Below are 118,713 nucleotides of genomic sequence, written 5' to 3'. Positions count from 1 at the left end.
GCATGAATACTGTATACCTACTGCAAGAATGACCGTGACCTGCAGCCTCACAGGTCAGGCCGACAAAATGATCAATGTTTATTACTGAGTGGCTGAACATAAATAATGTTGAAGTACATTTCTGCTTTGCATCAGATTTAACCTCGGCCCTGCTGGAGAAAACCCATCGATCTTCACATTCGTCTTCCAGACATTTAGTGACCATCCAGTATTTTTTTTATTTTTTTTTGCTCCCGGCTCCATCGCTACACACCAGTCAGCCTCGTAATGTCGTCATCATCTCCTCTGTCCCTAACCTATTTTGCTGAGTCTGTGTAGCTGGGTTTCTAATGGGGCCTTATTAGCAGGCCCGCTGCTCAGGGGACGACATTTGATCCTCAGTGGAAACTTCCGATGCTTCGACAAGAGCCAAGAATGACACTGAATACGCCACATGGTCACACGGATACATCTGCTTAAAAACTTGATCTGCAATATGGACAGCATGTCAATAACAAGCTGACATACATTAAGACTGAAACCTAGATATTTTTGTATATTCCTTTACTGTAGAGGTCATTATGTTTGGACCACCATATAACAAAAACCAGTTGGCGTCTCTTCCGTGTTATTTTCATTTAAGTTTTAACTCCATTTGAAAGGTTGCAAAATAAGTAAGCCCCTGATATTGTAAAAGCTTCCTCACAGAGCTGCAAGCATGTCTGTACTTAATGCTTGTGAAATGATGAATTTCACATTTGAATGTTTTTAAAATGAGCAGAAAATGCCGTCTTGTATCAAACTGTGTGAGATCAGACTTGATACTCAGTGTATATCAAGTGGAATATACGGAAAATCAGATCCTGATGCTTAATTCAATTTCTTGGCATTTTTAATTCTAGAACCTGAAAAAAATAAGGCCAAGCAACAACATCAGAGGCACAAATATAAGTTAAAAATGAGTGAGTGGGTGTGATCGTGCTGTTAGTTCAAACGGGTTTCTTCTGGTATAAGAAAATTGCAGGTAGCTTCCTGCAAATTATGTAAAATTTATGATTTAAGGGTAGAGGCATAAAAGTCATATTCATGATTGATTTAAGAATATACAATGAATTCAAATATATAAACTGGTACATAAATGATATAACAAGATTGTTCATCTGATACAGGGGTTCCAAACTACCCTGTGTCGGGTCATTCATTCAGTACCAGGCTGCGAAAACCCACGGACCCTCAGAAATAAGGGGGCTGATATAATGACATTTATGTGCTGCATTGCTGGAAATTTCAAGTAACAGTCTAATGTTAAAAAAAAAACAAGTATTTATTAAAAAGTGGCCAGAAGAATTATAAGTCATGGCTGACGGTGCTGCCGAAAATGATGGAAACACCTGATCTAATATTTCCAACTGACAGAGCGAGAATGAGAACATTTCCATTTATTGCATAAAACTACTCCTTTATGTTCCGTGAGAATCATTATATCCAGGGACCACATGAGCAGTGAAGTCTCCTCTTCCTCTTGTGTCGTAGAATGTGTGTGTGCTTCTTCATCTATTTTCTGCAGGAGCCCTGACAGTAAACGAGGGCTGTCAAGACGCAGCTTGTCAGGGAGGAGTGGGAGACAGACACAGGACCACTTTGTCCTTCCTGATCTCGGGGCAATATGCCTTCCATCTCATCTCCTTGGGGCGACAGGCTACACGTCTCTCGCCTGAGCACGCACGCTCCTTAAATGGCTGAGTTATGTCATCACCAATCAATGCCAAACTTCACCACACCCTTTCCGGCCCTTAATCTGAAAATGATAGGCCTTTGTGGAGCTCGTCTTGCATTCTGAATGAGACCTCTGAATATAGCATTTTAGATTTATATTTTAGTGTGATGAATCTTTCTCGCTTGAGGAGAGAGTCAGACAAAAATGACAAACAGCTCCACAAAGAAAATTTGTCCTTGTCCAAACAGAAAACATCAACATTTCTGGTTTCTTACACATAAAAGAAAATATTCTCACACATACCGAACCACTGCCTCCACCTGCTGGGGCGACGGTGCCTTGCAATCGCACACTGACAGACAAATCAAGACCCTCAGAACAGTAGAGATTTTTAATAAACTTTTCAATTCACAAGTCATATTGCAGCTGACATGATTAGTTTTTATATTATCAAAATCAATGCAAAATGCAGTATCATAAATATATGGCAATCTCATATATACTTTTTTTTTGTACATATCCATTTCAAAAGGTCCCTTAATTGTAAAAAATAAGTGTATACCAACCTAAAACTCAGATGGAAATCTGCAAAATTCGGCACAGTATTTTCTTAAGAGAGAGATTTTAAATACAAGCTCTTAGTCTATATTTATTTAAAAGGACTGTGGCTATAAAGTGAAAAAGATTGCTTTGATCTTTATTGCTAAACAGACGTCCTGATTATCTTATGAGATATCATGTAACCACGGGGTCCACGCGATGGAAAGGTGTAATATTTTGACGTATATTCAATTAAATAAAGGATATAAAAAGGCAACATTGGCAAAAAAGCTGAAGCGTACAGAATAAGTGCATTTACAAAAAAATAAACTTCCTCTGAATATTTAAAAGATACAAATGTGTGAAACTGGAGTGTGACCGCCTGGCTTGTGATAACAGAGCCAGACTCCGTCAGGTGAAGGAGTGTGAGGGTAAACAGGAGGACCTACATTTTTTCTTTTTTATAACATCCCTCCGTCGATCACACTCATTGATTTGATTTGATTTGATTGATTTTTGTCTCTCAGTGCCAGTCTTCATCGTCATCATCCTCCACCTCAGATGAGTCTTCCTGGCTGCTGCCCTCTGCCTGCTCTGTCACTCCATTCCCGTTTCCTCTCTGATGGACCGCTGCTGCTGCCGCCACCGCCGCCGCCGCCGCCTTCCTGGCCCGGGCCTCGGCTGCTGCCTTCTCCTCCTCCTCTTTCTGGCGCAGCGCTGCAGCCTTCTTCTCCTGCTCTGCGTGACTCTTCATGTGAGCACTCCGACTCTTGACTTTATAAAACACCCTACGGTATGAGAAGAAGATTATGCGGCTTTACACACAACAGTACATTTGGAACAACTCTGGGACAAGGACTGAATTTTAAAGCAACACTCAACATCAACAACAGCTTCAGAATCATGCTGATGGTTCAGTGTCTTGTAACGGGGTCACTGGTGTCTCTGTATCAGCCACTCTTGTTTCTGCACCATGTAACTTCAGTGAGAGGGTCGGATCAGTGTTACATCCATTCTTTCAACACATCACATTGTTATGACGTATTGAGTTTGGTTTGTTGTTGCGTGTGACAACTTGTTACAGACCTGGGATTTGTATTCATGACAGATGTTTCACTCAGACACTATGCCAAATCGCACAAAATGTCAATTTCTACAGAATGTCGCTTCAAGTTAGAGTTAAGAACAAACTCAATCTGCCATACCTGCCACATTTCTTGCATGGAAATACTGCGTCGGGGTCCTGCGGGGGCTTCACCGGCGCTTTGCTCTTCTTTGCTGCAGGCTCAGCCCGAGGCCTGTGAGCTGGTGCCGGGTGATGAACCTTATTCACAGTGACCGGCTCTTTCAACATGACCATTGTTCCTGCCTGGAGCACCAAACATAAACAGACGTTAGTTGCTCTATCAGCTGCATTGAGGGTTTGAGTTATAGTCTTTGTTGGGGGGTCTCTGAAATAACTAATCCTCACTAATGTTAGGGGCAGAGAAGGACACATTATAGCTTAGTGGGTCAAAATCACACCTGGCATTGAATGCATCTCGATATGCGTCTTCAGTGACTTCCCCTGATCTACATGCAAATATAGCACACCTACATCACTGGAAGGGATGTAATGTTGTTTATTTGTTACACAAAGACAGAAATATATTCATGTAACTTTTACTGAATTAACTGGAAAGTCCAAATAGAAATAGAATTTTTGAATAGAACTTTTGTTTCTTCTCATGCAACAACTTTAAAATCAAGTGTTTTGTAAACACACACACACACACACACACACACACACTTACATAGTCATGAGCCTGTAATGACTGAGCAACCCTCGCCTGCTGGCTGCTTTCATGGCTCTGCTCGTAAGAGGAAACCTCCTTTTTGTCATCTCCATCCGCCAACTTCGACTGCTGTGAACTCTGTAACCAGAAATCATTTCACAAAATATATGAATCATCTTTAGAGTTCTGATTCTAAAAAAATCTTAAAAAAATTATTTAGGATTATTTTATCATTTATTGTTTTCTGGGTTTTCCTTTTTTACATTTTTGATATTTTAATGTGTTTTTCACATTTCAATGCAACTGTCTGAATATTAAGATTCAAAGTTCATTAGTTTCATAAATTGATCTTAAAATAACTATTCATCACAATTACTTCTGACAGAGTCTAGCATGCAAGAAAAAGTAGTTACACGACAGGTCTATAAAGCTCTCTCGCTACCCCTGTTGATACACAAAGTGCTAAAAATCAATGCTATTTCAATGCTTTTCCACACATTAACATAGTACATTCAAGCCACCTTACCTTAACGTCCACCACGGCCTCCTGGTGCTTCTCCTCTGGAGAATCTGGGGGGCCGAAGGTTAAAATCCCATTGCGACCAACCTTCACCTGTTTCTTGTAAGTGTAGTAAAACTCTACACACTGAGCCACAGTCTTACTCCGCACCTTTAGAAATAAGACCAAAAGACCAAATGAAGACCACGTTTCCCATTAATCCAGTTGTTTCCTGTCACAAGATTCGAGTTTTTGCATATAATGGTTTGTGTGTTGGTGAGTGTCTTTAAACCATCTCATCCCGACTTGAAGGAAAACTTAATTCATCCATTTAAAGTAATGATTAGGTACACAGTTTGTAATCAGCAATTTTACACATCCTACAAACTAAAAAATTATAAGTCAACAAAAGGATGACAATTAGTCAATGTTGACTCACACAGACTGTCCTTTGCTTTGCCTACTCAGCTTTTTATACTACAGCCAGATCAATATATTGGTTGGCTGAGGTCATTGTCCAATATTGGTCAAGCTAAGATATATCAGTGCTTGGGGATCATTTATAATTACCAAATTTCAAGTAAAGTTCATTGTTTTAGTGCACAGACGTCATGTTTCAACTGTAAAACATCCTGCCTCCGTTACATATCTTTGTCACAAGTGTTTACCAACCACATTTATGAGATCATTGCAAAAATATGGGTGTATATTGGCCGATATATATATATAAACATGTTTTGCTCTCTGAGCATTGGTAAAGGCAGGGTGAGGCTCTACTTTAAACTCTGTTACTTGACTTTCTGGCACAAAGTCCTAAGTTCAAGCTTCTCCCATGTGTGGACAAAGACATCTGGCACTAACAATCGCCACACGCATAAAACAATGAAACAGGAATATAATTTACATGTAGATGAACATAAAAAAGGCATAAATGCTTTTTTATATTAAAAAATGGATGCCATCTTTGTACATGGAGTGGACGTCACAACCATGTGAACAGTCGTCCAGTCTGTTAAACATGAATTCTGTCATTTCTGCCACTAGGGGGCTCTCTATCAAAACAAAACACAAAACATGTGCAGTGTTTTTTGGGAGGAGTGACAGGGGCTAAACCAGATCCGAGGAATAAACATTCATATCATATTCTGCTCTGATCCGGAGACGTTTACTGACGGGGGGAGAGGTCAGAGATTACTTCTTAACTTTTGGGATCAATCCGTTGTCTGTGTTTATGTCCCCTTACTGTGATGGTGACTGCTTCACTTTTAAGCACTTTTGAAGTTTTATTCACCTGAAGTGTTGTCTCGTTCGCCGACTTCCCAATCCTAGAAGTAGCTGCGGTGACTTTATCAAACGCACCGTTACCTTGAGTAAACTTGTGGAACATTTGGGATAATATAAGTACACAAATCAACAAAATATAGAACAATAACCTAGTCGTGGTCGGCATTTTAATAAAGAATTCCTACATATTATATCTTTAACAAAAAACAAAACGGACATTTGCTCTTTTCATTGCATTATGATAAAAAAATTCCCTAGTTTCTACAAGAGTGTCTGACTGGAGTTATTGGTCATGGAAACAACACCATCTGGGCGTCCACCGTAAACCACACTGAACTATTGGCTTCGGACAGGGACCATTCTTTGGCCACGACATCGCCATCTGATCAGTTTTTGCTGGGATGGTTTAGGTGTTTGTCATAAATAGCCCTCTTGTCCCGTTTGCAACAAGACCTTTTCTATTACATCTGCATCTAGCTTCATATTGTAACTTAATGCTTCACAGTTAAATGTGGTAATGATGTATTTTGTAATGAAATGCTACACAGAGCACAATTCAATTAAAATCAAATGCACGTTTTCTTCAGATTCATCTCCATTGTTACAGGCAAAATTAAAGAGCATACCAGTTTCTGCACCATGAAGAAGTCCTTCCTGTAGGCAGAGATCCCCTTGTTGAAGTAGCGCTTCTCTTCTGGAGTCCAGCAGTCGGAGCCTGTGAGAAAATCAGATGCAGTAAAAATTTGCCTGGTGCTCACAAAAGAGAATGAAAGCGAAGAGGGTCAAAGGAGGAAGATGAACAGATGGGGGCAGGTTTTATTTCCCTGTCATGTCAATACTCACCTGAGTAGTGATAATTTGCCAGTTGATGGCCTCTGGGGAAAACCGGGTCCTGAAGCATCAAACGTCCCAACGTTTCCTAAAAAATGAAAAATGATTCAATACAATCTTCTTTATTTGAGTGTTTAACTGTGAAACACAACAGTAACAATTACCAATTCAAAGTTAAAATCACGGAATATTTTCTAAATGCATGCTACTCAAGAATATTTTAGATTTTGACTGTTTTTTTTTTTCCTTCTGTGTTTTATATCAGTTCTTGTGCAAATGAAAGATCTTTAAAGTTAAAAAGGTTCAAGTCTGCACCAACAGAAGCTCCTCTCTCCCACAGAAAACACTGTTCCCAAAGTGCCTGAGACGCCTCGTCAGTAGCTCCAACTTTAATTTCATGACTCTGTGACATCACGCTGCATCACCATGCTGTGCATTTGCAAAATCCATGCCAATAGTCATTGCAGAAGTGAAACTAACTTGAAGCTGAAAACACAACAGAGCCGACCCAAGACACACTGAGCAGTGCTGGCTCAAGCGTGTGTGAGCTGACCAATCAGAAGGACACTGGGTATTTGGGAGGGGGGCCTTAAAGAGACAGGAGCTAAAACAGGGCGTTTCAGACAGAGGGGAACTGGGAAAACTGAGAAAACGGATGCGTTTTTGAGCATTAAAGCATTTAAAGCTATTCTAGAAACAACCCAAAATAAAATGATGAACCCAAAAATGAGCTGAATGTCTCCTTTAAAAAGTGATTCTGCAAACTGAATTACAGCAGGTTGAGTGAGTCATCATAAGTCACTATACTCACAAGGAAATCACCTCCACATTCATGTAAACAGTGTAAAACCAGCTCTTGGTTGGTCCCTCCACCTCTGAGCACACTGGAACAAGCCATGTGCATAAAATCCTCCACTAAAAATAAAAATACACAAGGTTTGAAAGAATTAGTGGGGAGGAGATGGTGACAAAAACCTCTCACAATTAAAAGAACAACAAGGGACAGTGAGATACTGACTCCTCTCTTGATGTTTGAGGTTGGAGTCATCCACAGGGAGCCAAACCAAGTCAGCCTTGTGCTGGTCAACCTGGGAGGAAAGTTGTTCTTGTAACTCTGGAATTTCTGCCTGGTACTTCAGCCCGATATTGATACGCCTGGACAAGTAAAAGAACACAGAGAGTTATGGTGATACAAGTGCATTTCTGATAACCTGAGAGGCATGTTTACTTACGGTTCGAGGCTAACAGGTGTGGCATCTGCGATCAAGGGCAGGACAGGAGGAGTGATATCTGAGCTCGCTGCAAACACAAAATAACGTTTTTAGTGACTAGCAGGCCTCATTAGAAGAAATTGTCAAGACAAACACAACGACTAAGACGTACTGGACCGCAACAGGCTACGTGTCGCAGATTTGGGCGTAGGTGGTGGCAGTGGTGGCAGTGGTGGCAGTGGTGGCAGTGGTGGCGGCGGCAGGATTTGGTTGCCTGCAATGTTGGTGAGGATGGTGGAGAAGTAGAGTCCCGAGCCCTCTCGCACAGGAGACAGGATGGGTGGAGGCGTGTACGGGGGCAGGGAGGCGGGGTGGTCCGGCAGGCGCACTGGAGAGCGCAGGTTGCTCTGGTAGGAAGAGATGCTGGAGTAGAGGGATGGAGGGATGAAGGTGGATGGTTTGTGCGGCGGGATGATGAGAGGCTCGGGGCGAGGACGGCGCTTGAATTTGGATTTTCCATCTTCGTCAAGTCCTGGATCGCTTTCCCCATCCTGGATAGACAAAGGATTGAGGATTTTGATCAGACGTTTCATTTGTGTTCTTTCATATCAGTGTCATGGAAAAGTTAGATTTTAATTGTTTTATTTCCTGATAATCAATTGGTGTCAATTGGTGAGGATTGGATGTTCAGGGTTTGTACAGCTTTTTAAGAGTACAATTCAATGTGCAGAAACTTTCAAGGTACCTAAACTAACAATTTTCTGACTCTTAAATTCCTTTATCATTACACATGATCTTTAATCTCCGGATCTGGACTCCTAGAATCCCACTTTGGTTTTAAAATCTTCCGTGTTTCTGAGGTCTCTAGTCTGGCAAGTATAAATGCAGTGAGCAATGAAATGTTCTACTGTCAGATAAAGAGCTGTCAATCCCTCAATGAGATTATTACCACTTTTTCTGTGCCACATCACTTGGACTGGGCGACAAAATCAAATATCATATTTTTGACAAAACACTTTTTATATAATCGACGTTACGACAATATTTTAGGAATGACTGTTTGTACTTTCACAAAATATTAAACATAATGAGATTTTTGATAAATAACCATCAATAATGTGGCTATAATGACAAGTGGGTAAAGACAAGTATTAGAACAAGTAGAACTGTTAAACTGGTAAATTAAGAAAATTACATCACTCTATTGTAATTTAGCTTTTTTAAAAAGGTGAAATATGTAAGAATTAGCCGTCTCTTGAAATTATACAACGAACAAATAGGTGGCAGCATATCACCAGGGTAACAGCTAACCATTGCTAACCGTATCAGCCATTAGATAGTTAGCTCAGTTAGCCAGGCAGCTAGTGATCCTGACTGGGAGCTCGGAATGGTGCCAACTTCAGTAGATCAAAGTAGGTCATTGCAACAAAATGCGTAGAAGTATTTGACATAAAGTCAAAAATTTTCTTTTTTTTGTTTTCTAAATGTTTAACAAAAATTCTTACATATTGTACCTTTACAACCAGGAAAACACAACACTTATGCCATATTACGATATAACAACATCCAAAATCTAACGATCGAATATCAGTATTTTGCCTAGCTCTAGTGGAAAAGTCATTGCTCGTAGAGGCAGTTCAGAAACTTGCTCTTCCAGTGTATTTCTAACACAGCGGCTGCTAAACAAGCATGAGCTGCAGTATTGAACTACAACTGATGTTATCACCAGTAAACACATCTGTCGCAAACAGTGCTTATGTAGGTCATATAGAGGCATGAGTACTAAATTGAGGCTGTTTCATAATAACCAGTTAGAAGTTCCTTGTACATTTGATGACCATGACATAAGTAAGACGTGCATCGTGCACTTGCTGAATCAGGCTGCACTGTGAAACTACACACCCAGCTGAAAACAGCTGTTCATGTAGTTCAGGTTTTTGGAGAGTGAATGAGTCATGTTATCTAAACCGCGGCACAGATGGGATGGGATGTTTTCACAGGTAAAAACTCGTAGGCTGGATTCTTTTAAAGTATTTTTGTGCTCATTAGAATGTCCAAGAGAGTCTCAAGTTCCATAAGTAATAAACATTAACAACCCTGACTCATTCACGCTTCATTGTGAAATGTAACTAAATGCAAATACTCAAGAACTGTGCTTAAAAGGAGCAATATGCAAGAATTGTAATTGGTCAGTTAATTGTGTTGAAAAAGTTAGCATGCTAACAAGCTAGCTCTGCTTGTGCAAAGCTGTGCTGACGTATGAATACTATGAGTCCTCTGGTCCTCCGAGCTCCAATTCCAGACTGCCAGCTGAACAGTTAACTCAGCTAACTAGCTAATGGCAGCTACACTTGGCAGCACTTAGCAATTACTCTAGTGATATGGTGCACTCAGTTTTGAGAATTCATTTGAAAGGTGGCCAATTCTTACATACTGCAACTTCAAATAAAATCTAGGGACACATGTACTCTACTTGAGTACTCTCATTTGATGTTACTTACACTTCTACGTCACAAAAGACAGGGGTATAATAAGTGAATATTCGAACGGTTAGTGGCAGGCTAATAGGTACCAAAATAATTAAACTGACAAGACATTAATGTGTTATTTGGTAAGACATTAATGTCTTTTTGTTACCTTTAGACTTTTACTAATTTTTTAATTGTTAAATTGCACCTTTGACTTGAGCGACAAATTGGAATAGTTTTTCTACCACCGTAGGACTGACATATAAGAAGCTGGAGTGAATTCAGACTATCCTTAATCTTTGGCAATCAAACCTCATCCACTTACACTACTAACCTGGCCAAAACTCTCCGTCATGGAGTTCCGGAGCGACCGCCGACGAGCCACTATGACAGAAGGTTTGCGATCGGGCAGACTTGCAGGTCGCTCGGCCGGGCCAAGTCGTCCATGAGCCCAGCCATCCTGAGGCTCTGTTTGATTCCGGTGCACCGGCACAGATACAGGGATAACCAGAGGCACCATGGTGGCCTGTTTGCCTGAAGGACCGTCTTCCTGTTGCGGCAGAAAGGGAAAGAGGCAGGGAAGATGAGGAGAGATGTAAAAGAGAACGTAACAGGGAGAATGGGGGAGAAGCAGGGAAAATAGATAAGGGAATGAAATATAAAAACAGAAGGAGGTGGTGTGACTCCAAACTGTCTTCTGAAAAGGTATTTTTAAATTAAGAGTGTTTGAGCCAACTGCAACACTAACTTCCTCCCTGAAAGAAAATGTACATGTATAACTCATAATGCATTATGTTAGTGCTTAGAATTTTTACTATCAGGGCTCAGGGGTGCAACCATTTTGGTCACACATGCACGCGGAAATCTTTCAAGTGCAATTCAACATTTTCATTGGCCGCACCAGTTCACCTGAAATTTAGCCAGTGTTGCCAGTGTAACCAGTTTAAAAACGTATTCCAGAGCCCTGACTATATATCTTTAATTGTCTTAATAACCAAAGTTTTTAAATATATAAAATAGATAAAAGAGAGGTGACAAGCAAACCCTAACATTTAAGGTGTTTGAATTCTTAATCTTTTTTAAATGAATAATCAAGTCAAATGTAGGGCTGGGTATCAAACTTACTTTTATGGCACGGACCGAACTGCCTCGATACTGTTGAGTATTAAATTTCAATACTTAAGTAGTTAATCTCTTCAGTGTCAGTGAGCCAATAAGAATGTAATAGTACTGGTGACTGGCTGTCTTGAGGCGTGCGAGAAAAGGGGTAGTTTATAACAAGAGACGGAGCTCACCAAGTGTAATCTAAATATTTTGTCACAATGGATTTAATAAAACTGGTATTGAAAACAGTATCATTCAGGAACCATTAGCGAAAGTATCTGTGACAAAAATGTTAACAATACCAAGCTCAAACAAAAGAACTATTATCAAAAGTGCTGACCTACATTTTTGTAGATGGATTGATTGATTAATTGACTATTTGTTTGGGCTCTAAATAACACAACTGAGAACAAATAGCTAATTAGTGGCTACTTTACTATGCATTCACTGTGAAAAATGTTGATATTATGTAAAAAAAAAATAATAATAATAATAATAAATATAAATAATCTTCAGCAGTGCCTCTCACGGATGTAACAGAAGGATTACATTTTCTTTTATATAAATGAGCTGTTATTTTATTACAACATATTTCCATGGGAGTGAACACACCTCCCTGGTATTTCTGGTCGAGCTGATAAAATTTTCAGTGAGTGGCGGAGAAACGTATAAATCAGTTTTATGATTATACGTCAAACAGAGCTGAGGACCGCAGTTTGAATCTCACCTCCTTACAAAGAGAAGTGCTGCTTGTTGAACACAATACGACAGCTCTGACTTGTGAATAGCAATATTAAACCTGTTTGGTGTGCGTTAGCGAGCATAGCTGTTCGGGTTGACAGCTCGGCCCCTCCCTGGCTCTGCTGAATGACTGGGAAGGAGCCTGAGGAATGTGGAGGTGTGCAGACATGCAGCTGCTCCAACTGTGCATCCAGCATGCCCACTCCGCACAAAAACCTATGACGAGCCTGATAAACCCCCCCAAAGGCAGCGCACTAAACGTCCTGGTGCTAAGAAAAACTTAATTTATCTCGTTTTTTGTGCTCGTCTGTTTAACGAAGGTGCTTAAAAGTAAATATAGAAGCCAGTTGCAGTAGGTGTGTCACTAGAATGCAAACAGTGTAAATCCTGTAGAACAAGGTTAAGAGTATCACCTTTGTAGAGGCAAAATTTCAAATCCAAAAAGTCTGCTGCATAAAAATGTACAATATAGCATGACTGCGCACGCTTGTAAAACAGCCTGCCATAGCGAGGACTTTGACAGCTGGAGCCTATGGAGAGTGTTTTGTAAACCATAGGGAAGTGCTGCATAGAAACAGGGTTCTTCCTCTTTGTACAGCTGCTTGTCAACTTCGTCAACTGAGAGAATTTGCTCTTACATGCACAAATTAGCTGATCCTGCCCTTCTTACTTAAGTAAACTGGGCCTAAAGCAGCTATTGATAAACTGGCTTTTGTAAACAAGAGAGTGATTTGTTTTAACCCTAACCATTTTAGCGGGCTCCATTTTTGACGCCTGCTGGGCCAGAGTCTCCAGGTTGATCTCCTTCGATGCCCGCCTTCTCCTACTGGTGATCTGGATGACCCCTCCTGTCGCCGCTTGGCTTTCCCCTCCTTTCACCACCCGGATGCCTGCCACTCCGTTCTGGGATGGTGGAGGCTCTTTGGATGCATGAGTCCACACGTTAGTCGAAGGGGGACCCAGCGGGGACTGGCTGTCTCTGGAGAGGCGCCGCGAGCGGCGAGGTGCGGCCGTTGGCGTGTCCAACGGTGAATCAGAAGGCTCTGAAGGATTTGTGGCAACCTTTTCAGGCTCTGGACTGGGAACGGCTGGCGCATTGGTTTGAGCGCCTGGTTCCTGCTGCGGCTCGACTGACTGGAAGCCTTCCTTATTAGGCACAGTGTCAGGCGGATGAGGCTCAGGGGACTGATAAGCCACAAAGTTTTGTGTTTGTTGTTGTTTTGGTTGCACCTGTAGTTGCGTTGTTTCTTGCTGCGGCACGTTTTGTTGCTGCAGTTGCTGCTGCTGTTGTTGCATTTGCTGAATTTGCTGCTGACGCTCCTGTAGCTGCTGCTGGTGATATTGCTGCTGCATTTGCTGCAGTTGTTGCTGTTGCATTTGATGATGTTGGATTTGTTGCTGCTGCTGTTGTTGTTGCTGTAAATGCTGCTGCTGCTGCTGCAACTGAAGTTGATGTTGCTGGTGCAGCTGCTGTTGCTGCTGTTGCTGCTGTTGTTGTTGCTGCTGGTGATGGTGATGCATTTGTTGCTGCTGCATCTGGTGGAGCAGCTGTTGTTGAGTTTTAGGCTGCTCGCTGTATGGCAGGCTCGCCACTCCCTTGTTGCCCGGAAAAACTGAGTAATAACCGGATGAAAACTGCTGCTTGCTGGGCCGAAATGTTGCCTGGAAGGGTTGCAACATGGGCGCCTGCAGAGTGTGAGGAGGCCCGTGGGGCTGACCTTGGTGCTCCACACCTTTGTGGGTGTGCTGGTAGGCCTGCAGCTGAGCCTGGTGCATCGCAGCCACGGCGTGCTGCTCCCACTCAAGCCCCCTCCCCTGAACTTGAGCCTGGTTGGCATCTCTGTATGCCTCGACGGGCGCTCCTGGCAGCTGATTCTCTACCCCCATCGGCAGAGCTACACCCTCATGGACTCCTTTGTGGAACGCCATCTGACCTCGGACGTTCACCCCGCTCATATAGGGGCCAAAGTTCTGCCCCCAGGCCGGCACAGGGGCCTCCTGAGACCAGCCGGGGGCCTGTATGGAGTCCTGGTGCATCCACTTTACAGGAGCGACCTGTGGATAGTGCGGTAGGCTTTGGGGCCCCTTCTCTGGGTTGTAAACACCAGAGATGCTAGCAGAGTCGCTGTGGCTCGAGTCTGAGGCCGGAGGTCCGATGCCATAATAAACCTCCTGCTGCACAGGCTCTTTCATGGCTGCAGCCCGAAGCTTGCCGCTCTTGTCAGTATTAACTTGAGGAGGAAGACTCATAGTAATATTAGAAATGGGAAAAATATTGGAGTCAGAGCTCTCAATCTCAGTTATTGCCCCTGTAGTGTGCTTTCACTGCCTGTGGCTGAGTAATTCTTTGTTTAAATCTGTATACAGAGGTATTTGGGAGGAAATATAAATCCCAGAGGAAAAGTGCAGGGTGGGGAGCATGCAACCCTCCTTCCAGAATCAAATCTGAGGCTTGCTGTCCATTCTTCTCGTCCACTTTATGGTGCCGGACCTTGTGAGAGAAAGGAGGGGTTAGACACTTTTGTTTTTTTTCTCGCAAATAGGACAAGCACACAAAAAGTTTTTGAGTCGTCTTTCAACTCGCGTGCAGCAAAGAGGAAATCGAGGCCTACGCAAGCAAACAGCCCAGTGAGTAGAGTGAAAAATCAGTCAGACAGCGAGTCTGTTGAGGTTAACCTATGTTTCGATAATCACGTCCAGGTGCGTGCAGAGAGAACGGTGAGAGCCCGAGAATAAGTTTGGAAGCGGCAGCAACAAGGAGGCGCCTGCAGGGCAGCTGCCATTTGGCACAACAAGAAATACAGGAAACGAAGGGACTCGTGCAATCAGCCGAGCGATAGCCACTGATGTTATGTTAAAATTCAGCAACAAGGAAGCGCCAGAGGAGCCGAGTGCCGTTGGGCAACATAGCGGATTAGTACACGTTAATAAAACACAGTGTATGTACCTTATCAGTGGTGCACGGAGCTCTCCATGGCCAGCTCCATGGAGTCACTTTGGTTTCGATCAAAGTCGACTGCATGCAGCTCCATGAAGGGATTGTGCGCAGCAAATGTCATAACTCTGACAACTTTCCCTCGAGTTTCACAGCGCGCAATATGGCGAACGGACGAGTTTACAGTCCCGAGAAAACATAATCCAAAGTCCGGAGAGGCTGGGAAAAAAGGCTCGTTTGCGCTGAAGTTCAACAACGCTGCACGGTGTGTATCCGTGGAGCCTTGCGCTTCAGGAAAACATGTCCACAACTTTCTCTCTCCGCATCAACGAGTAAACCGCACATGAGACGGCGACTGCGTGACAACTCCGCCGTGCAGCGGCCCGCTCGGGTATAAACGCAGATTTCAACGGTGCCTCTGCAGAGACCCGCGTCACGTAAACTCTGAGTTCCGGTTTATCCACATGGGATAAAACGCTGCGAAACTGCGCACACACGCAGAAAGTTGTGCACCCCGGAACGCACCGCCTCACCCCAAAACAGCTCAACTCACGTCCTGTTGTCCAATCCGGTCGTCTGGCCACTCCCAGAGCTGTATCCGTGTACGTTCGTTTTGCTGTCACGGGCTGCCCCCGGAGGGCGGACACTCAGCTCAACACACGGAAAAAGCTTGCGGTTAGCACCAGGGCCGTAGACAGGATGTTTAAACACTGAGGTCAAGGCCCAGCAGCCCCCAACATAATGCAATCTCCATTTAACTCAGTATGCACAGTTTTGTTTTCTTTTTTATGTTGTTTCTCAACGTGTTGTTTTTACTTGATTATACTTTTGCTCTCCCCTCTGCTGCTGTAATAATGCAAACATCCCAGTTGAGGGACTAATAAAGGATTATCTTGTTTTACAATTTGCAAGAGAACTTTTAATTTGATTACATCTTCTCTGTTTAAGTCATTCAAATCATCCATTATTTATTTATTTATTATTTTGTGCTAATTTCAACCAGTTGTATAAAACATATAGAAAGCTGAGTGTTTTCTATTCCATACCTGCCAACAATAGGCTTTGAAGTAGTGTTTGGCTCACCTGTAAGTTAGTGACACTTTGGTTCCCTTGACAAAATCCCTATGAGATTTCTCTATGAGATTTATTTTTTTCTTTTTTCACCACTTTTGGGATTTTGAAGCGTAAATTCAAAGAGGAGGAGGGAGGAGAGAGATGCGCGTTTTCTTAGATGGAAATACAGTCATCATTTTGAGTTTGTGTCCACTAAAGTTAAGAATATTAAGGTTCGTTGTACACTCTGTGCTGGCGACAAAGTACTATCAAGCTTCAAAAACACGTCAAATTTAAAGAAACATTTGGAGTCGCAGCACAGCATAGTTAAGTTTACAGAGCAAGTCCCACCAGGTGGTGTTAAGCAGAGAGCTGCGAGCAAAGCCACGGCCTCGACTTCTGCAGGAGGCCCCCCACCTCCCAAACAACAATAGCTGGACTTCGGTGCAAAACAAGTAAGAGGGGGAGAGTTGAGGAGGAGTTGGGAAGTTGGTCGGGCAGTATGTTGCAGAGGAAATGCTGCATTTAAACACGGCTGACTCGCCCTCGTTTGGTGCCATAATAAACAAGATCCCTACTACTATCAATGCAGTGCTCGCGTCACTGTTAAAAATGCACTTCCAATAAAGTGAGTATTGGCAAAACCGGTTGTCATTTTATTGTTGAGGCAGCGGGGTGTTGTCGGCAGCTGCTGAATGTAACTAATAAAGTAATCTAACTTAGTTACAAGTAATCAGTAAAGTAACTAAGTTACTTTTTTAAAGGAGTAATCAGTAATCAGATTACTTTGTCAAGGTAACTGTGGCAACACTGCAACTTGTGTAAAAAAAGAGTGTAATGAAGAAAAGTCACTGCAAGTGAGAGCAACGCAGGGTTTGCCATTTACTGATGGTGATCATGTGATGTCTTTTAGAGCAAAACACCATTGTGACATCTTTGTCACTTTCCACTATGCAGGGTGGGTCAGGTGGTGCAGTGTAGTGAGACACATGTTGTCCTGTGTTACAGACTTGGGTGTTGCGTGCTGTGTGTTACATTGTGTGTGCAGTTTGGTGTGTTGTGTGTGCTGTGTTATGTGTTGTGTGTGTCATGTGTTATATGCTGTGTGTTATGTGTTGTGTGCTGTGTGTTATGTGTTATATGCTGTACTGTGTGTTATGTGTTGTATGCTGTGCTGTGTGCAGTGTTGTTGGTGCAGTGTGCAGTTTGCTCTGTGCTGTGAGTTGTGTGTGCAGTGTGTTGTGTGCAGTGTGCAGTGTGTGCTGTTGCTCCTCTCTGTCAGGGTCTCAGGATGCAGGAGTTTGCGGATCAATCAGGAGAGACTAGCGCTGTGACGTCACCAGCGCCGCTATGAGAGAGCACGGGGCATCATTCCCCATCCATTAGCAGGCTAGCTGGCTAACTGTAGCTAACGTCAGCTATGGTCCATCACCATAATCCCATTTCGAAAATAAACAATTCACTGGAATGACCTGACTTCAGTAAGAGGGGGCATGGCGACTGCCTGGATTTTACTCACTCACTGGTATCGCAATTCTGCAGCGAAGCGAGGTAAGAAGTCAGGGAGGTTTGCTAGCCAGCGGTTATATTTAGTAAATATGCTAGTTAGCTTGTTTACAGGACTAACCGAGCCGCCGCATTGAACGCCGTCACCCAGATAGATTAGCTCCACGGCGGCTAATCCTCTCAAACGACCGGTTAACGTCGGTTTATGACCAGTGACTGACGCTGCGCTGCTCGTAGTTGTGTTCTGGCTCAGAGTCAAACAAACCAGGCGATGCTAGCTTGCTATCTTTTCGTGACAATCTAGGAGTGGTTAGCGTCTTATGTGAACCTTGGAGACGTGAGGTGTAACTAACCTCTGCAGCTGTGTACATGGTGCTCTACACAAGGATGTGTAATCAGTATAAAAGTTACTGTTCCTCTTTCCACCCTCTGCACGCCCATTAGCATGCAGTGTACAGTGATTTGTCAGGGAGAAACAAACGGAACTGAATTTTAAAATCTGTTCCATGTTTTCAGTGGGGTGCTTGCGTCACTGATGCCAGGTGCAGGCTGTAGCTGAGAGCTCTCAGGATGAGTGGGGCTGGAGAGCACACAGACATCCTGTCAGTGGCAGACGTGGTCAGAGACAGATGGAAAGTGGTAAGAAAGAGAAATCACCGAATAATGTCCCAATCAAGAGGATATTTTCCTCCACAGTCATACAGTGGGTTGATGAAAACTCTCTTCTTTCTCAGGCGAGGAAGATAGGCGGAGGCGGGTTTGGGGAGATCTATGAGGTTTTGGATCAGTTGAGCCAGGCCACTGTCGCCTTAAAGGTGGAGTCTGCTCAACAACCCAAACAGGTGCTGAAGATGGAGGTGGCAGTGCTGAAGAAGCTTCAGGGTGAGTGATGTCATCCCCTTGTCAGTGACTGAAAACTCCCACAAAATGACTGACTAACACTTTTCCCCCCGAAGAATTTGTGCAGGCAAGGTGGGTTATGTGATCTGATACTGCTGTGTTGATGTTTTTCTTAAAAAAGTCATTATTAAAGTTGTTCCCGGACCATCATAGCAACTGAATAGTCATTATTATGAGATGTCATAGTTTTGCAACTTGTGTTGCCTGACAGTCATAGTTAATGTTGTTCAAGGATTATCATTTCAACTTACAAAACATCGCCAAAAATAACAGCTACTGCAAGCGATCACGGTTGAATGGGCTACATACTGTCATTCAGGAGACGGGGACCGAGACCCATTTGGAACGCATCATTGTACTGTTCACTTATTAGTTTACATGTTTCTAGTTTTACGTCCCTCTTTAGTTAAGTTTGCTTAACTTCTTTGGTTAAGTTCAGGCAATAGAAATACTTGGTTACATATAGTTTTGGGTTTAGATATATTCTTTCACAATGTTCAACACGTATAAAGAATAACTTCTCATGTGCATACCTGTCTTTTTCCCTGAGTGGATCCCTTTTTCCCATGACTTTACAAAGACGTGATTGGTCAGTTTCAGTAATGGTTTTGGAGCTACATTATTAATGATGTTCCAGGAACAACTCAAACACAGAGATGTCAGATTGTGCCAAGTGGTAACCCCCCCCCCCAAAAAAAATAATTTTGTCAATTTAGTACGTATGGTAGATGGTCGGTTTCCATGAAGGTTAATGTTTCATCAAATAAAAACAATTGAACTGTTATGATAAAAGTAGCAGTTGTTTGGTCTACACCTCAAAACACATTCACACTCAGTTAATACAAGATGTGTTTAAGATCCTTAAAATTTATTGTGCTAACTAATCCTAGAGCATTCCAGTAATCCATTCTACTACCAATGAATTGTCATATGTAAACACACATTTTTACCTAATATTTGTAATTGTGGAGCAGGCATACATTTTGACCAAAGAGTCTACCCGTTGATATACATAAATATTCTTCGTTAACAGGTAAAGACCACGTGTGTCGCTTCGTAGGATGTGGCAGGAATGATCGATTCAACTATGTGGTGATGGAGCTCCAGGTAGGGTTTTCACCCATCAGTACTCGTCAAGTATGTTGTTTTCTGCTGAAACCGAATCACTCTGCATCATAAATATAACACGCAACACTCATTTACTGTCATAAGGGGAGGAATTTGGCAGATTTGCGCAGGACCATGACCCGAGCCACCTTCTCCGTCTCCACAACTTTGAGACTTGGCAAGCAGATTTTAGAGGCCATAGAAAGCATTCACTCTGTAGGCTTCCTGCACCGTGACATTAAACCTGTAAGTTGACCTGAAACCCTCTCATGATTTATGAATTTATTGTCATTGTATGCATGCTAATTTAGCAATAGTTACATTTGCATAGAACAATATACTGTTTAACTTGTCTGTGTTTATCTATATTGTTAAAACTAGTCCAACTTTGCGATGGGACGACTAGCCAGTACCTGCAGATGCTGCTATATGCTTGATTTTGGCTTGGCCCGTCAGTTTACCAACTCCAGTCAGGAAGTCCGTCCAGTAAGTACTCTAAGTCAGCTTCCTATAAGCATTGTTTGTTTTTTTTGTTTTTTAATCAGATATCCTAGAAGTTACTTAACCTCTGAGAAGCTGTTTTACAACACAGTCTGTCAACTGTTATAGGTCTGGTCCAGCAAAAAATGTCCCTACAAAATGGATCCAAAAGAATTTAAAATGAGATACTGTATCATATAAATGCAGATGTACCATTTTGGGTTGCACAGGTGTTTTAATCAGCAAATATTAATGATAGTGTATCTAAAGTTAAAGGCACACGAATGTACACTTTTCACATCAAATTACAAATTCATTTACGTGACCCTAACAACTTTCACGTGACTTCTGTCTGGCCTTAGTGGCTCTCATGTGATATCAGTGATAATCCCAAAAAGAATTAGATGCCTGAATAGTATCCATAGATACCTCAAAATGAGGTAAGATGGGGGTAATGGACAAACATTGTGTTATTTGTGTTTCAATTTGCTCATCTTTGCAGTTGTTTTCCATTTTACCAAATCTGAATTCTCTTTCAGCCTCGTCCTGTGGCAGGTTTCAGAGGAACTGTGCGATATGCTTCAATCAATGCTCATAAAAATAAGGTGAGCATGGACCGACAGTATCTCTTTTTGTTGACATATTTGTTTTAATGTTGAAACAACTCATTCTTGTGTATCTTCATCTTTAGGAAATGGGCCGTCACGACGACCTGTGGTCCCTCTTCTACATGTTAGTTGAATTCATGGTTGGTCAGCTGCCCTGGAGGAAAATTAAAGATAAAGTATGTGCCTCTTTGTTTTAGTCAGTAAAAAAATGTATTCATGGTATTTGTATCCATTAATCCATTTATCTTCTCCCTGTTTTAAGGAACAAGTTGGAAATTTAAAAGAGACATATGACCATCGACTCATGCTCAAGCACCTTCCCTCTGAGTTTAGTACCTTCCTGGATCATATCCTGACTTTGGACTACTTCACTAAGCCTGACTATGAGGTTAGCCATATCTTGTTTGGCATTTTCTGCATGCACTGTTTGTTCCTCTCCAGCTACCAAACGCTGACGGCTGTGTTTTCTCTGACAGCTCCTGATGTCAGTATTTGAGAATGCTATGAAGAGCCACAACGTGCTGGAGAATGACCCGTACGACTGGGAGAAATGTGATTCCGTGGATATGCTGACCATCACTGCCGCAACAACCACTGCTCAGCAGCTCACTCGCCTCACACCAGCATACTTGGGGTATTTACAGTCAAAGAAGGCTCTGTCACTTTTTACACACAGCCATTTATTCCATTACTTGCAGCTGGCTCATTATTGCAGTTTCCTTTGTGCTATTCAGACTTCCTTCACACTTTGTTGGACATGAGTGTAAATGTATAGCTGCTGCTTTTTTTAGACTAGAAATCTGCACAGTCAGAGATCCCTGAGAAATGGCTGCTCTAAATTGTGCTGTGGAAATGAGCTGCAGGGTGACCTTCCCTCTCCTCCACAGCATGGCCAATGCTTCAGTGCTGCCAGGCGAGCTGCAGAGGGAGAACACTGAAGATGTCCTGCAAGGGGAGCGCCTCAGTGATGCTGACAACTGCCCGCCCATCCCCACACCGACCACCCCTGGTGCAGATGTATGGGAGGAGATGGACCGCAACCGAAATCATAAACAAGCCCAGCCGATGATCAGGAAGGTCGGGCATGTAAAAACGTTCTTACCCACTGCCGTGATCTTACTCTTATGTAACTGCTATTTGTCTTGTGCACTGAGATTTACATTTTTGCTCAACACTCTCCCCAAGACTGCATTAACTTTGCCCAGAGATAGGATAATTAATTCTGCCAACCTTCACAACTACATCTACCCCTCCTGGGCTTCAATAGAATTCTACTGCAAGCCCACCTACTGTCTCCCATTCCCTTACTGATACTTCAGTAAATAAAAAATGAGCACCCTTTTAACAGACATGGAGCATATTGCAGAAACTCTCAAACATAAGTGAAATTTGACCTAGTTGAGGGCAATATTTAGGATTTTTGTATAACGAAAGCATGTTTCTTAACTGCATTTAATAAAAAGGAATTTCCTAAGTTAGGAATCCTGATTTATGATGGCATCCTTTCTTCATAATAACTGCCAGAAATTGCAGCACTACTGTTGTCAGGTCTGTATGGCAGTGACAATGAAGATGGGTAACAGCAATAACAAAGAAATATTATGATTGAAATGATACTCAAACTGTAAGTGTTGGATTTATAGTTAGGATTTCTTTAGGTAAGATGCGATGTCTGAGATAGGAAAAGACAGTGAAGAGTTTAGGAATTGCTTCTTTAAATTATATGTAATTAAATAGGTTTTTTTGTAAAAATAATCCTACCTTTGAAACTTAAAGTTGAAGTAGACAATTCTAGAGAGAGATTTTTGATTATAGAGTTTCATTCCCAGGCTGTCAAATACTGACAAGTTTGGTTGACCAGCGTCCCAGTATCAATAATCATCACTATCTTTCTTAGAATTGTCTTTAGATCTGAATTAAGACAAGCAGTGAGGACATTTTTATGTAATTGTAAGAAGTATTGCGATAGCGTTCTGTGCATAAAAAATGCATTATTTCAGGTTCGGGCCTCTTTGTTGCTCATTCTCCCCAGGTGGTGAGTGAGGATGAAAACAGTCAGAACCAGGGGAACCAGAGCCCCAACACCGGTTCCATGCAGAGCTCTCCTCGACGGGTGCGATCAGAGACCATGTTCTTGGAACGGGCTGCACCGCTGCTCCGCAGGATGAGACACAGTCAAAGCTTGGCATTTGAAAAGAGGCTTGCACCCGAACCCAAGCCCACCATCGAACGCTTCCTTGAGGCCTAGTTAGTACCCTCTCAAATTACAAAATATCCGCTGGTTACAGCTTGCAGTATGTTTATTTATGGCAATTAGACAAACTCACCATAACTTGTGAAATATGTTTTTTCAGCTTAGGCAAACAGCGTCCTGTCCTCTCTCAAGTCGGGGAGAAATCTGTTCCTGAGAGGGGACATGGGCAGCACACGCCTTTCTGCAACGAGGAACACTCGGGCACGGCAACACCAGATCAAGAAGAAGGTGCAGCCAGCAGTGGCTTTGTGGCCGTCAACCTCAGTCCTGTGCCCCAAGAGGGAGACTCTCAGGAGTGGGTGATGCTGGAGCTTGAGCAAGGCAGCGGCTCTGGAGCCACCAAGCCTGCAGGTGAAGCTCTGCATGAGGACAAACATGGAATGCAACCACCCGCTGAGACTGAAAACCAGTCCTCTGAGCCACAGGATGGCCAGTCCACAGCGGTGCCGAGCAGTCCTGTCCTGTCGCAGATGTCCATGCCTGGGACGTGGTTACTAGGCCACAGGAGGCTGCCTGGGATGCTCGGACAAATGCCCTCAGTCATGATGGGAAGACCCCAGATGGACCAGGTAGAAGTGATCAAGCATTTTGATGTGCATGAAGTGAAAGCAGCATTGTGAAGTTTGGTGTTGAGAAAACAAGCACAATTCATCGGTAAATCCAGTTATAATCATCAATATAGGAACCTCACATTCACAGTGTTATGCTTTTACAAAGACACATTTGAACACATTCCTATAAAACAATGACATTAACAAATGGATATAGGCGTTAGTACAACAGTATACAACATTCATATTGCACTTCGGGTATGGTAGATAATGCCACGTTCACATCATATCCTGTAAACCATAATTACGAGAGTAGAGTAGTAATTCAAAGTCAGAGATATATATTTTTGCGGACACAGATGATGTCGCCCACAAGATAAAAAGACTCACAGAAGTCAGAGGAGTGGCTGTAAATACACCAACACTGGCAGCTACATCAAAATAAAATCAATTATTTACACCAATACAATTGTTTCAGCTTATTTTCTACGGGCATCGTTTGTATCTGGGTTCTCTTAGTTAAGAACTGTTATAAAACCACAAAATAGGCTAATATAGGCTGTTAATCTGGTATCATTGCATGGTTCCTATTAGGGCTAACCACCTTTGAATAATGGATGAACGCTCAGTCTGAATAATGCCTGATCAGCTGTGCTCCCGATTATGCCAACATTTTGTGAAAGCAGCATAAACACAGTGATCTCAGGCTTGATCTCCTGCCATCCATAGAAAATGATTATGATTCATCGACCTTATCTCCATCAGCAGAACATGCTCTTGAAAATTGATCCACGTTGTCCTGAAGTTTTTGATTGTTTGTTGTTTTTGATTGTCTTCATACCCTTTAACAATCATCAAACTCTTCTCAGTCCTCTAGCTGTGCTCCACAGTCCCCGATACAGGAGAAGAGTGATGCAATACCCCTAGAGGCACCATCAGGTGAATCTGATAAAGTCCCAGAGGAAATCTTAAAGGATGGAGGGAAATTGGAGTTGGCTCCAGTGCCAAGCCCAGCCAAAGGCCCCACTTCTCATCTGACAAACGACAGAGACCCAGAGAGTGATTCCGGTCTGCCAGATCGCTCCTCAGAGCCGAACCAGCAGCCTCAAGCCGAAGCAGTGGGAGGCGCAATGGAGAGCACCGTCACCGTCTCCTCCTCTCCACCTCCAGCTCTGCCTAGGCAAAGAGACTCTCCCTCATCCCCAAGATTGAGTCGAATCCCAGTACGGGACCCCAGCGTCCTGGACTCTCCGGCTAAGGACCTCAACATGGAGCGGCGTAACCGCTGGAGCAGTCCGGTCCCCGGCTCCCCCACCCACTCACCTTCTCCATCTCTGTCCTGTGACAACCTGCCTTGTGCTTTGCCGAGGGACAGGCTCTCCTCAGAGCGAGGCTCCAGGTCCGACTGTGGAGGAGAAGACCCTCTCTCTCTGTCCTCCTCATCAGGTAGCAGAAGTAAGATCCCACGTCCAGTGAGCGGCAACTTTCTACCCGAGCAACTCACAAGCAAGTTTCTGCCTCGGCCACCTCCAGGGAAACCTCCTATCCGCCCATGTGTGGACAACAGGTATTAACTATGATCTGTGAAGACATTAAAAAGGATCCACATTGCTCATTTGTCTCCTTTTGTTGGATGGAATATATTTATAGTCATTAAGACTTCAGCCCTGGTTGATTTGGTGTGGTCAATTGTTGTATTAGTAATTACAGTGTAATACTACAGCAAACAATCGAGCAGTAAGGAAATATGACAGATTAACAACTTTTGTGTCTTTTTCAGTGCAGCCAAACAAATTTATGTTGTTTAAAAAATGTTAGACAATAATTGGCCTTTTATCCTGGTGCTTCAGACTATATAATTTAGCCGACTTTGACTGCTGCATTTGTTTATAAAACTGGTGTGTGATGATAAATTATACTGTTATGTTATTTTTTCTTATTGATCCTTGCTACACTCATCTCATCTCTGTGAGAAATACATTTCATTTCCTGTGAATGCTTCAGAGTAAAAGCCACCCTATGTTTCACTGATTTTATGTTTTTAATGCCAAGTACCAGCAGTAGGAGATTTACACTTTGCATTACGATTAACTCTACTTTTTGAATGGGTAACAAATTAAATCCAATGTGGGAATGGACTTCACTGACGACTTTAACTACAAGAGAGCTTATTACAGAATGTAGATTTGCTTGAAAATGCTGCCCTAACCCATAAATAATATAAAAAAAGATCATGTAAATCGCAAGTTTTGTAATGTTGTACAGGAAGAATCATCGAACAGAAGGAATCACAATCATAGTGTCTTTTGTTCTTTTCTCCAGGCGGCGGAGGCTAAGAGTGCGAGCCAGCAGCACTAGTGACGCAGACTTCCTGGCCAGTCTGACTCAGCTGATGCAGGACCGCAGCGGGATGCTCTTCAGCCCTCCTCCTCGGCCTCGCAGCTCCTCTTCCTCCCTTCAACGCTCGCTAAGCTCCTCCCCCTCCCGCCAGGAGCTCCGCGAGGGCGGTGCACTGCAGGGACGCAGCCGTTCTCCATCTAGCTTCTCCGGCTCCCCTACCACTAGGCACGCTCAATCACAGGACAGGCCTGGTGGGCAGGGTCTGTGGGGCCACGGCTCCGGGGGAAGAGGTCTAATCCACGAGGGGAAGGGCTCCGGCAAAGTGAATCGATGACTGTATTTGACACAAGTGACTGATATGGATGGTGCAACTGTAGCGAGAGGCTGTCTCACATCCATGATGGAGTCCATGATAGCATGTGTAAATACGGTATTTACTCAAGGGAATGTACTGTATGTAATGTAAAATGTATGATAAATTGTATTTATTTATTTATTCATTTGTTGGATGTGTCTCTCAAAATACTTGACGATGTGGCTTGATACCTGCAGCTGAAAGAAAAAGGTTGAGAAAACCTTATGATTGCCAACTCCTTACCTCTCATTTCACTCTTCTCTTAACTCTCCATATAGGCCTAATATGAGACCAAAAAGATAATGTTTAATACATGAGGGATGTAAAAATGATGCTAATTGTAGATATGTACCATTAAGAAAAATGGTATACACTAATAGAAACCATTTATTCACATTAAGAACACTAATAGTAAACACCACGCGCAGTATACCAACATCAGCATTCATGTACAGAACCAGGGCATGCTGCCCCTTATTGACCTCACTCCTGTAAAACAGCTAGATTAATTATTCTGTGTAACAATGAATTGCTCATTTGGCATATCAGTGTAGTAGTGTGCTTTTACTTTGCTAGAAACTATTTGTCAATCAAAAAGCCTCAGCATTTTAGAATGTACATGTAAGCACACTCATTCTTAAGTATTGTAAAAGTGCATGAGTATCAACGCAAATGTTTTTTTTTATAATTATTCATTTGTACAATCTGCTAAGTCATCTGTATTTTTATTGAACTGCTTTTGATCCAAATGCATCATAATGTAGACCAGCAACGATGTGCATATTTATTTCATACACCATGTAGAAGGCAAAGGAAGAAAACTGATATAAATGGAACCTTTTCATCATCTCACGTTGTTGAATTTCATTCTTTTGAAATAAGTAAATTCAATAAATGCCAGATCTCAAAAAGGTTATGCCATAGCCACACATGCTGTAGTTTTTATGTTGACCAAAGGGTCAGTTCACCGAAATCTCACTGGTGGTATCTAGCTAATTTGATGGTTTTAATAACAAATCATAATAATAATACATTTTATTTGATGGCGCCTTTCAAGGCACCCATGGTCACCTTTTGCACTTAGTTGCCCAAGTTTTAAAGGATAATTTCACCCAAAACATCAGAATTCAGTCCTCATCTTCTCACCCCCATGCTGATGGAGTGCAAAATATTTCTGAAAATTGGGAAATTGACGTGACAACATTCTCTGAAATAATGGAAGTAGATGGAGACTTTCTCGAATACAAAAAGAAAAATCAACCAGAAAAAAACATAAAATGGCATCAAACAGCTCATCTGGAGTCTCTGGAGGCCAAGAGATCTTAAATTGATTTTAAAAGACAATATTTACACCCTTGATGCGCAGTCAAGCTCGTACATCCACTTAAGTCATTTTAGCATAGCAGCTTAAGTGAAGATTTGGGCTTTTAAAATCAATCAATCAATATCCTTTATTTAACCAGGTAAAAAACTCATTGAGATTAAAAACCTTTTTTCCAAGAGTGACCTGGCCAAGACGGCAGCACAAAAGCATAACGGTTACACCAAACACACAAGACACAAATAAAAAGGGTGTAAATCACATCTTTTCAATTCAATTTGGGATCTTGGGGCTTCCAGAAACTCAGAAAATGCCAGGGGAGCATTTTTGAAGCTATTTTATGTCAGTTGTTATTTTATATTTTAAAACAACTCCCATCTGTTTCAGTTGTTTTTCATGCCGTTTTACTATGAAGCTACAAAAATGCTTTCTGATTTACCGTCAGTTCAACGGTTAAAAATATAATGACAGATTTTCATTGTTGGGTGAACTTTTCCTTTAAAACGATTTGAGAACTAAATACATTTGCAGCAGTGTCTCGGTTACTCTGAATTATATATTATAAGCGCTAGTCTCTACAGAAGAAACAGTCTCAAGCTTAGCATCGCTGTCAAGTGATCAGACAAACGGCTAAAAGACAAAGTAGACAGTTAAATCTCAACTCAACATGCTCAAATTGATGAAGTAGTGGATTTTTTTCTGCTTCAGTTAAACTCCAGTCGCGACGATTTAGACTGCCATGTCCCCTGGGAACAGTTGGTTGTCAAATTCTGTCCAAGCAGCTGTTTTTCTAAGACAGACGTCCCTGTAAGCACAAGAGAGACTGCTGACGGGCTGGCGATGGAACGGGGGGGGTGAAGTGAAGCCTGCTCTCTCTGTGGACTAATGTGTGGCCAGATGTTTAACAGCGGTAAGTGACAGCATGTTAATAAACATGTGGACATGGACAAAGACGGTCCTTTGGGCTTCCTGAAATGTCAAACAGGTTTATCCGTGTTTGCAATGAAGAAGTGGCTGTCTTAGATGTAAGCGGTCTAGTATAGCTGATACATATTGGTAATGAACCTTGACAGCTTCACAGGAAACCACAACAAGAGGCCAGATGTTGACACAATAACAAGCAACTTCAGGACCATTCAGTTTGGTGGGAAATGTAGGGTACATAGGTCATAGACCACCAGTCATGGAGTTGAAGATACAAACCAGAGGGTGTAGTTCTTCACTTAAGAGTGGAGTGGCACTTCATCTTGGTCAGGGTGGAGTCAATTCTGTGCAGGTGTCCCAACTCCAGCGGAGACAGAAAAGCCCCAGACCTGAATATTTCCACCACCACGTTTCACGGTAGGTTTGAAACACCTCCTTCCCATTCTTCTCCTACCATACGCCCTTCTGTTACTTACATAATACTTAAACTTGGATTCATCAGTAAATAGGCCTGTTTTTCTCCAGTCATCCACTATGAAGCGCTGGTATTTCATAGCCCACAACAAGCATTTTGCCATGTTTCCATCCTGAGAAGTGGTTAAGAAGCTGTCTTAACAATCATCTGAGAACATTACAAGACAGCCTTCTTTTGGCACTATTTTTGCTGTTTGGAGATTTGCATCCTTCATTTAGCAAGTTCTGTATCTGTGATGAAAATTATTTTCTATATCTCAGGGATCTAAGCTTTACATATTGATCTTCTGATGGTGTGGTCACGCTCCTGATAAAACTGATTCAGTTTGTGATAATCCAATTTTTAGCCATACATGTACTGCCCCATTAGAAACCGCGATCGCCCTGATATGACACTGAAAAAAGCCCTCTTTGCTTACGAATAACTATTTGACTCCTGACACTCTTTTACTTTGTGAATCCTCAAATTTTATGATTATTTCCAGAATTATGTAGTCTCACAAAATGACCAGTTGTCATGAACCTAAAGGACTTCTTGGTTATGTTGCATTACAGATGTGTCTTTCAAAGTTAATTCGTTTCCAGAGGGAGGAGTGAGTTTTCAATGTCAAGCAACTCCTTAAATAAGCTTTTAACTGTTAGGAATACTTTATGTAATCAAAACAATACTATTTTGGGACAAGCTATATGGCAAAAATAATAACTTAAACCATCTAAGCAGATAGCTGTACTTTAGTTTTTCTGATATTTAAACTTTAAATGTGCAATATGTAAGAATTTGCTACCTGTTGAATTCATACTCAGAACAAATAGGGCCTAGCCTGTTCTAGTAACTGGTAAACTCTGCCAACGGTAGCTGCCCTTAGCTAGTTAGCTCAGTTAGCTGTAAAGCTAGCAATCTGGACTGGGAGCTCAGGGCACTGAGGAAGCGTTAGTGTTTAAATCGCTAATGAAGGTGCTTTGGAGGGGTCGGGGCTAGCTGGATAGCATGCTAAACATTCTTTGCAACACAAAGTCGTCATAACAGCAAAACTGTTATTGCTTTCCATTCTGTTAGCATTTTGTATTACACATTCAGTCCATTTTTGGATTAAAAAATAACAAGTTTGTCAAGTCTACAGCTGCTTGGTAGGTTCCCTATTTTGTTTTGTCCGACTTTTTTAACATCACGTGTCGAAGAGTAGAATGGAGAAACGGTTTGAGAATTCATAGTAGTAAAAGTTTATTTGAAGTACATTGTCAATTGACATACATGTTTATTGTTGTCAAGAGCTATAAAAGTTATACTGATGTCGGCATACAGTAGTTCACAACCAACCAAGACGTTAAAATCACAATTGAAAGTGTGCGTAACATTTCGACTGCATGATATAAATGGTTGGACCCGTGAAGCGAGCAGCCAGCAGTACATCCGTGGTGGTGACACCCAATTTAAAAAGTGAATCACGACCTGCAGGTTCAGAAGAGAGGTGCAGACTGTCTGGGGTCATCAGGTAACACACTGATGGAGTCCTCTGCTTTTCCACACAGCAGACAGAGCATTGTGTACTCCTGGACAACACAAAACAGAATTATTATACAGAACTAAATGACTACAGTGTCCACAATTAACCAGTTAGATTCGTGTTAGATAACAAGTTTGGCCCTATTAAAAAGCTTGTCCTCAGATATACATCTACTTAGTTGAGGTCATAAAAAAAAGAATTCTTACCTGGTATTCATCAACTACGGAGAATGTGTATTCGTGCCTGGCGATGACATGGTCACAATTTTTACAAACATCTGGAAAGACAAATGGAGTTAGTTATTATTTTTTTCTGAATAAGTCTGGTAATTCTCTGTTCTTCACAGGAAACCTTGTAGGAGTATTAACAAATAAGATACCAGGAACTGTAGCCTGGTGGTACAGCTGCATTTCTTTCCCTGCAATATTTGACAGTCTGTCAAATCTTCATGCTGAGCTCTATCTTAATGGAAATTCAGCAGCATCATGAAATTATAAAGTTAAATGGTTTTAATAAATGTAATCAAGCTAAGAATTAAAATTGAAACTAAGCTGAGGTTTCAAGAAGGGTTTAAATTCCCCATCAAATTTCTTTTTGGACCTGTCAAATTCATTGGCCTGTCTGAAATGCTGCAAAAACAGATTATTTTTTTATTTTGTTATGTTATTAAGCAATAATTTGCAACAATAACATTTGATGAGGTTCTGTACCATGGATTGGCTGAGATAGCAGCCTTTCTGATTTTATGCTGATTAATTAATTGTGTTTTTGCTGCCACTAGATGACAGGTGTCCACGAATGAGGAAAGCAGTGTCTCTGGAGGTTGTATTTCACTAAGGGGCCCTGACCACGCCTGAGAAATTGGTAAACTTTCATTCAGATTGCAGATAAAACGCAAAAGTTTTACCCTGATGCAACATCCTCTCCCATCCCACAACCCTATCGGATTGGATCTGAATCTTGACACTTAGATTTTATTTTTACTGTTCCAGATATTATTTATCAGCCTTGGTTTTTTAATAATCTGTACTGGTATCGGCCCTAAAAAAAAGCCATATCTGCCACACCCTGACACAAACTACTTGATTTGTCGAACTGGTTGGTAAAAACATGTCAGTTCACTGGCATCTGAAAACAACTGGGAGGGGAAGTAGAGAGACTGACGGTCATATGTGACGATCTCCTCTCCATCCTCATCCTCTGTGGCTTTATTGCTGATCAGCACAAAGTCCCTCTGATGGCAGTTGGCACAGCCCAGGTAGTTCATCAGGTAGGAGCCGTTCTCCAGACAAGTGTTCCCCTGAGCAAGAAGAGACAGGAACACCCATTTAGACACCATCACGTTCAACACTTGTTTCCCTCAGTGACATCCTATAATGCGATCGTATGCTCGTTACACCGAAGCATCGAAGTTTGAGGCTGTTTGTTGAACCAAATATTAACGTTACTCACGGGTAATTGTAATGTTAGTAGCTAGCAGTTACTTTGCTGGAGTAACGTTAGTAAGTTAGCATTCGTGCGTCATAATAAGAAAGAGGGGGCCTTAAAGGTGCTTCAACTTACCCGGTCGGGATATTCTTTTTGCACACAGCCGTTACACATTTTAACTTTTAAAAACGTCAGGTGGCGTCAACTCGGCTAACAAACTGCTTACTGTTTTTTTTTTTTTTAGCAGATACTCCTCTTCCGCATAGAGCAGTGGTCCCTGTAGCTTGTTAGAGCTGTAACACACCATCATGACCGGACATCGTCACAAAATCCAACATCTCATGTTTTGGAGATCTACGAAAAAAATAAAGCCGCCGCCATATATCCGTTGGCGTCTCCAGCGTGCGATTGGATGACGTAGCTGTCACGTAAAGTACGTAGGCAAACATGGCGGTGGAGCAGCAGTAGTGTTGTTGCCATGTGAAATTACTCTGGTAATTACAATCCGTTAACGATTTAAACACAAGATATTTTGATCAGTATGATGTATTAGCCTAGTTTTATCAACTTTTCTTAACGGCTTGTGTGACATTGACCTCAGGGACCGTTTACCTGCAACTGTTTTAGTCCACCGTTAGTCAAACGTGTTAACTCTCAGTGGTCGCTGGCTAACTTAGTCTGACTTGATAACCACGTTTTGCTGCAGGTATACGTGTAGACTTAACGATTTGACAGTGTTACAGTGTTAATATGCCTAGCTCTACATATAGCGTGAATGCCACCAATAAACTATAATTTACGTATAGTTCTGTCGTCTTTATCCCCTGATGTCTCCTGAGACACTGCGGTTTGGATTTACCTATCCTGTATTTATGCAGAGTTAGTATTGGTATTAGTGCAAAGCTTTAGTATGTGTGCTGTTATTATATGTTCTTGTTTCAACTGTTCAGAAATGGCAGAGCTTCAAACCCCACATGAGAAGATGGCTCAAACCCCAGTGAAGAAAAACAACAACAATAAGAACAACAACCACAACAAATCGAAATCCTCCCAGAAGGTCAAAAATGTCTACTGTGATTTGTGTCGCAGGTCATATTTGAAACATGTAAGTGGCTCTTTTACAGCGACATTTGAAATTTGGGATGCAACAATAAGGATTTCTTTGAGCAAATACCCATAGTTGATAGTTACTTACCTCGTATGGCCAATACTACAGGATAATTGATAATTTTACATTTTTAAATTTAAGAAAAAAAAGAGTTCCTAAACTTTTGTTTAATCACACCTTACTGTAAGAAAAGAGGAATGTCTAAGATGTACCAATTGTAGATGGTTGATTTGATATCCCACAGCTCTAATGAGTTTTGTAGACTTTTCTTCATTGTGTGGCTCTACACAGGTGCAGCAGTTAGATGTAATGAGCGCTTCAACAAAAAGTCAACAAATGCATTGCAGTACTGGCTCTTTTTATCATGTAAAATTTCATTACCTGTCGATAACAGTTAATGTACATTTTCCATAATTGGGCTGACAGTTGTTTGGTCAAATATATATTGTGCATCCCTAATTTAAATGAGTAGTGGTGCTGGGTAATATAGGATGCAGTTGTTACAAATTATCTCTAATCTTGACAATATGACTCTTTACTACAGGAGGCGCAAGAGCATATGCACGGCATGCTGCATCACAGAGAGCTGGAGACGGTGCTGGGCAAGTGAGTAATGTTTGTAAAAGATAAAAATACGTAGGATTGCAACTAACATTTATTTTCATAACCAATTAATCTGTTTATTATTATGGTCATGCTTCTTGTTTTAGTCTTTAAAATGTTAAAAATGGGAAGTCACCATTACCCTGCCCAACATTAATTTACAGTAACTCAGTAATCATCAAAATACTCTGGAATCACTTCAACCCCACATTTTGTCCAGAAATAAAAAATGTTTTCAAGCATCACAGATTGAACACACATCTTTTCTTAGTATGAAACAAACAATCAAAGAATCTGAAATAAGTCATCATAAATCATAAGTCCCTCCTGTACAAATAAATTATAGAATAAAATAGTGGTGACCACATTTCCCTGTTGATTACACACATCCGATTTATGACTTGTTTTTGTGGCAGATACAATGTGAAAGTCGCGCCTTCAGCCATGGTGAGAGGCTTAGGCAATTAAAAATAAAACAGAAAATAAATATAGGACTGTATTTCAGCAAGCGGGACAGCTTTTTCAAGCACAGTAATTCATATGTGGATGTTGACTATTATCTTGATTCCCGATTGTTATATTTTAAAAAGGAATACAAAAAAATCCCCCTTATCAATGTATTGTGAGTGTTTTTCATTACGATCTCCGATAAAATCTATTAACGCCCCATCCCTAGCCCAAAGTGACTTCTTCACATTGCTTCTCTTGTCTTACAAATAGGCCAAAACCCAAAGTTGTATTAATTGCTATCAAAATAACCAAAACCATTGATTGATTGCTTATCAAAATAGTATGCATTTAATTGTTTAATCAACTAATTGTTGCAGGTCTATTAGACCTGTTCTGTTATTCGTGAGAGATTAAAAAAAATTTTTTTCCTTTATTCGGTTTCACAACTTCACAATAATTACACGTTGATCCTTAGATATGTCGTTTCACGTTTCAGTTTTTGAACACAAAACAAAACAGACAGAACATGGGGGTTCTTGAGTTTGAGAAAATTACTTAGATATAAACAAGTTTTAGAGAGATGAATAAAAACCATTTTAAACAAACAAAGGGCGTTTTTCAAGGAAATATATTCCACGTTTAAAAAAAACAAGTTATTTCAAAGTGAAAGGTACATATGCATTTAAGACATTTCTGTCTGAGGCTTGGTTTCATCTGAGAAAGATGATTGGATGTTTTGTATAAAAGATGTCACGTATTCCTTAAAGCTCGATATCGAGTCACAATACTTTTATTGTGCCACCTGAAACGTGTTCAGGCATTTGTTTATTTCGGCAAAGCTCTTGCACGTTGCTTGTCATTGAAGATTTAACAACTCATAAGAAGGTCACCATTAAGATAAACATGTTTGTGTTCCTTATACTTAGATATAAAATAGTATTGTTTTGGCATTGTACTGAAACTCGGGTGTTGAATTGGCACTAGCCATACTTAGATAACACAATCGCAATCATCCTTAGCGTTGATCTTAAAATCGGTTCTTGAGCTTAAAGTGGGGATTCTGACATCTGCTGATATCTGACATATCTTTTGTTATGTTCCTCCACCAACAGGAATTTATTTCATGAATGTCAGGCGTGTAAGGAATCGTCCATGGGTTTAAAACAGTATGCTCAGCACATCTCCACCGCTCAACATAAAGCCAGGTTGAAGAGCTTGATGTCTAAAAATCTAAAGCCCCCCACACTGAAGAGGATCCTGGGCACTGAGGCCTTGGACCAAATCTTGGAGAGGAACAAGATATTGAAGTTTCAGGAGTAAGAGATTCACCATAGAATTAGTGCTTGCATTTTATTTGTTCATTGATTTAGTACGTTGCAATGTAATGTGCAATGGAGACCACATTAATTTCCAACTTGTGGGGAAAAAAAGTTTACCTTGACCTTGTTGTTTTGATGCACTGTCTATTTCCATTACAGGAGGAAAGAAATGAGAAAGAAAAAAAAGAAACTGAAGCAGTTAGCTGGTCAGAAGCAAGTAGAAATGCAACAGGGAGCCGCTGGAAGAAAAAAAGGGGGGCCCAAAGGAGTTACACTGCAAAAATCCAAACAAGTGAAATCAAGGCTACTGACACAGGTGCAGGAAACCCACCAGGAAGGAAGCAACAATGGTGTTGCTCAAAACAAAGAGAATAAAGTGTCCAGTCTACAAAGACCTCCTCACCAAAGAGAGCAAACACGGCAATTCAAACCAGACAGAACGGCTTATTTTTCCAGAGAGCCTGCAGGTCGAGATGGGCATCACCCTTGTGGGCATCACAATTGTGTCCAGGACCAGTTCACCCAGTCTACTCGCCAGATGAGGTATGATGGCAACTTTTCTGGCAACAGTCAGTGCAGCAAAGTCAGAACTGAGAATTCCCAAACGGACAGAAATATTAAAAGACAACACAATACTCAAGGAGGTGCCACTAACATGCCAGAACAAACAACACGGCCTGCATTTAGACAGCAACACCATTACAAGAACCAGTATTATAGTGCAGCAGACTTCACCAGTGATCAGCTCCCTCAGAATGGAGCCATCATATTTCATCCCGACCAGAAAGAGAGTACAGGACCTTCTCAGGCGGAACAAGAAGCTTCAGCTCAACCTGCTTCGTCAAATAAACCTGCTAACGCAGCTCCAATACGGGACGTTGACGTCAGCGAGATGCTAAGGCAAATCAGAAGAGCGCTGGGTGTGAGGGAGCCGTGTAGAGCCGATCGTGAGGCCCGGAGGCAGAACACTGAGGCAGCTGTCCGGTCGGCAGATCCAGCTGAAGCTACGAAGGAGCAGCCAGCAGGTGTCTTCCACAAAAACTCCCCCATCCCCTCTGCTGGCACTACATCTGCGCAGTCCTCACTGGTCAGCTCCCCTGCTCCTGCATCACATTCTGGTGTTCACCCTTCCAGTTATGCTCCAGCTAATTCAAAACAGACAGTCAGAATGACACAAGGAACAAATCAGTATTGTGAGGAGAGCTCAGTGGTTGTGAGTGCCTCAAATGGACCATCAAATAGCAGAGAGAGAGAATCAAGGGAGGCCCTGGACAGCCAGACTTCACTCACCCGATGTTTAAGAACAACTGCATCCTCTGAGTCCAACCAGAACACCACCCACAAGGTTCGAATTGCCCATGAAACAGGCAAAATTCCAAAACCAAACTTGAATAAGTTGCTCAGCTCATCGGGGGCAAAGAGTAAGTTGAGCTGGAGGGAGGTCCATGAGGAGATGAGGAGGAAGAAGCAGGAGAGGATCAAAGGCATTCCCAGGTAAGTCTCTACTTTCATGCATCCCTTTACCCTTTGTTTTCCTAGCAGAAATCATCATTTCATCTGATTCATTTGTGCGGTAACAGGTTTGGAATCAAACTGGCGAACCCTTCATCTGACCAAGAAATCTCAACACAAGTGGAAGACTTTCCTCTGTCGGAAGGTTTCCACTGGGAGTCACTCCCAGGCAGTGCTTCAGGTGCACACCTGACTCAACTACCTCCTCCTGCAGCCCAGGACACTACAGCTCATGAACCTCACACAGCAGCACCGTCAGATTCTCATATACAGGAGGCTGTGGAGCAGCTTGGTGCAGCACAGGAAGGTCGCAACAGTCAGACGTTCAAAGTAGTCTCTGTGAAGATGGAAACGCACTTGGATGAGGATGGAGATTTGGGAGACCACAGTAGTGCCAAAAAGAGAAAAAGCAAAGTGGTGACAGTGAGTAGTGTCCAGTATTATTAAGTATTAGACATAGCTGAAGCAACTAACATGATGATGCTTTTATGATTGGAATTTAATTCTCCTTTATTCTTACAGCATGGTGGCGTTCCTAATAACGAGCCGGGGGGAAAAAAGAAGAAAACTAAGTCAAAGAAGGGTAATCCAGATATTTTGGCTTTTGATTTTGTAACTTCTGCAATCTCTGACCAAAGTGTCAGTGGTCATACTGCATTGTGGGTAATGTAGACGTCAGGTTTTGACGAGGGAAAACTATATCTCAGATTCAGCTGCATTGATTTCAGTTCCCAACTGTTAAATCCAACAGTGTTAAAGTAGTACAATGATAGATGTCCGCAGCACTCTTTTAAGCATTTTCATTTTAAAATGTATGTCTTAGCTGACCAACAGTGTTTGACAGCCACTTGGAATAGAACACCGACAAGTCAACCTCTCTGTCGTGTTTGTGAAAATTTCCAAATATCATCCAGTAAATCTCAGTTTGTATTTTATCCTACCTTTTAGACCACAACCAAATGGACCAGCTGTTGGCTGTGTCTCTGAGGGAGGAGGAGCTGAGCCACTCGTTACAGGATCTGGACAGGTCTCTGATCCAGGCCCGCAACGCCCTGCAAGCTGCCTACACGGAAGTCCAAAGACTCCTGCTATTGAGACAGCAGGTACCACCATGGATGAAAATATCGCAAATCTTTTCACGTTTTGCTCAGGGGTCTTTTCACAAGATTACATTCAATTGTTCTTCCTGCTCTTTCAGTGTACTGCTGAGGTCAACAGTCTCAGAGCCAGGCGCATTGAGATCCTGCAGGGGATGCAAGGTACAGTAGATTAACTGTTTGCGTTAAATGTCTTCACACTCAACAAATAGTTCACTTTTTTCTCACTCAATTTCTTCCAGAATTAACTGTAGCAGAGAGAGCCACCAATTCATCAGCTGGGACCGCTGCCGACATGCAACCAAGGCTCTCTCCCCTTCCTTCCTTCAGTGCCTTCCCTTCCTCCTCCAGTCAGCATTCATCCTCCACAAACCCAGCATCCTCGATCAGCCAACCTCATCCAGCCCCTCTTGCCCTGCCAACCATACCAGTAAAGCAAGAACGACAGACAGTATCCTGTAACCCTGATACACCTCAGGTACCTGTGAACCAGCCTGTGACCCTGTTTCCACATGATTTGCTCCCCTCACTGCTGCTAACATCATCACACTTAGCTGCACCCACAACTCCTGTTACCTCTCTGAAACAACTCAAAACAATATCCTCTTTATCTGCGAGTCCCTCTCCTGACTCATCTGTCAGGCAGCAGGAGCAAGTGACCAGGGAGAGGTGGAAAGACTCTGTAACGAATGTGAGGTTAGCGAGAGACAAAGCTGACAGTGATTCTGAGGAAGAGATGGGAGGAAATCTTGGGCCCACAACAGAGAAACCCACCCTTGTTCCTGTAAGCGAAGCTCAGAATGATAGCGCAGGCAATGAGAGCGATGACTCTGTCGAGATGATGGAGCCCTCCAACCTGGAGATCATTGATATCGACGAATCGGACAATGAAGAGACTGTCTCAAGTGTTCCCGTTCAACAGGAGCCTCCTCAGAAGTCTGTCAGTGTGGAGTTCAGCGCTGTGAGCACACAAACGTTTCAGCAAAATGAGGATGAGAGGTGAGGTCACTACATAACATTATGTTTGGTTTCTTTACTCTTTATGTGACTGTCTTTGTTCTCTCATGACCACTCAGAAAAGTTCAGCCCACTCTTGTGCCAGTCAAAGATGCCAGTGGTCCTCCAGGTAAATATTGTGTCTCCTGTTTGTCTAGAATTAAACGCTCACCGGATATGTTTGGATACAAAGATAAATAAAGCTCTAAAAATGTCATTTGAAACAAAATCGCTGCCTTTTTTCAGAGTCTTTTGAGGGGGCTGAGGAAGAGGAGCCATTCTTGGGAGCGTTTGAGAACCACACAGGCCCCGTCCACGGCCTCCAAGTTCATGAGGGCCTGTTGTACACATGTTCAGGGGACAACACAGCACGTGCCTACAGTCTGATGGTGAGTTGATCGCGATTCAAAAGTGACACACACTTCTGTAAAACTGTATCCTTCCTTAGACAATTAGCAAATATGATCAAACCAAACCAGTCTCTCTGAATGGAGCAGACTGTTTTTTACATAGCAACAAAGGCAATGGATCTGTATTAGTATATAATTTGCAAAATTATAAGATTTATATTGTGTCTCTGTCTATCCAGAGCAGGGAGTGCCAAGCAGTGTTCACTGGTCACACAAACAAAGTCAACTGTCTGCTGGTGTCTTCGCTCCCAAACCTGCCTGCACGTCTTTTCACCGGGTCGAGTGACCAGACGATCCGCTGTCACAGCATAAAGGTACATAAATTCTGTCTTGTGAAGTGAGATTTTACAGGGACAGGGAATCATTTAAGTCGTCGATGCCGCACATTTATTTTGCTGAACCCACACCTGCAGCTATCATGAATTTCTCCCATCAGCTGTTTTTATGTTTTATTAACTTGTTGAGTTACTGATGGATTTAAACCACATTGCTGTTTAATTTTGTGATTTGTTTGCCTGCTCTCTCCTTCAGTCTAAGAAGTGTCTGCAGCAGATGTCTCTGTCAGACAGAGTCTTGTGTTTGCATGTCGCATGGAACATTCTGTTCGCAGGACTCGCCAATGGGTCAGTGGCCAGCTATGATTTAAAGGTGAGTGAAATTATTTGAATACTCAAGATATCATGTCTGTGATTGGTCGGTATTTATTATGCCGTGACGTGAAAAACTCTTGTAAACTGTAACTTGAGCCAACTGTCATAACTGGGTTTACATTATTGTTTGTGTGCACTGTTTGACTTTTACTCATATAATATGTCAGAATTCTGCAGTAAAATATGTTAAAGCTACTCGACCTATGTTTTGTTTTTTATTAGTTGTATACTTACATTATCCTAAATATTTTCCGACATATCAAACCCAAAGAAATCCACAAAATAATGGTGCAGCTTGTTTGTCCACGGGATCTTTTGTGTTTACAAGCATTATTCAAAGTAGTGTTTATTTTCCCCAAACAGCCGATCAGCAATCAGACAATTGCAGCATCATTCGAAAACCTCGATAGAAAGTTTGAATGTACAAAAATGACATTTTGGTACAGTTCTAGTAGAAAAAACATTCTCCGTATTTATCATATCTCCTTCTATTTGTCTCTCATTAGACTCTGAGGCAGTTGGATATCTTGGAGTGCCATGGCCCAAGAGGTGTGAGCTGCCTGGGTACGGCACAGGAGGGCGCCCGGCGAGTGCTCCTGGTCGGCTCCTATGACAGCACCATCAGTGTACGAGACGCCAAGAGCGGCCTGCTGCTGCGCTCACTGGAGGGTCACACCAAAACTGTACTCTGTATGAAGGTGAGGAGATGAACCTGCTTCCACTTCAACTGTTAAAATGTAATAATGTTTTTTTTTCCAAATAAAAAGACAAAATAATTGTAGCTGTTACAAGGCTGTTAAGGAACGGTAAATCTGTGTGCATATCGGGGTCAAAATCCAAAATTTGACACTAAAAGGTGAATTGAAATGAACATTTTCTTAATCCTGTAAATAGTTTGTTTCCTTTAAATGCTCTAGCAAATTGCTGTATTTTTGGTTTTAAAAAGTCAAATTTATATCTTGTAGATGAAATGCAGATCATCAGCGATTTTCATCGCTTGTGTATTAGGTGTACTGTATCATTCTTCTTTTGTTGTTTTCAGGTGGTGAATGACCTGGTATTCAGCGGCTCCAGTGACACCTCTGTTCATGCCCACAACATCCATGTAAGTACATTTATCAATGAGTATTGATGGACAGGCAAGTGAAGTTGGTTTTCATACCTTTTAACATTACAAATAATTTAATCTGAACCTTTCTTGTGCTTTGAGCCTTCGGCACAGATGTTGTTACTGAGGTGACACAACAGTGCAACAGCTCAGATTATGAGAGTGTTGAGTGATTGTAGGTATTGAGTGACAATCTTAAAATTTTCAGATGTTAATTAATACAGAGTGTGTCTGGGTGTAGTTGGTTTTTCCATTTTGACTTCACACATTTTTGTCGTCCATCTTTTATCTGCAGACGGGTGAGTTGGTTCGTATCTACAAGGGTCACAGTCATGCTGTGACATCGATAGTCATCTTAGGGAAGGTGATGGTGACGGCCTGTCTGGATAAACTGGTCCGAGTGTATGAGCTTCAGGTACAGTACTGATGACTCAGTTTTACAAACATGTGTTGCTCCAAAACGGGACACTGGCTGCTGACACTGATTTCTGAGTGTGTTTCTTAGCTTCCTTAAAATTCAGAGAATGCAACGAACCTTGTTTCATTTAGTCATAGAATGGAGTTGGAGGAGGTTCGATTAATGAACCTATTAAGAGAAAGAGGCAAAAGTAGAGGCTGGGTTGCAGAGCGGCAGAGGTCTCCGAGGCCAATAAATACAGAGTGAAATCTGGACATTGATTTCTTTGCATATCACCAATGAGAGAAATTCATGATGGATGTCATTTAAACTTTGTCTTTGTTTCTGTTTTAGTCCCATGACCGCCTGCAGGTGTACGGGGGTCACAGTGACATGGTGATGTGTATGGCTGTACATAAGAGTGTGGTATGTGGATAAAAACTGACCCAGCCAAAAACTAAAATTGCATGACAGATTTAAATTTTGTAAACTGTCAAACTATATATCTGCATTGTCTGTCAGATCTACACAGGCTGTTATGACGGTAGTGTTCAAGCTGTGAAGCTCAACTTGATGAAGAACCACCGCTGCTGGGTAAGGACTCATTACACAGAGTGAAACTTAAACTTTTTTCAATATTTTAAGTCAGTTGATAAGGTTTTATTATCAAACATAAGAAACATTGTTCTTCTTATGATATTTAAGGATAATAAGATGTGATGTTTTTTGACTGTCGTGTGTCTTTGTCTGGTCTATAGTGGCAGAATTGCTCTCTGATCTTCGGCCTGGCGGATCATCTCTTGCAGCACCTCGTTAGAGATCACAGCAACCCGAATCTGGAGATGGTCAAATGTCGCTGGAGAGGCTGCAGTGCTTTGTTTGCCCAAAAGCAGTCAGTTAGGCAGGTAATGAACTGACGGCATCTTATTTTCTCTAAAAGCTTTGTTATAAAAAACAACCTTAGAGTGCCTTCACACTAACAAGAGTACAGCTGAACATTACCCCTCAGACCTTCTCAGTCTGGTTTTTTATTTTCCTGCAGGAGCTCCCCGAACACATGCAGAGCCACGTGGAGAAGGACAGTAAAGTGCAGCCTTGATGATGCTGGAGTTTCATCCATTACAACACACCACCTGACTTTTCAGTTACAATTTTCAGTTTTGTTTTCCATGAATGTTCCATTTTTCCTTTTTGTTCTGCTTTTTGTGGTGTTGACCACATCTCTTTGGGTTCACTGAGACCAGATGGGCAACTTGTTATTGATATCTGAAGCTGTTTCATGATAGGATTAGGCTAAGACTCTGACACTCAAGACACTCAGTCCTGCTGAAATTATCACTCATTAAGCTTTAAGAGTACAACGATTCACTACTGTTTTGATCTATTTGTCAACACGTTCTTTTCTTATCCCTGTTGACACATAACATGGCTTTAGACACCATTCATCTCAGAAATGCCATACTATATGTGAAGCTACTTCCTTGGAATGTTTCCACAACTGTTCACTGGCGTAAACACCTCAGAGTAGCTTTTACAGGCCAGCTTTTAAAGTGAACTGCCTTCTTAATCAATCTCGTTTAGATTTGTATTGCTGATTGGCTCTAAAGTAGAGGCGGAAGGTTTTAATGTTGGCTGAATCTGTTGAGCAGCAGCACACCAGAAATGGCACAGTGTCTGAGCCTGAACAAAATCATTCATTTATACATCAAATGTCAACAAGCATTTTGTGAAACTGACCTTCTGTCATTCCAAAAGAGTACTCCACTGTTTTAACATTTACTCAGATACAGACGTCTCTTTTTTGATTTGGATGTATTACAGATTTTTTAATTGAAAACTGACTTGGCTTGTTATTTTTCCTGATATCACAGTTTAGAGTAAATATATTCCCGAATTAATTTCTGACTCGGATTTTTGCCTCCCATCACACCTGAGAACTTTCAATTGAATTTCTCAGGTTGTAACTGGGAGATTTGATTATAAAAATATACCCTGCTTCAGTGAATGTAAAAAAAAAAGAAAAGAAAAGATTCTTTTTTTAACAGTTACATTTTGACATTCTTGGCAATGCTTTTCTCATGTTATCACTTTGTATAACAGATATTTGAAACTCATCTCTCTTTTTCTGTCTCCGTTGTCAGACCAAACTGTTCAGAAAATAACTTGCTGCCTTAATTTTTGTATGTTATACTGTACAGTGTGTATTTGATTGTTTAAATACCTACTGTATGTGTACAGCAATAAAAAGACAAAAAATATTTACATGTTCGTCTTGGCTAAATTTATAAACAATACGCCGGACACACTGTTTGTCTCTAAATGTGTGTCATACAAAATGTGCATTTACTCTGTTCTTGTATTCAAACATTTATTTTTGAACATTGAAATTTCTAGCTTTGAGTTACACATCACATATTTTGTTCAACATGGCAACAAAGGTTAGGTCTACATTTGTAAAAACATCTGTTCAATACACTGCCTCTTTACTTCATTTTGTATCGCTGCTTCATTTCAAACACTGATGTGATATAATTATCAGGTTATACAGATTCTCTTGCTCTCATCCACACTGTAGAGTCTAAACAACTGAACACGTTCCAGGAATCACCTTTAATACTGATGAGATGTCAGTTTCTTAGGAATAAGGTCAAATAAAGTTGACTTTTACTCCACACCCTCGTAGCTGGAGTGGTGACTCAACTCAAAATATCACATAAAAATATCATATTAAGATCCCAGGACTGAAGTCATCAACGTGAGCACTAAATGTCTGCAGCTACATCAGTGATCAAGTGGGCGAGTTAAGAATACATAGTCAGCTGGAGCCACTGCAAAGAGAGCAAAAGAAAAACAAATATGGGCTGATCGTTTGAATGATTTAAGAATATGTATATAAATAAATAAGATTTAAGTACAGTCTGATGCAATGACCAATAATGTGTACTACCTAATCTGACACTTTCATCTTACATCAGTTGCTACAGCTGTCAAGATGCCATCTATACATGTAGGCATTGCACACCTGATTGCAATTTTCTCCTGCTAACGGGCTGATTATGTCATTTTCCGGAGATAGCAAAGGATGTTTCCTCAAGATAACAAGTTAGCTTGAGATCTTTAGATACTAGCATTAAAATAATTGCTTCTACATAAAAACTCAGGATATCATCTTGTAAAAAACACCAAAAATGGCTTACCTCCAGGACATTCAGTTTGATGATTCCATCACCGTCTTTGTCAAAAGCATTGAAAGCCCCTGTAGAGACACAATACATTTGTCTTCATTAATCCCTTTAGAAATCTTAAACTAATGGAGTTGGCTGAAGCTGCTGTAAGTGAGACCTATGAGTTGCATGTGTTTATGCAAAGATTCATAAAAAGGGTACAATATTCTGTATTCTTATCAACAGTGACTCCATAAAAAGAGGGTGTATTTGGATTAAGTAAATCACTACGCTGATGACTACATCTTTTACATTATTAAACACTTTGGGTCTGTCAGATCATTTTCAGTTGACATATCTCCTGGTACTTACTAAACATGCCCTCTAGCCTCACAAAACAGCAGATGTAACTGTCAAAGTTGATGTTGAGGTGTTCATCTGCGTAGCGCATGGCTATGATGTCATATAACTGGTTGTTGAGGTGAAACCCTTTGAGTGCAGAGGACAAAACACAGATCAGGTACAGGGTCAAAAGTTCATATCACGTTACAGATTTCTAAAAAGAGGGATTTCTTACAAGAGTTAGGACAAAGCTGGCAACAAAATTAGAAATTGAACTTTTACACAGTATTATTATTATTATATTAAATCCTATTGTGAACAGCCAATCACTGACTATATGCTACCAGTGTTTTGAAATTTAAATTATTAGCTCTGAAAAACCCTTCAATCTAAAAAAAAAAAAAAAAACGGCAGTCAAGATCAACATCCTGTGAGTGTTTAAATCCCAAAAGGTATTTCTTTGATGCTGCTCACCTGCATCATTAACTGCGTTTCTCATCTCAAAACTACTGATGGAGCAGGTTTTGTCCTTATCGTAACGTTTGAAGATCAGCTGAAAGCACACAGGGATATTAACAGTCAGAGTAAAAAGATTTGTTGAACATGAGCAAACCTTAAGGTTGGTAAAATGGTCCCACCTGCCACGCTTTGATCTTTCTCCACAAGTGTTTGAACTCCTGCAGGTTCAGCTTTCCTGTTCCATCAGTCTGAGAATGGTTCAGCCATGGAAAAACCACCAAAACCACCAAATCTTCCTTTTTTTTTTTTTTTTTTTTTTTTTACCCTTTTCATGTTATTACTATTGAATGAGATTATGACAGTGTCACCAAAGGTTCATTGACAATTGATTCTTGAATGTACTATTAACTAAATTCCAATTTACCAAAGCTTTTGCTGAAAATTAAGGCAATACCTCCTTACCTCAGTGCTCTACAATTTTTTATTCATCTTTTGTCAGTAAAATGTTAATTTCATCTAACGTTACATCTAACTTTCCTCTCTGGGGATTAATAGAGGATTATCTTTTCTAATCTCTTATCTTAAATAATAAAGGTTTTACCAATGTACGGTATATAGAGACTTAAGACATGAAAGCTCCCCAAAAGTGAAGCCAAAACGCATTGATCTCCCCCTGGTGGCTGACCACAGTTTACGTCATAAATCCTGCCACCTCCATGATAGCAGATGGCACGTGGTCCAAACTAAAAACTCAAAGTAGGCTGCATGTCAAATAGATTTGTCACTACTGCATAGACGCTGGCTCCAAATTACATGACCACCGTAAGATGGCATCACTGATATATGGGATATCTGGTTGCCAAACTAAAGCATACAGGAAAAATGTTTTTCCTGTTAGTACATATAAACCACAGGACACAGTTAGTTACCAACAGCCTGCCATTATCACCTATATATACACTACTACACACATCCCTCTGGCTTTACCGAACTGAAAGGATACATCCATCAGGGCAATCATGCTCCGACACGTCTCAAGGCTGAAACCCTCTGCCTTTATTTCACTATCTGTGGAAACGGACAGCTTGGTATGAATGACCAGCAAATGAGGAAGACGACAATAATGACCTTTAATCTCTCCTTCTTTCTCCTTTAATCTTTACAGTGTACTCACGTTTGGCGAGGACATTCTTCATGACCTTCATAAGTTCGTTGGCACAGATCTGCATGTCCTGATAGAGGGAGGATGTATTTAATATAAGCTCAAATATTTCACTCAGACTTCCACGCCTGTCCTGTGTTCTCCTCATTATCTCTTTTAAGCACCATCTCCTCTCTGTTTACTCACTTCACCAGCAATCTGTTCGTAAATGGCTCTGAACTGTTTTTCCTCTTCAGTCTCCTCCTCAGGTTCAAGTAATTTTCGCTAAGGGACAGATAAGGAAGAATCGATTTACAAACACAGTTACTGGTACAAAAAAGGAAAAAAAAAATCTGAAATGCTTTCAAGAAAAATAAGTCTGTAGATTCACTCTATCATAGCAGAGAGCATTAACTACAGTGACGTTGAGGATGAAAGGTTTAAAATTTGAGGGTTGAGTATGTGTACTTAACTTGAATGATTTCATTTTCTGCCACCTTTATACTCCACAACATTTTAGAGGTCACTATTGTACTATTATATATCCACTAAAATAATGTACAACTTTAGCTCCTACAGTAGTTACTTTGGAAATTCAGATAAGTAATATGAATGAAATAAATTATTAGTTTGATATTAGAGGTTAAGATAAAAATGTATTGTCCCATAACATAACATAACATAACATATGTCACAACATAAAGTAACATGCTTCTTTATAATGTCCGATTATATCCGCTTCTGCGAATGCGATATGACAAACTTAATAGTTAAGCTGTTGATTAACAAAATATATTGTTTTCAGTAGAGGAAACAGGCTGGAAAAAGTTTGTAGGCTAAGTTTAAGCTAATGCTAGCTGTGACTCCAGGTAGCCTTTAACTGAAGTTACTCTGTTACTGGTTTATTGTTTGTTTTGTTTTTCTGGAAAATTATACATTGCGAAATATTTTTTTTTATGGTAAAACCGATGTCAAAAGACAGTTTTGACAAAATATCCAGTTTGGCTACTGCATTGAGATTATCTCCATTCCACTGAACAGGGACTTTTACCTACTTTGAGGTTAAGGTGATGTGTTATCTTTATTTTTTTATTTTTTTGTGATGATTTACAATATCAGTATATATATATATACATATATATATATATATATATATATATATATATATATATATATATACATATATATATATATATGTGTATATATATATATATATAGATATATAGATATATATATATGTATATATATATATATATATACACACACACACACACACATATATATATGTAAATATATAAATTAATATTGTACGAATGAAAATGTGTGACTACTTTTCCTGTTGTTATGCTTTGATCATTCTGGTGTTTATCAGGAATGTTGAAATAAAAAGTATTTCCATTTCTTCAGTTTGCTCCTGCTGCACAACTAAATTTGGTGATTAGCTCTGAATGCATTTCCTTATAGTACCAGAGGAGAGCAGCACATTAGAGAACAACATAAACGGTTTGGCCTGTATATACTGAGGCCTTACAGGAAAACAGGTGCAGCTCTGTCACTTGAGACCTGCTGGTTTCAGACTCGATTGTTTCATTCCCACCAATGTTATTTGACCTGGTCAAGATTGCCTTTCAGAGCCTTCAGTCTCCAGAAATTACGACAGGGCAAAGGTCTCTGGATGCTATTTGCTGTGTGGCTGCAGTTTGGTGTTTTGGCTTAACTATAACACTTTTGCTCCTTTTGATTACCTTTGGTTTCTTCTTCTTTTCTCCCAGAATGCCGTCATGCTCGATTTCTTTGTTGGCTCGTGCTCTGTCTGACACAAATACAATAGGCTGGCATGTGGGTAATGGCAGTGGTTGGAAAAAGGAGAGAGGGGTTATAAGAGACAGAAAAGAGAGAGTTAATTTATAGTTACTCCACTTTAGTTATAATCTATTCATGCGATTATGACACAAACTATAACTGCCAGCACTGACATAATGGAATGAAGCAGCGAGGAAGTTTGAAAGCAGTCTAACAATGCTATTGCCACTCTCATTCTTTACCTTTTCTTTCTTTTTCTTGTCTTGCTGATGGCCAATAAGACAAGGAGGGACAGAAGGATGAAATGAGATGAAAAGGAGGAAAACACTAATTTTCAAGTCTGTTAGTTACTCTTGTAGGGAAAATCAATGAGTGAACTCATGGTATGAATTGGGACAAGACAGAAAGATTTCAAGAGGTTGATGAAATATGCATGCTACACCACTGGGGTTTACAGTATCTGAAAGTCAGACTGGCAGTGTAGTGTTACAGACGTGACACTCTTGTTGGAGTAAGAAGCCTAATATTGTTTTAGATATTAGGGGGGCAACAGTATGGAGGACTGAACCTGCCAAAATCTAAATTTAATTAAAAAATTAATTAATGGATCATTAAAGATTCAGGTGCTGTTGTATGGAGCACTTAAACTGACAAAATAAAAAATGGATAAATAAATACATTTTAATTTTAGCTAATAGACTTGACTACATTTGTATTTATTCTGTTTAAAATGTATTTAAATATTCATCTATTTCCTTTTTCATTAATTTGTTAACCAATTTATACGTTAATTTATTTAAGCTTTTTTTAAACGATTTTCCCTTTGCATATTGCAAGATAAAAAACATAATTCAATAGATACATAAATTAATAGACTAGAAATGTATAAATAAAATGGTAAAACAAATTAAATACATAGGGGAATTTATACATTGGTAAATAAACACAGATGAAAATTTAAATTTATGTGAGATTTTATAATCCAATTATACCTACATTTATTTTAATTTATTTATCTAATTTATTTATTCTTTGAGCAGTGATTTATTTATTTATCCATTTTTCATTTTGTCAGTTTAAGTGATTCATACAACAGCACCTGAATATCTGTGTCACGTTTACATTTTTAAATGGTGTCTGAACTCTTTTTAAGCCCAGAGGTTTGTTCCAAGTTCTTTCACCACTGCGATATCAGTCAGAAATATCAACATATATTATGACCCCACTTCTTCTTTAATCACTTTACACACCTGTGTTTGGTCAGAGCCGATCGTGTTCTCCACTTCCCTGTGAAGAGAAACAGACACATTAGGATCCCTGCTAGTTATTGTTGGACTTCATTTAAAGGCTTTGATATATTTTGCGCTTTAACGGTGAGCACTGCCCAAAAATAATGTCCCAAATATGGCCTGCGACCCTCCGTGATCCTTACTCAGACGTGCTCTGCTTCTCAGAGAAGACCCTGAGAATGAACTCTCCCTCTTGATGAGGTTGAAAGGTCGTGGGGATGATGACATACTCCCCCGGGGGCAGACGGAACCGCTCCGTGACCTCCCGCAGGTTAATGTAGGTCTTGCATTTAGCCTTGGAGGCTGTGTACAGGAAAAAGTCCTTCTGCAGATGCTGATTCTGTCCACACATCTATGATTGGAAAGAAAACAGAGAAAGCGTGGAAATAGTAACGTAAATAAAAAATAAGGAAAACAGTTAAAAAATGTCAGGCACTAAGTGTATTTGCTTTCGTACCACTCTTGTGTTTGTAGGATAAGTATGAAGCTACTGCTGGCAGCTGTTTAGCTTAGCATAGCTTAGCTTAGCATAGCATAGCTTAGCTTAGCGTGAAAATTAGAAACAGGTGGAAACAATTGGCCTGGCTTTGCAAAGGGTAACGAAATTAGCCTACCAGCTCATCTAAAGCTCTGTAACTAACATTTTATATCTTATTGGTATAATCTGTAGAAAAAAACAATGCATAAAAAAAATAAAAGTTGTGGGGTCACGTATGATTATGTGCTGGACTATTTCTTGGCCGAGTGCAAGTGCAGCAAGTTCTTAAACAGAGCCTGGCTGGCCGTTTCCCGCCGCTTCACATATTTATGCTCTGCTAAGCTAACTGGCTGTTGGTGTGAGCTTTATATTCAGTGTACAGATAAAACAAGATTTTTGTATCTTCTTCTTTAATAATGCATCTTCTACATTTCGGAGTAAAAGTATTAGACATGCTGGAGGTGCTATATTCGCTATAGTACATCAGGTGTTGGAACCGATGTTAAATCAATCGACATACATCTTAAAGGCAAAGCATTTCGATGACAAGGTTTAGCATTTGAGTCATTTATCATGCCCCACAAAAATTTTTGCTAATATTATTTTTCTTATACAAAAAGTATTTGATCTAATGTTCACTGATGACATAGAGGTCTCAACCTGTACCACTACCACCACATATAATGTTAAATCATACACAGACACACAAAGAAACAGGGCTCTCTGCAGATACAGGTCAATGCTGTGAAAGCACTGACTTCATTTAATAACATCCTTCTCCAACATGGGCATACCTCCTTTGGGACCTGCAGGCACATAGAAGAAGTTGGGTTTAACTCCAGTAAGTGTGCATCAGCTTATCCAGTGTCTTGGGAAATCTCAGTGATATACTGTCATGTCCTCAGTACCTGGTAGATGGAAAATCCAATGGTGAGGAATCTGGCTCCTTGATGACGCTGCATCCTTCGACCTTTCTGCATCAGAGCCACAACGAGAGTGCAGGCCATGTTCCCGTCCTCTGGGTCGTCATCCTCTTCGTACAGCTTCAGCCGATACTGAGGGTTCGTCCAGAACGTTTCTGTAAAACGCAAGAAGTGAAGACAGAAAGATTCGCTAAATTTTGGCTTTTAGAGGAATACAAGCTACAATAAAAGCTGGAGGTAGAAAACAGCGAGGGCCTACCTGGGAAGTTCCTGCAGCCTCCAGCAGAGCTGCCCCTCACCCAACGACCCTCATTGACGGACACCGTCCAGCTGTGTCTCTCATCACACTGCAGTGTGTCAGGGGTCAGGTTACACATCTCCAGCTTGGTGAAGTTCCTCTTAAAATCATCAAAAGACATCCTGGAGGGGAACATGAAAGAGGAAGCTTGTCCTCTGGTTTCTTCCATTTTACCCACATTTGAGAGGTCTTAAGAAAAAGCCTTTGTTACATCTTATGGGAGGCAACTGCAAAGCTAAATGAATATTGTATTATTATGAGGATAAACATAAGAATTTGAGTCTGTTAGACTGACAACATGACAAACAAGTTTTGAGCTTCATTATTATATCTTTAAAGTTGATTTTACTCCCGACTAAACTGCAGAAGGAGCCAAAATTAAAGATGTGAAAGACTCTACTACTCACCAGAACTCACTCGTTTCTATCGTCTGTTTCTTTAGGTTTTCCCTGTCTGCAGTGGAAATGGTCGACCATTCCTTTGAACTGTGGAAAAATGAAATCAAAGGAATAATAAAGAATTAAGTAAAGACTATCATAATGCAGCATTAGTCAAGCCTGGGTCATATTTTTGGAAATAAATCTCTGTTTTTGAACGACAGTAAGAGGCTTCATATAATATATCATTGTTTTTTTTTATCCTACTTTACACTCCATGGTCCTTTCCACAGCACGAAACCCCAGGGATTGCGCAGGCGAATCAGGCGAACTTTGGTGTTCTTTGCAACTTCGTCACACTAGAAACAAAAAACAACTTGTTAGCATTTCTTTAAAAGATCTTCCTTTACAAACAAATCTGCATTTTGAGTACATAGACATTTTACTTTACCTCCTCCAGGCCGATGATGGAGTAGGCATGACCCCTCACCAGCCCCAGATCAGTCCGAGACTCCAGTTCACTGGCTGAAAAAACCTGAAAAGCAGATACAGCACACATAGAGCAAAGTTCAGGCTGGATTTTCAAGGCAATACATCTCACTAAAAGATATTCTTTATCAATGTATTTGTTCTGAACTTCATGGTTACAATCTAGGTTTCCTGAAATCAAAAAGGAAAAAGATTTGAGGTACTTGGTCTTTCTCTTTTCTACTTCTACTCCACTATAATTCACAGCTTTAGTTATGAGTAACTCTACAAATTAATATTGCATTCAAAACTGTCAAAGAGCTCATAATAATGTAATAATCTATTCTGGAATTACCATTGGATTAATCAATTAGTCGACTGACAGACAGTTAATCACTTTGTTGACGGCCATTTTTCATATAATACAATTTCATGGTTACAGCTTCACAAATTTGAGGATTATTTAGATTTACTTTTAATAAATCTAAATGATTTAGAGTTGGTTGGCAAAAAAACAATCATTGTTAAAAGATGTTAACAACTGGTTAATGGAGAAAACAATCTAAAATGAATCATTAGCTGCGGTGCTATGCAAGATAGCGAAAAAGTAACTCCACCTCAGCCAGTTGCGACATCGAAATTCTGCTTTTACATGAATGCGTGAGTAATAATAATCTAATGACATACTGTATGATATAAGAAGAGTCACAGAGCCATTTTTCTGCATTGAGGTACCTAAAGTACATTTTCCTTATCATATGTGCATACCTGTACAGGACTTTCACAGGTAATGTAGTATTTTTAACAGTGTGCTTTCTATCTCTAGATAGAGGGACAAAGGCTGAAAATAAATGTATCTATATAAATAAATGTTTATTAATGAGGTTTCTTGTTCTATTTTTTACATGTCCACCTCCTCCTCCTTGCAGCTGATGTTGAATTAAATTTGTGTTGTTGCACGGCTCATCTATGAACACCATGTCTGTTTTCCTGTTTTTCTGTTGTGTTCAGTCCCAGCGATCTTTTTCATCTCTGCACTTTGTGACTTCTTCCCATCTTTACTTTGCTCTTTTTCGTGACCCACTCACATCTATGGAGCAGCCCATCAGCGAGCCTCTCTGCAGCGCCTTCCTCATGATGCTGTAGAGGTCTTTGGGCGCCTCAGACAGCTCGAAGAACTCCGTAACACCACCCGTGAAATCCTCCATGGCTTCCAAGGTGTTGCCCCCTTTCAGTGCCTCATAAGACCCGTGCAACCTGAGAGAGAGGTCAATCATTCTGCTGTCTGCGTTGACATATAGTGTATGACATGTAAGGCACGGATTCTACACTGTGTCTGCTGCCAATTTGTGAAACATGAGGACAGGCGAGTTGTGTGCCGGCTTACTGTCACTACACTGCAAAAGAATACATCTTAATGAGATACTTGAATCTTAATGATTGTTTCAGCTGAAATAAGCTTAGATATTATGCAAATGAGACAAGAGTTCATTAGTTTCAAGCATCAATCATTTTTTTAGATCAAGTGGCACTATTTTGATGTCAGTGGGATGATTTCCTTGTGTCTTCACTGAAACCGATGAAAACCGGTGACTCTGCATCTAAAACACCTGAAATGGTTTCATGTTCACCAGGCTTGACCTGTCTTCACACGAACTGAAAGCCCTGAACTCAGCTGAATGAAATAACATCACGGAGGGCTTTGCAGTGGACATTAACAGACTGTACTTACTTTGCGTAAGCTTTTTCCAAAAGGGCGCTCCAGAACTCGTTATTCCTGAAAGATTTGGTGAAAACCAGCTTGTTGTTGCAGGTGGGGATGCGGTCGTCCACAACCACATCGATCCATTCGCCATAACGCCAGAACTGAGTATCAAAAGAAAGAACATGCAGTAATTAGACGGAGGATATATAACTATAACTTGTTATGTCTTGTTTTATTTACTTTGCTGTTTTTGGGGGCATTCTCGTCAGAAAGCATAGTTTCCATAGTGTTGAACTATTTCTTTAATATCAAGGCTCCCTAAAATTTTGTTGTTAAAAAATTATGACCTAGATACACTCTTAATGGGACATTTTACAGTAAAACAATAAACTTCATTAAACTCAGTGCTCTCTGGTAGACAAACTATGTAACTTACAGTTATTTTCTGTCCTGCAATTTTCTGTTAATATCCGAAATAACACGCAAAAAAATCATACGTCAAGAATCATATGTCACATCGTATTGTTAACACTATTTATTCATTTAGTGTGGTCCTGTGCCGGCACCTTTTCCACTGCCTTTAAATGTGTTTGCTTTTCCCTATTGTGTGTCTTGTGTGTTTTGTATACACAGTTGCACGTTACAGCATTAAAAAAAGTATTTGATATTGTATCATATCACATTGTACTTTATGGAAGTGTATCATATCGTTACGTATCCTATCGTATTGTAAAGTACTGTATGAAATCATATAGTATTTACATTATAATGAATGAATGAATGAATGAATGAATGAATGAATTATTATTATATTACACTTCTGCCATATATCCATAGATATCCTTCACGCTGAATGTCTAAGAGCCACTACAACAAAATGCTCAATATGTCAAATATCCATTTAAAAACCTGGAAATGGAAGATGCCAGCGTAGTTCTCAGTGAAGCTCTGATCGGGGGGAATCACTCTGTACAGCAGCTTCTCATTGACTGTCAGACAGGCGATGGCAGCCAGCAACCAGCAGTCACCTGTCAACAGCAGATTCATGAGCTACGAAAACAATTGATCCAAGCATACCGCTTCGTCAAGTGCTGCAGTTGTCACAGATTAAAACTACGTTGCTGCAGGTGTCATCAACAGCTCCCAGGTGTATCAGTAGGGGTAAGGTTAATTCTCAGTTACTGCAGCTGCTCAGCATATTCACAACTCTAGTTTCCATCCCACATGTCTTGGCTGTACTTCAGTTTGTTGACGTGTCTCAGGACTTTATCTGCTCGTACAGAAGGTATAAGTAGCTGTCTTAAGCTGAGACACATTTTAAGTTCTCTGTTAGAAACTTAATTTGCACAACCTTTTGTAGGACATTGATTGGACTCTAAAGCAGCTGAATTAGTTGTTTCTTCTTCATTTTCCCCTGTTGTATTTGGAGGGTTATTAGGGCCAAAACTAAATATATAAATACACAAATGATTCCATAGTTAAATATAGTTAAATAGTATAGTATAGTATAGTATAGTATAGTTAAATATATATATATATATATATATATATATATATATATATATATATATATATAATATATATATATATATATATATTTTTTTTTATTCTTTTCCTTATTTAGATATTAAATTAAAGGACTTTTCAAGGACTTTCCAGGCCTAATTCCGTTCAAATTTAAGGACACAACACAGCATGATAAGGGTACTCATTACTAGACTGTGAACTACTGAGAACTAGAAGGCTTTACAGAAGTTCAATTAAAAAAAAAACAACAATTAGAAAATTGATTACTATTTATTTAAAAAAATATTATTTTTTTGGCCTTTTTTGACAGTACAGCTGAAGATATGACAGGAAACAGGGAGAGAGAGAGGGGGAGTGACACGCAGCAAAGGGACCCGGGCCGGGAGTCGAACCTGGGTCTGCTGCAGAGCCTCAGCACATGGGACACGCACTCTACCAACTGAGCTAAACGGCGCCCCTAAAAAAATATCATTGTTCCTCAAATTCACAAATGTCTATCTATGGTAATGTTTCACCAGAAAAGGGGTCTTTGTATGCACCATACAGGTTTGATATATAGCCTGGAGAATCAGGGAAAGTCAGTAATCAGTAATCAGTTTGTTCAGTTCCCCATTCCAGTTCCACCCCCCCAACAGCACTGTGTACTTCAGTACATTTGAATCACTTGTTCGAAAGCAGAAACTGTTTAAATGTTACCCAATTCTCCCTGACAGATGTCTGTCCGATTGGCTCCATCGATGATGAACTGGGGGTTTTCACAAATTTCCTGTCAGAGAGAAAAAGAGAGAGTTAGAGGGTGTGATTTGTGAGCATGTTGCAAAATATCAATGCCACGGTTCTCATTGTTTTTCACACTGTGAAATCAAATGAAATGGAAGATGCACTATTGCCATTTTTAAATGTATTGATCCAATCTCTATAACAAGGACACATACTTGTTTAGCTTTATTTCAGGTCTGAATTCTCCAGCAGGACAACATGTTCTCCTTGTTGTCAAAAGACATACCAGGTAATGTTGCTCCTTGGACAAAAATACTACACGATCAACTGTTTGATTTAAACAGTTGATCGTGTCAGTCATTTCTTTTATCAACTGAACTCAGTTCAAAGCAAGTTGTCATAAATTGCATCTTTAATTTCATCGTGTTTATGTATTCAGCACTTCATTTTCATTTGAGAACTTTGGCAGATTTTTCTTGAACTTGTTACTGAAATTCATTTCAGTGTTTTGTTTTGTTACTTTTCAACACAGCACCTGCACTTTTTTAGTCTTGGCTGTGCATGTATACTCCCATTTTTGAATTTCATTTCATTTTTTTTTTTTTTTACATCATTTGGTATTGGTCAACATCTAAAAACTCACCACAATTTAATATCTGTATTTACAAATCCACACCTGACCTGATTCATAATATGAGGACATGACCCTGAAACTGAAAGCGGGTGGGAGAAATTCCCCTGGCTGAGTCGGACCTCCTCGGACCATGAAACCCCCTCTGCATTCGCTGCATATTTATGAGGAGGCAGCTGCTGGAGGTCTCCTGGTCACGACCTGTTAGTCGTCTAAACAAGTGATAACGTTGTGTGAGCCTTCACCTCATAACTATGTATTTCTGTCAAGGCAGAGTTATGGACTGTGTCTCTGGTCCTACTGGAAATGACTAAATTATCACCCATCTCTATCATGTATTCACACTCTTACTGAATGGATTTTGTGATTTATTATTCTCATTCTTTGACCTCTGGACAGTATTACAGGCTATGTTATTCTTGAAAATATTGGATATTTGAACCTTTCAGGCCTCTACAAGTCCTTCAAATAAGACAATTAGAGAATAAAAAAATACAAAAATCAACACCAAAACATGTGAAGAGGGGTTAAAAGTCAAGTCTGTTGGGAACTTTTGGTCTTCAAGGGGAGAAACTACACAGGAAATCTTGTCTAAACATTTGCAGAAGTTTAAAATACATATTTTTACAGTCCGTTTTCTCAAAATGGATCTTTTCTCAGCCATAAAGCTCCACTTTGGCTGCACTTAAAAAAAAGTTTCGATCCCATCTATATTTTGAAGGCTTTTACACAGTCATTTGTTCATGTTTTATTCATAGTCAGATTTATTAAAAATGTGGCAAAAATGTATTTCATGGCTGTATTTTCTGAATTATGGAGTGATGAAAAAGCGATATTCAATACCCTCTCTAAAACCTTTGCCTATGATGTGTCAACATGAACTTGATCTAATGGCCAGACTTTGGTTCTGGAAATATAAGAGAAATTAGCCAATATGTAATTAGATAATGCGTCATTTGAGCATTTCAACATGTAATTTCAGAAAATTACCTTTCGCCTGTAGCGTCTGTCAGTTTGACCTTTTGAAAACAAGTCATGCACACTTATCAAGCAGCATTTTCTTACGTCTATATTATCCAAAATATACAGTTTAAAAGGTTTTATAACAAGAAAGAGGGTCATAGAAGGGATGAAATAATCAGAAATCAAGTTTTGATTCAGGGGATTCACAGCAGTGGCCGTGTTCCCCTCGTCACACATCTAACCGTAATTGAGGTCGTACAATGCTGCCTCATGTTCCAGATTTAGAGCGTGCTCTCCTGCTGAACCCTGGACGGGATTCATGTATCACTAATCTCAGCTGAAAAGCTGGAGCTGCATTCATCATGAGTCATTAAGCAACGATCAAGTTTCAGAGACATGTTACACTGGATCATTTCTATGTTCAGTCTATCACATGTGTTCACCTGAATTAGAATAAAAGCATATCGATATATTTGGACCTGATTTATGCTTATAATAGTGCTACAATAAATTTAATAATATTGTGGGAATTCATCTTTCATAAGTGTCCTTGCCAATCACATAAACCTGAGAGAAGTCTAATCTAATCTAATCAGATTGGGCAGTGATTGAAAGTAACTAATTACTTTTACTCAAGTTCTGCACTTCACTTAAGTTTTTTTCTATTCAATGCTGCTTTAAAAAAAAAATCTTTTTTGATTGTTAATCATTTTAGGAAGAAGGCATTCATTTGCTCTAATGACCGGAATTAACAAGAGGATTGATGAGCCTACCACTCTCATGTCTTCGAGGTAAATATAAAACCACAGCCAGTTAGCTTAGCATAAAGACTGTAAATAGCACCTCAAAATGATATGATGAGCAACATATATCACATGTGGAACAGCAACATATCAGGCTGATCTCAGTGCTTGATGGCATGTAATGTTTGGGTAGTGACCTCTGGTTGAGCAATACTTTACACAATGCATTGTGGGATACATTGAGGGAACTACTTATTCATGGTATTATGAATAACAAGATACATTTGGACTGCCCTACAACATGTCACTATATAGTCAAATATACAGCACTTTTTATACAGTTTGTCTTTTTTTAAAGACGATAACACATTTCCCTGGAGACATGCACCGTTTCAGTGCACTGATGTCATTTTGGTCGATAAAGTTTGCTGTTAAACTGTAAAACATCCTTGTGACAGCTGTTCAATAACAACATCAGAGATCACTGAAACAAAAATGTGTCAACCAATACACAGATATTGCGATCTTGGATATCAGGCCGAAGGATTTAATATTGAGGTGCACTTGTGTTAAATAGCTCCACCATGACAAAAACATTCGATAGAAAAAAGCAACTTATCCACCGATAATAATAATAATGATCTGATGATGCACAAACTATCACGCAGTCTGACATATAATAATATAACAGGCTGATATGGATCACTTTGAATTGAAAGAGCTCTCTGATTTTTGCTGACAACACTGCAACAGAGTACTTTTACTTGGCTGGCTGGTTCGGGGTTTGTGTCGATCACCTTGTCCGCTTTTCTGTCTATTAGTGTTTGCATGTAAGTATATTGGCACTTTGAGGTGACAATGCAGGACGAAACTAAATATCTTTCGCCAGATTCAGGGCTAAGTCAGAACCATTTGTGTTGGAAGGCCTCCTGTGTGAGAGTCAGCTGTCTGTGATTGTAGAAGGTGACAACCCGGAGCTATGCATCCGCAACCCTGTGGCCACCCGACCCCGTGTGTTGTGGAGGAAGTGATGAGAAACACAGGCACTTTGGAGAAGGGTTCACTTTTGCGTGGCACGCGGCTGGCACTCACCGAGGGACGCTTCCACTCGATCTTCATGGCAGACTTGTGACTGTAGAAGAGCGAGGAGTCGTTTGCGGGGAACAGAGGGTCTTCAAACACCACCTTCTTCTTCACGTATTTGTCTCGCAGCTCCAAAAAAGTCTTAAGGCGCTTGGCATCCTTGACGGCCTCGTTTCTGCTCAGAATCGCAGAGTAGATGGAGTTAGTCCCAGCAGGAGGGTATTCAGCTTTGTCATCAGGCCCAGCTGATGCTTGAGTCTCATAAAGCACTTTCACCTTTGTGTCCTCAACGAGAGGAACTTTCCCTTTATATGTCTCGTCCCCCATTTTTATCAGTGAACACTTCAGCCTTCGGTGTTCCCGTTGCAAAGTCAGTTTATAAAGTGCAAAAAGAAAAAGAAAAGAAGAAACCAAGGACTCCTCCCTTACACGTGACAACAGCCTGAAGAAACTTCCTGTGTCCTCTGTAATCACTTTTAGTTCCTTTATTTGTCTGGAAGTACTGTCACTGCTGCATAAGTGGTCACACCAACCAACAGCCTCTGACACCGGCACTCACTCACTGGTGTGTCCCTGGAGCTGGCTGGACCTAAATATAGGCCTGTTTAAAGGAGGGGAGGAGGCTTCTCGAAGAGAGACACGGGCCAGGTCACAAGATTCTCAGATCACAGTGTGCCTATCAGGGAGATTCTCCAAAATCTGTACATGTAAGATAATATATGAGGAAGCACTTTTGAAAAAGATTGATCAAAATCAGGTCATAAATCAAGTGTGCACTAGCCTTTAAATGTGACAGAGGGGATAAAAAGTGTACAGTTAGTGCTTATAATTAACAACAAGCCTATATATCTACTGATAATTTCTCAATATATTATCTAAATTCATCTTATTTTAATACACCAGGTGAGTTACCGGATTATAATGACTCCAAACTTCAGTTCTACATCCAGTTATAATGACACCTAGTGGTGAAACAACCGCCTTGACATTGACTTCCTCTCCAGCTGGTCAGACTGAACAGACCAGTCATCGTCGCTCGGTGCTCAGTTGGCCTGATTCTCTGTCAGTCTCTGCCCATATCAAATAAGACCGGGGGGGGCTGCTGGGCGCAGGGTTGCCAGGTTTGCGGAAAATCTGCATTCTTGTTCGAGTATCAACAAGGATGAATGGACCTCTTGACAAGAATTGTGCAGTTAGACTCAAAGTCTGTTGTGTCTCATGGTAAAACTGATGGTAAGTGAAAACTATGAGTGGCTCGTTCGTTATTCTTATTTATTAAGTCAGACAATAAGTTAAATATTTGACTTCTCAGGTCAAAATTATGACACAACACTGAATTGCTCTTTCACAATTTTCACCTAAAACCATGAATATTTCTAATTTTGACATTCTGAATATGATAAAAATTTTTTCCACTGGTAGAAATGGGCTCCTGTGATACTTTTTAAGCTATTATTGGTCAGTGTTGTCTGGCAATTAGTTTTTTGACTATGCCTTCTACAGTACATGTAGGTCTCATGTAGTTTTAATAAATAAATTTAACACAGAATTGCATTCATGATCATCTAGTGACTTCCATCTCAGTCTTAGATAATGAGCTGCAGAGAAGTGTGTTCAGACTCTGCGATCATGACCACGTCAAAGCGCAGAAATTTGCTAATTTTTCCCCTCTGACCACCACAGACACAGGTGCCCTGTCACCCCTAAGTTCCCATTAACTACAGTGTACACAGCAGACTACATGTTCAATGCCCAGAAACACAAAAATTAACCAGCACATCCTGTTGTGTGTTAACAAGATCTGATGTCTCCTACTACACTCTAACAAATTGAGATTAAAAACTACGTGAACCAACGTGGATGATGAGTGGTCGGGAAAAAAAAGGAAATGGCATTTTACAGATCCTGAATATCCAAATTGACCTTTTGCAGACATAATTTTGTTAACAAAAATAAGAATGGTGTAGATTTTCTAGATGTTCAATCTAATGGCATCAATACTGCTGACAGGAAGAGACTTGACAAACTGATCAAGAGGGCCAGCTCTGTCCTGGTGTGACCTCCTTGACTCAGTGCAGGTGGTGGGGGAAAGGAGGGTGGTAGCTTAACTATCATCCCTGATGGAGAACTTCTCGCATTGTTTCCGATTTATACTGTTCTTACTGCTTTTTATGAAATATTTATATTCTTTACATTTTCTTCTCATTTATTATCACTGTTTTAATTGATTCTCTCTAGCCCCTTTGCAGCTGTAATAATGCAAATTTCTCTGTCGCGGGACTAATAAAGGATTATCTTGTCTTAGATTTTGACAGTAGGTTACTCTCAAGACAAAGGTATATGGTTATATCATAACGCAGGATCGGCCTTATTGTTCTTGCAAACAAACCTACATTTAATCTTAGAAAACATCACGTTTTCATGGTATCACAGTTTACGGTATTACACAATTATTATTATTATTATTATCATTATCATTATAAAAAGCAATGACTTAATGGAATGAAAACAGATTTTTGTTGTATCTATATATCATAATTTCACAAAATATAAGGTTCTGACTGACTGAAACTTGATGTACATTTTAAATAACTATATATTTTTAAGCACATATATAGTAGAATTTAATTGAGCAGATGAGGGACTAGATTTTTAAGGATAGTTTTAAATGTGATTAAAGTAACAGTTACCTGGTCACCAAACAGTCTCAATTGAAGTCATCATCAATCAACTCACCAGGAGAGCCAATTATGAAGTTTCAGGGGTCAAGAGGTCTGAGGCCAGCGGGCAGTTGTACACTTTGCCTTTTCTAATTTATTTTTATTTTTTACTTCACGTCTGAATGTCACACCTAGTTTATTGTATATATCACTGTATGTTCATCATACCATATACACCCCAGTCGCATCAGTGAGAATGACAACGCATCAGTGATTTGAACGGCGCAGAAGGGGGATCGGACTAAACAGTGTCTGGCAACCCACACTCGGCTGTCACGTGACCGAGCTCATAACGCAGGGTGCATCTGGAAGTTGTCGCCATCATATCTGGCTAAATGTGAACCTAGCGCTCAAGTCAGTCAGCTGCTGTGTTCGAGGATTTAAAGTCACTGACATCATTAACCTCTGTGTGTCTCTGCTGTCGAGCTTCTCCTGAGCTGCTGTGATGCTGTTCACCAGTAAACGCGTCCGGGACTCTTGAAATATTGTGTCGTTCACTCACATTAGCTAGCAGTGGCTAGTTTTTCAGCGCAGCCCACATTAGCAGAGTCTTGAGAAGTATCAAGGGGCGGTGGGCTGCTACGGCTCTCGCTAGCTAGCGGCGGAGCAGCTAGTTAGCTAGCTGGCAGTTTAAATAAACCGAGAGACAGTCGACGCTACTGTGAATAAAGACACGCCCGTGAACGATAGCACAAGCTAACCGGTCATTTCCAGCTGCAGTCTCCAGTTTTTAAGTTGGTAACGGACTGTAGCCAAGGAGCTAGCGGCTTCACGGAGCTAGCTGGTGAAGCGAGAAGATTTATAGCTAATAAAGCTAGCCAAACAAGCTGGGATTGGTCTGCGACGGAGGGAGGCTGTTAAACTGGAGCTGGCATCGTCACATTTCCTGTCTTTAACACGTATGTCCAACCATACATGCTACTTCTGCTCATGTGTAATACGATTTAATCTGGCCTTTGTTGTTAGGTGCTAAATCAGCTAACTTCTTTTGCAAAGTCTCTATACTGCAGCTATGTTAACAAACGATATCTATCAAGTTCATACCATTCAAGCTAGCTTTCAAATGTGACGCAATTGCATTTTATTTTGTGTTTCACCTCAAGCCGGTGTTATTGACAGTGATGTTGATGTTGTGTCTGTGTCTCACAGCAGGCTGTTGGGCCTGACAACTAGGAATATGTCTGAGGGAGAGAGCAAACAGGCCCCTGACACTGTCCAGGATGGAAAGTCTGAATCCATGGCAGCTGCCACAGGTCAAGGAGTGTCATCTGTGTCTCCTCCTGTGTCCATGGTGACCCAGCCTCCAGCTACTGCTGCCACAGAGGATGAGGAGGAGGAGAGCGAGGATGAGTCAGAGATACTGGAGGAGAGTCCGTGTGGACGCTGGCAGAAACGCAGAGAAGAGGTGGGGGATGTGTCAGCAGAGGAGCGGAGTTCACCTCTAACTAAAGTAAACAACGCTTGATGCATTGTTTTGGTTTCTGCCTGCAGGTAAATCAGCGAAATGTCCCTGGGATCGATAATGCCTACTTGGCCATGGACACTGAGGAAGGAGTGGAGGTGGTGTGGAATGAGGTCATGTTCTCAGAGAGGAAGAATTTCAAACTACAGGAGGTGGGTGCAGTTACTTGTGTCTCAAGCAGTTATGAATGAAACTAATTGTTCAGCAAGAGGACAACGTTTGTGCTTGCATGGAATAAAATGCCCCGATGAGGTTGTAAAGATTTAGTGTTTTGTGTTGGGTGATCTTACTAACAATGTAGAAGCGCTAAGCTCCTTAGGCGACTTGTTGCAAAGTACACGCTGTACCTGAGTAGTTGGAGAGACTGTTTCTGAAATTTGGAGGGGTAAGCTGACCAGAAGAACTGGTATTTAAAGCTCTCAAGTGCTTACACGTTTTGGCATTTAGCTTGATTTTTTTGCATCTTTCTAAAGTGATTTCTATTTAGTCTTTCAAATGTGTTTAAGGTATAGAGGGGTAATGCATTTTTTTATGAAGCATGAAGGATGGACAGACTTAATTTTTGGTATTTTTCAGTTTGTCTTCTCTCCAGCGCCTTGTTTTTAACGTGCTTGGATGTGTGCGCATTTATACTATTTGTATGAATTTTGGAGGGTCACAGCATGATGAAACAAGCTGTTCTGTAGTCTAATGTTATGGTTATGGCACTAAAACAAAGTTTACTTTGTCCCTCTTTGTCCTCATGAGCTGTCTCCTAGCTGCTTTAATACACACAGAAATAAAGAAACTCTAGTTTTCTCAGACTGTTGAAGCTTTAAATATTTTTAATGGATCCACATTCAGAGCTGTGGGATTCACAAGACAGTCTGTTGGACTTGCTGGTTTAGAGATGACTAGACCTTTCAAAATTATTAAGGTGTTTAAGACACAGTGAACACTTGTAGGCTGAATTGTATTGAAACGTATTTGCAATTAAAAAGTAAATCCAACTTGAATTTGACAACAAAGTGAAATATTTACATTCTGAGTTCAGGTAAAAATGTGTGATATTATGTATTAATGTTTAATCTCTTTCATTGTTTCCACAGGAAAAGGTCAAAGCAGTTTTTGACAATTTGATCCAGCTGGAGCATTTGAACATTGTGAAGTTCCACAAGTACTGGGCTGATGTCAAAGAGAACAGAGCGAGGGTAGGAGATCATCTCAGAAGTCCCCCTCTTTATTAAATCATCAGAATCAGAATGCCTTTGTTGTCATTGTAAGCTCAGCGTACAATGAAAGTGCAACTCTGTCTGTTGCAACAACAAAATCACAGGATATAGAAGAAATAATATAAAAAGTGCTGAGTCATAAGGTTTTTATGGGAATCTGTTTACATGTCTTTTCTGTCTGCAGGTCATTTTCATCACAGAGTACATGTCATCAGGAAGTCTCAAGCAGTTTTTGAAAAAGACAAAGAAAAATCACAAGACCATGAATGAAAAGGTGTGACAGCTCCACTGTAATTGATCAGAATGTAAAGAAAACACATTTTTATAATTTTAGGTTCTATTTTTGATAACCTCTTTTTGGTTTGACAGGCCTGGAAGCGCTGGTGCATACAAATACTGTCTGCTCTCAGGTCAGTGTAACAAAAATTGAATTGAAGTGTTAAAGAATACATTGTGGTGTGGGCCAATATATGTATAACAACTTCAAACAATCAGCTGTCTTACGAAGGTCTGCTTCTTGAAAGTGGCTTTTTAAATGTTTTAATTCACCAACAAACAAAGTGGGATGTTATTTATTTGTCTTTACCTTTGTTGACTTCTCTGCAGCTACCTGCACTCCTGTGAACCTCCCATCATCCATGGCAACCTGACCTGTGACACCATCTTCATCCAGCACAATGGCCTCATCAAGATTGGCTCAGGTACACCCCTTTTAAACCCACCACCACCCACTAACATCTGGCTTTTTTCTTCAATTTGAATGGGCACACTCGGCAGTCACTCCCACGTCAAATGCAGTTGTCACAGGTGTTTATCACACATTTTTGCCAATATGATATGTGGTGAAGTTAAGGATGCTGGCTTGTGTTTTTGTCCATCTGTTTCTTCTGTCTCTTGGACGTTGTTCAGTCCGCTGAGTTTGAAAGGGAGACTGAAAAGTATGATATTTAAAAAGTACAGCATGGTTGGTACTGCGTATGTGCGACTCTCAGCAGAGAGGAGAAAGAAGTGAGATGTCTTGTTTATAAGCACCTTCTGTCATCAGCTCTGAAAATTTTGAAAGAAGACTTAAAGAAATGACATCTTCTGAAGGTTGTCTGATGAAGTATATGATCTGCTACTTTCTACTGTTCGCAAAAGTGGTAAAAATGTTGTAAGGTAATTTCAAGTGGGAGAGTTGGTTCAGAAAATTAGATCAGGACAGTCCCACTTCAGCCTAACTTATATGTGTCTTATATTAATGTTTTAGTTATTATCAAGGCTTTTCTCTCACTATTTCAGTTGCACCAGACACGATCAATAACCATGTGAAAACCTGTCGGGAAGAGCAGAAGAGCCTTCACTTCTTTGCCCCAGAATACGGAGGTAAGAGCCATCTCATTTGTCTCAGATGCCGTTGTGATGTGCTGAAGTGTTTCTGTGATATTGATCAGCTTATTTCTCTTTCAGCTGTTGCCAGTGTCACCACAGCCGTGGATATCTATTCCTTTGGAATGTGCGCCTTAGAGGTGAGGGGAGACCTTGTTCTGCTCTGAGCTGTTGGTTGCATACCGACGGGAGTAATTACTCTTCTTTTGTTTATGGGAAATATGCAGGTTTGGTTGTGGACTTGTGGTCCACATATCAGTGCATTCCTAAAGGAAAAGTCAACATAGCTTTAGACATGTTTTGTGTTGTTTTTTGCTTTAAACGTTTTGGTGTTGGATTGCTTATCACATTTCAGATATAGAAATCAGGATGTTGGTTATCTCTCCATATTTTGCAGGAAAAAGGAAATGTGAAAATAAAGTTTCTAATATTTCAGTCTTCTGTGTAAAGGTCAGGATTAGGATTGCAGTGATGACCTAAGTCTTCAGAATGTGTTGTGTAACAGGAAAGTGGCTACTGATGGATTGTGTTTGCCTTATGAATCACATCTGATCAACACCCTTCTTAACCTTGTTAGCATCCAAGATGGCCCCGTGAACGGCCGCCTCGGTACTTCGCTCTCTTGTACCTTTTGTGTCTTTGTTAATTTGTTCAGTTCTCTGTGACCCCTCTCTGGTCACATTCCAGAGAGGAACTTTTAAACATCGAACGGTCCTCTGCTTGAACTTCTTCACCGGTTGTCATTGAACTGGACATTTTTATTGAGCTTCTTGTCAGAAGTGCACTAGCTTTCTATGGGATTTGCTGGAGAACTGGGGAGTGAACAGGAGCGTTCATCGAGTTGAGGCAGCGGGGATTACGCACTAAGCTCCCCTCAGTACACCTGGTGAATGTCGGATCCCTGGCAAATAAGAGGGATGAACTGTTGCTTCTTTTCAACCCAATAAACTCAGACTTTTGCAGACCCGCCGCCCTACGTTTCAATGAAACTTGGCTCAGTGAACACATCCTGGACAGCTCCCTACAGCTGCCGGGATTCCAGCTTTCCTGAGCGGACTGCATCATGGAGCTCTCAGGGAAGATGTAACCTGCTTCTATATTAACAAAGGTTGGTGTACAGGTGTCACAGTGTTGAAGTCGTGCAGCTCTCATTTAGAGACTCATAAAAGTAAAAGTTTATGTTCTCAGAGGGAGTTAGCCTCATTTGTTCTGGTTGGTGTATACATCCCACCTCCAGCCATCAACTGGCTAACTAGATAATAGATGTGGAGAAAAAACACCCAGACTCCCTGCTCATCATTTTTGGGGATTTTATCAGAGCAAATCTCACCCACGGAACTACCAAAGTATAGACAGCAATATCACACCAGTAACAGGAACACATTGGACCATTGCTATCTCTCTGGTCCCCGTGCAGCTTCAGAACTCTCTGATAACCGTCTGCTCCATCTCATTCTGACCTACAGGCAAAAAATAAAAACTTCTAAGCCTGTATTGAGGAAATGGACCAATGAGTCAAAGCTGGAGTTACAGGCCTGAACTCACGGACACTGTGACATCTTACATCAGTTTTTGTGAGGACATGTGTGTGAAGACCAAGCACTTCTGCACATACAACAACAATAAGCCCTGGTTCATACCTAAACTCAGGCAGCTGTGTCAGGCCAAGGAAGAGGCTTACAGAACTGGGGACTTTGGACTGGACCCTGAGTGCAGGACAGCGGAGTACTGGGGAGGAGGGACAGTTGTGCTTCGACAAGCGTGAGTGCGCCCTAAGAAACAGCTTCTTAGCAAACGACACTCGGAGAGGCCTATAGGACATTGCCAACTAAAGGAGACCATCCCCCACCATATGGTAAACCCACGACTGTCGGATGAGCTGAACACCTTCTACCCCAGGTTTTAAAGGAACTCTTTTTCACCCCTCTCCCACTTACCTGCTTGCCCTCTGGTGTGGTCACAACCACCCGAAGCTGAACCTGCTCAGGACCACGGAGATGACAGTGGACTTCAGGAGAATCTATACGCCAAAACGACCAGACACAGAGATGGTTTCTTCCCCCAGGCTGTCACTCTGATAAACACACAGTCACGTGTGTCCAAAAAAAACACTATCCAATAAATACTGCCACAGTTTTAATGTAAATACTGTTTTTAAATGTAAATAATGTGGACAATTCTGTACTCCTTTAAATTGCAAAAAAATTCTTATACATATTAGTCTTAATGTTCCAATTATTTCTTTTTTTTTTTTTTTTTTTTTTTTTTTAAACTATTCCTCGTACATTCTGAGCATATTTTACCGAAATCAAATCCTTGTCTGTGTACCCATACCTGGCCAATGAAATTGATTCTGATTCTTTGTCTGATCACTTCCTCAGATGGCTGTGTTGGAAATCCAGAGTAATGGAGATTCATCTTATGTGTCCCAAGAAGCCATAAACAGTGCCATTCAGTCCCTCGAGGACACATTGCAACGGGTGAGAGAGGGAGAGGCAAGCAGTTAAAGCTAGAATGCCTGTTTGGAAGAGAAATCAATAACCTTAACTTTTTCTTTCTTTCCCCATTGTTTTTTTTTTCCCAGGAGTTTATCCAGAAGTGTCTGGAGGTGGACCCCAGTAAGCGACCCACAGCGAAGGAGCTGTTGTTTCACCAGGCCTTGTTTGAGGTGCCCTTACTCAAGCTGCTGGCTGCACACTGCATTGTCGGCCACCAGCGTAAGTCTAAATGAATACTCACACTTGTTGTCAGTATCAATACGCGCAGTCAGTATCTTAAGTTTAAAGGTGTAGCGGTAAATATTAGAGGTGTGAAATATTCCTTGTGTTTAAGATGTGGTGACATTGATCAACTTTTGCAGCCAATGTTAATTGTTGATTTTCGGGTCTCGACTGGCCAGTAAAGCTGTAATGGTAACTTGCAGCGTTGCTCTGTTGCATTGAATTGTGGGTGAAGATTAAGCTAACTTGGCATATGTTCAGAGATACAACAGAGGTAGATATCAGCAGCTAGTGATTTTAAAAAGGTATTTTTAAAGCAGACATTTGGCCACATTTTAGATTTCATGAACTTGCTAAGAAGCACCATCTGTGTGTAAAATCGGTGTGTAAAATCAGCTTCACAACAATTTCACACTAACCACGTGAGCCGGTTTCATCTGAAGTTAACGTCTGTGACAATAAGAATACAGTGGTCCCAGCTAATCAGCCAGGAATTGAGCAAAGGGTGTCAAACTTTACCTTGTGATGCCAATGAAGATTCTCATCCTATAAAATAACAAACAAAACATTGTTCTTTGAAAAGGAAATAAGTAATAAGTTCACTTAAAAACATATAATACCATCAAAATACTGCAGAATTTCTAACTCAATTACAGAAAGTGTAATGTAATTTTAAAGTTTTTGTTTAAGCCTGCTATGTTGTCATATTCATGCACACTGGGCATGCATTTGCCATCCAAGATTAAGAAGAGTTAAGAGCGAAACCCAAACTGACGCCAAGACAGTAAGCAGAGGTAAACGGAAGGTTACAAAGGTGGCTCGGTAATAAGTGTGAAGCAAGAGGAGGATATTTTGAGTAGCCTTGTTGAAACCGAAGTTGATTGGTGATACCTTTGAATGTACTTTCTTTAAAAGGTCAAATTGGCCATTTTTCATATGCCAAAGATAATGACCTGATGACTTTTATTTGCATATAATTCAAAAAACAAACAAACAAACATGAAGTCCCAAAGCGAAACAATCCCAATAAAACATGGTCAAGTTCTCTGATTCGATTGGCGTCTTTTCTGTTTACTTGTAGATATGATTCCAGAAAATGCTTTAGAAGAGATGACGAAGAACATGGACCCTAATTTGGTGATTGTCGAGACCAAGAACGGAGTTCAGATGAAGTAAGTGTATCACAAACCTACATAACTGATGTAAAGTGATACTTGGATGTAAAACCTCTTGAAGGAGGGAAGTCTGTAACATGTTATTTTTTGGTTCCTCATAGTATTCTGATTTTATTTTCTGCTCCTGGATGTTACGTTACACTTTTTTTTTTTCTTTGCCTGAACTTACCTTCTCAATGGAAATTAAATAAAAAGTTGCTCAGGTTGCTTTTTAACTGAGTTGAAGATGTAGTCACGGTCTTGTCCTGAGTATTCAGCACAACTAACAGTCTTCCTTTTGCTTCAGACTCTCTCAGTTTCCTGCCCTTGAGCTGGACAAGTTTCTGGAAGATGTAAGGTAAGACAAGTATGCTTCAGCTGGAAGCAAGCAAATATAATTTTAATTTGCTTGTAGTTTGAATATTCTACTGTTTTAATGCCTGGACCTGCTGGTGAAGTAACACAACGATAGCTCATCATCTACTGAAACTGAAGCCAAAAATTGAAACTTGTTCTGTAAAACGAGAAGTAGGTCATGGTATGTGCATAATATACATGCATGGTTGTTCTTAAAATTGTCCTCCAGTATTGAGGGCACGACTGCACAGGGGGAAATCATCTGAAGTTGTTCTGAGGTTGTGCTTTTTCCTTTGATGTTCCAGGAATGGGATCTATCCTCTGACTGCGTTTGGGATGCCATGTCCACAACAACCTCAGCAGGAGACAGTTAAGTCGCCCATAGTGCCCCCTTCAGTGAAAACCCCGACTCCTGAACCTGCAGAGCTGGAGACCAGGAAGGTAAGAACTGACATGTAGGACAGCAGCAAAGGGAGATCTGTGTCTAATACTGTTAACAAATAAACAAATAAACCACCATTATATTAATTATCCAAGATGTGGTAGGGAACAGCTGGAGAATATAAAGTAGTGGATGATATTTGAAATATTGGATCTACATTTTCAGTTTCCCATAGTTTGCGTGAAAACAAGTTGTAGTGCAGTTGACCTGCAGGATAAAACGCACTGTATGCAGGTGGTTCTTTAGGCGATAAATTATTTGCTAATTACTTTATTTGCATGTGTCACTTCATCCTTTCCTGGTCTTAGTTTGCATGTTGACGTGTCCCTCTGGTGCTTCTCAGGTCCTTCAGATGCAGTGCAATATTGAGCCTGTTGACGAGGGCACCAAACATCATGTAAGTAATATATTTCTTCCTCTTAAGTATTGTCATGTCATGTGTCAAAGTGCTTTATGTGAACTTGCAAAGTCAGTTCCTTCTTTTCAACCTCTGCTCCAAATGTACTGTTGTAGGCTTTTTAAAAAGTAAATGTGTTGTTGGTCTGATCCTTGTTGTATCGCTTTTGTTTCACATGCTTTTATTATGAAGTCGTTTTTATTTTTCATTTGTGTGCTGTTTTGATCTTGTTGTTTTAAGCACTGTGTAGCTATGTTTGAAAGTGCTGCACATATGCAGTTTATTATTATAATGTGCTGCTAGACTTATGAAATGACTTGTTTTATTCTGCTTTCAGCTGACCCTGCTGTTGAAACTTGAGGACAAGTTGAACAGGCACTTAAGCTGTGATTTATTACCAAGTATGTATCTTTATTTTATTTGAAGATACTGGAATGGTTGTTACATGTATTTTTTTTATTGTATTCGGTGTATTTCTCAGGGACTGTGCATGGTAATGAACTGATCATGGAGATAGTGATAGCTTTCACTCAAACAGAGGCTCTTCTGGGGTATTGAGGAGCTGCAGGAGTTTGTTCATGATCTAACTGTAACCTGTACTAAACTTTCCCCTCTGCTCGACCACTCACACACTACGCACTGGCCTGTTTCTTAAAGGAGCAGTGCTGCTTTTATAACCCCTGTTAGAGGATGACATATGACTCCCAGGTTCTGCTATACTCGCATGTCATTATTCCATATAAGCAACAGTTAATAAAGCCCAAAATTAAGTTACTTGTCCAAAAATATGTGGTGATTAGTGTGGCTCATCATACATTGCCAGGAAAGAACTCATTTGTTTTGCAGCTACTCTGCAGCTGTTTCTGATGATTTCTTTTTTGCCGTTACGATGAACACAAACTTCCTCCTGCTGTGTGTTGAAATGATCTTATTTAGGGCTGAATGACATGCAAAGAAAAGACAAATAATTGCAATGTTGATTTGAGTCACGGTCTTAATACCACATCACCCCTAAGCTTACGGATTTAATTTATGTGCATGCTGGTAGAACATCCAGATCACACAATATGGGAAGCTGTTACTGCAATCCGTACAACGAATGGTGCTTGAGTAACAACTAAGTACTTTAAAGGCACATCATTTGGTAGTTGTTAGTACTGAAATGATGCAAGTGCTGCAAGTATTTTGACTGCCTTTGTATTTTTGCTCAGATGAGAGCGTGCAGGAGCTGGCTGTGGAGCTCGTTCAGCTGGGATTCATCAGTGAGGTACGTGGAGTTAATCATCATGACCCCGCTGACCTGAACACTTTTCCATCGGCACTTTTGATAGCAGCGAATCAAACCAAGCCGCGGCGGTTTGCATTTCCATTACCCTTGCAGACCCCCGTCTCTACCCCCAAGACTCAACTCGTGTCTGTGCAGTCTGTGCTGAAAGAGAGAGGCGTTTTTATTGTACTTCATCTCCAGTTTTCCTGTGTGTACTTTCAGATATCTGCCATATTGAACTGTTTCATGGTGTCTTCTTTCAGTTTCCAGCATTCCCTGATAGTGCTGCTTCATGTTAGCTTTGAAATAACAAATTAATGGAGGCCTTTTATTTTAAAGAATGTTTAGGAAATTAAATGTGTGTGCCACCAAATTAATGGACATCCGTTAGTGGTTTTTTTTTCTGCGGTAGGAAAAGGGTTTACAACAGCTCCTTTGATCAACACGTAAGAGAAGCACGTCTTCATTTTAAGACACACCTTCAAGCAGGGAGCATTTTTTAATGGAAATGCTCTTCGCTGCCATGCTGGGCTGATGTGCTGAGTCAAACCAAGTAGAGCCAAACCAGCAGATGTAATTGAAAATGCCAGTAGCTTGAGGATAAAACAGCCCCAAAGAAAACATTTAATCGTGCTTTTTCTCCATTTCAGGGCGATCAGCCACGACTTGCATCTGTTCTTGAAGAGGCCTTCTCAAAGTTCTACAGCCGGAATGGATCTCTCAATCCGGTGACTGTTTCCTCGTAGCAGGGGACTCGCTTGGCCTTCTCTCAGCACCTCCTCTTCCTCTACGACAGGACTAGCTTTTTGCTTCATCTCTGAGTTGCAGGAAAGCTTTGCGAGGACGGAGGAGGAAGCCTTGGTCTGGTTGCAGATCCTGCAGCCTGTTCTTGTATCTTCTGATGGGAAAAGCTACCACTAAGTGGTCATCGCTTTCTATCTTTTTTTTGTTTGTTCTCCCACCCAATACAGCCATCTGCTTCTCTTTTAAAAGAGGAAATCCTAGTCGCAACTTAAAGGAAAATACAAATGTTTTCACTTTTTGGCTTATTTAAGATCAAGCCACATAAAACTGGATAACAGCAGTATCTTCCTTAAGTCAGTATTAAAACTGTATTTTAAATATTTTTACTTAAAATTGTTAAATAGTCGTCTGTATGAAAAAAACTTTGTCCCGCATACTGAAGTGTATGTATTATGGTGTTGTAAGGTTAAGTCTGGTCCTTTTTATTCTCTCGAGCAGCGAGCGAGGCATCTTCCTACCTTGTATCAGTTTTTCGAAGACTCTCCAACGCATCAAGCAACCGATGCAACGTCACTTTTACTTCAAAATTCTGTAGTTGTAAAACGTAGTCATGAAACATGCAGCTGCAACACAATCTAAAGAGCTGCAGCTAAAATATCAAAAAGCAAACTATTTATTTGTGTATCTTAAGTGTGTACTGTGATTCACTTGCAGCACTAAGGTTGGCGGTTGTTTGAATGTTTGCTTTTAGTTGCTTTCTTTACATCAAGCTGTTATTTTTTTATGGAAAAAAAGGGGGGTGCCATCTCTTAACTGTGGTCCAATTACTTCTGTTGTACAAGTAGCCCATTGCAGCACTTATTGATTAGGGCGAGGTCAATGAAAAGTCATTTTTAGAGGGCATTTTATGCTGGAGAGATTGTTGAGTTTAACGTTGAATAAAATGATCTGACGGGTGTTGTCAACAGGTTTGGTGAATGCATATATGCTTTTCTGTGTCTAAATGGAAACTGATGCATGCATTGCGCCTGCTTCTGGAGTTTGTTTAAGACGATGGTGAAAGATTCAAGTTTTGGCAGCTGAGAAGTCTCAGCATTACAATTTTGCGGCAACTCTGAACCATTTAATGGGCTTATATAACCTGCCCTCCCATCTATATTCAGTCATTGGCTCAGACCACCCTTATATGTAAATGTTTGGGGATCTCTCTGCTAGTTTGCACTGCTGTACACTTTTATATTCTGTTTGAAATGTCCTGTAGCCTCTGGCTCCTTCACAACAGCAGGGGGGACTTAGATGATTTGGAAATGACGTCATTTAAAACTTGGTCTTGTCTGATCTTTGCTGTGACTACCTTCTGACAGGGTCTGGAGATACTGCAAGATACAAGTGGGACTGCCTGGCATGCTTGTAACCATCTTGTACACTGTATGCTGGACACTGTGCTCTGTTTCTGCAACACATTTACCTTCTTTTTTCACTTCCTGAAATAAAAATTTACACTATCAGCACTTCAGGTCTTTGTTTGGTGTGTCATATTGTGTTTGTCACCCGTTCATGACTGCTGTATGAGGGTTTTTTTTCCCCCAGCAAAACACAAAACCGTACAATAAGATTTGGACTGAAATATTTACTTTACTACAGCATTCCTACTTGTGGTCTGAATGCAGCCATTTAACAACCTAAGATTAACTTATTCTGATATCATCTTGTTAGTAGGTTAATTATGTCATGACTTTCTCTTGCAATAGGAATATTGATACACTGTCGCCAAATAACCGTGTCCCAGTAAAAATGTTTTAACTTGAGCAAAAGGAAATGAGAGTAAAAAGGACTTCCACAGGCTATGTCCTTGGCCCACTTGACTTTAGACTGACCCTAATAAATGCTTGGAGCAGGTTTTCACATGTATGCAGATGATGCTCAAATATCTGTGTCTGTTGGAACAATTTCCTCAGTTAATACTTGGTTCCTTGCTTACAGTAAAGTGACAGCTAATCTGACAAGGAAACACCTTTTTTCAGTTGCACTGGGTTCATGAACAAAAAATGTTCCAACCCAGGATTTTCTGATGTAGGAAATGTTGTTTGAAAGCCCTTATACTAAAGACGTGTAGTTTTATCTTCAATATCTGCAATATGTAAGAAGTTTCATTAAAAATGATCCAAAATTAACTGGAATTTTGAACCGAATGTGAATTACAGTTGTGGTGTTTAGACATCTGTGTATTTTCTTCTATATAAGTATCTTTACTGAAGCTAGCATGCTAATCAGCTAGTCTCGAACCGCCTCAGTCTAAACCTCCTGTGCTAGACGCGTAAACATCAACTATCTCCTGGTTCTCTGACATCTAAGTCTGGACTGCTAGCTGCACGGCTAACTGAGCAAACTAGTCGTTAAGGTTAGCAGCAGTTAGCTTTTTTTTTTTATCTGACAGGTGGTCAATTCAGCTTTAAGATTAGAAAATGAAATGAAATATATTTTAATAAAATGATGTACAGATAAAACAAGACAAATTTCAATTGTTTAAATTATTTATACAAAAAAAACCATCCTGGTGTATCAGGAGCGTGACCTCTACCCTTAGAGCATCACCGTTTGAATTAATTATTTGTTCAAAATTTTAAGAAACTGTAGCCCTTGTACAAGTATATTCATGTACATACTTAATGTCACAATGTGTGCTCAAATAACAGTTGAATAAAACACATTTCATGCTGACAAACACGTTGCCGTACAAAATTACAGCAGTATAATAAAAGTACAGCAAGACTAAAAAATATTTTTGATATAAAACACCCTAGAAACACACTCTAAATAAAAAGCTACCAAAATGGCGACATCCAGTTCATGAGTGTTTTTCAGCTGCGTGGGTATTTTCAATTCTGTACATTGTGAATTTAAAAAACAAACAAACAAAAACTACAAAAACCGTACATAGCACTTCAATTCAAACACATTACTCTTCACATTAAATTTGTGTTTTACTTTCCAGCTTGAAAGTAATGTATATAGGCACAGTAATTAAATTCATGAACCATGTTTGGTCAACACCATTCCTTGTTATACACAACTCCACTCCACAAGGCAGCCGTTCAGCTCAGCTGTTTCACTTTCTCTCTTTTCTAGGAGTTTGTCATTGTGGAGCCGAGAGCTGCCAAACATCAAAATGTAGCTGTCAGTCGAAACAAAGACAGGTAATCGCAGCTTGTTTACTGCATCTCCTCAATTTTATCAGGCAATTAAACATCACTGCAGATTGTTCTTAAGAAACTTCCAGATTTCAGCATAAAAAAAAAAAAAAACCTGAAAAAAGCGAAATGTCTGGAACTCTGAAGGGTCTCATTCCAAAATACTGTGTATTTAAAATTTTCAAAAGTAATTTGATGACTTTCCTCTGAATTTACACAAAATTCATATCATCCAAATCCACTATTTACAGGCACAGACAAGAGCATCTTGTTGCATACTTTCATTAACAATGTAGAATATGGTAATGTTGTTGCTTAATAATAATTGTGGTAATCATTTTTTTTGTTTACAGAATATTGTTAGAGCTAATATTCGTATCTATTTAAATTCAGGGTCATTTCATTTGAAAAATGAAAAGGAGGCCCTCGAACATTAACTACTGTAGATACTGTAGGGCTCAGAGATAATTCCATGTTGTAGATTTTCATCTCTAGACATTAATTATGCTTCACAGTTCTAACGTCAAAACGTTTTTCCAAAATCTGCAGCATCAAATCTTAAATGCTAATATTTAAATGAGCTTTTTCCACAGAGGATATTTGGATGTGTCAATGATAAAATGATGATGGCTGGATTCAATTTAGCTGCTTCAGTCTCAGGGTCCTGGTATTGTGCATGCCGACTCATTGTCACACTGTCATGACAAGTCAAAATGCAAGGCTGCAACTAATGATTATTTTCATTCTCAATTAATCAATTCGTTTTTTGGTCTATGAAATGTTGAAAGATGTCAATCAGTGTTTCTCAAAGCCCAAGACATCTGCCTCCAATGTTTTCTTTTGTCCACAACCAAAAGATATTTAATTTATATAATAGAGGAGTAAAGAAACCACAAAGATTCAAATTGATTAAACACTTATCAAAGAGTTGACAACTAATCGATGAATCGTTTCAGATCTTTATATTTTCATATATCATTTGGCTCAATAATACTTTTAATAAAGATATAAATAATATTGAGTTGGTAATTTTACTTAATTGCCAGGAAATACACTGGGGTACTGAAGCCCTATTTTTTTTTTTATGTCTGCTGATCCATTTTCTAAGTTGAGGCTAAACTTTTTCTCTCCTGTGTTAATGACTTGAGAAGTGTTGGGAAAAAAAGTTTTGCCAGGGGAATATTCTTAAGGTTTAACATTCTTTAAAAATATTTTTTTTCATGCTTGAAACTGAGGGAGAAGATTCAGGATAATTTTATTTTGTAAGGCAATTTTTTGTTTTTTACAGTTTATGTTTTTGTAATATGCATTCTGACCACAAGAGGCTGACACACTACCTTTTGTCCTAACAATTTATCTTTTAATTCTTATTTTTTTTTTTAAAAAAGAAACATTCTCCAGGAAAGAAAAAAAAACAGTTTCATACATGGAGAAAATAATTTCTCCTGAAAGAATTAAAGTAATTAAATATTTTTCCTCTTTAAAATTGTTTTAAGTCAATCTGTAGGATAGTACGATTTATCTACCTGGACATTTTGAACTGGTGGATTAGTAAAGAAATTAATTTACTTTTCTGAGATCATTTTTGGGGGGTTTTCATGCTTTTCAAAGCATTAACTTGAGTTTCGGAGACACTTATTTCATTGTTGTATCGCTTGAAACCAGGTTTTCATTTAGACAAATGTAACGGTCCTGAATAAAAAAGAAATATTGTGCTTTTCTCTGTTGCATCCTAAATATGGTTTATGCCATTAGGATGACTTTCATCTCAACATAAAAATTGCAGCTACAGCAGCTCTGCATGTCAGGTATCTTATTTTGGAGTGAAACTCTTGAACAACGTGTGATGAATCATTAAATATATATAATAATGTCAAGTTAGCACCATAAGTGCAGCAAAAGGCATTCGATTTGTGGAGGATGATTCTGGTTCCATTCATTGCTGGAAGTAGATGACTTCATGGTGTCATTTAGCTCTGTAATAAAATCCATTAGCCAAAGGGGGCTAACGGGATGCGGCAAAGAGGTCTGAGGATCTTAAAAAAAAAGGCGACGACATCCTTTATTTCTTCAGACACTGGTACATCAGTGCTCGTGGATTCAGCATGTAGCGCTCAGAGTTGAGTAGCTTGTTGAGATACTGCGGCATCGGAGGCCGAGGCGCCACGTAGGATACACCGGGACTGACGGCCATCACCTCCGCGATCTTCTGCTTCATTTCCCTTATCTCCCGGTCCTGTTTCATCACTTTATCTGTCAAACAGATGAAAGCACTATGAGAGGGTGGCTACAGTGGGCTGTAGTGATCCAGAGTATTTCAAAGGGGCTCTGTAACAGTTTGTAGCATTTTACAAATATTAACCACTCTTTTATTGACCATATGTGAACTGATTGTAACATGACGTGAAAGAGACCTTCCTCGTTTCTGAGTTGCCTGTACAAGCCTGTGGACGATTTTTTGAAGTCATTTAATGCTGCTAGACTGTGCGAAACAAGAAGAAGCCACAACAACAGACTAGTCTGTTTCAGCTGTTTTCATTAAACTATTTAGCAATTTTGAGAGTTTTTATGTGAGGAAAAACCTTGCAACAAAGATAAAACAAGTTGTTTCTTTCCTTGTTAAAAGTGTCAGCTTGTCTTGGTATCGCAGTACCAACCTGTCTGCATCCATGTCTGAAGTGTGTGCCTTACTTGACATGGTTCATTGACGGTAAACAGGGGGAATTTTACATATATAGTAAACATTAACTACTATAGGCAACTTCTTCGTCGCCTGTGGAAAATCACTCCAATTTTGTAAGTTGTTAAAGTGAAACTCTCGCCAAAATGCAACCTAGTCTTTTTTTGTGAATGTATATGAGTCAAACCTTCGTGTAAAAGCATAATTACGATGAAAGAAGCACTTTTATGATTAACCGTATTTTTCGTTTTCGGGTGAAACTCATTTTCAATGGGAGTGCTTGGAGAAAATTTGCGATAACATCAAAATTGCTATTTTTAAAACACTAAGAAGACTCGAAACAACAGGAAACTTTGCTCGTAGTATCACCAGGGTCTCTACACATGAACACGAGCATTGAAAACATTGTTTGTGTACACAGAGTTTACCAAAAAGAGAGTTTTTGGACAACTCACATTAGCAGATGTTTCCTCCGCTCGCCGCCGTCGTGCCAGTGAGAAGTGTCGATCTCCGAATGCGACATAACATGGAGGTGAGTTAAGGTGGAACGCTCCTAAAGCATAGTTCCATATTAATGCAAGGATAATTCATTGTTTTGTCATTAGCGAAAAACAACATTGACCTTGAAGTTGAAAAAGGAGCCTCATATAAGAAACAATACTAAAATCAAAAGCCGGAAAAGTCACGTGAGATATTGCATGGATAGTTGTTGCTGGAACAGCAGCGGTCCACCTTAACTCTCCTGAAAGTTACGTCCATTCTGAGATCGATACTCCTCGGCTGCCATTACAGCAGCTAGCGGAACAAGCATCTGCTAAGGTGAGTTGTTCAAAAACGTTCTTTTTAGCAAACGCACCAGACCCTGGTGATACTACAAGCAAAGTTTCATGTTGTGTCGAGCCTTCTTAGTGTTTTAAAAATAACGATTTTGATGCTATGGCTAATTTGCCCCAAGCATTCCCTTTGAAAATGAGTTTGACCCGAAAATGAAAATATGGTAAATCTTAAAAGTGCCTCTTTCATCGTAATTATGCTTTTACACGAAGGTTTGACGTATATACATTCACAAAAAAAGCCAAAGTTGCATTTTGGCGAGAGTTTCACTTTAAGTTACAAGGAGCATGCAAAAATTGTGAAACACTGTCTATGACAAATCCTTAAAAATGTGGGCCTTCTTATATTCTTATACTATTAGAAATTCAGCGTATGTTAGACATTAAGTTATTTCAATCACTGTATAAAAAAACATTATGTTCGTTTGTCCCAGTGATGTATTTCACTGCGAAGACTGCCAAGTTCAACATATATTTCTAAGCCTAAAGATAAAGGAGTTGAGCCACAATATAGCCTGTTTTATGGCCATTCGGTGTTGCTACTGGATGCAAAAGCTCATCACTTGTTTGTTGGTTCACTGTCTACTTCTTGTCAAAATAAAACACAATCACACACTGTAACCATTCTACTGGAGACAGTAAGTTGTAAATGAAAGAAATTACAATGCACAAAGAAAAAGAGTGAGAACCTTGAGCGATTTCCAGCTGTCTGCGGGCGTCTCCCAGTGCCGAGAACAGGTCGAGTTTGATGCGAGTCTCTGCGCTCAGGTTGTACTCCAGATGCTGAGCTTTCTCCTGCATGGCTGACAGAGTGGACAGCAGCATGTCCGTCTCTTTTTCCACACAGCGGTACTTTCCCAAATCCTGAGTCCAAAGAACACATTAAACAGTTAGTGCGAAGCAAAGTGCGAATCACACCTGAGGGAGTCGGTGCTTTGGTTTCCGAAGTACTTTCACCTTATGAAGTTTAACAGTCAGCAGTGTATCTTTGTTTAGGTTTGTTCACTTCGGGAACCAATGCACCACAGAGAGAACAACCACCACACACTGATGATGAAGTGGCCAGCCATTCAAAAAACATGAAAGCTGCACATTATTCCAGAGACACTCGGAGGGATGATTCTTTCTGTGTTCACTTCGAACAGTTTCTCACATTTTGAGGGAGGTGACTTGTGCTCTTTTATTAAAGCTGTGCAGTGTTTTTATGAAAGACCTGGCTTCTGTTTGAGCATGCTTCGTGGAGAGAATGTCACTAAAATGAAATACCACAACATCCATACGATACGACTACATACTGATATGATGACAAAGTGCAACATGTTGACAGCAGGCCAAAATAAAATAAAATTCAAAAAAAAATGTTGCTGATTAAGATTATTAATTTTTCCAATAATTTTACAAACACAGAGAACTAAAGACATTAAAAAAAAAAAAACTCAAACAGCAAAAAGAGTAAATGACAACCAAGTACTGCACCACTTGAGACTCACAAACACTTAAACTCACAGGTTCATTCCCAAATAGTGTAAAGAACAGATACCTCAACATCACTCTCTAGATCTACCACACGACTCTCTTTCACTTGATACTCCAGCTGTAGTTGTTTGTACTCTGTCTCTAGATCTTTAACTCTTTTCCTTAACATTTGGGTTTCACAGTGTTCCTGCCTGGTGTAGGAGATGAAGAAAACATCAGTTTTGAGCTGTTACAGAGGGCTTTCATTGGATATGAAGAACCAGTTCACACAGAAAGAAACATGACATGTTTTACATTTGTCTTGGGTTTCTTTATATTCCACATATCTAATGAAGAAGCTTGTACACAATGCAAGGAAATATATTTATCCGTTAAAAATTCACGTGTTTATAAAAGGAATAGTTCAATATTTTACAAGACTCTCATTCACTTGATGAAAAGACCGATACCACCGTCATATCTGTATTTTCAGGTGCAGTTAGCTTAGCACAAACACTGGAAACAGAGGGGAACAGCTAGCCTGGTTCTGTACAAAGAAAACCATATCCACCTGTTTACACCTCTAAAGCTCACTGATTAACTTTCATTTTGTGTTGCTTTGTGTCAAAGCACACAAAATCAAAAGTGTGTAAACAAAAATCTGTGATTTTGTCCTGGACTGTTTCTTGGCCGTTCAGTGACTTAAATATATAATTTAATAAATATACAAAATACTCCCACACATATCCCCTGGAAAACGCTAGAGATGCCAGGATTAATCAAGTAGTTGACAAGTATTGAATTAATCTCCCACCATTTTGACAATAGATTAATAGGTTTGAGAAAGTCCAAATTCTCTGATTCCCTTTTTTTCACATATTTCTGACACTGATAAAAGAAAATAATTGATAGATTAATCAAGAAGGAAGATAATCATTAGTTACAGCCCAAGGTAACACAAATGTCAGTGTGCACTGACTTGCGCTGAACGAGCCATCTAACTTCCAGTTTACCGCCTGGCTAACTTGATAAGAGATAAAAAAAAAAAAAATGTAATCTTGCGGCTATTCTAGACTTTCCAACTGGATCAAATGGATCAAATTCTGACAGTGAAACAAATTATTTTGCAGGTTCTGTGACGCTCTAATAAATGGATCCATCGTTTTACAGCTGCTTTCACAATGTAACTTTATAGCAAGAAGTCAGGCATCATGTGACGATACAATTGTACGGTTTGGCCTCTACAAAAGTTGTCTTCAACACCTGGCGCTCTTCCTGGGGGTTTGATTCGAGTCCTACTGTCTGTCTGTTTCTGTCTTGTTACGTCTTTTAAGTTGTGTAGTCTCGCTACATCTGCCGTGCATGATATTGTGATGTTGGGAAGACGCGGTGCAATTATGCAAAAATAATCGTAATTTCCCTCAAATGCATTAGAACTAAAGTAACAAGTTTTGAAAATGTACACAGCAGACAGTACAGATATTTGTGTTCAAATGTACAGAGGAAAAGTAAAAAAAGTTGTCCGAAAAATAAATATAGATACCTTAAAAAAGTATATCAAGGAAGTATCTGTAGTACGTTACTTCCCACCGCTACATGTATGCAGCTTTTCTGACCATCAGAGAGCCATGCTAGCCATTTCCGGTCTTTATGTGAAGCTAAGCTAATCAACTGCTTGCTCCAGATTTTGACTGAACACAGACATAACAGTGGTATCGATCTCCTCAACCAAACTCTTAAACTAATAATCATAATTCAGACTGTTTTTTTAAATGTTTGGGATATGCTCATGACAGTATTTAATTATAATCAGTAGCAAACACCTGCAGGTCCAGCTTTATCTTCTAGGCAGAAATTATTTACCTGTTTGTTAGGCTCCGTGCTGTGCTGGCTGCTTCCTCCAGTTTCTGGGCCTGAAGCTCAGCCAACTGTCTCTCAGCAGAGAGTCTGGCCTCCGTCTCTGCTCTGGTCTTCTTCTCCAGCATCGCGCTGCTCTGTTTGTCCCTTTGCTTGGTTTTAGTTAGACACAGAATCCTGAAGGAAAAGCATTAGACTCACCTCAAGTAATGGCAAAAAATTAGCCTGTAAATAAGTGGGTCAGTGCCTCAAAAAACAGACAGAAGATGTTTTAGTTGTCACTGGGGAGCACCTTGCTGAAAAAAAAAAAAAGTGGAGCATGTCTTATCAAAACTATGCGTAACATGTTCATCTCAAACAAGATTAAACGCCTCTGGCTGGTGGATGTGGATTTGATGTGGAAATGTCCTCAGACGGTTCATCTGTGACTGGAAGGACTGAGAAAATGTGCTTTGAGTACTAATCTGCTTTTCCAGATAAAACTCTGGGGTCATATTATTACTAATAAGTAAAACACAACTCAAACATTAACTAATGAATGAACATAGCAAAATAAAGCCTAGAATTCCTGTTTGAGAATGTGGCCTAAATCTTTGAAGAACATGTCTCTGTAAAGTCTTTGACTGACCTAAACTGCATATAAGCTGAAGTGGTAACAACTGATTGTTTGAACAATTAGTCATTAAAACAAACAAATTATTAGCAGTCACATCATCTATGTGATGCTGGAAATCCATACATTCCAGCTTCTAAAATGGGAATTCTAGCTGTTATTAGTCTTTTATCACAGTAAATAGAGAATATGTTGGGGTTTGGACTGTTAATCAGACTGAGGAAGCAATTTAACAATTTTACCTTGGATTCATTTGGATTATTTAATGACAAGGAAAATAATCTTCAGAATGGGCAACAATAACAATTATTTGCTGCAGCCCCAATAGTATCCAAATACAAAAAACCAGACTAATTAAAGTATCCATCAAAAGTAACAAATGAGCAGTGGATGTGTGTTAGGCAGTAGGTGGCAATATGTCTATCTAAACATTTTAAATTTCAATACTATGAGGTTAAATCCAATGTTAATCTGATATTTAGTATGCCCCATGAATGCAAACCTTATTTTTGTGATCCTTTGTCTTCTAATTAAGGCATGATTACTAGTAGCGACCCGTCCTCACAGTTTCCAGTGTATGTTTCTACCTCTTACAGAAATCAAATCTGTGGAGCTTTTCCACGACATGCAAACAACAGTTGTTAGCCATTAATGGGTTAAGTATCATGATCAAACTCCAATTCAGGCTCATCACACAGGGGTCAGATTGTGTTAAAGTAGCCCACAGACTATTTGAATGAGAAATTTAAATCAAATACTCTCATGAATTTAAGATCTAATGCTGTGAAAGATTTAGTTCAAGTACTTATCATTCATATATGGATGAGAATTATGGATGAGAGTTGTGAGACACTATCCCTCAACATGAAATACGACTTCATATGATATTAATTATGGCCCAGCTTAAAAAGAGATCCATCAGACCTTTTGAGGATTGAAACATCTGCGGATGGTTTTACTTTCAGAGACAACACCAGTTCCTCACAGCATTTCTGCTTAGACTCGCTTTTTTATTTATAAACTTATGTAATATGTAAAACAGCCCACAGAGGGAGCCAAAGACAAGATCTCTGCAGTGGTTCTGGCGGGTGACTCACTTGCTCTGTAGCAACATGTTGGACTGTCTGAGTAGGGAAACCTCTGGTCTCAGGCTCCTCTCGCTGTTGGTCAAGTTGCAGATGTGACTCCGCAGCTCCAGCTCTCCTTGCCGGCTTGTCTGCAGCTCACTCTTCAACCGCCTCAGCTCCTGCTCCAGCCTGAAAATTAAAGCAAAAGACAGAAATATTTAGCTCTGGTTTCATCTTTACGTGCCCTACTTTCAAGCTGAGCTGAAGCGATTTTAGCAGTGCCATACTTGGTCATCTGTTCAGCGTGGTAATTCTGAGCTGCTGTGGCACTCTTGTCTGTTACATCCCGGTTTGGGCTGACTGTCTTTGAGCTGGATCTCTGTTTCTTCTCAGTCCTCCCTGCAGGCGGCGAAGGAGTGTTCGTGCTGCCTCTGCGGGCTTTCGGCGAGGAGCTTTTAGCTGCCCGTGTGGCTTTGCCTCCTTGCTCATCTTGAGGTAGAGTTTCTGGGGTCATAGAGGATTCTGGTCCTCCCGCCCCACAGTGGAGCAGATCTCTGGACTCACCAGGTTTGGATGACGGCCGCCGGTTTGATTCAGCTGACCACACCTCGTGGGTTCCTTTCTCCGTTGCTCTGTCCTCGCTGCGGATCTGGAGGCAGTCCACAGTGTGTCCCTCATCGTGGGCCACTACAGCACCATTCTGACACTGATACTGAGTCAACTCAGGCTTTATCTTCCATTTTGAGCCTGTGAATACAGACAGAAAAAAAGGACATCTATCAGCAACTATCATTGTTCTCTTAGGCTCTTAATTCTGTACCTGGCATATGAAGAGTGAACATATTATTATGCTCTTTTTGTACAAAAATATATACAGTTTCAATCTGTATAAACATCACTGCCCACATACTTCCAGGCATCCTATGCTGAGCATAAATGAGCCTTTAGTTGTTCAATTTGGTCATTCAATATTTTAATGACTGAATCATTGTTTCAGTCATTTTTCAAGTAAAAATCTCAAACATTTGTTGGCTCCAGCTTCTTCATTTGCTACTTTTTTTTGGCCAATTATGATAGAAACTACAGAGTCGTTAGAGTTTTTGACTATTTGTCGGGCAAAAGAAACAATTTGAAGACATCACAAATAAAATATTAATTGTTTAAAAAGTAATATAATTGGTTCGTTAATTGACAACAAAAATAATTGTTAGTCACAGCCATAGACTGTTGTTTCCCAAAATTCGATGAGTTGCTTTTACGTTTTTTTTTTGTAAGTTTGTTAGTTTGTGTTTATTTCATTGCACATAAAATACATAATAGATCAGTAAAGAGAAATGGAATACAAACAGTGGATAATGATTTCAAAGTAAAAACCAATAACTTCAGAGAAAAATGTGTGGGAAAAGCTAAAAGAAAAACCCATAAGGGCTTGTTGAGTGGCTGTCCTGATGTGAAACATTCAACATAAAGACAAAGACACAGCAAAAAAACTCTAAACTTTAACTGTGAATTAAACTGTGGCAGAGTGTGATTATGATGTTGCATTGCTTACTTGGACTGATACAAAAAAATGGCTTGCTTCTAGAATTAATTTAAGCTGGCGCAGTTCCAACAAAGACGTCCTTGGAATCTAATGGAAAATTGAGATAAGATCGTCCTGGAAAAGTTGTGATGAAGATTTTTGACTGACCTCGTTAATGTTAGAACGGATTTGGGAAATTGTACTGAAATACATTTTGAAACAGACTGGAAGTAAGTTGTGTATAGATTGTTTTTTTCCCTGCAGTCAAAACGATTTTTCCCAACTTTACCTATACAGGATTCACTCATGTTTACTCCTTCCCTGACTGACTTTCTGTTGTATCAATACCAAAAAACGAAGCATGAAAAAGTATTGAAATGAAAGTGCAGCTGTCCACCTATCACTGTTATGCTACCACAAATTAACATCACCAAGCATACACTGGCGTTTTGTGAAAAAAAAAAAATTGGGTTCTCTGAGAAATATTTGCTGCCATGTGAATTCTGTCACCATTTTCACTAGAATGAAAAATAAGGGAGGTTATTGAATGGTGTGAGAAAAGCTTCAATTAGATTGAAGTGTAGAAAATCTAGAGGATTTCACTGTGGCATTAAGAGTATAATAGTCTTTTGCATTTATAATCATGTTCTTAACACCCAGTTTCTGGCAAATCTTTCCCATTGTTCATTTGGAATAAACAGCAGAGCACTGAGTGGTTACTTTGAGTGATGATCACACAAACACAAGAGCAGCGCCTGCAGAAACTCAACCCTCTGATCTCATGGATCAAACAAACTTAAATTAGAATCATCCTGCAGATTGTGAAAAATGGCAGAAACAAGTGTGTATAAATGGAAGTGGTGCAGAGGACTCACTGCTGCTGCCATCTGTGCCGGTCTTGGGGTAAACCTGCAGGCCTGGAGGGAGTGAGTGCTGCAGGAGGTGCATGTGGAAGTCGTTCTCACTCTGCACTGCTTTCTGTATGCGCAACTTAAAGATGTTGGTGAAGTAGCAGGTGGCATAAAACCCCAGGTACACTACAGGATATCCAATGCTGAATGAGAAAACAAAAGGGAAAAGACACAGTTAGAATATGTGATACAAACACATCCTGGCTAACAGATTTCTATTATTAATCAGTACGTTATCTATTTATTTTCATAGGGATGCATTATATGGATATTATTCTGCTGATACAGATGACCAAAAATTACCATTTTCTTATGGTCAATACCAATAATAATAATCACACATTTTTGTATTTTGAAAGAGGTTTCTACACTGTAGTTTATGCAAACCTGATGGTAAGACAGGCCAAGACGTGATGAGGTACGTGTAGTCATCTTGTATATTTATAAAGGGTACTGCGGTTACACTACACAAAGCGTGGGTTGCTACTCAGCTCATCTTTAACATGCACTGACAATGCTTTTAATTTCAGTGGGAAAAAGTCTAAATATAGACTTGTTAACCTTTTTGCCAGAAGAGCGTGTTGGATTTGTCTCTTTTTTGATGATTTGCTGTGTACAGACCCTCGGAATACTTGCAGAACATTTACCGCGTTCTGCACTTCTTCTCTGTGTTTATCAGTGGATTGTAAACGAACTGTAAAAGTAAACACTGTCACCTACTTTACCAGAGTGTGTAGATGCTTTGCTGGTTAAGCGAAATGAAATAAAAAGCAATTTGGTCACATATTATAATCTCTAATTATCAGCTATAATTTCACTGATAAAAATAAATAGCCAATAATTTAGTTCACAGTATCCCAATTTATACTGTGCATCCAGACATACTTTCATACTTGATTGGTCATCAGCTAGTAGCATAAAAGTGAACTGACTACAGGAAACTATGATGAAAAACATCAAGTCCACTTCATTATATCACACAGTAGATGTATAAAGGTTTAATTCTAAATCAGCACAATTAATTTCATGTCAGACATCACCTTTATTGAAATTCTTCAAAGGTCTTAATTTGTTGCAGTCTAGCACCGCGGCTGCCGCACAACCTCTTGTCTGTTTTCTTTTTTGTCCTATGCTGCCACTGCCTGTAATCACTATTTGTACAAAGTCAATAAAAAGAATTGTGAAAGAAAAAAAGGTCTTAAGTTGTGTTAAATCAATGTACCAGTGTGCAGCAAAAAGATGAGACAGGTTGGCATGAGAGGTTTTAAGGTCTTTGAGTCGCAGTGACGCCTCTGTGTACACAAGCAGAATCCACAGGGATACCGTTGATATACAGATGCCTTTTTCTGAGGAAAGAAAGAAAGAATACTGTAACTTTGCAACGTTACTTCCACTTACAACACACATTTTTAAAAGGATAAGTTCACCCAAAAATGAAAAAAACAATTGATATCTTCACACCCTTATAGTAAAGGACAGTCAGGTGAAGTTCGTAGTCCACAAAACATTTCTTGAGCATCATAGCAAAACGGTGTTGCAGCATTCTTGACATGAGCTGTATTGAGTAGTTTTATGTGTACTTTCCATTGGCATGAGAGTGAAGGGATAATGACTGAACTCTCATTTTTGGGGCAAATGTATCCTTTAATATTTATGAGAAGAACAAAATTTGGCATAATTTTCCATACGTGTAGGCAAAAACAAACAATAATCCACATACTCACCTGTGTGCCATATGTAATTGAATAACACGTAGGTGCTAGCCACAAAAAACAGCCAGTGCAGAGGAACGAAAATTAAACAAAAGATGTCCAGAGTGAAGGCAGCACAGACAAAAACAACACAGATAACCTGCAAACAAAGAAAACACTGATGTCAGTAAAGATACACTGGATTCACTCTGTGGGATTATCATCATCTGGGCCACTTCACACAAGATGAAATCACACAGCAGGGTTTCTCACCAGCCCATGGCAGTGGAAAGTGGTGTACACGCTCCCAAAGAAGAGCCAGCATGGCCACAGATACTCCAGTCTGAATTCGAGAATGAAATCTGCCAGCAGCACCAGCGTCCACATCATCATAAACTTCAGGACGGTGTACGCACTGCACAAAGACAAGGGAATAGTAGAAAATCCATCACTGTGTATGTATCAATATGAATCAGCGAGGGGGTGTGTTCGGTTTGGACAAAGAGTTCTGCTCTTGGCTCCGAGTCTGGTAAATAAAGACATTCCAGATACAAAGAAGCCTGTTAAGCCATGGCGTTAAGCAGCAGAAAATACAGGACTAGAAACCGGATACGCATCTCTAAACCTATAATTGAGCAGCTGCATCTTAAAAATGCAGCTCGATCTTTTAAGTAGAGGTGCTGAGTAACAATGACTGTTCCCCCGTTCATTTTATTAGGCAACCACGAGCCAAACAGGGGCTGTGGTTTACTCCTTTGTTCTGCTCATCCATAGGCTGCTATCACATCACCCCTTCTTTGTTTGGTAACCATGGCAATATTTCATCTGGAGGAGAGAGGGAGCACCACAGCATCCTATTGCACTCAGCCCAATCTCCCTTTTTAATGTTACTGACATAAAGTGTGTATTCTTACAACTGATAGTAAACGTGCAACGAAAAAGCGATAATTTCACTTAACGAGTACAATGAGACGGAAAGGGGACGACAATAGCATCATGGATTCTCTAAGTTCACGTTTGCTTTGTAATTTTAGTAAAAGAGTGTGTTTTGATTTGCTTCACTAGCTTTTTTAAATACATCTGCCAAATACTACACCACAAAAATGCAATGTTTAAATGTATGAGCATAGAGAGGAAGGAAGGACAACAGCAAGTTTACCTTCATATTTTACTCGTGTATTTGTATTTGTATTTATATTACAGGTTTTATATATTTTTGTTTAGCATAGCTGACACATGTGCAAGTTTTCTTTAAATTATGGGCAGCGACTGCCTAGCTAATTCATGGTGACCTTGTTTGTGGTTTTACGAATAAAAGATATTAAACTGTGTTAGTTCCCCGTGTCATGTGAAACAATGCACAATTAAAAACAAGTGGTTTCTTTTCTGCTGAGGCAACATTTCCTCTTGTCTGGACTTTGTCTAGACGCTTGAGAATGATGATTTTATGTGCAAGAATAGCTGTTTCACACGGGTTCCATCAGGGAATACAGTCCATATTGTGCCAACACCAGAATAATGCATTCAATGAGGCTGTCACTTGGATACAGAGGACAGTGTACCAGCAGATGTAAGAGCCTGAGGGAGAAGCACGGCCGACGTTAACTTGCACAGCTGCTCATTCCTGTCTCTCTGTAAACAAATGTCGGCTGAAGTAACTCGCATCACATCGTTTTTTTCCTACGTTTTCTGTCCACGAAGCTCAGCCGTGCTCGGAGTGCATTACAGCTCCGGACTGGTTTGCTGTGTAAAACCGTGAGACACGGATGAAGTGACGAAATGTGTGAGGCAGACAGGTGACGACGGCTGAAATTCACACAAAGACGGACACCACAACAAAAGCAGCCTCCGCCAGGCGACGCGGCTCTCGCGGGCGCTAGCTACCTCTCAGACAGCTTCTCCGTTATTTTCAGTTTCTTCATTTTCCGTAGCCTGTTCGCGTCCACATAGCGTTTCTTCATCTTATGGCTTCTGCTCCCTCCGTGCTGTTTTAAAGACACACCGCGGCGGCAGCGGCGGAGAAAAGAAAAGAAGGAGCAGAAATAAAAGGCAGAAGCTCGCTCCTTGTGGAAGAGGATGCTCGGTTCAACCTGTGATGATGTCTGGGAAGAAATGCAAGGCGGCCGACGGCTCTGCGCATGCGCGGTGGATGTTGTACCTACAAGTGTTCATCGCAGGAGGGGAGCAGATGAGCACACTGTACACACTGTACCAAAACGCACACCACTCACATTTAGTTGGGATATTTTTGTGTTACACTTGATTGTAAATTCTGTTGCACGTCTGGATTTTTTTATTTTGTCAGAACTTTTGAGTCTGTCTGAGGGCACCAAGAGTGTAAAGAGTTAAGAATCCTTTAATGAATCATTTCTGTTCAATCACAACATCAGTAAAGATGTGCCTATGCATTTCAGCCAGACCTTCATTAGGGCACTACAAAATGGCCACTTTAGGGTTCTTACATTTACAGGTTAGCAGACAGTCACATGATCAGTATAGCCGGGTTAGTGGTAACATGATTGGACCAGGAATGCACGATATGATTTTTTTTACAAGCCGATGCGATAACCGATAATTACCTATTAAAATAACAGATAATACAAACAAACATTTTTATATTTTAGAAATAAATTGCTAACCTGCACATCTGAGTGTAAGAAAGGCTAAGATGTAACTGAGCAAAGATGATTTATTTGATACTCCATCGCTGTGATAAGACTCTGTTTTTATTGGCTGCTCACAATACAACTTTAAAGGTGCATGCCGCCACCTGCTGTATGTAGGTGAGGCACTTGTTGAGTCAACAAAAGCAATTTGGATTTGCATTATCGGCTATAATTTCTTTACCTGCCGATAACCGATAATGTAATTTCTCCATTATGGGGCGAATAATTTATCCGTCTGATAGATATTGTGCATCCCTAGTCCAGACAGTCAGCCACATGATCAATGAAGACGAGTGAGCAGTAACATGAATGGTCTAGACAACCACATGACAGACTATGCAGGGGGGTAAGCTGACTCATCATCAGTATAAGCAGGCTGGTTGTCACATAATTAGGTAGTTAAAATCAAAAGACTAAGTATGTTTAGCTGGGGGAAAAAAAATAACAAACAGTAAGCAAAATAATAGAAAAATATACATACACAAACTCTTCAAAGTTTTAATTATTTAAAGAAAAGCATCAATTAGTCACTTCTTAAATGCCTAAAATAACTTTTTCAGACTTTTAAGGCCTCAGATGCCTTGGGAGAAAAAAGGACTCATAAAAAAGGAGAAAAGTCTAGTTCCCCCCGTTCAAGCCTGGGTACTGGGCAGCTTTCAGTGTGTATTCCTAGAGCCATTCTCTATGTTACAGCCTTTTCACTCCGTCTTAACCAGATGGGCACTATTTTCCACAACCGAGCAGTACTCCTTACATCCTGTTTTTTTGTTGTTTTTTAAATATCTGAATCTTTATTTTGTATTTTGTTTATAATTATGGGTTCCTATGATCCCGTGTGACTGACGATTAAAACCCTGAAACCATGTGCTGTAACCTCATGCTTTGATCAAAATGGATTTGTTTTTCACGGTTAGTACCTTAATTGCTATATATAATAAATATATAATGTGCTCATTACTCTAGAGATTAAAGTTTACAGACAGGAGCCTGACCAATAAAGGCTTCAAAACAGTATCAGTAGGAGTCAAGTCAATTCTAGACCTCACAGGGAACCAGTAGAGGGCAGCAATGTTTTGTGTGATGTGTTTGATTCTTCCAGTGTGTGTTAACAGCCTGGCAGCAGTGTTCAGTATTACTTGCAGTCCTCTGATATTGTATCTACTGATAAGAGAAAAGTGCATTTTAATTGCCAATTCTGGAGGAGATATAAACACGGATAACCTTTTCTAGATTTGAAGAGGAAACCAAACGAATGACCTGATTTTGATTAAAGGAGGATTAAAGCAGAGGACTGCACCACTACAGTCAGGTTATTCAACTGCAGGACATTTTTGTACTTCCAATTCTTCATTTTAGTGACACAGGAAATAATTTAAAAAAAAGGTGCACCATGCTCTAAAGGAACACTGTGGGACTTCTTTGTTGTGTTAGAAGTCGACATTTGTTCAAGTAAGCAGACTCCATTTCGAAACTAACATTAGCGACTGTTGCTCCTCTGTTCTTGGATCTGAGCGAGGCAACTGAGAAGAGGCACTTGGGAATGTGTTAGTCACGGAAAATCCAACCAGGGTCCTTAAACAAGTCAAAATTGCTGTTTAGATTTTCTTTTTGCGCATTTATCTTGCTTCATATCGCACCTATACGTCAGTTTCAGGGCCAATAGTTGCAAAAAGGCCATTTTGAAGATATCTTTAAATGCTTTTCAGAGTTTTTAAGTTCCTAGAAATCATTAAAATGTTGATGTCCAATAAACGCTTCTATAGTTTATGACGCTGCCATGGATGTATTAAAAAAATGTTGCAAGAGGAGTTTAAAGCTATGGGCCAGACCTCACAGATAACTTAATTGTATTCACTAATTGTGGTTGTCATGTTTTATGGAGAAAATGGTTTTTCCTCCGTTGCCCTCTGGCTAACTGCTAACAATCAGGATATTTCGCAACCATTTTATGACATGTTCATGTATTTTATCATATGTAAAACCATGCACATGTTCTGTGTTTAACCTGGCGGCCAAACAAATTTTCCCTTGAGGACTATAAAGTTCAAGTTGAATGGACTGGACATCAAGATAATACATGTTATCTTTTGTCTCTGGGTAAATATATTATGATAACACAATCTATGCAGTTATTTATCTAAAATAATTAAGTCTGCCAACACATTTGTGATTATGCTAAATATTTTTCCCTCATTTGTAAAATTGACAACCCAGATATTGTACATTTTACAGCAGCATGTGAAAAGATTTGAACTTTTCATCCCTGCTGTGTCCAAAAAGATATTCAGAAGCTGTTAAACACCAGAGAACTGTTTTCAAATCTTATCACTGCTCCTAGTCTTAGTTTAACCTTTCAATTATCAAAGTTTAATTTAGATACCATGTTCTGTTTGTTATCACGCACCCTCTTATTATAACCTTGCCACACAAGGAGAACGTACAGAACATATTCTATGCCCCTTTATCAGAGTTGTCATGAAAAAAATTACAGATATGCACGATGATAACATGAACCTACAGCATCTCATTGACCATCGAGAACATTTCACAGGTGCAGTGGCCCCATAATAAGGAAAAATCATGCACAAAATCACTTTTTATCAAACTAATATTCACAATATTGTAATGACTGAATGTGCTTTATTTGAAAGCAATTTGTGATGTGATTGACTTTAGCCTACTAATGGCGTTAGTTGTGCACTATTAGATGAATCCCCTGCTTCACTGCTCCCCCGCACCAGTAGGGAGAGCTGAGGTCCAGAGGTAACCCTGTTCTCCCTTTTCCCTTCTTCCACAACCTCTGTATGTGACACTCTCTCAGCAGCTTACATTAAAAAAGATGTGTCCCAAGTGGCTTTCAGTAATTCATACATACATAGGCTGATGGTGACGAACACATCAGAAGCAGTTTGGGGTTCAGTATCTTGCCCAAGGACATATTGACTTGCAGGCCGGGGGAATCGAAGCAGCGATAACAACACCCCGACTCTACCCCTGAGTCACAACTGCCCTCCTTCACAAAACAGATAATGCCATGTTGACAAAACCCTATCATCACTTTGGTCACTCTGTGATGCCCTTGACTTTGTGTGTTCATTCATCACGTGTCTGTGCGGTACCTTTGTATATAAATCACACCTGTTGCTCTCTGAGGTTGGTAGTCGTGGACATCACCATGAACACTGTGAGCTTCCTGTGTGCCTTGGGCCTCTTTGCTGCTCTCCAGGTGCCTGGCACCTTGGCGGAGGATATGGAGCCCTTTCCAGTAAGTAGATGAAATATCCTCTCAGCTAGGCATTAAATTGTGTGTATATTTGTAGTTTTGTTGTCTTAAAACATGCATCCATCTATTGTCTATTTTTTTGTACTAATAAGCAATAAATTAACTATATCATTTTCTCTCTCATCTCTGAAATCCATACCTAAAGGAGGGTGAGTGTTTGGAACTATTATTCATACATAATCTTTTCATTCACGTCACCTTCATCTTTCTTTCTTTTTCTTCTTTAAACCTTATTTGTGTTTTTTTAGGCACCGTCCTGGTCTCCTCCTCCGATAAGACTGCGATTGTGAACAAGCACAATGCCCTGAGAAGAGGTGTTCAGCCTACTGCTAGCAACATGTTGGAAATGGTAACATATCTCACAGGAACTGGTGTTGCAAATTTCTCCCTTGCGCAGCATATCAGTAAATGAAACTGATTTTCCAGACAGCCCTTGGAGATTTTCTGCTGTATATGCTGTAGTTGCTGCATGTGTAATGGCTCCTCTCTCCTCTGCTCCCTGCAGAAGTGGAGCAATGAGGCTGCAGCCAACGCTCAGGAATGGGCCAACACCTGCTCCATGAACCACAGTCCTGCCAGCTCCAGAACGATCAGCAGTAAGTTCATTATAACATCTCCTTGTTTTAGGTTTAAATAAAAAACACATAAGTGAAAAAAAAACAGCAGCTACACAGCATTACTCTTACCTGGCAAGTTTAATAAGCATTTAATTCTTATGAGAGTGTAAAATCGTCTGATACAGCTTTTTTGATGGTCATGTGATGGTAAACTTCACACTTACATCCAGAATGATGGATTTACTGAGTTTATTTAAGGCTCTGTATCCACTTTATTCACGGTATTTAAAGGCAGGAAAAGGTCAGGGAAACATCATGTGTCAGTTTATTGCGTGATTTCTTGAATCTAGCTGGGTTCAATCAAATACAAATATTGTATGAGCAATTACCAGACTGATGCTTGTGTAAATATGCCACCACAAATTGACGCCAGTTAGATTTATTAATTTGATTAACACCATCCGAGAAAGTGTTATTAATGAGACAGAAAGGTTATATTAAAGGATAGGAATTGAATTTGTTTAATTTTATTTTCATCATTTTTGGTAATTTAATTTTGTTTGCACACAATGATAGACGTGGACTGATTTCTTGGCAATAGTTGTTTTTTTTTTTATATATATGGCCAGCCTGTTTCTATAACTTTAAGTTGGTGTACATTTATGTAATTGATCCACAGTAGGGAAGCCCTGAATGGCCATGGGGCAAACAAATTATTTTCCACAATATCCAATGATAAGGAATTAAATTATATTTCTTTTCTTGAGGTCATCAGTTATTTATGTCATTATCACTGAATAATTGTTTTGTTTTTCAGAATAAAGGGCATAGTTTTCCAGAGGTTTGAGAAAACAAGCTTTGTTATCCCAAGATAATGAGATAAGTTACCCTGTTATCATGAGAAAGCAAAAGGTTGTTCCCTCCTATTACCAAAGGTCTGCTAATTATAGTAATGAGTCCTGAAACCCAGATATCAGATAGTACTTTTGCACATCAAGTTCCCTTGTCTCAAAATCAGTGAGTTTTTTTTAAGTGTGTTTTTTTGAATAGGTTTTCGGTTAAATGCCTGAAATAAAGACTATGATAACCACAGGCTTAAGATATTTACAATACATCATTAAATGACCCACAATTTAATTTTTGCAAACTATTCTAACTCTAACTTCACAACTTGTAGATTGTTCAGTTCACAGAAAACATATATAATGATTGCATAGCTCCATTTTAGTCAAGACAAGATGGACATTTCTACAGCTGAACCCTCAAACACTGGGTAACTAGATCTAGACACATGACAACAATCTAGTATAAAATCTAGTATATTGATTTTGGGGTGAACTGTCTCTTTAAGAGGACTCTCTTAAGTATCTCTCTTCCATCTGTAACTGTAGCTAGTGGCTGTGGAGAGAACCTGTACATGTCCAGCTATAAGAACACCTGGAGCAACGCGATCCAGTCCTGGTACGACGAGGTGGTGGACTTTCAATACGGAGTCGGGTCTACCAACGGAGGGGTGGTCGGACACTACACACAGGTGCACCTCCGTAACAGTTTACACAACACATGTTACTCTGACTAACTTGCACACATCTTGCCCATCATTTTGCTGAAAACTGTAAGAAAGAGGAGTGCTTTTCTATTTAATCTGCTTTTTCTCTGCTCAGGTTGTCTGGTACAGGTCCAACCTTGTTGGCTGCGCTCTTGCCCGCTGTCCCAACGCTCAATACGAGTACTTCTATGTCTGCCACTACTGCCCACCGTGAGTAGCCTACAGAACATAATTACACTGGTGTGTAGTAATTCAAGGTACAATATGCAAAAATTCTGGTTGAAAAAATTCAAAATGTCACTAAAATCTACAACAGAATGTTCTGATGTTATGTATTGCCTTGCAAAAGATGTATACTGAAGTAAAGATGCTAACCCACTAGCCCTGTCCCACTCTAAAGCTTCTGTGACTGTGGTGTTAGCGCCCAAACTCTAGCAGCTTAAACTACCAGCTTGAAGTACTAATTTAAAATATTTTGCCATCTCAGATAATAACCGACATGTTTGAGCTGTGCCAAACATTTACGCTGCTAATGTTTGTTATTTGATGCTTTGAACAAAATTGCAGTGGAAACTACCAGTTAGCTCGCCCCTATGAGTCAGGACCCACCTGTGGTGACTGCCGCAGTGCCTGTGATAATAAACTGTGCAGTAAGTAGCAAATACAACACTAAAATACTTCATTATTTTGAATGAGAGTGTTTTATTGGACTTAAGAGTAAAACCTTATGACATCTACAGTCACGTTGTGACACTCCCTAATAGTGTTAATTGTAACAGAAGTTATTCGAATGTTAATGTTTTCTAAGTAAGTGTTTTTTTATTTCAGTATCCCTTAATTTTCTAATTTTCTTGTTCCTCCAGCCAACCCCTGTAAATATGCTGATAAGTACAGTAACTGTCCAGATCTGAAGCAGCAGTGGGGCTGCAGCAACAGCGACGTGGCCTCCTGGTGCCCGGCCTCTTGCAAGTGTACCAACGAGATCATTTAAATGGCTGCATGTCCACATCGGCCCTGACTCTTCAATCAGTTTCAATAAACATTATCAGCATTAAAGCTTGTGTTCCTCTTTTTTCATTATTCAGAGCTATTTGACCTGCTCAGTAATCAGCACAGAGTGAAAAGGAAAAGTATTCTGACACTGTTCCTCTCTAGACAAACACTGCCTGCAGAGCCAGGTACACTTTGACTGTACAGGTGTGAATTCATAAGGTGGAGAACACACTCGACAAGTTTGATTTCACAACTATCTGCCAAGAAAGGTTCAAGTAGATTCTTTTTTGTCATTATGCAACATATGATTACATAACAAAATATAAGGTTGGTAACTCCATCATGCTACACAAACATAAAATATATAGTATACATCATTTATATACACAGTATATAAACATGTAGCGTATTTTTCAAATTTGCGTCGAGGTGGATGTAAACAGAAGCAAGAAGATGGTAATGTTGTGGCGGGGATTTCTGTTCAGTGGAAAATAGAAGATATTAAAAGTAAGGAAATTCATTTGAATTAAAAAACAGAGCGATAAACAGTGAATTGATTTGATAAACCTAACTGACATTATATTTCAAACAGTGTTGCTCTGATAATCAACTGGGCTGCCTCACACTGCAGGCAAATCAATGGCAGAACTTTCAATCAAAATTGGCATCAGTAAACAAGTAAACAAATCAGACGACTTGACAAAGATGGAACTGACAACTGGACCTAAATGCAAGCTCAACTGATGGGGAGGGGGGAACAGGTGGAGAGTTTTTCCATCCTGGTCCAACTGTGTTCATGGCCAATAAAAAAGTGATTAATATGTTAAATGCTTCATATTCTAAGCATGCCTCATGCTTCATACCAGCAAAATAACCCCACAATGTTATTCTCCACCATTAACCGGCTCCTTAGCCCTCTCGATGTCCCCCAGCTTTCTGGTGCCCCTGACCTCTGTTTCAAGTTCCTGGACTTCTTCCAGGAAAAGGTGGCTACCATTCACCAGCAACTCCTGGCATCTGCCACCACCCTACCACATGCACCTCTGACACAGATGGCTGATCCTCCCACTGTTTGCTTGCCCCAGTGCTCTCTCTCCTCCTTCTCTCCTGTGGACTCTATTTCTGTAGCTAAGTTAGTCTCCCAGGCAAAAGCCTCCACCTGCTCTCTGGACCCCCTGCCAACAACTCTAGTGAAATCTTCACTGCCTGTCCTATGCCCCCTCAAAATGGAAATTATCAACTCATCCCTAGAATCTGGCATTGTACTGTCCACCTTCAAAACACCTTCAGTCACCCCCATCCTCAAGAAGCCAGGTCTGGACCCAGATGACTTACATAACTACCGGCCAATCTCTAACCTTCCTTTCCTAAGCGAAATCCTAGAAAGAGCAGTTGCCGCCCAACTCCAGCAACACATGTCCAACCATGAGCTCTATGAACCCCTTCAGTCTGGCTTCAGGGCACGCCACAGCACAGAAACTGCCCTCATCAAGATCACCAACGACCTCCTCATCGCTGCAGATTCTGGCCACATCAGTATTCTGATCCTCCTGGACCTCTCTGCAGCCTTCGACACAATCTCCCACACCATCCTCCTCACCCACCTATCTGACTACCTTGGTCTCACCGGTACAGCACTCTCCTGGTTCCAGTCCTATTTAACAAACTGGAAACAGTTTGTCACCATCGGAGACTCCAGTTCCACCCCAGCTCCAGTCAACCAGGGCGTGCCTCAAGGCTCTGTGCTTGGACCCCTCCTCTTCACTATCTACATGCTCCCCCTTGGTCAGATAATTCGCAAACATGGTCTCAACTTCCATTCTTATGCTGATGATACTCAATTATATCTCTGCACCAAACCATCCACCCAGCTACCCCCACAGTCACTCGTCAACTGCCTACATGATTTAAAACTCTGGATGACATCAAATCTACTCGAATTAAACACCAATAAAACAGAGCTCATGGTTGTGGCCTCCAAGGCGCTGCTCCAGAAGGTTGGAGATCTTCTCCTGGATGTGGACGGCTGCTCTATATCCCCATCCACGGAAGTCCCCAACCTGGGTGTCATCCTTGATTCCACACTATCTTTCCAATCACACATAAAATCCATTACTAAATCAGCTTTTTACCATCTCAAAAACTGTCCCGGACGCTGCGCTCATCAGGCACACACCAGCTCTCCGTCCCTCACACCAAACTTCAAACCTTTGGCGACAGAGCCTTCTGTGTGACAGCCCCCACTCTCTGGAACACTCTCCCAGCTGAAATCCGCAAACAGACTTCTCTGGAGACTTTCAAAAGAGACTTAAAAACCCATCTTTTTAATAAGGCCTATCAGCTCTAGATCCAGCCAAATCAATCAGCTTTTCTATTTTTTTTATCTTATACGTATTTTTTGTTTATCCATTTATTCTTTGTTTTGTATGTTCCATTTTGTTAAGTGTCCTTGGGTACCCTGAAAGGCGCTATAAAGATTAAATGTATTATTATTATTATTATTATTATTATTATTATTACATAAAGCGCCTTTAAAGAGACATACCCAGAAAACTAAGCCCTAAGGGTAGAACATGGTAAGTTAGGGGACCTAGAATAGACCCCTGGAGGACCCCACAAAAGAGAGCAGTAAGAGTGGAGGAAGGATCTCCCAGATATCTGACAGATGAGAGATTACAAATTGAAAATTCGATAAACCAATTGAAAATGTTAGCCTCAATTCTGGACTACAATGACTTAAAACAGAGGGACCCAGAGAGGGATTCTTTAACAGGCTGTAAACAGTGGGAAACCACCACTAGACATTTGCATTTTAGAAGCTAGAATGATGAAATATTTGGCATTTTTACATTTAAAAAAAGTGACTAAATGTCCATAACATAGCTGGTTATTAATTTTATTTCAGCTGACAAATAATTTCAGCTCTAATTACATGCATTTTTGTGTACAACAAAGGAATAAACTCACATACTTCTAATGTTTTATAAATTAAATCTCATTTTTGTGATGACACTGGAACATATTGGACTTAAGTAAGTTCCACAAGCTGTCCGTATGAGCCAAAATAATATCACATCATGAGTACAATACCAGATCAGTTTCACAAAACAGATTACGCCCGTCTGCCCACTCCCCACACGGCAACATGACACCAGATTAGACAAATGCAACAAATTTGAGGCAGCCAGTTAGGGTCGACATCGAGTCCAGAGCTGAGATGAGTCCAGAGGTGGCTGCTACAGAGTCGATTATTATCATTTTATTTTACTATTTATTTTTTCTCCACAGATGCCCATATTGGCCACACGAGGAACCACCCCTGATGTGTTGACAGAGTTTTGTCAATATGTGACAGGTGCCACGTTGACAAAACCCTATCATCACTTTGGACGCTCTGTGATGCCATTGACTTTGTGTGTTCATTCATCACATGTCTGTGTGGTACCTTTGTATGTAAATCACACCTGTGGCTCTCTGAGGTTGGTAGTCGTGGACATCACCATGAACACTGCGAGATTCCTGTGTGCCTTGGGCCTCTTTGCTGCTCTCCAGGTGCCTGGCACCTTGGCGGAGGATATGGAGCCCTTTCCAGTAAGTAGATGAAATATTCTCTCAGCTAGGAATTCAATTGTGTGTATATTTGTAGTTTTCTTGTCTTAAAACATGCATCCATCTATTGTCTATTTTTTTGTACTAATAAGCAATAAATTAACTATATCATTTTCTCTCTCATCTCTGAAATCCATACCTAAAGGAGGGTGAGTGTTTGGAACTATTATTCATACATAATCTTTTTATTCATGTCACCTTCATCTTTCTTTCTTTCTTTTTCTTCTTTAAACCTTATTTGCATTTATTTAGGCAGCGTCCTGATCTCCTCCTCCGATAAGACTGCGATTGTGAACAAGTATAATGCCCTGAGAAGAGGTGTTCAGCCTACTGCTAGCAACATGTTGGAAATGGTAACATTTCTCACAGGAACTGGTTTTGCAAATTTCTCCCTCGTGCAGCATATCAGTAAATGAAACTGATTTTCCAGACACAGCCCTTGGAGATTTTCTGCTGTATATGCTGTAGTTGCTGCATGTGTAATGGCTCCTCTCTCCTCTGCTCCCTGCAGAAGTGGAGCAATGAAGCTGCAGCCAATGCTCAGAAATGGGCCAACACCTGCTCCATGAACCACAGTCCTGCCAGCTCCAGAACGATCAGCAGTAAGTTCATTATAACATCTCCTTGTTTTACGTTTAAAAAGTAAAAGTAAAGACTTTTAAGTAACAAAAAGTCAGCAGCTACACAGCATTATTGTTACCGGACAAGTTTAACAAGCATTTAAATATAATGAGAGCGTAAAATCGTCTGATACAGCTTTTTAGACGGTCATGTGATGTCAAACTTCACACTTAACATCCAGAGTTATTTTAAGGCTCTGTATCCACTTTATTAACGTTTTTTAAAGGCAGGAAAAGGTCAGGGAAACATCATGTGTCAGTTTATTGTGTGATTTCTCTAGTCTAGCTGGGTTCAATCAAATACAAATATTGTATGAGCAATTACCAGACTGATGCTTGTGTAAATATGCCACCACATATTGGCGCCAGTTAGATTTATTAATTTGATTAACACCATCCAAGAAAGTGTTATTAATTAGGCAGAAAGGTTATATTAAAGGATAGGAATTGAATTTGTTTAATTTTATTTTTATCATTATTGGTAATTTAATTTTGTTTGCACACAATGATAGACGTGGACTGAGTTAAGAGGAAAAATGTATGTATTGCTTAATTTCTCAGCAATAGGTTGTTTTTTTAGATATACATGGCCAGCCTGTTTCTATAACTTCAAGTTGGTGTATATTTATGTAATTGATCCACAGTAGGGAAGCCCTGAATGGCCATGGGGCAAACAAATGATTTTCTACAATATCCCATGATAAGGAGTTAAATTGAATTTCTTTTCTTGAGGTCATCAGTTATTTATGTCATTATCACTGAATAATCGTTTTGTTTTTCAGAATAAAGGGCATAGTTTTCCAGAGATTTGAGAAAATAAGCTTTGTTATCCCAAAATAATGAGATAGGTTACTCTGTTATCATGAGAAAGCAAAAGGTTGTTCCTTCCTATTACCAAAGGTCTGCTAATTGTAGTAATGGGTCCTGAAACCTCAATATCAGACAGTACTTTTGCACATCAGGTTCCCTTGTCTCAAAATCAGTGAGTTTTTGAATAGGTTTTCGGTTAAATGACTGAAATAAGGTCTATGATAACCACAGGCTTAAGATATTTACAATACATCATTAAATGACCCACAATTTAATTTTTGCAAACTATTCTAACTCTAACTTTACAACTTGTAGATTGATCAGTTCACATAAAACATATATAATGATTGCATAGCTCCATTTTAGTCAAGAGAAGACAAGAGAAGAGGACATTTCTACAGCTGAACTCTTAAACACTGGGTATCTAGACACATGACAACAATCTAGTTTCTGATTTTGGGGTTAACTGTCCCTTTAAGAGGACTCTCTTAAGTATCTCTCTTCCATCTGTAACTGTAGCTAGTGGCTGTGGAGAGAACCTGTACATATCCAGCTTTAAGAACACCTGGAGCAACGTGATCCAGGCCTGGTACGACGAGGTGGCGGACTTTCAATACGGAGTCGGGTCTACCAACGGAGGGGTGGTCGGACACTACACACAGGTGCACCTCCGTAACAGTTTACACAACACATGTTATTTTGACTAACTTGCATAGACCTTGTCCATTATTTTGCTAAAAACTGTAAAAAGTGAAAGAGGAAGGAGGCTTTTCTATTTAATCTGCTTTTTCTCTGCTCAGGTTGTCTGGTACAGGTCCAACCTTGTTGGCTGCGCCCTTGCCCGCTGTCCCAACGCTCAATACGAGTACTTCTATGTCTGCCAATACTGCCCACCGTGAGTAGCCAACAGAACATAATTATATTGGTGTGTAGTAATGAAAGGTACAAAATGTAAGAATTCTGGTCGAAAAATTTTCAAAACGTCACTAAAATCTACAACAGAATGTTAACAACACTTCTAACGTTATGTATTGCATTGCAAAAGATGTATACTGAAGTGAAGATGCTAACCCACTAGCCCTGTCCCACTCTAAAGCTTCTGTGACTGTAGTGTTAGCGCCCAAACTCTAGCAGCTTAAACTGCCAGCTTGAAGTACTAATTTAAAAAATGTTGCCTTCTTAGATAATATCCGACATGTTTGGGCTGTGCCAAACAATTACGCTGCTAATGTTTGTTATTTGATGCTCTGAACAAAATTGCAGTGGAAACTACCAGTTAGCTCGCCCCTACAAGTCAGGACCCACCTGTGGTGACTGCAGCAGTGCCTGCGTTAACAAACTGTGCAGTAAGTAGCAACTACAACACTGAAAGACTTCATTACTTTGAATGAGAGTGGTTTATTTTTACATTCACATTGTGACACTCTCTTTCTTGTTCCTCCAGCCAACCCCTGTAAATATACTGATAAGTACAGTAACTGTCCAAATCTAAAGAAGAACTGGGGCTGCAGCAACACAGTCATTCCCTCCTGGTGCCCGGCCTCTTGCAAGTGCACCAACGAGATCTTTTAAATGGCTGCGTGTCCACATCGGCCCTGACTCTTCAATCAATTTCAATAAACATTATCAGCATTAAAGCTTGTGTTCCTCTTTTTTCATATTCAGAGCTATTTGACCTGCTCAGTAATCAGCACAGAGTGAAAAGGAAAAGTATTCTGACACTGTTCCTCTCTAGACAAACACTGCCTGCAGAGCCAGGTACACTTTGACTGTTCAGGTGTGAACTCATAACACACTAGACAAGTTGGATTTCACAACTATCTGCCAAGAAAGGTCCAAGTAAATACAGGGTAATTGCATTACTCAATTTTTGAAATGAACTGAGTAATGCATGTCAGAAAGTAACAGCCCGGCTGATTATCACAGCAACACTGTATATGACATAAATAAAGTGTATCAAGTCAAATGTGTCAAAGACAGTTTATCACTCTCTTTTAAAATTCACATTCATTTAGTCACTGTTATCATGAATTCTTCAGCATTCTCATCACTTCAATTTTGTATGAGTATGTTTAATATTTCTTGTTACAGTACGTCCACCCTTGGGGACACTTTGCTTAATTGGAAAATGGCATTTTTGCTTTGTCAATGTTTCATCGTACATGACTGTAGGATTCAAATTAGTCAAATCACTTGATGATTTACCACTCCATTTATCACTTTTCAATTTACATGCACTTTCATCACCTCCTTTTTTACATTTTTAACACATGTTTTTGGATACTTCCACCCCTCAAACAGACGAAGCACATAAAATACGTTCTAAATGTATGTGGTAATTATAAAGTCAGCTCTGTGTGAGAAAAAATGTTTCACTTCAGTCACTGACTTTGAGCTATTTGACCTGCAAAGCAATAGGAAGATATGCAAAATTGAATTTACTTTGGCACGATTCCTGTTTGGACAAACACTACCTGCAGAACCAACTGCTCTATCAATGTATGCACTGTAATGTGTACACTGTGTAGATGTAAATGTATGTTGACATAAACGAGGGGAGTCATGGCTCTTATTTCTTTGCACTTCCATCACTGACTTCAAGCTATTTGATCTGGATTGGTCTAATTGCACAGAAATTAGCTTTTTATGCTGGATGGAAAACTGTATATGAGAGTTGCTCTGCACCTCGACCAATGAGAAAGTGATGCCGCATCTCCTTTATTTTTCCAGACATTCAAGTGCTTGTTCATTAATGTACGAGACATAAGGCCCCTGGACACAGACCTGTTAAAGGCCCCCTACCCCTCCTTTATGGGAGCGCACTAAAACTGAAAGGGACACAGTGTCTCTTTGTACTAATTTTTTAAATATATATTAACAGATATCTGCACGTAAATGCAGAATCTGTGGACAAAGAAAAAGATTTTGCTATAGGAAGTGTCCTAGTTTCTGTTTGTAGTCTGTTATAATCCTAGCCGTTATGACCAAACACTCAAAGTACTTAAAAAGTGAGCATTAAACAAACACCCATGGTACATTAAACATAAGTGCCCTCTAAGGTTCCCTTCCAGTGGGCAAAGCCTGGTGAAGTGCAGTAGTTATAATAACACAATATTTTATATATACAGTATATATTATTTATTATATTTCATATTATTATATTATATTATATTACATTATATTATATATTATTTTTAATATATTTCAATTTTTTTAATTAAAACCAGGGTTTATAACTATTTCACTATAATTGTATGTATCGTGTTTGGTGTCCCACCACATACAGCTGGTGCAATTTTCTTTTTTTTTTCCCTTGCCCATCAAACAGTCCACCACTGGCCAAAATGTGACCTCAGAACCCTTTCACTATTTTCTGAAGATGATTTATCTTTTTATCTAATTATTCTAATTTCTATCTGTTTATATGGGTTAGCCAAAATTAGCCACACTGAAGAGGACATCTTGGTCTGGATATGTGTTATCCAAATATCCGCTGGCAGCACCAGAAGCCCCTAAGCAGTGGATGTTTGCCCAAAGGTTAAATTGTGGTTAGATGAAAGTCACTGGGTTCTCAAATTGGTCATTCTGTGTCTTGTCATAACAGTTCTGTGTCACTCTGTGGTAGTTTAGTAGACTTTCATTAGTACTTACGTGTCCCTGCAGTAACTTTGTGTCTCTTTAGCATACTGAGTATGTGTTGCTGTGTGATTGGACAGATATGACCAACTGATGTGGAAAACTGGTCCCCATTCACAGCCACTGGTATTGACAGAAGGAATTATGAGTGAGTGTGCGTGAGAGGAGTGAATGACGGCCTTAGGATGCAAAGTTCTTTTAACTGAACTTTCGCAGGACCTTAATCTTGCACAAATATTGATTTATAGAAAATATACATATCTCTAGTATGCAAATGGGGAAAATGTAGACGTTTTTATGCAAACTCTAAGTCCAAGAGACACTTCAAGAAAAACACTTCTGTCTTGGTTTCACACGAAAAAAGGAGGAATGCACCTTCTTACGAGGAAGAGTATCATCTGATCTGATTGAAGGAAATTACAGAAAGCATGAGGGAGAGAGAATACCAAGTCAAGAAACCTGTGAGACAAAGTTTTTGCTGACTTGGTCTCAAGTCTGACGTCTGAAATTATTTTTTTCCCCGTTTATTGGCCTTATCCATACAGTTGGCACCATATGCCAATTTACAGAGAGCAATAATTAAAAAACAACTGGCATTGGGTTCTGCAGAATTGTCCAGTGTTGACAGGTCCACTCTTAACTAACTTTATTTCATGAATGCCTAAGCAAGTGGTGATTGTACTACTATAAACACAATTTTGACACCCAGATATAACACAAGACCCTTGTTGAAATTTGTTCATCAATTAATGTCTGAGCTTTTTTGTTTTATAATGTATTGTGAAATGCACAGGGAGCAAGTTTCACAATGTACAATTAGTAATCAGAGACAAGAGGGATGAATACCATGCAGTACAGTACACAGATGAACAAAACTTGTATCCTGCTCAACTGACTGCATAAAATGACACTAAGTAGAGTGCATACCTCCACCAAGGCCCATTTGTAGTCAAATAATAAATAAAAACGTGTTCAAATCTGCCAGATTTTTTTTCATCAAGATCCACGCATTATTCCCTGAGAAAATGACAAAAAATTTGAAAATGCTCTATCATATAGAAAGTGAGTGAAATAAAATTCTGGATATCCGGATCCACACCAAAAGTTAAAGGGGTCTATTCTGGGTCAAGACCCATACGCCATCCAGGATTTGTGGAAATCTCTTAGGTAGCTTTTGTTTGATCCCGCAGACAAACCAACCAACAAACAAACAAACGGACACGGATAAAAACATTACCTCCTTGGAGGAGGTAATGAGACAACATGCAACAAGCAACATTTGGTCTAGATGCAAGAGCACAAGCAAGATACAAAACAGGTAGAAAACAAGGTACAAACATGCACAGCAAAGACACAGACAACAAGAGCACGTTAGAAAAATACAAAAGTAAGAAGTGCAATAACAACAGTAGAAGTTTGTGGCTCCCTGAATGTATGTAGTAACCAGCGAGAGTCACAGAGGTTATGGTAACCAGTAAAGTGAGGTAGGGGATAAAGTCACAAGGTAGGTGGTTTGTCAGCCCAAGGGTCTTTGCTGGTTATGTTGAGCTTGAATGATACAAAATACCATTGGGCAAGAATAAGAGCAGTAAAAAGGGGCATTGTATGCCGTCCATTGCAACGTGATTTCCATAAGTTCATCAATTGATGTACATGGCATAGTGGTAAATGACATTAACATGTTTATTTTTGATGTTTGTTTTTTTTTAACATTCTTATTATAAGTTTTAGGTTAGGATTAGGGTGATTTATGTTAAACACTGTACATGTTGCTGCAGAACAAATTTCCACCCAAGGACAATAGAGTTCCAGTACAATTTGAAAGTTGAATGGACTGAACATCAAGATCTTATAAACACTATTAACAAGCGGCAGAGTGTATGGCCAAAGGTAACGGACCCAAACGCAGACATCCCTGGCAGACAGCAACAGTTCAGGAATTTAATGAAGATGTGAAGACCTACACTCACTAGAAAAAGGAACAGGCAGAAGAACACATCATCATTGTTATGCAGAATACATTATGCATGACCTGTAATTTTCCATACATCATCACAGACATGTCACAGGTTGCCACGTTGACAAATGCTATCTTCAGTCTGGTCATTCGTAACCAGGATGGCCCTGAGGTTGTGTGTTCATTTGTCACATGTCTGTGTGGTCGTGTGTATATAAAGCACACCTGTGGCTCTCGGAGGTTAACAGTCCTGGTTTCAACCATGTCTCTGTACACTTTGAGTTTCCTGTGCGCCTTGGCCATCTTTGCTCTTCAAGTGCCTGGTAACTTGGGGCGAAACTACATTGACATACCTGTAAGTAAAAAATGTTTCTCTCTAATAGGGAACTGTATTGAATTTATTTGTTTATTAGCAAAACCAATAATAATTCTGCTTCCTATGTGCAATAACCTGTCCATTATTTCTCCTTTATATCTGAACACTACCACACAAAAAAGGGATTAGGTAAGTCTTTCTACTAACTATCATTACAAGTTTTAGGATATTCATATGCACTCAAACTTTACAAAATCTGTTTTGTTTTGTTTTGTGTTCATGTAGGCAGAGTTTATTTAACTGGAAAAACGAAAGTTACGAAAACTGTCCAGAACGGCTCTAATGGACGCACAACAATAACTCGGATAACTGGCAGCTTGCCAGGAGGATGGAACCCTTTTAAGCCTGTGAACCCTAATAATCGCTGGAAGCCTGTGAACCCTAATAATCGCTGGAACCCTAACAAACCATCAGGGAACTCTAGTCCGGGCTCTTCCAGGGGCTCTGGGGGCTCTCCCTCAAGCTCTACCTCCGTGAGCCCGAGTGGAATTGTGAACAAGCACAATGACCTGAGAAGAAATGTTAGCCCTCCTGCAAGCGATATGTTGAAAATGGTAAATGCTGAATTTCATAATTTTCAAAACAAATTGTGCCTCACTAAATTTTATGAACATGGATTACTTCATCTAGCTTGATAGTCCTTGAATAGATATTACACATTCTCCAGCCTGCATCAAATCAGTAAGAACTACAGATTTTGCAAACAAGCACACAGCAAACTTCTCTGGTGTATATACTGACTACTGCAGTCATCTAAAAGTGCTTATTTCTGCTCTGTCTTCTGTTCTCCACAGAGCTGGAGCAAGGATTTAGCTGCCAATGCTCAGAAATGGGCAGACAAATGCACCCAGGGTCACTCCTCGGAAGATATCCGTAAACGTAAGATCATGAGTGTCATTTTACCCAGAGATATAGCAGAAACAGCAAACAGACCATCACATGGCTTTAAAATGTCCGACATCTTAAACATCTAGACTACTCTAGCAGCAATTCAAGGTGTCAACCATATAATAAATGAAAGAAACAGTCCTTGCAGTACATAAATGGGAAATGGCATGCTTCATGTTGCAGTTTATAGTGTCAATTCTTATGGCAATGGTCAGAATGGTCCATCCAAACATTCCATCATTAAAAACAAACAAACTGATATATTAATTAAAACACCATTCTGTAAGACAATGTTATCAAAGACAGACAAAAGTCAATTATATAGGAATATGGAGGACATTTATTTTGCATCTGAGAGCAACAACCTTAATTTCACTTCTCACTATAGGTAACTTATTTGTGTTAGCCTTTGGATTGAAATGCATGCAATGATAGATGTGGATGACTTAATTGTTATCTGGGTTAATGGATTGTAATCCAGGTGCAGGTGTTATAGGTTTTAAGAAGGCTTAAGCATCTCCCTCCTCCTCTTTGACTCTAGGTAAAAATTTTGGAGAGAACCTGTACATGTCCAGCGGACCATCTGACTGGGACAGTGTGATCCAGAGCTGGTACGACGAGGTGAACTTTTGGAAATATGGAGTGGGAGCAACCAAAAAGAAAGAAGCGGTCGGACACTACACACAGGTGCAGTAGAAATCACGCTTTCACAACATTTGTTAAATCTGGCTTAATTTCATAATTGGCCTTAACTGGCTTGAGACGCTGTAACCAAAACAGTGATTATTTAAACAATATTACACAGTACATTAATGGCACAAGGTCCTGATTAATTTGTATTTTATTGGTCATTGTCTACACAGGTTGTCTGGGCCACTTCCAAAAAGATTGGCTGCGGTATGGCCACCTGTCCCAATGCTAAATACAAGTACTACTTCGTCTGCCAGTACTCCCCTGCGTAAGTACAGAACACTTTTCCTGCTTCTCAGCAGAAAGTCTAGCATGTTTCCTCACATTTAGGGAATAATAACAAGGATATTTGTGTGTGCCTTGAGTTCTATTATGTAATATTAATTGTATTTAAGAGTTAATTATAGACATTATTGATTTGAATATAAATAATGTCAAGACATCGTTAGAAGCACTTTGTGGGTTACCTGCAGTCCTTCAAAGATAGATGCAAGAAGAACACAGTAATGCTCGGCAGTAAGGAGAAAAACTGCAATTTGCAGTAGTAATACACAGCGTTTTGCTACTCAGATCAGGTCTTTGTGCAGATATGTTTAATATTTACTGGTTTGGACTACATTACAGTGGAAACTCGAAGATGTTCTACAAACGATTTCCCTATAAGAAAGGAACCCCTTGCAGTGCCTGTCGCGGTTCCTGTGAAAACAAACTGTGCAGTAAGTGGCAAAACAACACAAGTCAGCTTCACACCCCTTACCATGTTACCATGCAAAGCGACACTTACTCATGAGGTGCAAGACATTCATACTGTACACACTCACACGCTGACAGAAGCATGTAGATAACGGTGGCCGGGGATCAAAACCAACGACTCTCCGATTGGTAAATGGCAGCTTTTCCTCCTGAGTCACAGACGCCCCCCGGCACTTGTAGCTCACTACAAACTGCAGTTTAAAAAGGCTTTTTACTTTGTTGTTTTGGATACCCCAAAGCCTTTCCAGCCTTTCAGTGGACATAATCCTTTCATTTCGTAACAAGGCTTTGATTGTGAAATGTCTGCAGGAACATGTTTCTGATGTTCAGTGATTTCAACTGTTCTATTACGATACTCCAAAAGCAGATACTTCCATCTTGTGGCACTTGGACTTTACTACAAACTATAGTTTGGCTAAGACATTAACACAAATACACCTGCATTGACTGAAATAGGACTTATAATAATACTTCAGATGAATGGTCCACAACAGCAAAGTATTGAAAACAGCAAGAAACCAGTGTATACTTAGTGTTGGTGTTGTCCACACTAAACCTGAGAGGTGATCATGACCAGTTAGCAGAACAGAACACGAGTTAGAAGTAATTTAGACTTTATTCAGAATTCAGAAACAGAAACCCTCTTGATTAGACACCTCTTAAAAAGTAACTAATACTCTGAGTTGCGTTTTACAAGAACACTTTGTACTTTTACTTAAGTATCATCTTAATAACCGTAGTTTTACTTGTAATTAAGTTATATCTCAGTAATATAACTTTACTTGTACACAACTTGATTCTCAGTACCCCTCCCACTGCTGGAACACACAATACAATCTCCAACTTATTTCCAATTTGGTTTTTTTTTGTTTGTTTGTTTTCTTTTCCGCTTTTTCCGTGAGGGTTGCGGGATGTCGCCGCTTTTTATCCCCCTGAGGGGTTGCGGGGCTTACTGGGGCCAAATCCAGTTTGACTCATGGGCGAAGGCCAGGGCACACCCTGAATGAGTCGCCAGCTCATTGCAGGACCCTTACTGATGGCAGTGGCTGCCCCACAGGGTGCCACCTGCACATCAGGAGCAATTCTGGGGTTCAGTATCTTGCTCAAGGATACTTCGGCATGTAGCTCAGTCCCACCCCAGGGGAGCCGGGGATTCGAACCAGCGACCTTCCACTGGTCCACCAGCTCTACCCACTGAGCTACAGCCAATGTAGTCCTCAACCAAAATAGAGTAAATATGCATAACTTATCATCAGAACAGTAATCACAAGTCAAACAGCAAAAACAAAAAATGTACACACAAATTTGAATTGGGTGACTTCAGTGAGCGGCGCTGTCATTAATGCACTCATTAATCTTCTGTTTTCTGTTTTCTCTGCAGCATGATGGTAATCGGAAGCATCAGCAGGGCTGCATCCGTGCTGTCATTTCTTGGTGTACAGCCTCGATTCACCAACGAGATGGTTCAAACGCTAGCATGTCGACATAAGCTGTTACTCATCCGTCAGTCAGTTTCAATAAACATACTCAGCAATCAAGCTTGTGTGCCTCTGCTTTCATACTTTATTTGACCTGCTCAGCAGACTTTAAGAAGGAAATGTATTTTGGCACAGTTCCTTTCTTGACAATCACTCCCTGCCAAACCAGATGCCCTTTGACTGTGCGTAAGGTGTAAACTCACAGAGAGGAAGGCAAACCACACTTCACAGGGTAGATTTGGCAGCAGTGGGGTGGAAAAGTTTATTCCACAGAATTGCTCCAAAGAGCAATTATAATTTGAGACCACACCTGCCTGTTCTGGGCAAAAATAAAGAATACTATGATATCCAAGATTTAAGCAGTTTGAATCCAGATTTCCCACAATATTTTGGTAGTGTGAATAATGGATTAATATTTGAAAAAAGTGTTACTTGTTTTATTTCCACGTTAAGCAATTAGCTTTCGAATAATATCCATCTTATCAAGTCATTTTAGTCTAAAAGTTAGTGCTAAAGTTATAATTATTTATCTGCCAGTTTTGTGGCAATGTTTGAACCATTCTTCATCTCAAATCAATATGTTTCAATAATTCAGCCATGGTGCCACATTTCTTTGTAATAAACAGGTCTAGATATTATCATCTAATAAATATTCAGACTGCACTGCAAGTTATAGATTTTAGGACTCAATCCTTGACAAATGTTTTTATTATTTTTGCGCATATCTACAAAGCAGTTACAATCAGCTCCACTTGAATGAGCTACGACAGAAGTCCTGCTCACTCGTTAATGCCTCAGTGATGATAATCCTGCAATAAATGTAACACTATTAAGGAAGCAACCTTTGTCATTTTAAAGCAACATTATGTAGAAATTAGCATTTTATGTGATCATAAGAAACTCTTATCTTACTCAGATCACCAGAGACACATGATAAATGCCAGACAGCGTCGTAGCTTACAATGATGCCGTGTGGTGAGGATGCAGATGTTATGCAGACCTGCCTGCTTGTCACACAGTCTGTAGCATAGCTCATCCGCTTGATTGACAAAGCTCTAGGCTTCATGATCACAGAAAGATGTTACATCCTGTTGACACTTCTGGTCGTATTAAAGCTCCCTCTTAGCTCGTCCACATGAGTGCCTCTCTCTCTTTCTCGCTCTCTGCCGAGTCTGCATCACACTTTGTTTTTCTCAATTGATGGTTTCTATACCCCCTCAGCACTCCTAATTCCCGCCACCACGAACAGTAGGATGTCCTGAGTCGTGTCAGGTTGCAACTTTCCGCTCACACTGCATACTTTGCTCCTACTTAGCCACATCTGAGGCTGAGCGAGTGTGCCTCTCCTCAGGGGTCAACTGCACATGTTCTGGCTGCACAGCAGGTTACTGGTTCTAACAAGGTTGTTTGTATGAGTTAGACTTATGCAGTCTACACTTGAGAAGCACAGATGGACCTCCAAGCTCACCTTGTTGGAATTCATCCAGACTGGATCTTCTTAGGTTTTGTTTCCTGTTCTGAACGCTGCACTTACAGAAGAGGTTGTTTTCATTTTGGCCCATAAAAGAATCCACTCCAAGTTCAACATTAGATTTCCTATCGCCACACTGTCACGCGCACTGCTATTGTGTGGACATTAGCTCCCGTCGTATGATAACAAACTTCTTTCATTAAAAATAAACACTTGGGGCTGAATTTCTGCAATCTTGTCTTTGTGCCAAAAGAGCCTTGCTCTTCATACCACAGCATGTGGGAGTCAAATAAAAGGTCTGGGCCTCTTGTTTCTGCTCCGTCACTGCAATCCCCCATGAGGTTAAGTTAGGACAAAGATGAGAGCACCACCTGAAGCGAGTGGACAGGGTAGCTGGACAGAGTGTTATTCCCCCAGCAGAGGGGAGATAAGGGGGTGAGTTTTTTCCTCTGCCGGTTGGTACAGCGATAGCAGAGGTCCTCTGGCTTGGCCGAGCTCGATAAGCCCGACTGTGCCATCCTGTGGGGCTTATCAACTCCACCAGCAAGCCTCGTCAGTTAGCCCCAGGGCCAGAAAATGTTTATGACTTTGGCGTCAGTTTGTCTTCCTGAACAGTAGATTGTGTAATATGAGAAAAATAATGTACATGTCCTGCTTATGTAGATTTTATGTAAAACCACAATGTGAGCTGGGGAGTCCTGGAAGTTTATGCTGCAAAGCGTTGCCTCATGTAAACTTACTCAGGCTGAGTTCAAATCAGATGTTAACACAGTGTACTACAGCTCCGCCAGGCAGCTGTCTGTGTGTCTAAAACTGAGAAAATAATCAGGTGAAGGGGATACATTTCCCTCGCTATTTTTCCAAATTTCTTCAGTAAACATTGTCCAGGAGGGGATAAAAGTGTGAACAAATAAAGAGAATGAGAAACAAGAAGAAGAGACAGCGGGGCAATAAGTTGGCTGGAACACAAAGTGGCATTTTTCATAGGCAGGAAGACGATGGGAGATCAGTTACATCAGTCTGACGAGACTTAAGACAGTTCATTTAGTCTGGGCTGTTATCTCGTTACATCACTGTCCCTTTGGATTCGAAACAGGAAGCTGAAAAAAAGCAGCTCACTCCTTTTGAATCTGAACAAATATCTCAGGACTCACTGCAGCTAAGTGTATTTGGATTATTGTGTTCAACTGACTTTACAACCAAGATAAAATACACGAAGTCAACTATCCAGTCCTAGTGGATTTGTTTGAAAAAACTCCCTCAAGGCCTTCTTGAGATTTTGCTTTTGCCATAATGAAACAACCCAAAAACATAATTCCTCTGGCCACAGTTAACGCTGGTGCAAAGGCATGTCAGCACTTAGTATGATAGTTGAAAAACTTGATCCAAAGCATTAAATCAGACTAAAACTTTTTTGACATGCACAAAGTTCCACCCAGTCTTATTTTTCATATAACCTCCAGCACAGCACACAGTTGGGAAATGGGAGTTGGGAGGTGAGTTCGTATTGCCTCAACTGCCATTCAGATCATATCTGTTCTTTACTCAGTGTAACGCCACAGATCACCCCAATGTATTGAAGTGTCAGCTTCCTTCCTCTCGCTGAGTGCTTTGACATGCGGCGCAACAAAACCTGCTAACAAGCTCCTCAGTTCGACTCTTAAGCTTTCATCACAAATACAAGAACATCACAAAAACCCCCTCCAACCAAAGCCGGCTGACAACAGATCTCCTCTGTCGCATGCAGAAGCACTGACAGATCACTTTTATCGATAAAGGCCCGAGGGAAGGAGGGTTGTAGCCACGGTAAACACTTTAAGTCTAATCTGTGTGCGGTAGCTGGTACTAAAATAACCACATACTTCCCTATATTGTCCTGAGAAGCTCATAACCTATGGACTGAGTACACATTATGGGGCTTTTGGGCGCCCTGTGCTTACTCTACTGCCTGTTAGGAGGCCATTTGTTTTATAAACAAGCGCAACGCTACAAGTTCAACCAATGGCCAAAGAATGATCTCTCCCAGCATACCCAGCTAAATACAGTAGGCCTGGTTCATGTCAGCCATGAGCAGATGGGTGTTGTTCTTTCTCCAAGCCGCTGCCTGTTTGATAGCTGTTCTCATTCAATGCTCCTCCAGCAACTGTACATTAAACAAACACTGGCAGAGGGATCCCAAACCAGCAGCGGAGGAAATGGTTAAAGTGGGCGTAGGCATATACCAGACACGACATGTGGAAAAACATTCATTCACACACAATCAGAGCTGTGAAAAAACAATAGCGTCAAAAGTGAGAGTGGCCTTAAGAACCCATTTGCATGAAGTAGCATCCAATCTGTTCTTGTTTTAGAAATAGCAGAGGTGTTATAATACAGTCAAGGCTTTTAAAAAGTATTCACAAACTGTTACACTGATGACATTCTTTTCTCAGTTGGAAGGAAACAAACTGATACAAATTGTCATTTTTGGGTTGTTTTAGCAGAGTAACGCTTACAAATAAGGCACCTTTATAAAATGCAGAACTTAAAAGTTATGACTATTGGACTTTTTATGATAAAAAAATAGTGTTTAATGTTTGTGCGAGAGGTCTGTTTAAAGAATACGGACCTCACGCAGTAGGCCCCCCACTGGCCATGGTAGAATAATATCCATCATAGCTAGAACATTCATTCCTTTTTGCAACAGGAAGCTCAGACTTTCGCCATCTGCCCTAATCACATTGTACGAGCATGATGGCGTGATGATGTCACATGACGTATGTTGCAAAAATGTAGTGAACATGTGCGGTGGCGCCAGTGAGCCGGGGGAACGAGAGCAGAGAGGCAGGTTGATAGCTGCCAGAGAGAGATTGATAGAAACAGCAGTTTAAAGTGAAGTGTGTTTTGTTGTCGTTTGTAATGAGCATATTGAGCATTTGAAGATTCTCTAAGAAATAACATCATAGTAAGCAAGAATATTGTACATGAAAATTTTGACATACCTTTGTACACTGCTGATAAAAATTATATCTCATAACTAAAACAATTACACAAAAAATATTTTGTTCAATAAACTCAGATTGTAAGACATCTTTTTTTATTCATGACACAATTTTAAATACTTTTTAAAATGCATCATTGTTTGTCGACTTATACATCCTTTTTTTCTAACATCGTACAGATTTCAGAGATGTAAAGCATTTGAAGATCCTCCAAGAAATGACAAAAATGAAATGATCACAACCATCAAAAATATAGTGTATGCACTGGTGGATTATTTCTAGCATTCAAAGCTCTGTTAGGAACATTTCTGAATGTGCTGTACTGGTGTGATTGCACTGTATGTTTCGAAGCTCATCATCCCTACTTACATTGAGTAATATTTTCTCTTTTTTCTCTCTGGTATAAATCCAAGGTGTATTTAAAAACAAAAAGGGAAAAAGATGTTGTTGTTGTTGATGTATATGCATTACTGTTCATGCCTAATTGCTTTATAAACTGTTAAGCATGCATGTTAACAATGCTGTAAAAGATCTTGCCAATCCATTTTTAAGTGCTTCCCATAGTCCTTATCATTTAAATTGTTGTGAATATAGAAAGTTTATGACTGATCTATAAAGCTTAAATTATTCCCTTAGTTGCAAGCCTTCATAAAGGAGGTGGTACCAAAAAGTAACTCCTCTAAATGAAAAAGCAGAGCAGTTTTTTATAAGCAGATCTGTATATATCGGTATATACGTCCAACTAAACATACAGCAAACTGTCCAAACAAGAGCGTCGTCATGATGATGAAGAGCAAACACAAACTTGGCCACAGTTAGAATCTCCAAATACCCTCCAACCTCTGACAGACCACAGAGGACGTTTAACTTCTCCCTCTGGTATTCAGTGTATGAATACAAGACATAGTTCCTTTTGGGGAGTCAGAATTAAACCGATTTAATTTGTGTTTCAAGCTATTTTTTCAGCACTAGAATGTATATTGTTTGCTGTATATTTTGCCAAACAAGAACATTAAAGCAACACACACAATGAAAACACAGAAATAGTCAGCATATAACAGACATCCAAGGGTGGTGACA

At 40.0% G+C, this 118,713-nt stretch overlaps 9 protein-coding genes across 14 annotated transcripts; 5 read left to right on the top strand and 4 right to left on the bottom strand.

Annotated features, from left to right (window-relative positions):
- Window positions 1-2,072: 2,072 nt before the first annotated feature.
- On the bottom strand, window positions 2,073-15,608 carry mideasa (mitotic deacetylase associated SANT domain protein a). Of its 2 annotated transcripts, XM_030405907.1 has the most exons (14): window positions 15,097-15,608; window positions 12,897-14,640; window positions 10,639-10,854; window positions 8,009-8,387; window positions 7,858-7,924; window positions 7,644-7,780; window positions 7,437-7,540; window positions 6,638-6,713; window positions 6,421-6,509; window positions 5,802-5,885; window positions 4,538-4,681; window positions 4,030-4,149; window positions 3,442-3,605; window positions 2,073-3,024 (listed from the first exon to the last, which is right to left on the bottom strand). In XM_030405907.1, the coding sequence occupies exons 2-14, from the start codon at window positions 14,397-14,399 to the stop codon at window positions 2,760-2,762; spliced, it is 3,348 nt and encodes a 1,115-aa protein (XP_030261767.1). In that variant the 5' UTR covers window positions 14,400-14,640; window positions 15,097-15,608; the 3' UTR covers window positions 2,073-2,759. The 2 variants fall into 2 exon arrangements, with proteins under 2 accessions (XP_030261767.1, XP_030261768.1); XM_030405908.1 differs by lacking the exon at window positions 5,802-5,885 and having other exon boundaries at window positions 15,097-15,607.
- Window positions 15,609-17,347: 1,739 nt separating this feature from the next.
- Window positions 17,348-27,090, top strand: ttbk2b (tau tubulin kinase 2b). Its single transcript, XM_030405889.1, has 15 exons — window positions 17,348-17,688; window positions 18,160-18,282; window positions 18,378-18,525; window positions 19,577-19,650; window positions 19,756-19,896; window positions 20,032-20,136; window positions 20,670-20,735; window positions 20,822-20,914; window positions 21,001-21,126; window positions 21,215-21,372; window positions 21,626-21,815; window positions 22,771-22,985; window positions 23,093-23,561; window positions 24,413-25,110; window positions 25,866-27,090. The coding sequence occupies exons 2-15, from the start codon at window positions 18,214-18,216 to the stop codon at window positions 26,215-26,217; spliced, it is 2,904 nt and encodes a 967-aa protein (XP_030261749.1). The 5' UTR covers window positions 17,348-17,688; window positions 18,160-18,213; the 3' UTR covers window positions 26,218-27,090.
- Window positions 27,091-30,154: 3,064 nt separating this feature from the next.
- churc1 (churchill domain containing 1) lies at window positions 30,155-32,315 on the bottom strand. 2 transcript variants are annotated; one of them, XM_030405300.1, is made up of 4 exons: window positions 32,026-32,315; window positions 31,627-31,762; window positions 30,669-30,739; window positions 30,155-30,508 (listed from the first exon to the last, which is right to left on the bottom strand). In XM_030405300.1, the coding sequence occupies exons 1-4, from the start codon at window positions 32,062-32,064 to the stop codon at window positions 30,416-30,418; spliced, it is 339 nt and encodes a 112-aa protein (XP_030261160.1). In that variant the 5' UTR covers window positions 32,065-32,315; the 3' UTR covers window positions 30,155-30,415. The 2 variants fall into 2 exon arrangements, with proteins under 2 accessions (XP_030261160.1, XP_030261159.1); XM_030405299.1 differs by having other exon boundaries at window positions 32,117-32,306.
- Window positions 32,284-43,802, top strand: znf106b (zinc finger protein 106b). Its single transcript, XM_030405296.1, has 21 exons — window positions 32,284-32,384; window positions 32,841-32,995; window positions 33,543-33,604; window positions 35,164-35,367; window positions 35,530-36,864; window positions 36,951-37,305; window positions 37,405-37,465; window positions 37,831-37,985; window positions 38,081-38,141; window positions 38,222-38,978; window positions 39,056-39,105; window positions 39,222-39,364; window positions 39,565-39,699; window positions 39,917-40,033; window positions 40,542-40,733; window positions 41,078-41,140; window positions 41,439-41,558; window positions 41,895-41,966; window positions 42,063-42,134; window positions 42,299-42,445; window positions 42,583-43,802. The coding sequence occupies exons 2-21, from the start codon at window positions 32,843-32,845 to the stop codon at window positions 42,637-42,639; spliced, it is 4,311 nt and encodes a 1,436-aa protein (XP_030261156.1). The 5' UTR covers window positions 32,284-32,384; window positions 32,841-32,842; the 3' UTR covers window positions 42,640-43,802.
- Window positions 43,803-43,896: 94 nt separating this feature from the next.
- Window positions 43,897-60,223, bottom strand: capn3b (calpain 3b). Of its 2 annotated transcripts, XM_030405297.1 has the most exons (23): window positions 59,664-60,223; window positions 56,211-56,280; window positions 54,897-55,015; window positions 54,015-54,148; window positions 53,371-53,539; window positions 52,266-52,349; window positions 52,082-52,173; window positions 51,845-51,922; window positions 51,399-51,559; window positions 51,125-51,294; window positions 51,011-51,022; window positions 49,882-50,090; window positions 49,700-49,736; window positions 48,692-48,715; window positions 48,392-48,478; window positions 46,854-46,931; window positions 46,680-46,737; window positions 46,509-46,573; window positions 45,685-45,753; window positions 45,521-45,599; window positions 45,077-45,193; window positions 44,738-44,796; window positions 43,897-44,368 (listed from the first exon to the last, which is right to left on the bottom strand). In XM_030405297.1, exons 1-23 carry the CDS (start codon window positions 59,979-59,981, stop codon window positions 44,342-44,344), a joined length of 2,316 nt encoding a protein of 771 aa, XP_030261157.1. In that variant the 5' UTR covers window positions 59,982-60,223; the 3' UTR covers window positions 43,897-44,341. The 2 variants fall into 2 exon arrangements, with proteins under 2 accessions (XP_030261157.1, XP_030261158.1); XM_030405298.1 differs by lacking the exon at window positions 48,692-48,715.
- A 2,417-nt stretch (window positions 60,224-62,640) lies between these two features.
- nrbp1 (nuclear receptor binding protein 1) lies at window positions 62,641-75,012 on the top strand. 3 transcript variants are annotated; one of them, XM_030405636.1, is made up of 18 exons: window positions 62,641-63,273; window positions 63,527-63,779; window positions 63,866-63,988; window positions 64,925-65,026; window positions 65,232-65,321; window positions 65,417-65,457; window positions 65,654-65,748; window positions 66,329-66,412; window positions 66,497-66,555; window positions 68,797-68,895; window positions 69,000-69,132; window positions 70,217-70,307; window positions 70,597-70,647; window positions 70,952-71,087; window positions 71,432-71,485; window positions 71,823-71,886; window positions 72,697-72,752; window positions 73,403-73,498. In XM_030405636.1, the coding sequence occupies exons 2-18, from the start codon at window positions 63,552-63,554 to the stop codon at window positions 73,496-73,498; spliced, it is 1,602 nt and encodes a 533-aa protein (XP_030261496.1). In that variant the 5' UTR covers window positions 62,641-63,273; window positions 63,527-63,551. The 3 variants fall into 3 exon arrangements, with proteins under 3 accessions (XP_030261496.1, XP_030261494.1, XP_030261495.1); XM_030405634.1 differs by having other exon boundaries at window positions 63,524-63,779; XM_030405635.1 differs by lacking the exon at window positions 62,641-63,273 and having other exon boundaries at window positions 63,552-63,779; window positions 73,403-75,012.
- A 1,000-nt stretch (window positions 75,013-76,012) lies between these two features.
- Window positions 76,013-91,439, bottom strand: LOC115574511 (macoilin). Its single transcript, XM_030406099.1, has 11 exons — window positions 91,201-91,439; window positions 89,590-89,731; window positions 89,350-89,476; window positions 88,848-88,971; window positions 87,590-87,768; window positions 85,480-85,939; window positions 85,223-85,381; window positions 83,519-83,689; window positions 81,741-81,867; window positions 80,890-81,064; window positions 76,013-78,940 (listed from the first exon to the last, which is right to left on the bottom strand). The coding sequence occupies exons 1-11, from the start codon at window positions 91,275-91,277 to the stop codon at window positions 78,750-78,752; spliced, it is 1,932 nt and encodes a 643-aa protein (XP_030261959.1). The 5' UTR covers window positions 91,278-91,439; the 3' UTR covers window positions 76,013-78,749.
- A 3,703-nt stretch (window positions 91,440-95,142) lies between these two features.
- On the top strand, window positions 95,143-98,427 carry LOC115573598 (serotriflin-like). Its single transcript, XM_030404438.1, has 8 exons — window positions 95,143-95,247; window positions 95,411-95,414; window positions 95,514-95,614; window positions 95,771-95,861; window positions 97,214-97,356; window positions 97,487-97,581; window positions 97,939-98,021; window positions 98,235-98,427. The coding sequence occupies exons 1-8, from the start codon at window positions 95,158-95,160 to the stop codon at window positions 98,360-98,362; spliced, it is 735 nt and encodes a 244-aa protein (XP_030260298.1). The 5' UTR covers window positions 95,143-95,157; the 3' UTR covers window positions 98,363-98,427.
- Window positions 98,428-99,245: 818 nt separating this feature from the next.
- Window positions 99,246-113,237, top strand: LOC115574593 (uncharacterized). The gene is made up of 17 exons (XM_030406226.1): window positions 99,246-99,678; window positions 101,852-101,955; window positions 102,119-102,122; window positions 102,226-102,326; window positions 102,485-102,575; window positions 103,923-104,065; window positions 104,204-104,298; window positions 104,667-104,749; window positions 104,848-104,953; window positions 109,138-109,351; window positions 109,495-109,501; window positions 109,598-109,926; window positions 110,167-110,251; window positions 110,802-110,947; window positions 111,124-111,218; window positions 111,575-111,666; window positions 113,085-113,237. The coding sequence occupies exons 1-17, from the start codon at window positions 99,246-99,248 to the stop codon at window positions 113,087-113,089; spliced, it is 2,133 nt and encodes a 710-aa protein (XP_030262086.1). The 3' UTR covers window positions 113,090-113,237.
- The last annotated feature ends 5,476 nt before the right edge of the window (window positions 113,238-118,713 follow it).

Source organism: Sparus aurata, chromosome 22, assembly GCF_900880675.1.
Source record: "Sparus aurata chromosome 22, fSpaAur1.1, whole genome shotgun sequence".
NCBI classification, from domain to species: domain Eukaryota; kingdom Metazoa; phylum Chordata; class Actinopteri; order Spariformes; family Sparidae; genus Sparus; species Sparus aurata.
This window is presented reverse-complemented; position numbering and strand designations above follow the sequence as displayed.

Bases quoted from the DNA above. Each gene is read 5' to 3' on its own strand.
- churc1 (XM_030405299.1), bottom strand. From the start codon at position 32,200: ATGATGGTGTGTTACAGCTCTAACAAGCTACAGGGACCACTGCTCTAT. The intron at 30,740-31,626 runs GTCAGTCTCTCT...TTGTCTTTCCAG, and splicing joins GGAGATCGTCACATATGACC to ATGTTTGTAAAAATTGTGAC. The intron at 30,509-30,668 runs GTAAGAATTCTT...TGTGTTGTCCAG, and splicing joins CCGTAGTTGATGAATACCAG to GAGTACACAATGCTCTGTCT.
- nrbp1 (XM_030405635.1), top strand. From the start codon at position 63,552: ATGTCTGAGGGAGAGAGCAAACAGGCCCCTGACACTGTCCAGGATGGA. The intron at 63,780-63,865 runs GTGGGGGATGTG...TTCTGCCTGCAG, and splicing joins GGCAGAAACGCAGAGAAGAG to GTAAATCAGCGAAATGTCCC. The intron at 65,027-65,231 runs GTAGGAGATCAT...TTCTGTCTGCAG, and splicing joins TCAAAGAGAACAGAGCGAGG to GTCATTTTCATCACAGAGTA.
- LOC115573598 (XM_030404438.1), top strand. From the start codon at position 95,158: ATGAACACTGTGAGCTTCCTGTGTGCCTTGGGCCTCTTTGCTGCTCTC. The intron at 95,615-95,770 runs GTAACATATCTC...TGCTCCCTGCAG, and splicing joins CTAGCAACATGTTGGAAATG to AAGTGGAGCAATGAGGCTGC. The intron at 97,357-97,486 runs GTGCACCTCCGT...TTCTCTGCTCAG, and splicing joins TGGTCGGACACTACACACAG to GTTGTCTGGTACAGGTCCAA.
- LOC115574511 (XM_030406099.1), bottom strand. From the start codon at position 91,277: ATGAAGAAACGCTATGTGGACGCGAACAGGCTACGGAAAATGAAGAAA. The intron at 81,065-81,740 runs GTATCTGTTCTT...CTTTGGACTCAG, and splicing joins ATCTAGAGAGTGATGTTGAG to GATTTGGGAAAGTACCGCTG. The intron at 78,941-80,889 runs GTTCTCACTCTT...TCTGTTTGACAG, and splicing joins ACAGCTGGAAATCGCTCAAG to ATAAAGTGATGAAACAGGAC.
- LOC115574593 (XM_030406226.1), top strand. From the start codon at position 99,246: ATGTTATTCTCCACCATTAACCGGCTCCTTAGCCCTCTCGATGTCCCC. The intron at 104,066-104,203 runs GTGCACCTCCGT...TTCTCTGCTCAG, and splicing joins TGGTCGGACACTACACACAG to GTTGTCTGGTACAGGTCCAA. The intron at 110,948-111,123 runs GTGCAGTAGAAA...TTGTCTACACAG, and splicing joins CGGTCGGACACTACACACAG to GTTGTCTGGGCCACTTCCAA.
- ttbk2b (XM_030405889.1), top strand. From the start codon at position 18,214: ATGAGTGGGGCTGGAGAGCACACAGACATCCTGTCAGTGGCAGACGTG. The intron at 19,897-20,031 runs GTAAGTTGACCT...TGTTAAAACTAG, and splicing joins TGCACCGTGACATTAAACCT to TCCAACTTTGCGATGGGACG. The intron at 20,736-20,821 runs GTGAGCATGGAC...CTTCATCTTTAG, and splicing joins TCAATGCTCATAAAAATAAG to GAAATGGGCCGTCACGACGA.
- mideasa (XM_030405907.1), bottom strand. From the start codon at position 14,399: ATGAGTCTTCCTCCTCAAGTTAATACTGACAAGAGCGGCAAGCTTCGG. The intron at 7,541-7,643 runs GTCAGTATCTCA...TTTTATTTTTAG, and splicing joins CCTCAAACATCAAGAGAGGA to TGGAGGATTTTATGCACATG. The intron at 4,682-5,801 runs GTGAATAAAACT...TTATTTCTAAAG, and splicing joins CGAACGAGACAACACTTCAG to GTGCGGAGTAAGACTGTGGC.
- capn3b (XM_030405297.1), bottom strand. From the start codon at position 59,981: ATGGGGGACGAGACATATAAAGGGAAAGTTCCTCTCGTTGAGGACACA. The intron at 49,737-49,881 runs GTAAGGATCACG...TTCTCTTCACAG, and splicing joins GAGAAGCAGAGCACGTCTGA to GGAAGTGGAGAACACGATCG. The intron at 45,194-45,520 runs GTGAGCAGCATC...CTGCACTCAAAG, and splicing joins AAACGCAGTTAATGATGCAG to GGTTTCACCTCAACAACCAG.
- znf106b (XM_030405296.1), top strand. From the start codon at position 32,843: ATGGCAGAGCTTCAAACCCCACATGAGAAGATGGCTCAAACCCCAGTG. The intron at 38,142-38,221 runs GTACAGTAGATT...AATTTCTTCCAG, and splicing joins GATCCTGCAGGGGATGCAAG to AATTAACTGTAGCAGAGAGA. The intron at 40,034-40,541 runs GTGAGTGAAATT...GTCTCTCATTAG, and splicing joins TGGCCAGCTATGATTTAAAG to ACTCTGAGGCAGTTGGATAT.